This window comes from Hypomesus transpacificus, unplaced genomic scaffold, assembly GCF_021917145.1.
Source record: "Hypomesus transpacificus isolate Combined female unplaced genomic scaffold, fHypTra1 scaffold_144, whole genome shotgun sequence".
NCBI lineage: Eukaryota > Metazoa > Chordata > Actinopteri > Osmeriformes > Osmeridae > Hypomesus > Hypomesus transpacificus.
The window spans coordinates 332,490-456,168 of NW_025813716.1; the positions used below are offsets into that span (position 1 = coordinate 332,490).

The 123,679-nt window shown below is 41.4% G+C and overlaps 1 protein-coding gene across 1 annotated transcript; it reads left to right on the forward strand.

Moving 5' to 3' along the window:
* The first annotated feature begins 38,275 nt into the window (after positions 1–38,275).
* Positions 38,276–102,952, forward strand: LOC124488568 (cAMP-specific 3',5'-cyclic phosphodiesterase 4D-like). The gene is made up of 2 exons (XM_047051261.1): positions 38,276–38,451; positions 102,757–102,952. The coding sequence occupies exons 1-2, from the start codon at positions 38,339–38,341 to the stop codon at positions 102,950–102,952; spliced, it is 309 nt and encodes a 102-aa protein (XP_046907217.1). The 5' UTR covers positions 38,276–38,338.
* Positions 102,953–123,679: the final 20,727 nt, after the last annotated feature.

Here is a 123,679-nt window from a genome sequence, read left to right on the forward strand (position 1 = left end):
GGGTCAAGCTGCGAGGCACCTATTGTTATTGTTAGTATTATTATTATTATTATTAGGATTCCTCCGTCAGGAGGAAACCTATTGTTATTAGGGGCCAAGCAGCGAAGCTGCGAGGCACCTATTGTTATTGTTAGTATTATTAGGGGCCAAGCAGAGAAGCTGCGAGGCACCTATTGTTATTGTTAGTATTATTAGGGGCCAAGTAGCGAAGCTGCGAGGCACCTATTGTTATTGTTAGTATTATTAGGGGCCAAGCAGCAAAGCTGCGAGGCACCTATTGTAATTGTTAATATTATTATTAGGGGCCAAGCAGCGAAGCTGCGAGGCACCTGTTGTTATTGTTAGTATTATTAGGGGCCAAGCAGCGAAGCTGCGAGGCACCTATTGTTATTGTTAGTATTATTAGGGGCCAAGCAGCGAAGCTGCGAGGCACCTATTGTTATTGTTAGTATTATTAGGGGCCAAGCAGCGAAGCTGCGAGGCACCTATTGTTATTGTTAGTATTATTAGGGGCCAAGCAGCGAAGCTGCGAGGCACCTATTGTAATTGTTAGTATTATTATTAGGGGCCAAGCAGCGAAGCTGCGACGCACCTATTGTTGTTGTTAGTATTATTATTATTATTCTTCTTAGGACTGGGTGTCTATGGCAGCCCCCATAAGCGCTTGGTCGAAAGTTGTGAAATTTGGCACACTTATTGGGGACAGTCCCCTGGTCCAATTCACAAAGTTTCATGTCCCATACTATGGCACTCTAGCGCCACCAAAGGGTCAAAGTTGGAGTTGTGTTTACACACGCAACTTTTGAACCGTATGTCCTATTTTCAAAAATGAGGTACCATTGGATTCCCTGGATCAAGCCGAGTGCAATGCACACCATGGCGTCAATTTCCGGTTATATAGATTTTCCGCTATTTCCAGTTTTATCAAAAACCTTTGAAAGCCTACTCCTCCTACAATCTTTGTCAAATCTTCTTCAAAATTACCAGATATGCTCTTCAGACCAAGCCGCACAAAAGTTATGGTAGAGCATTTTGATCCCCACAACCGTTTGTCCGTGACAGCCAATCAAAAACAGCAGAATAGCCACCAAACAGGAAATGAAGTCTTATCTCAGCAGTTCTTTGAGGCAGTGACACCAAATTTGAAATGCCTACTCGGAACCTTATTCTGAGTATGTCCTCCAAAAATTGTGTCATGTGACTAAAAGGGGGCGTGGACGGAAGCATAAACGTGTTTTGGCTAATAACTGTTGAAGTGTTTACCTTAATAAAGTAATTTATTTGTCGGTTGATGTCTTGTGAGATATCAAACTTGACCATCGATAATATTTCATAACAACCAAATTGACGCGGCCGCCATTTTGGATTTAATGGAAAAGTGTAAAAACCTTTTACACGCCCCAAATGTTGTCCAATGTTTACTAAATTTGGCACAGATGATCTTCAGACCAAGCTTCACAAAGGTGTCAGACGGATTTTCCATTTTCAAAACCGTTTGTTCGGTAGAGACGATCAAAGGCGGCGGCGAAGCCGCAAAAGACACGTGAGAGCGTAACTCAGCAACCATTTGTGCAATTGTCACCAAACTTGGGTTCCATCGTTCCCACGAGGAGCAGAGGAGGCCTGTGGTGTTATACCAGAAAAAAAACACTTTGAACACTCAGTTCTTTGGAACACAAACAGATATTTCAACCAAACTTGGTGTGTTGCATGAGTGCAACAGGTTGTCGTAACTTAATTGTTGCGCAAGTGCTATGGAGGCCATGTCCTGCTCTGGACTGCTTGGCCCCTCCATTGCTGCTTGCAGCTATATTTATTATTATTATTATTGTACCATGGAAGTCAATGGCAGCCCCTAGACCCCTTCAATAACTTTTAGTGAAATTTGGCACACTCATTAAGGACAGTTCATTCTATACCTACACCAAGTTTCAGGTCTCCCATTAGACCACTCTAGCGCCACCAATGGGTCAAAGTTGGACTTGTGTTTACACACGCAACTTTTGAGCCGTATGACCGATTTTCAAAAATGAGGTACCATTGGATTCCCTGGATCAAGACGAGTTCAACGCACACCATGGCGTCAATTTCAGGTTATATAGATTTTCCGCTATTTCCGGTAAACCTTTGAAAGCCTACTCCTCCTACAATTTTTGTCAAATCCCCTTCAAAATGACCAGAGATGATTTTCAGACCAAGCCTCTTAAAAGTTATAGAAAGGAATTTTGATCCTCACAACCGATTGTCCAGTACAGCCAATCAAATTCGGCAACACAGCAACTAAACAGGAAATTTGATCAAATCTCAGCAAATCTTTGAGATATCAAAACCAAACTTGGTATATCGGTGGACGACACTACATCATGTTACCATGTGAAAAATTGACTTAACATCTTAAAAAATGACTGATATAAAGCAAATCGAATTTATCGCTAACGCTAAAATAATGCTTTACACATCCACCGGTCTAAAACGGATACTCTGATACTATCACTAGTTCATATGAAGACTCTTGAGAATGTTTAGTATTCAAATCTGAAAAAGAGTTGAATGTAAGATGAAAAGTAGATTTTTAGTGAATATTTTAAATATACATGCTTGGCTGATTTCAGAGCTATTTGGCTAAATCCTCTCTTCCCTCCTCTTCCCTGTGCATGCTCCAAAATCTTCACAAACTCATTCTTCCCTTGACACACACGCGGGCTCGGCAAGATGCACACTCAACATTTCAGGAGAGTGTGGGCTGACCAAGCCCCCACTCATTCCTTGAATGTCTGCATAGGCCCCTTGAGGACCTTGGTGTCATTGCAGTTGCGATTTGGTATGCAATGGTAAAAAGGTCTCCAAATCCTGAAACATTGATAGTAAAGGCCAAGAGTAACAACCACACTTTAACCAAAGCCCATGTGGATCTTGTTGGTATTGCATTTTCGATTTTGTATGCAATGGTAAAACGTTTTAAAAATTCTGAAACATTGATAGTATAGGCCAACAGTAATGACCACACCACATATGGCCCACCATTACCCATAGGTGGCGCTACAGGCCAGAAACCAAAGCACAAATATACAAGGCTTTCTGGAATGGATAGGCTCACCAAGCCCCCTCTTTTCACGTCTCGGCTTGAAATAAAGGCCCTTGTGGATCTTGATGGTATTGCATTTCAGATCTGGTATCCCATTGGTAATTCTTCAGCATAGATTTTTCTATACAGTTACAATTTGTCCATAATATACATTTTTCAATGGTTCGCAGTGTTTGGAGGAATCCGCCATTACTGCTTGCAGTTATATTTATTATTAGGTGTGCTTTGCCTTCGGCAAGCACAACCATTGTTATCTCACATATATATTATTATTAACAGCATTCTCACTATTGTTTTCCTGTTTCTCTTTATTATTATTATTATTATATCAACTTCTTAGTTCTTCCGCCATTTTTTTAGCCTTTAACTAGTCCTGCATACTTTCACCAATTCCCATTTTTGTATCAAAACGTTCAGCTCCTTCAGGAGATGTTGGCTATGACTTGTGGTATTTCTCACTTTTATACTTTTTAAAGAATTAAGGTTTTTGTGCAAATTATTGTCCCATTAAAAGTAATGGTAAATCCTTTCAAATCATTATAAAGCTTCCTCCTCTTTCAAACTTAACTGCTTCAGCATACTTTCAGCTAGAGACACCATTCAAACTTTAAAATGTTCACAAGACATTCAGCTATTCCCAAATGATTCAGCTTTTTCAAATACATTCAGCCAGAAGCTTTGAAGCGAGAGCAGCCTTTCAAATTCTCTCACTAACTTCAATGGAGAGGTGGGTAAAATTCGTCAGAGAATTTCTAAAGTAGATGTGTTTTTAAACTGCCGGTAGAGTGGTATTTCTGACCGCACAGACATATAAAGGACATGTCTGGTTTCGGGAGAGTCTTGGGTCTCATTCTTTGGATTGGACGTATAGTTTTGCGTCTAGGTCAAGTTTGAGGTGTGGATGCTAGGTAAATGTTGGTTATTCTCTGCCCTCAGCGTGTTAGCAATCATAGCTGCAACATCACCGTGGCAACCAAACAAACAAGAACCATGAAAGCAGAATTGGGTAACGTTTCGGAAACTGCAGGTAGAGTCATATTTCTGACCGCAGAGACATATAAAGGACATCTCTGGTTTCGGCAGAGTCTTGGGTCTCGGAAGATATCCTCATATTTTGGATTGGACGTATAGTTTTGCGTCTAGGTTAACTTGTTTGAGGTGTGGATGCTAGCTGAAAGTGTCACTCTCTCTGCCCAGCTCGTTAGCGAGTACAGCTGCTCCATTGCCGTGACAACCAAACAGACACGCACCATGAAAGCAGAATTGGGTAACGTTTTGGAAACTGCAAAAAGAGTTGTATTTCTGACCGCACAGACGCAGAAAGGATATCAATGGTTTCGGCAGAGTCTTGGGTCTCTGAAAATATCCTTATTTTTTGGATTGGACGTATAGTTACGCGTCTAGGTTAACTTGTTTGAGGTCTGGATGCTAGGCACATTTCTGTTATTCTCGACGAACCAATGAAGTTCATCATTCATCAAACCCGATTACTAGCAATTGTCGGTTTATGCCAATAATACAATTACTCTGTTTACATGTGTAATTAGTTATGCGATTACTCAATAAACACGTCTACATGATTCTTTTTTATTAATCGTTGTATGCTCCACGGACGAAACTTGCACCATCATCCTTCTGCAACAAAGTGTCGCCGTGTCTTCTTGTCCTGCCCTACTGCTGTATGTTTGAATCCTACTAAGAAAGCCGAGTAAATGCACTCAATGGTATGGCTATAATTTCAGCTGTTAAAACGATAATATTCTTGTTACGACTAGCTAGCCTACTTCTTCTCCTGTTTAACAGTTCAGCTTTCAGCTTCTCCCGCATTGTAGGCTATTTTAGCTCTTAGCTTTGTTAAATCATGCAGTTCAGCTTCCACACTGCCTCTTTTGTGTGACTCACACGTTTTTGAAATTCATTTCTGTTTTCAGCTTGCGGGTATTTTCTCATTTCTGTATTTTCAGCAATAAAAATAAAAAAATATTTCAAAAAAAACGTTCAGCTCCTTCAGGAGATGTGTGCTATGTGTTTTGGTATTTCTCCCTTTTATACTTAAAAAAATATTCAGGGTTCGTACGGTCATGGAAAACCTGGAAAAGTCATGGAATTTTAAAATGGGTATTTCCAGGCCTGGAAAAGTGCTTGAAAAAAATAAAATCCCAAAGGTTTTGGAAAAGTCATGGAATATTGTTTTAATCATATTTTCATTTCGTTAATTTACGCTGAGTTTGAAATAAATCACATGCTTTTAACACGTTCAAAATATAAGCAGGCATACGCTCTCCATGCGGCCATAGCCACAGTAACGAAGCGTGCGGGATCATAAAAAAAACAAAGCGTGCGGGATCATGCCAGGAAAGTGTAAATTTAACGATGCTTGGCTACGAATGGAAAAATACATGTAGGTTACAACAGACAAAGACCCGGGACGAGCAAAATGTCGGTTGTGTGGTGGGAAATCATTCGACATTTCTAATATGGGAGAGGCGGCATTAACTAGCCATGCCAAAGGTATCAAACATCAGAGCGCTGCTGCTAGCAAAGCTACAGCAGCACCCATCACTGGCTTTCTCACCACAGTGAGTTTAACTGCTACGCCTAGCACTAGCAGCGCGTCTCTGTCTTCGGCTACCAAGCAGGGGTTGATAACCGATGCTATGGCAAAAAATGAAGTCCTAACTGCGGAGGTAATGTGGGCACTGAAGGTGGCTAATTCTCACTATTCTTTTAAATCATCCGAAGATGCCAGCCTGCTTTTCCAAAGAATGTTCCCCGATAGCCAGATTGCAAAACAATTTGCTTGTGGCGAAAGCAAATGCTCGTATCTCTGCTCGTTCGGACTCGCTCCCCACTTTAAGAGTCTTACGTTGTCCAAAGTGAGGACGCAAAGGGCCTATGTAATGCTATTTGACGAAAGCCTGAACCACCATTTACAGTCCAAACAGATGGATTTGCATGTGAGGCTATGGGATGGCGCCAATGTGAAGACCAAATACATCGGCTCTGAATTCATGGACCATTCATCTGCCCTTGATGTCGTTGGGAAAATGACCAACCTGCTGTCTGAGATTGGAGTCAACAACCTTATCCAAATCTCTATGGACGGCCCGAATGTGAATTGGAAAGTGTTCGAAATACTCCAAAAGAGTGTGCAAAAAGATGTGGGAAAGTCGCTTGTCAACATTGGTTCATGTGGGTTGCATATACTCCACAACGCATTCAGAGATGGATGCAAATCTACAGGTTGGGAAGTTGAACACACGCTCTCCAGCATTTACTGGCTTTTCCACAACTGCCCTGCTCGTCACGAAGACTTTGTGACGGCAACTGGTTGCAGCACCAACATGCTTCGGTTTTGTAACCACCGATGGATCGAAAATGTTAACGTGTCAGAACGAGGAATTCTGCTCTGGCCGCACGTAAAGGCCTACGTGGAGATGGTGGGGAAAGGTGAACTACCCAATCCAAAAGTGAAGTCATTTGAGGCTCTGAAGGACCGCTGTGCAGATCCTCTCTTCACCGTGAAAGTGGGTATCTTCAGTAGCGTTGCAAGAGAGGTCACTCCATTCCTGACCGCCTACCAAACAGACAAACCCATGCTTCCCTTCCTCAGTGAGGACATGTTCAAACTCATGAAAGGTAAGCATGAACATATTTTGAAGGCATACATTTTTGCTTTAAGCATTGCAATAGAACAACACTCTATTTTGGCTTTTAAATGTATTGTATCATTTTGACAATTTCAATTAGTGTTGGAGTAATATGTTGGATAAAAACTTATTATAAATATATTTCTTTCAGAACATTTGAACAACTTTAAAACGTTCTCTGTACTGCACCTATTAAAATGTAAAAGGTGGGTTGGAAGGGACCGTCCCTCTTCTAGTGTAATGAGGGTTGATTTGAGTTGATCTGCATCTAGAAAAATAATTTACGAATTGGGTACTATTCACTTGTTTGGCGTGTCTGATCAGACAGTGTATCATACTCAAACTATTAACACTTATTATTTTGTGAATTTGCCAAGAAAGAGTGATCAAAATTCTAATGTTATATATTTGAAATTAATCATTATTTTCATGTCAATATTTGAAGGGCTCATGGGACGATTTCTGAAGGAAAACACCCTGAGGGAGGCCACCTCCACACTGAAGCTCCTCCATGTTGCTTTTCAGGACAGCAGTCTGCACAAAGACTCTTCCAAGATTGACATTGGATTTGCAGCAGAAACCACCCTAAACCAACTCAAGTCTTCCAAGAAGATTTCAGAGAGGCAGGTGCTGGAGATCAAGATGGACTGTAAGAAACTCTTGATCAATCTGACTGAGAAGCTGCTAAAAAAGGGTCCAGTGCATCACCAACTGGTGAGAAGCATGCAGTGCCTTGACCCAAGACGCATGGCCGTGTCCAAGGATCTGTGCGTGCCCCAAATGAGAAGAATGTTGCACACACTTGTTGAGGCCAAACACGTAGACGAGTCAGTGTGCAATGACATCCTCCGAGAGTTCAGTGAGTTTTGTGACTCAACTGCTCTTCAGGCCAACTTCAGAGAGTTTGACCCCAAGACAGACCGGGTGGACACCCTCCTGTTCGAGACAATGGGGTCGAAACCATCATTTTCTAGAGTGTGGGATGTGGTGAAGGTACTGCTTGTCCTGTCTCATGGACAGGCCAGTGTTGAGCGTGGATTCTCAATCAACAAAGAAATGATTGTAGAAAATCAGAAGGAGATGTCCCTGGTGGCTCAGAGGCTCATTGTCGACCATGTCAGGTCTGTTGGGGGCGTAAACAAGGTCGAGATCACCAAAGAACTGTTGCTTTCAGCTGCAAGAGCCAGGCAGAAGTACCATGGGTACCTGGATGAAGAGAAGAGAAAGAAGGAGAGGCAAGGAATTGACCTGAAGAGAAAGGCCCTCACAGATGAGCTGGATGACTTAAAAAAGAAGAGGGCAAGATTGGAGACGGATATTAGCGCACTTCAGAAATCAGCAGATGAGTATGCTGAGAAAGCAGAAGCTACAGGCCAACTGACCTTCATCACCAAATCCAACAGCTTCCGCCGAACACAAAAAGAGAAGAAGGTAGCCCTGCTGGAGATTGAAAAGCAGATAGATGCGAAGGTCACAGAAATGAAACGCTAAGCTGGCAAGTTACTGTTCAGTTAAGGTCCCGAGGACAGTAAGAAAGCACCTTTTTTTTTTTTCTCTCATTACAACTTGGTCAAGTTGCCACCAGCTATTCTCTCTTACTAGTCTCTCAAGGGGACAGAAGTGTGTGTGTGTGTCAGTCAAACACAAAAAGAAAGCACTTGTTATGCAAATGTTGTTTTATAAACCTGTTTAAATGTGAAATTCTTTTTGTTGATTAATGGTCAAGGAGTTTGTTTCCAACTCAACATTTTGTTAAATTTTGCACTAAAAAAGAGAAAGCAATGTGTGCACTAGCTGGATGCTACTACTAAAGTTCTTATTGATGTGTCAGTGTTATGAACGCCTGTCAAACAGAGTACATTTATAAATGTTTGTTCTTTTAATCAACTATTGTCTCTCATTCATTTGTGTCATCTAAGGTATACTGTATGCTTTGGAATTCTCATTGTTTGTTTAAATACTACATTTTATAACTTTTTAACGTATACACCAAGATTTCACAAAAGGTTTGGTCATGGAAATTTGGTTTAAAGTCATTGAAAAGTCATGGAAAAGTCATGGAAATCCATTGGTCAAAATGTGTATGAACCCTGAATATTAAAGTTTTTGTGCAAATTATTCTCCCTTTAAAAGTAATGGTAAATCCTTTCAAATCATTAAAAAAGCTTCCTCCTCTTTCAAACTTAACTACTTCAGCATACTTTCAGTCCTCCTCTTTCAAACTTAACCACTTCAGCATACTTTCAGATAGACACCATTCAACCTTTAAATGTTCACAAGACATTCAGCTTATAACATTCTACTAAATGTTCACTATGTTCAGCTTTTTTAGCATGGTCAGCTATCCCCATTCAGGTTTTCAGCATTCTCACTGCTGTTTCGCAGGAACAGCCTTTTCTAGTTATGAGAATGCTGTTAAGTTTCACTATTCACTATTTCACTATTGTTTTTCTGTTTCTCTTTATTATTATTCCAACTTCTTAGTTCTTCCGTAGGTTTTTTGTCCCATTAAAAGTAATGGTAAATCCTTTCAAATCATTAAAAAGCTTCCTCCTCTTTCAAACTTAACTGCTTCAGCATACTTTCAGCTAGAGACACATTCAAACTTTAAAATGTTCACAAGACATTCAGCTATTCCCAAATGATTCAGCTTTTTCAAATATATTCAGCCAATTTTGAATTGTGACAGTTTGAAATACATGAAAAATGTTGCTCCTTCTTGATTTTTATGATTGAGCAGCCAGCAGAGTGGCACACTCTGCTGGCTGCTCTTTTTCTGATATTCAACTAAATTGTCAAACAAATTCCTCTGACGTTCATATAGTTTAACTTACAAAAACAAGTTTTACCTTAAAATGTAGGAAAACTTGTCCTCTTTCAGCCAATGTAACTACTAAAGAGCTCACATTTACAGATTTTCAGCTTTGAGCCTTGAAGCGAGAGCAGCCTTTCAAATTCTCTCACTAACTTTAATGGAGAGGTGGGTAAAATTCGTCAGATAATTTCGAAAGTAGACGTGTTTTTAAACTGCCGGTAGAGTCGTATTTCTGACCGCACAGACATATAAAGGACATGTCTGGTTTCGGGAGAGTCTTGGGTCTCGGAAAATATCCTCATTTTTTGGATTGGACGTATAGTTTTGCGTCTAGGTTAACTTGTTTGAGGTGTGGATTACAGCTAAATTCGTGATTCTCTGCCCAGCTCGTTAGCGAGCACAGCTGCGCCATCACCGTGGCAACCAAACAGACACGCACCATGAAAGCAGAATTGGGTGACGTTTTGGAAACTGCCAAAATAGTTTTTTTTCTGACTGCACAGATATCAATGGTTTCGGCAGAGTCTTGGGTCTCGGAAAATATCCTTATTTTTTGGATTGGACGTACAGTTTTGCTTCTAGGTTAACTTGTTTGAGGTGTGGATGCTAGGTAAATGTTTGTTATTGTCATAATCGAGCTAGCCTGATGGCTCTCCATAACTAATAACGGTTCGACTTTTTTCCACAATCGACCAAATTGGCCAAACAACAAGGTATGTACATTGAGCTTAAAGTGTCAATAACCTAGCTAGAATATTTTTATTTTAGCAAGTTTTACAGAAATATGCAAAAATCGAAGCTCAAGACAGTCACAGCTGACCATCACGAACGAGCCGTGGCTGGGGTAAGTGTTTGCTGCAGCTGGCGTTAATCCTACCTTTAAAATGCTTCGTAACTGAAGAGTATTTACTTTTTATTGGCGATATTGACAACAGAGGTTAAGGAACTTGTCCTTAATCAAAAGATGGTCTCCATTTTCAATTTGAAGGAGTTGATGTAGCTTATGTAGGAAATCTTCCATTGCATCCTCTCTGTAGCTTCACGCCTTCGGTTATTATTCAAGCCTACAGTGCGGTGTTAATACATACCACTTTGACACACTTGCAAGAAATGATCCGCTGGTTAGATGTAGCATGATCTTATTATTTACGTATAAAAAACTCACCAGGGACAACGACAACATCGGCAACCCTGCACTATTTATTATTATGATGTCATCTTAAATTAAGTGTCTGAACAGGACTGGGTGTGCAGGCACGCATGATTAGTTTCTCCTCCGTTTGAAACTGAAACCTAGATTCTGGGTTAGAAATGTTGCCAATGACCAACGGTTGCTCCGTTACAAGAAACAAGGAACCAATCCGATTGGCCAACGCTCTTCACTGTTCCACTGTCCTTCCACAAGTACTTTCCAGCTCTGAAAAGAGTTCCAGAAACTACATTTCTGCTCATTTTTCCCTCTTCTCAACATATTTAGCATCTTTAAGTGACTTCATTTTATAAGGATGAAAAATAATTCTAAATATGAACATCATTCATCTCCCATCTCCTTCTTTAAACCTTCAACTTAGGGAACTAAGGGAGTCAAGTGGCTGAGCGGGTAGAGCATCGGGCTAGTAATCTGAAGGTTGCCAGTTCGATTCCCGGCCAGTACACATGACGTTGTGTCCTTGGGCAAGGCACTTCACCCTACTTGCCCCGGGGAGAATGTCCCTGTACTTACTGTAAGTCGCTCTGGATAAGAGCGTCTGCTAAATGACTAAATGTAAATGTAATGTAACTTTTTCTGCTCGGACTTATAACTTTTTTTCAGCCATTTAATCAATTCTGCCTTTTTTCCAGCAAGTTCAAGTCATTCCAGTGTTGTCCTTTTACCTTCATATTCGTTCAACCCAGACTTCAGCAACTGGTTTTCTGCTCAATTTTCAAATTTTCCAGCCGCTCATCTTTCTGAATTTTTTCCCTTTTTGTTTTGCATTTTTCTTCTTCTTTTCTTCTGTTTTCTGCCTTCATCTTACTCCAGGTCCTTTCAAAAATAAATTTCATAGCAGTATCTTCCAACTGCCAGTACTTTTGCATTTTTTCCTTCTTTTCTGCCTTCATCTTGCTGCAGGTCTTTTCGAACATATATTTCAGGCTTTTAGAAACTCCAGCAAATATTTTTTTGCTAAATGTTCACATTTGTATGCATTGTTTCTCTTCTATCTGATTTTTTTCACGTTGTTTTGCATTTTTCTTCTCTTTTCTGTAGTTTTATGCCTTGGTCCTGCTCCAGACCCTATTTAAAATACCTTTCGGTCACTTTGAAGCTTCAGCTTATAACTTTCTGAAAAATTTAACAATTTTCAGCTTTTTTAGCATGTTCAGCTATCCCCATTCAGGTTTCCAGCATTCTCACTGCTGTTTCACAGGAACAGCCTTTTCTAGTTATTATTATTCCAACTTCTTAGTTCTTCCGTAGGTTTTTTGGCCTTTAACTAGTTCTGCATACTTTCACCGATTCCTACAATTTTTGTATCAAAACGTTCAGCTCCTTCAGGAGATGATGGCTATGACTTGTGGTATTTCTCACTTTTATACTTTTTAAAGAATTAAGGTTTTTGTGCAAATTATTGTCCCATTAAAAGTAATGGTAAATCCTTTCAAATCATTAAAAAGATTCCTCCTTTCAAACGTAACTGCTTCAGCATACTTTCAGCTAGAGACACCATTCAAACTTTATAATGTTCACAAGACATTCAGCTATTCCCAAATGATTCAGCTTTTTCAAATATTCAGCCAATTTTGAATCGTGACAGTTTGAAATACATGATAAATTTAGCTCCTTTTTTTTATGATTGAGCAGCCAGCAGAGTGGCACACTCTTCTGGCTGCTCTTTTTCTGATATTCAACTAAATTGTCAAACTAATTCCTCTGACGTTCATATAGTTTAACTTACAGAAACAAGTTTTACCTTACAATGTAGGAAAACTTGTCCTCTTTCAGCCAATTTAACTACTAAAGAGCTCACATTTACAGATTTTCAGCTTTGAGCTTTGAAGCGAGAGCAGCCTTTCAAATTCTCTCACTAACTTCAATGGAGAGGTGGGTAAAATTCGTTAGAGGATTTCGAAAGTAGACCTGTTTTTAAACTGCCAGTAGAGTCGTATTTCCGACCGCACAGACATATAAAGGACATGTCTGGTTTCGGGAGAGTCTTGGGTCTCGGAAAATATCCTAATTTTTTAGATAGGACGTATAGTTTTGCTTCTAGGTTAACTTGTTTGATGTGTGGATGCTAGGTAAATGTTGGTTATTCTCTGCCCTCAGCGTGTTAGCAATCATAGCTGCACCATCACCGTGGCAACCAAACAAACAAGCACCATGAAAGCAGAATTGGGTAACGTTTTGGAAACTGCAGGTAGAGTTGTATTTCTGACCGCAGAGACATATAAAGGACATCTCTGGTTTCGGCAGAGTCTTGGGTCTCGGAAAATATATATTTTTTTGGGATCGGACGTATAGGTTTGCGTCTAGGTTAACTTGTTTGAGGTGTGGATGCTAGGCAAATTTCTGTTATTCTCGACGAACCAATAAAGTTCATCATTCATCAAACCCGATTACTAGCAACTGTCGGTTTATGCCAATAATACAATTACTCCGTTTACATGTGTAATTAGTTATGCGATTACTCTTTAAACACGTCTACATGATTCTTTTTTATTAATCGTTGTATGCTCCACGGACGAAACTTGCACCATCATCCTTCTGCAACAAAGTGTCGCCGTGTCTTCTTGTATCGGCCCTACTGCTGTATGTTTGAATCCTACTAAGAAAGCCGAGTAAATGCACTCAATGGTATGGCTATAATTTCGGCTGTTAAAACGATAATATTCTTGTTACGACTAGCTAGCCTACTTCTTCTCCTGTTTAACAGTTCAGCTTTCAGCTTCTCCCGCATTGTAGGTTATTTTAGCTCTTAGCTTTGTTAGATCATACAGTTCAGCTTCCACACTGCCTCTTTTGTGTGACTCACATTTTTGAAATTCATTTCAGCTTTCAGCTTGCGGGTATTTTCTCATTTCTGTATTTTCAGCAATAAAAATAAAACAATATTTCAATAAAAACGTTCAGCTCCTTCAGAAGATGTGTGCTAGGGGAGAGCGGGGGCGAAAGTACAATTTTTCAGAAAAACGTAATTTTAAAAGAAAATGTTTTAGACATAGATATATTTTAGCTTGGGTCTATAACTTATAAGTGTGGTCTATCAATACCAGATGGTATTTTGTTCAAATGTCGAACAACTTCACTATAATTTCATTTGAACACAAGTTGCACATTGTTACTTTCGACCCCATCAGTTGGGACGAAAGTAACACAGGGGTGGGTCAAAAGTAACACAACAATACAAGCTAGATGTTTTGTGTTACCTTAGTTTTTATTACATATAGCTGACTATGACCTTGTTAATATGTAACTGCAAACATATTTGTCCTTTAGTTTTGCAAAAAAACTATGAATTTTACATTTCAGTTGCACCAAATATTTATTATCATTTTTTACTGAATCAGACCTCTGTCTGTCTTTCTGACCCTCACTCTTGGCATATTCTGTTGATATAATATGATATAAACATGTTTTAATAAATGCTTTCCAAAAACAGAAATTCACCAAATACTATTGCATTAGCGGCGGGACAAAAGTAACAAGTGCTACTTTCATCCTGACAGGAACTCCTGACATTAAAACCAGATTTACTTTTATACTGAAAAACTCTGACAACCTTCAGAATGTGTTAGAGCACTAAATAACCTGTAGATTGATCTGTGACTGTGACACATGAAACGGGAAACACAACTTCTAATTAGAAAAAAAGGACCGCCTCAGTAATTTACTTTGCGCTCTCGAAAAGGGCTTTCCGCACCTAACAGTGGCAAACGATGACGAAATCACGTGAAATTTGGCAGTTCCATCAATGGTTGCATACTGAAGGTGCTGTCATAACTTGGAAAGCAAATGAAGTCAGGGCTCTGAGAAAGTCGCTTTGTTACTTTCGTCCCGTGTTACTTTCGCCCCCGCTCTCCCCTATGTGTTTTGGTATTTCTCCCTTTTATACTTAAAAAAAATATTAAGGTTTTTGTGCAAATTATTCTCCCTTTAAAAGTAATGGTAAATCCTTTCAAATCATTAAAAAAGCTTCCTCCTCTTTCAAACTTAACTACTTCAGCATACTTTCAGTCCTCCTCTTTCAAACTTAACTACTTCAGCATACTTTCAGATAGAGACACCATTAAACCTTTAAAATGTTCACAAGACATTCATCTCATAACTTTCTACTACATTTTCACAATTTTCAGCTTTTTTAGCATGGTCATCTATCCCCATTCAGGTTTTCAGCATTCTCACTGCTGTTTCGCAGGAACAGCCTTTTCTAGTTATTATTATTTTTGCCCCCCTAAAACTTTGTCAATATTTGGACTACATACACAATGCCTGTGTCAAAATGTTTGTCTTGGTCGCGATTGAGTTGCTTGTATTTGGATTTACGTTCTGTTGCACAGTTTTGGAGGTTACAACGTTTTTGTGGAGTCAAAGTGCCTTTAGTCGACGAAGGATAATCTGTGCTAGCTACGTCACCACGTCAACACACGTTAGCAACGACGCATGGATACAACGTGATAGAGACGTTCTAGCACGCAAAATGGAGCTTGGATTAACGTTCTAGCACGCAAAATGGAGCTTGGATTACGAGTGAAAAATACCACCCCAAAAATTCCCAACCATTTGGCTTTGTTGAGAAAGCGATTTAGAGTGGAACTGCAATCTCGGATGTTTGATTTAGGTTGTCAAAGTCTTTGTAATTTGAGCGAGTGCGGGTCGCCCGTGAGACCGCCTAGTCTTTTAGGCGGCAGCCATGTTAGGAAGCGTCATAATAGTATTTTCAGTAGCTAATTTTATAGTTCAATTTTACATTAAAAAACAGAAAGAGGGACATTTTATGACGATATGACTATTGTGAAGACAGCCAGGTGGTTAGATTGTAATGTAGGTTGCTGTAAAAACTTTGATTTGTTTGCTACGTGAGAGCCCCGTCAGCCTCCATTGACGATTGCGGCAGCAACAACAGTGTTGTCAATGAATGTTGACACTCGTGGACAACAGTGTTGTCGATCTGCGTCTAATGAGTATTTTCTAAATTACGTACCAGGGTCAATTCTACATCCAAATGGAGAGCAGTGATATATGGCGATTGTGAAGACAGACAGCGGGTCAGCATATTTTTGTGATTTGTGTAAAACTTGGAATTTGAGTGAGACTGCGTCTTGTTTTGACGTTAGCCTCTGAGTCACAGACTGGCTCGCCCACTGGCAGTGTGTAGTAGTAGGCTACAGTCATGGGCGTCGCCGCAATGTAACTTGTTGTCTGGATCCCCCACATTTGCAATCAAAATATTAGTGCATGACTGGTCTTCTAGTCGATCTTTCCATTGCTTCACCATCAAAGCCGTTCCACTTTATAAGTAGGGAGAATACCCATAGCAATAGAATTCCACTCCGCGTTTTTTAGAAAAAAAGCATCAAGCACGCAGATTCAACTCCCATACACTTTGATCGACGCATCGCGCTTGTAGCTAGTAGCACTTTGGACATGACTGTTCCACAGACGAGATGGACATAAGGAGGGTTTTTTGAGGAAGAGGAAAGTAAGTCAAAGTTGCCCAGTTTTCCCTTCAGTGGCCAAAGCACCCTTATAAGACATTCTCTGACTATAATAGCATTAGTTAAGTCACAAAGATCCTTTTGCAAACATTATGATTATAGCTAGCTAGACAAGCAAGCTTTTTACCTACATCTAGCACTAGGCAATACCATACTTTATTTACCCTTTACAAGTGGAACAGCATTTGTTGATTTCTTAATCTGGGTCTGAAATATGTTGTGCTTTTGGCCGTGTTCAGATTTAGACGTCTGTTTCAGGCAGAAAGAGATGACAAGGATGTTTTTTCCAAGTAGCTACAAAATAAATTGCTGGTGTTTTTTTTATTGCCATAACAACCGTGAGCAAATCTGGAGTTAACCTTAGCTAACATGCCAGTTTGTTTAGTTTGTCTAACATTTTCTTCCAATTCAAATAAGGTTGCTCAATTTGTAATTTTGGCAATTCGCAGAATTTTATTGCTACATGTTAGTCTGTAACATGAAGGCAAAACTGATTCAACCATTAAAACCAAATATCCTCTGAAAGCTTATACCCTGTAGGATGTTATCTAATGAGACAAGAGACACGTCCATCTCTCCATATTAGTATGCTGCCCATTCATAATAAATTCGATATTGGTAAATGGAGTAGGCTATATGGCTGATACTTTTTTGGGCTGTGCCATTTAGGGAAACTGATTCTACCACCTAAACCATGTATTTTCTGAAAGCTTAACTCCTAAGGATGTGATCTGTGGAAAAGACTACAGGTTTGAACACAAATTTGATCATTTCTGAACTGTCCAGTCATGCTTTAGGGAGATGCTTTTTTTCATGTAGCCTACATAATTATTAGGCTACTAAACCTATACCAATTGTGAATTGTATATGCTGATAACATGATTTACATCTCAGAAATCTTCCTATGAAAAATCTACATTAAGCTTATTATTATCAATATGAAATAATGCTCAATGCATCTCCATGTCTCCTGATATAGGTGGTAGACATTGAGAGTGAGTCAGAGGCAGGGGCAGCATGCAGGGGCAGTGGAGGCAGCTCTGTTGCTGAGGTGAGTGCTGAAAGGTGACAGGTAGTTGAAGATGTCCCATTGCTTATTGGGAAGTTTAGTTTTCAAAATATTTTTATGTCCAGCCCCTCAGTATATGTATTACAACTATGGTAAATTGTTGTGGTAAGTGCACCAGAATGCAGGAAATTGCATCTATTCTTTAAAAAATGTCTAGGTGACAAACCCCCAGACCCCCCGCATAATGTGTCCCCCCCACTCTCAAAATGCTGCTGACGCCCATGGCTACAGTACTGTCTTCAATGCCACACATTGCCACAGCTATGGCTTTATTATGTCTATGGCTGTTCTTTAATGCTGCAGAATGCTCCATTTACTTGAATGGGGCATCCCAATGTTCTGCGATGAACAATTTTCTCATATTTGACCGTTGCTATGCACATTTGACCGCTGTCAAGGGAAGTGGCCTTTTTGCCTCGGATGGCGAACAATTTCTCTGCTGATCAACAATACGAATGGTAACAAATACATTGTAAAAAGACAAACTGTGTGAATTTTTGTTGGCAAGTAGCCGTGTAATAAGCGGGATAATGCATAGAACGCCGGTCATTATTGGGAAAATAAGCCCCTTCAGGGCGAAACAAAACAGCACCCCTCCGCTTCTCGTCGGGGTGCTGTTCTTCCTGTCGGGGCTTATTTTCCCGATAATGACCGACTTCTATACATTATCCCTTACAAAAGAAACATTCTCATTTCCAGCGCTTTCAAACAATCAGTGAAGTGTGGATAGCAACGGCAGCTAGCTTGCCTCTAGCAATCTGCTTTTGAATTAGCCGTGTCCCCCTAAATTCATATCGAATTTATATACGTTTTGGGGGGCTTATTTTCAGTTAGCAGACGGTACTATTTGAATCGCAGTTCCATCTGAAATACTGCCAGTGACAATGTAGTTACAGTAGCTTGTTTCAAAGGGTGTTCTTAATGAATTATGCAATATGAGTAGGCTAAATGCTTGAAAATATCACTAGAAGGGAAAACGGACCAACCTGCAACCGACGCAAGTAAGACCCTACAATTTCCCCAGAAATTGTACCCTCTCTAGTTATTATTCTTAGGACTGGGTGTCTATGGCAGGCCTTAGAAGCGCTTGGTCGAAAGTTGTGAAATTTGGCACACTCATTAGGGACAGTCCCCTGGTCCAATTCACAAAGTTTCATGTCCCATACTTTGGCACTCTAGCGCCACCAACGGGTCAAAGTTAGAGTTGTGTTTACACACGCAACTTTTGAACCGTATGACCCATTTTCAAAAATGAGGCACCATTGGATTCCCTTGATCAAGCCGAGTTCAATGCACACCATGGCGTCAATTTCCGGTTATATAGATTTTCCGCTGTTTCCGGTTTTATCAAAAACCTTTGAAAGCCTACTCCTTCTACAATTTTTGTCAAATCTTCTTCAAAATTACCAGATATGCTCTTCAGATCAAGCCGCACAAAAGCTATGGTAGATTATTTTGATCCCCACCACAGTTTGTCCGTGACAGCCAATCAAAATCAGCAGAATAGCCACCAAACAGGAAATGAAGTCATATCTCAGCAGTTGTTTGAGGCAGTGACACCAAATTTGGTATGCCTACTCGGAACCTTGTTCTGAGTATGTCCTCCAAACATGGTGTCATGTGAGTAAAAGGGGGCGTGGCCGGAAGCATAAACGTGTTTTGGCTAATAACTGTTGAAGTAAATTAATAACCTTAATAAAGTAATTTCTTTGTCTGTTGATGTCTTGTGAGATATCAAGCCTGACTATTAATAACTTTTCATAAAATTCGAATGGACGTGGCCGCCATTTTGTATTTAATGGAAAAGGTTAAAAACCTTTTGCATGCCTCAATTTCTGTTCAAGGTTTACCAAATTTGGCACAGATGATCTTCAGACAAAGCTTCACAAAGGAAAAAATTGAACTATCAGTACTCTTGAACGCAAACAGACATTTCAACCAAACTTGGTTTGTTGCATGAGTGCAACAGGTTGCTGTGACTTAATTGTTGCGCAAGTGCTATGGAGGCCATGTCCTGCTCTGGACTGCTTGGCCCCTCCATTGCTGCTTGCAGCTATATTTTTAGATTTGATCTGCTTTAGAACTATGCTTTCAACAAAGGATAAAAGCAACTTTTCAAATTTGTTTCCACCCCAGTTGTGAGGAGTTTACTTTCCATCAACTATTAGACTCTTATTTCTTTACCATCAACGAAGGCTCTGGCTCCAACAAAGAAGGCTTTTTTTCCCTTGCTTGCGTGCCTCTTCAATTGGTGGCTAATTGGCTCTTCAAATCTTCTCCAAATTTCAGTTTCTTTACCTTGAGAAACTCAGACTCATTTGCACATTTCCACAGCATTTCTTTCGTTGATCGGGATGTAAATCTTGTATCACTGGCCTAGATTTTCCGCTCTCTCTCCTACCAATTCTGTGGCTTACGTCGATGTGGAGTCGTTGATCTTCTCCGGCGTTTGGTATTATTGCCCTACAGATGTCCACGACACGCTGCTTCACATCCTCCTCCTCTTGCTCTGGTAGGCCGTATGGTGGCGGTGGTAATGATCCATATCGTTTATCTTATCTTCCATTACTGTTATTCTCTTTTGATAGTCATCACTGACTTGTTTGACCGTTGTAATCTCTTCTTTAGTGTCACGTATTTCTTGGAAAAGAAACTCTGTTGTTTTCTTTAGATCCTCAATTGTATCAGTATTGTTCTTTATCAGTATTGCAAGGCAGTCGGCATTTACTTTAATTTGTTGGGCCACAAGCCTTACAATATTATCTTGCAGCTCAGAGAGTGTGGGCTTCGTTTTCCCTTTTTTTGTAGCAGGAGTACTAGGCGCTGAGTCTGGGAGCGGAGTTACTTCTGAGTCAGCGTTAGTATACGAGTTAAATAATTTATAATACATTACAGTATAATTCTAGTGCTATAATCATTAGCTGTATCATGGGCACGGCACTATCTATAATTCCAGTTATTAATATTTGTGGCAACTTAATCACCAAATGCATCACGGGCACTGTGCACTATATAGCAACGGGAACAATGCTCGTAAGACTTTATACAGGATACATGTATTAAAGTTATGTTTTGTGCTTATTAAATGTATATCTTAGGAACTTAGAAGTGTGCTCAGGCTTAAAACATTGTGTCTCACACAGGGTGTGGGAAACGGGCTGTATTTTGTGTTGTTATCTCTCCATTTCAGAAGCAACCTTGAATCCAGGCTGAGACAGCACCCGAGCAGAAGGGATGCGTGGGGAAGAACAAACTCCCTGATACACGAGAGAACAAGCTCAACCCTTCTTTGATATTTCTGTTTCAATTGCACTGTATAATATATGCTGGGGCAGGGACAGATAGCCAGTTGGACTTCGTGAACCAGCCCAAACTCTGTTGCGGGTAGGGAAACGTAGACAACCGCAGAGCTCTGTACTTTTTGATTTTCAACTGCTGTATTAAAGCTGATATTATCGGACCTCTGCGACTCCAGACCACTCTTTCTAGAACACATATTTGTGTAATTGATTACCATCATTACATATTGGATTAGACACAAAGATTTTCAGTCCTTCAGAGTGCATATCTCCCGCTTTCACTACTTCCATGCTGTCTTCTGTCAAGTTTTTGTTTGAGGAGAATGAGAACAACTTCTTGATATTTTTTACCTTGGTCTCTTGTTCTTTTATCCGCCATCGTTGAGGTATTTTTTTCCAAGTTAACTAGCTAGACTCTCGTTAGCTTGTTCGTCTTCGCTGTTGTCAGTTGACCGAGTAAGCTAGCACGACTCCCGTTAGCTTGTTCGCCTTCGTTGTCAGTTGTCGGAGCAAACTATATACAGCTTGTCATAATTGGTTTTGCAGCAAATGTAGATGGACAGAAAGGGGTCAATGAAAGTCACAAGCTGTTTGCTTAAAGTAAATTCCGCTTTTAAGGTGAGAAAAACATTTTAAAATTTAGCAAACGTAAATTCCCGACTGTTGCTGCCGCCATCCTTCGCGCCACTCTAGCTCCGGGACCTCGTGCACACCTGCAACTAGCTGTACACGTCATACTTTGCGACAACCAGTCGTGAGCATAGATTTATATGGTTACGAGCGTGTGCGCTAAGGCTATGCAGTGGCAGAATGGGGTACAAGTCCGAGAAGAATCAGAGACATGATGGAAACTTTACGGAAATGTACGCTGTCACTGTATAGTATTCCTTTCACTTGGTTTTTAGAAATAGGCTATGGGGCTGAAAATAGGGCTATTCTAGATGGAACTCATCACATATGTTGCTTTTTTCCTTGTGATATGAGTATGATTTTCAATGCATTGCATCGGATGAAATAAACTGTTATGAACATGAACAGCTCCGTCGTTGTTCTCGCCAGGCAAAGAAAGCTTAATAGTTATTTTAGTAACCGAAATCTTCCACAATGCAGACTTACCATAACTTACTGTCAACTTTATATTCAAACGAAATGCCACGAAATTCACACTGCCTGTTTTATATGTAATAATGTAATACATAAAAGCTTGAGACCTGTGTCTAAAATATACTTAATTGAACATTTGCCTTTGAAAGGGGCATATTCACAGAACCACAAGACGTTTCCATCAGATGTAGGCTAAGTGGGGGTGAAACATAGTCACTGAGGACTTTAATTGTCCTACAAAAGCAGTCTGGCTTGATGACACGATCAAAAAAAGAATAATTGGTGTGTTTAACAAAAGCTTCTGAAGGCAAAACTAATATTATTTAAATATATATAATTTCCTATTGTGGTAAACAGTTAAAGTATTATTCTTCGTCTTTGCTCCAGATAGACATGTCAACAATCAATGCTCGCGCATTGATATATATTTGCCATCATGTTATGAATGTTTTTACGAAAAAATCAAATCAGTTTTAATACTAGAGAGGGTACAATTTTTGGGGAAATTGTAGGTTGTGCTCGCTTGCAGGTGGGTCCGTCCCCTTAAAGGGGTGATTGACTGGGTTTTTGGGGTATTTCACACTGTTCCTTAAGGTCTCCCAATAGAGTATGTAACATTGGTTGGGTTGAAAATGGCCCGGGTGCTGTCCTATGCCCCCTGATAGATCCTCTGAAATGTTGCCGGGAAAAAACACTGGGTTTTCTCCTTTAATGGTATGCTCATTAATATTTAGATAAGCTGCACGCTGATTGGTTGGTTTTCAACGAGTGAAGCTGGGGAGCAAAAACTTAACACGGCCAACAGCAGCACTCACTGAAACACCGAAGGTGGAGACTTGAAATAAAAACGCGCAAATAAATCTATTGTGTCTAAACAACACTGTTTTCAACAGATTGACTACATTTCATCTGAAATGATAACATTAGTTGTTTCCACTTCTGTTGTTGAAGCAAACTGGATTGACTTAGGTGGGTAGAACGTTAGGCTACAGCTTAGCAACCAAACCATACCGTGATTCTACTCGGCTTCAGTTAGCTAGCTCTAGATATCTTGCTGAAAATTAACATGACAAAGATCTGGACAAACATGCATCGGGAATTGTAGATTAACATAACACAGGTTATTTATTTGAATGGAACACAGTCAGGAACATAAAACAACGTTAGCCCCATTGCCAATAAACAATGCTAAATTATCACACATTCTACTAGGGGTGGGCGATATAGCCAAAATCTTCTATCACGGTATGAGTAATTTTATATCACGGTTACGGTATATATCATGGTATAGTAATTGTTCTGTAAATTCAATTAGGAAATGGTACAAAATAACCATACCGTACATCATCACACTATTATTTATTTATTACAAACAAAAACAACTGCCTCACATGAGACAACACTTGAGTTCAAATTTTACAATGAGGAGGCTAACAAGTAATACTAGCAGGAAGTAGCATTGCTACGAGTGTTATGCTAGGTTGCTAGATAACGGAAGCTAGCTAGCTAGCTAGCTTTTTTAATGAATGCTCATTATGTATTTGTAGCCTACTTATCATTTTGATAATAGGCTAATATAGCTAATATAGACACTTATAGCATGTGTTGCCTTCATTATAAGGCTTATATTAGGCTTTTAACTTGTTTGCGGCTCCAGACAGAATTGTTTTTATTTTTTTTGGTCCAATATGGCTCTTTCAACATTTTGAGTTGCCGACCCCTGTCCTAGATCAAGAATGCGAGCAACGCCACCAGTGTAATTTTACAACAAGAATTTTGCAGCGCGAGACATAAAACTTGAACAACAAATCGAATTGGTTACTTGCAGAATGGGACATCAAATATATAAGTAATTAGCATCGGCATGAATGTGATCCGCTTAGACAAAATACACTCCACATCGAAAATTCCGTCAGACCAACGCAAATGTGCTTCAGGTCAAACGAAAATAGCAAATCAAATAGAAGTTAAACTACAATTCTAAATATCGCAAGAATGCGATTTATATGATGGCTTATATACAATACAACAATCAGAAATGTAATTGACACGTGTAGTGTAAAGGGCCCTATTATCGTCCACTCTAAATCTCCAACGTTCGGGGCCCCATTATCGTCCACAACCGTTTCTTCCGTTAATATCTTAAAGAAGATATGCAGCATCAATGAAAGAAAGTAACTCATCGATATGTACACATCTTATATTGCTGCACACCAAATTACAGCTTCTTACTTTGAGATTTGAGTATGTAAATACGCTCTCAAACCGTATGTGTAGCATCTGCCTTCCGCAGCGTCAAACTGACATTTCTCCATTGAAAGTGGTTGGGTGGACGATAATGGGACCCCCTGGCTAACTGCTAAAATCAGGAAAGTAACATTTCTGGCATATCCTGATTGGATTTCAAAACTGGAATGTTATAATATAGGTGTGTATCTATATATTAAAGTACAATGTTGTGATATAACGTTTTTAATTTGTATTATAACGACATTTTGGTAACATTGCTAACGAGCGTCGAGAGCTAGGAGGACGATAATGGGACCCCTTACGCTAATACAAAAATATAGTATAAAGTATACCGCGGTTGAAACGGTATAGCCAAATCTCTCCCGGTAGACACATTTCTACCGTTGCACGGTATATACCGTCATACCGCCCAGCCCTACATTCTACCTATGCTCTTGCGTTAGCAAGCTAAACTAGTTTACATGCCTACAGTCTATAGACTCTATAATAGGTGTTACTATTAACAGCTACTAGCAATGCTAACGTATCCTGTATCTAGCACCTGCCTTTCTCCAGTTCTTTCAAATAGATTATCTAGACAGGCGTTAGCAATAAGCCAGACTGCTGTTCGTTTTCTGGCAATTTTTTCGGAAGCTTCCCTTCTAATGCTGACTACAGCTAGTCCAGCTAGAGTCATTTGATGTGTGTAGAAACGTATTTAGCATTCTACCTGGTATGCTATGTACAGGACACGTTAGCATTGTTAATTACTGTTAGCACAACATCATACTGTCCTTATAGCTTGCGGTTGCAATGAGCATACGGTCGGAACAGCACCTCTGTCTAGGTTAAGCTTCCTAGCAAATCCTGCTTGAAATTGTCCAAGGTTGTCAAAACTGTCTTGGGTGAAATGTTCAGAGTAAATGAATGATTGAGTGTTGAACTTCACCGGGATCTTCTCATAGACAACAGCAGCCATGCCTGTCGAATGTTTGGCTCCTTGGGAAGACTGTGAGTGTTAGACTTCCCTGTACAGCCTGGAACACAGCATTTACGACCGTGGTCCATTTTCAATATCCTTGTTATAATTCAAAATGTTCTTCTTTGTAATTCCTTTAAAGTAGCCTACGCAGAGCAGCGCGCAGCTAAACTAATATCGGAGATAGACACTACCTCGGGCTGGTCTGGATGTACATTTTGGGGCGTGACAAAGATACAGACCAGAGCCAAAAAGGGCGCCCCGTCCTACGTCACACGGGTGGCTTTGTTGAAAAGCTAGCGTTTTACAGCCAAATATTTAAAAAATCGGTAAAATCGGTTTTCCAATCAATCGCCACTTTAAGTTTTTCCCTTCTTACGATATTTTCAAGCATTTAGTCTACTCATAATTCATTAAGAACTCCCTTTGAAAGAAGCGAACCCCCTTTGAAACAAGCTACTGTAACAACGTTGTCATCGGCAGTATTTCAGGATGCAATCGCGATTCAAACAGCAATGACCGGGTCGTTAACGAATCTGGGAAACCCGGCCAATGTCTGTTAACTGAAAATATGCCCCCCAAAACGTAAATAAGTTTGACATTAGTTTAGGGGGAAATGGCTGATTCAAAAGACGTTTTATACAAGCAAGCTGCTGTTGCTGGCCAAACGTCACTGAGGGGATTGTTCATAGACATAACCTATGTCTATGGGATTGTTTGAAAGCGCCAGAAATGAGAATGTTTCTTTTGACATAAAATTTAGGCTGTGGTATTGGGACGACGACCCTCCCGGAAATGAGTCTCTGTAGGTTGGGATGTCTGCGTATGGTTATGTATAAAACACTTCTGGTGTCTTGAATTGGACAACATTAGCTAGCTAGATAACTTCAACTTTCCTGTCAAAATCATTTCAAGTCACTGGAGTGGTTTTCAACGTCAAACAAACTACTTGATTAGCTAGAGCTAACATTCAGTAGTTATAGCACTAGCTAGCTAGCTCTACACACATAGCTTCCTTAAAAATGAACTGTAATTGTTACTCTGTTTATTTGTTTAATGAAACAGTAGTGCGACGTCCCTTACAAAAAAGTATACTATTATCATGTTACTTAAAGTATACTAGCAGTGTACTTATTTATATACTATTTTTGTAATAAGTAAACTGAATTGGCCCACTTATTAGGTAATTTAGTACACTTTAAAGTACACTTAGTGTATTTTAAGGTTTACTTTTGAATACTGTAAAGTTACCTGTGTAGTGCACTTTCAGTTCATCAAGTATACTTCCTAAAGTACTTCAAAGTATAATTTGGAATACTCTAAAGTAACCTGTGTAGTGCACTTTCAGTTCATAAAGTATACTTCCTAAAGTACTTAAAAGTATACCTTGGAATACTCTAAAGTAACCTGTGAAGTGCACTTTCAGTTCATGAAGTATACTTCCTAAAGAGCCTCAAAATATACTTTGCAATACTTTCAAGTGCACTTTCAATTAATGTAAGTACCTCAAGAAGTAAACTTAATAAATATAATTTTACTATGACTTACTAATAAATACAAATGTTTAGGGGCCCCTCAGACGCCTCAGATCTTGCATCACATGGCGAGAACAGGGGGCCCTCACAGTCACACTGCAGATTCTTACTGCATAGGCATCAACAATTTTACGAATCCAGCTCTTCTCATGAAACGTAACAGTCATTTAACTCATGGTTACAATGGTAAACCAGCATAAAAATGACAATTGCCACGCAACAAAACACTACATTCTAAGCAGACACATTTAAAAAACGATATTCATGAATTTACATTTGTATTTCGACAAACTGCAAACTTATCAGCAATTTTTTACACTATTTACCGCCTTGCATCATGGGAATTGACTAGCCAATGAGCCACACTATCTTCATTATTTCAAGTCGTTATTTCGTTGTTCAGTCAGTTTGACAGTATAACCTTCAAATTCTCAAGTAGCTTTTTCGTTTTTTTTCCATTAATACTCCAATTGATAATTATTAGTATAAGATTATAGGGCTTCAGAATGTTTTGGCAGTAATTAAGGTTACAGCTTCAGTAACAAAAAAAGATTCAATGTGCAATGCATAATAGATTTTTATAGACATAAATAATTAGAATGAGATGCATCTAAAAAATGTAACCTGTAATGTACTTAAAAATTATTTTGACTGCTTTTGCTGTATTATAATAGAAAACGTACATCTTACTCCAGAAAAAATGTATACCATTTTCTGTTTCTAAGCATACTTCTTAAAAGTATATCAAAAGTGAACTATTTTTTAAGCATACTTAAAAGTACATCAAAAGTGAACTTTTTTTCTGAGTATACTTCTTACAAAAGTGAACAATTTTCAAAGCATACTTAAAGTTATCAAAAGTGAACTATTTGTTTAAGTATACTCCTTAAAAGTATATCAAAAGTGAACTATTTTCAAAGCATACTTAAAAGTATGTTAAAAGTGAACTATTTTCTAAGCATACTTCTTAAAAGTATATCAAAAGTGAACTAAAAGTGTACAATCCATATTTTTGTATACTTATAGTATACTTTAATATACTTCATTTTTGTAAGGGGTAACTTATATAAATCAAGTAAGTTTCAACATATTTAAGTTAGAGAAATGTTCAAAACAATTCTGGTACAATTTTCTGTTCACTTATGATAATTTTATGAAATACATGCTTTTAGACTATTTTGTTTTATTGAAACCATAGTGCGATTTTGGCAAGCCCAACTACTGTAAATGTCTTATGATAAAGCCAGCACATTAATAAAACTTCAAAAAAATGCAAGTGGATTCGATCTGTCAGCTAAACGAAATCTGCAGCCTACTGTCTTAAAAATGAACCATTTAATTTTTGTAGGCCATCATATAGGCTACGGCCTGAGTATGCTGAGGAATCTGTCCCTGCAGGATGCAGAAAAGGTCTTCATCACTGGACCAGTTTATCATCGGAGGTAAGTAGAGAATGTAAATTTTCTGCACAATGCCATACAACTTTATAATCCACTATTAATACCTTTATTATCAATCACTTAAGTAATGCTAATTAATGTACACTACTGTTTTAGGGTTACTGATATTTAAGCTTACCTAGAAGTAATATTGTCTGTACTATTTCAGTGAAGTGAAGTTTGATAGGGGGATATCTAAACAATTGCGCACTGAAGGGAGACCATTCAACTAGTAAGTAGTGCTGTTACCGACTTCACAATATGGGGTTTGAATATTGCTTCTATCTCTCATTGAAGGATGAAGTTGTATGGAAGTCTAGATGGAGGTCTAGATGTAGTGATATGGAGGGGATGGAGTGATATGGAAGGGTGATTGTCATTGTTTGACAATTATTCAAAATAAACAATGTATATCTTGAATGTGCCCTGAGAGTCAACCTTGTGTCTTGCCTCTCTAACTTTACACATTTGTGGTTGAGATTGAGTGACTGCAAAAGCCATAGCGAATAGAATAGAACTTCACTTTTCCAGAACTTTGTGGTGTCAGACACATCCAAAATGTAGCATGCACACAGGCATGTGCAGTATTTACAGGAATATGAAAGATGATCTGATCCACTGATGTGATCAATGTTTTGAGTTATGTCCAATACAAAACATCATCTATCATGCCCATCCACACCAAAGGAAGCATCCTCATGCAGCCCATCCCCCATAGAGGTTCACCACCAGCAGCAGAGAAGGAAGCGGTGGATCCTCCGCAGCACCACCATTCCACATTACTCATGACATTAAATAAATTAAAGTATAACAGATTAGAGTTAAACTTGTATTTCTTAAGATAACTTTGATATTTATGTATAATAGAGCATAAAATAAAATAATGAAACGAATCACAGAATACGTACATTGCACAAGTATTTTGACAGAACCCTGTGTGTGTAATTTAATTATCTGCAGTATAAATCAAGGATTTACTCATGTTTAGTAGTTGTATTCCCAACAGATGTGGTTACATTCTGTTAAAGGCACTAGAGATATTCCACAAACACAAGCTTATCTGCAGTATGAATCAAGGATTTACTCATGTTTAATAGTTGTATTCCCAACAGATGTGGCTACATTCTGTTAAAGGCACTAGAGATATTCCACAAACACAAGTTTCTTGCCTCGCAAACCATTCAAATATCTTGTTAAAATCTAGTCATACCTGTCAACACTTCCGTTTTCCCTGGGAGGCTCTCGTATTTCACACCCATCTCCCGCCCCCCTCCCGTTGTCATTTCTCCCGTGAAACTCCCGTAATTTGTATGGACAAACATACAAATTAAATATTAAATTTAAAATTTAAACATAAATATTCACATCAATATATTATTTCAATGTTGTCCAGTTGCCAGATCTTGTATGAAATGCATCCTACTCACATACTACATCATACAATTTTCAACCCATTTGTGACCGCAACCAGAGCCCGTCTATATTAAACATTCTCTGCCGCAACCTACAACCAAGTCGCGCTGTTGATATCTCCGCAGGTAGGCGAGAGAATTTGAATAATATACGGATGAATTTTGATACAGAATCACTTGTAGAAATGGCAAAAGTCTCAGGTGGTGCTATGGCAAAAAAACGAAATATAGCTGCAAATTAACAGTAGGCTACACAATACTGTGTACTGTGCCATCGGGAGCACCGGGAGAATTCCCGATGGGCCGAAGCACTTCTGGGCTCGAGGGCCGCTTGCCTTGTATATTTTTTTACTACTATTAAAAATTTCGGCAGAAGATTGAGCGACACGGTTGGCCAGCAACACGGTTGGCCGGCCCCCCTTTCCCCCAGGACGGTTGGTTTACAATGACAGATCGAAAGCTAGCTAGTAGAGACAATATAAAAATGGAAAACCAGGCCAAGAAACGTAAACGTAATTACCTTCACTAGCCAATGTTTTACCAATTGAAAAGGCGGTTATGTTTGTTTGTTTTACACAGCGCATAGCGCTACATTTCCTCTTGTCTCGCTTGTCTCTCTGCCATCGAGCTGGTCTGTCGTCTCGGTTATCAAAGCGGATAATCCAGGACATTTTTCCTGAGACATTGTTGCACTGAAAAGTTATCTGCCAGTTTCTGCATCCCACAGGGATTCTGTGGATTCCCATTTGGACCTGAAAACTCCAGCAAGGATAAGAACCTCAAAGTAGACACATCAATGGGGTTGGTCCATCTCTTTCCACCTCTCTCCAAAAACATTCCCTCTTTCTAATTTAGTGCAATCCAGAATCATTTTCTAGATGGAATCTAGGATGAAAAGATCAAAAGAAGACTTGATGTCCTGCACATGAGTAACGGCCATGTGTTGGCCCTGGTTGCATCCTAATCACATTGGAGGTCATGCGGGGTGGCCCATTTCATGGGCAAGAAGGCCATTCAATTTCATCATATTTTGACATCCATATTTCTTCACTTGCTATCTAACGGGCTTGTTCTGGTCGTGGGGCTGGCTGCTGACGAGCTGGTCGTGGGGCTGGCTGCTGACGGGCTGGTCCTTGAGCTGAGTAATGATGGGTTGGTCCTGGGGCTCGTCTTCGTTTTGGAACTAGCTTATGCTCAATCTCATCCTCTTCTTCAAAGTCACTGTCAGACTCTGAATTTGCTAAAATACCTTTACATCATCATCAAAAGTTTCTCTCTCTTCCAGAATCAGAATCAGAAAGGGATTTATTCGCCATGAAAGTTTGCACAGACAAGGAATTTGCTTTGGCAGGAAGGTGCATACAATAATCATATAGGAATCTTAAATTTAGATATATGGTCTAACTATACAAAGGATACCTACACTAGCAATACTAAGTGTAATACAATGAAAATAAAATATGCAATAAAATAAAATATAAATTGCCATAAAATGTAAAAAAGGTTGCCAATTTACAGTATAAAATACAATATAAAATACAAATATTACACAAATTGGGAGTAGTGCAAATGCAATTGTTTTAAGACATGAAGTCATTAAAGTCAGTGTGAACTCTTGGACTTGTTGAGGAGGCCAACAGCGGAAGGGAAGAAACTGTTTGTGTGGCGTGAGGTTTTGGTCCTAATGGACCGCAGCCTTCTGCCGGAGGGGAGTGACTGAAACAGGGAGTGTCCAGGGTGGGAGGGGTCGGCCACAATCTTCTTCGCTCGCCTCAGGGTCCTCGAGGGAAGGCAGATTGCAGCCAATCACCTTCTCCGCAGAGCGGATGATACGCTGCAGCCTGCTCTTGTCCTTGGCAGTGGCAGCAGCGTACCAGATGGTGATGGAGGAGGTGAGGATTGACTCAATGATGGCTGTGTAGAAGTGCACCATCATCGACTTTGGCAGGTTGAATTTCTTCAGCTGCCGCAGGAAGTACATCCTCTGTTGTACTTTCTTGGTGAGGGAGCTGATGTTCAGTTCCCACTTGAGGTCCTGGGAGACGATAGTGCCCAGGAAGTGGAAGGACTCCACACTGTTGACTGGGGAGTCACACAGGTTGATGGAGGTGAGTGGGGCTGTGTTCTTCCTAAAGTCCACAACCATCTCCACTGTCTTGAGTGCATTGAGCTCTAGGTTGTTCTGGCTGCACCAGGTCACCAGGTTGTCCGCTTCCCACCTATAATCAGACTCGTCTCCACCAGAGATGAGCCCAATGAGGGTGGTGTCGTCCGCAAACTTCAGGAGTTTGACGGACGGATGACTGGAGGTGCAGCTGTTGGTGTACAGGGAGAAGAGCTGAGGAGAAAGGGAAATCCAGTGGGAAATCCAGTGCTGATGGACCGGGAATCAGAGACTTGTGTTCCCAGCTTAACACACTGCTTCCTGTCAGACAGGAAGTCGGTGATCCACCTGCAGGTGGAGTCAGGCACGTTCAGCTGGGAGAGCTTGTCCTGAAGCAGAGCGGGGATGATGGTATTAAAGGTAGAGCTGAAGCCCACAAACAGGATCCTGGCGTAGGATGCTGGGGAGTCCAGGTGCAGTAGGGTGAAGTGGAGGGCCATATTAACCCCATCGTCCACAGACCGGTTGGCTCTGTAGGCAAACTGCAGGGGGTCCAGGAAAGGGTCTGTGATGGATTTTAGGTGTGCCAGCACCAGGCGCTCAAACACACACACACACTCACACACACTAACAGCAGGCCCAGAATGGAGGACAGAGTGAAGGTACACAGGACCTACAATTTCCACACTCTTATTAGCCCTGGGTCCAGTGGACCCGAACATCCTGTATGTAATATAAATGTGTAGGGGGGGTGTACAGTGTGTGGTTATTGAAAATGTGTTCTGATATATGTTCTTCACAGAAAATGAGCCAAGACCAATGAGTCTCATTTTGAAAAAATTATTAATCATATAATTTTTATTTTGATACAAACTGAAAACGGGTCCCACAGACCCGCACACCACACAAGGGTTAATTCAACTATGAGGCTGCTGATCACCATTCCCTCTTGCAGGGGAAATGAGAAGGCAACTATTTCATTCTACTCTCCACTCTTAGTATTTTGAGTGGTAAATGAGCAGAACAAAATATGCTTTAAATCAGAGGCTGCTGGTCTTTCAAAGAGGGGAAGCTCATTTTCGGCCTACATCATAAAATGTTTCAATTTATTTGGCTAGTTCACTGGCTAGTTCACCCCTACGACACTAGCATAGCCTACTGTATGAATGAATGAACAAACAATCTAACGAAACAATATTAAACTCGAAGGAGGAAATGTGGGAATTAGGTTAAACTGAAACAAAGAATGTGGTGTATAATTGTTTGAAATCTATGATGAAAATTGGCTAGCAATTTCGCCAAGCAAATACCAAGAAATAGGTTGCAGCTATTTGTCTTTCGACCACACTTGCAAACACCGCAACGGGGCTGGGTTACCCTTTTTATAGTACAAAATCGTTGTCAATCAAAGGAGATGAAGTCTTTCGACAGACCCTCCAATCATCACGCGGAAGCCCAGCGTCCAGGCCAGCCTACTCCTCCATTCACCCCCAGAAGTACTGAGCGTCCAGGGTGGGACATAATTGCAGCATTTATCCAATGACCATATAGTTTCGAAGCACTGAAAAAAACTGTTCAAAGCAGCCCCATTGAAGTCCATGGAAGCTGAGCTTCAACAGGGATACGCACTGTGGCGCTACGGGAATGTATGAGAAGGAAATCAGTCAGTCAAGCTGCTAATATATGTAAATAATTCTGAACGGTCTTGTCTTGAAATTGTAACCTCTCTAGTTGACATTGTTGTGCTGGTTTACCATTGTAACCATGAGTTAAATGACTGTTACGTTTCATAAGAAGAGCTGGATTCACGCAACGTCAATGCTTACGCAGTAAATAGCTTCTTTTAGCTAAGATTCTGCAGTGTAACTTTGCCCCTGTTCTGCCAAGTGACGCAAAATCAGAGCCGTTTGAGGGGCCCCTTAACATTTTAATATAGTAGTAAGTCATAGTAAAATTATTTAGTTTACTTCTTGAAGTACTTACATTAATTCGAAGTGCACTTGAAAGTATTGCAAAGTATACTTTGAGGCACTTTAGGAAGTATACTTAATGAACTGAAAGTGCACTACACAGGTTACTGTAGAGTATTCCAAAGTATACTTTGAAGTACTTTAGGAAGTATACTTGATAAACTGAAAGTGCACTACACAGGCTACTTTACAGTATTCAAAAGTAAACCTTGAAATACACTATAAGTGTACTAGTGTACTAAATGACCTAAAAAGTTGGCCAATTCAGTTTACTTAGTACAAAAATAGTATATAAATAAGTACACTGCTAGTATACTTTAAGTAACATGAAAATAGTATACTTTTTATACTAAGTATACTTACAAAATAAACTTGAAGTATATTTCTTTTTTGTAAGGGATGTTAAGGCGTCATTATAGATTCGCATCATGTATCTTGATTCTTAATCGGACTTTTCCCCATTCTACAAGTTTTCTGAATACTGCAATGCCTTAGCTCACACACTCGCGACCAGATGTCGCAAAGTATGACGTATACAGCGAGTTGCAAGCGTGCACGAGTTTCGGAAGTAAGAACATGGCGAGCCACTGTTCCATGCAAGACCGGACGAGTCGGTCTGGAAAGATTACGAGGTCCGTTTTCTCGCTTGCCTCACTGCGCCACTTAGCACTTTTCATACAACCGAATGGGGACGCCATCTTGAAAGACCAGGTTTGCCGTATCTACTGTATAGAAGTCTATGCTTGGACCCCCCCAAAAGAGGTAAAAACAACTGTTCAGGGGGGGGGGGTCGATACATAATTGACCCCTCCGATTGTCATTGTATAGTTCGCACTCTGGATACAACAATGCCATCACACAACAGATGAGTGCAAGTAGCAAAAAAACAGTCACTTGGTGAGCAGGGCAACATATTGCAAAAGAGTAGTGATGTGTCGTTCGTGTACGATTCGTTCATTTTGAACGAATCCTTACAAGGACTCGGGAGTAAAGAGTCCTCTCAAAGAGTGATTCGTTCATTTCCCGACTCGGTCTTTCTATGAGTCTTTGGATCATTTTTGACGTGACCTGCATAGGCTCTGTACTGGTTGCTAGAGGAAACGACCGATTCGTTCATTTCCCGACTCGGTCTTTCTACGAGTCTTTGGATCATTTTTCACGTCACCTGCATGCTCTGTAGCTGGAGGAAACAAACGATTCGTTCATTTCCCGACTTGGTCTTTCTACGACTGCTGGTGCACATGCACTAACCTACATGAGAATATGATACGTGTTTGCAGTGGACGTATAGCCCCCCTCCCCCCCGTTAAAATGAACGAATGACTCGAAAAACGATTTGTTCATTTTACTGAACGAGATTCAAAAAAACGAATCAGCAAAATGAACCGAACTTCCCATCACTACAAAAGAGAACATACTGCACTTGACAAGCTAACTCTCACACAGGCCCAGGGACGTTGTTAGACATACAACTCTACTGGGGCACAGGCCCCTATTCATACAGGGCTCGACATTAAGGCTTGTCCAGGACAAGTGGATTTTTTGTAGGGCAAGTGGAAGAAAAATATACTTGCCGCACTGGACAAGTTAAAACTCAAACAAAATAAAATGCCATGTTACTTCACGTTATGTTACACTCATTAAGTCTATTTTACCGATTTTATTTAACCGAATTCTGCATTAGCAAAACACAAAAAGAGTGGCTTTGTCCCAAGATCTCTAAAGACCTTGCAGCTAATTTAATGTTCAACACTTGAACGGGGGCTTATTACTTGAAAGAGGAATTATTTTCTGTGTCGTCTCAGTTACACTATCAGGGCTTTGAAATAACAACATTTCATAATAATTTCAGCAAATCAAGCAGCGCTGCAAGACCCAGTTAAATGTTATACAGCTAGCAAACTAACATAAGCTAGCATCGCTAACAACATTGGCTAACTCTACTTCGGTACGCTATCCTCAGTATTTGCAAGCTAGCTAAACTTATACTGTATCTAAAATAAGACTAGCTTTCATGTGTGTTCGAGCGTCTATGTTGCATCAGTCAGTGTGCCTGCACCTCGTCCATTACTGTTTACAATGTTAGCAGGACTTTTTTCTGAAAAAAGTGTGTCAAGTCAAGTGTGAACGCTGCCCTAGGCGTGAGAGCATGTGAACTGGTTGAAATGTGTGTGTCTCAGGGCCAATGCGTGAGAGTGTGCAGCCTTGTAAAAGGTAGCCTATCATTTAGAACATTTATTTAGTTTTGTAATGTGTCCATAGCCTACCTCAATTCTGACTTGTGTAGCGACACCTGGACTTCTGTGTGCATGCTGCAGTGGCTATTTGGCAAGCTCAGGAGAGCACGCTGACATGCATCGGTTTGTGTTTTTGGTTAAACTGCTTTGATTATACAAGCGTTGATTGGGATACTGCCTTAATTTTTTTTCGGGATTATCAACCTAAATGAATGATTAAAACTCAAACTTTAGATTTTACTGGGGCACAGCATAATTATACTGGGCATGTGCCCCAGTAAAAAAGGTCTAACAATGCCCCAGCACAGGCCTACAGCAGCATCACACAATAATTATGCAATACACCTGTTATGCAAACAGCATATCAAATAAACTCAGCTAAATACATTATCTGGTCACACAATCTCAACAGTTTCGATGTATTAGCCTACTCAATTCACAGATAGCATAATAGCTCTTACTTTAGAAGTTCTTCTTTCTTGTCTTTTTTTGCAAAGTCGCAAATCAAGTTCAGCTCCCTCATCAGCTTGGACTTGATGGCCATCAAGGACAGTGCAGAAAACCTCTTCTGACCCACAGTTTCCCGAGTTTCAGTTGTGAAAATGTCCTCTCACTCACACACTAAAGTTAGCTGTTGCTGAGGATTCGTTTGTAGCTTTTTTTTTTAAGCTACTTTATAGCGTGATATTTATTATTGCAGACACATTTTTCTCTTAATTTTTCTCTTTCTCTTTGCAGCCCCACTGGGCTTCTGGTCTATTTTCTGCAAAGACTAATGTTACATGAACATTTTAACCACAGTTTCCACTCACCTATACAACATATCTGACCATGGATCAGTTCCAAATTAATTTTGGTGCTTTGATCTCAGAAAAACTGATTTTGATTCAGTATGATGTAAAGCATCAGCTCTATGCCCGCCCATCTTTATCATTAGCCAATCTACAGTGCATTGCGGCCTGTTCCCAATCATTACCTGTCTGACACATACAACAGACTTCGTGAGACTTTTATTTTATACTGATTGGATAATTATCAAGATTTTTTTTAAGAAAATACTTTTCCCGATCTCTGAGAGTGCCCAAGGGCCACTGGGCACGTGCCCAGAATGCCTATATGACTGGTTCTTCGGATACGGATCTTTGGATCGTTTTTCACGTGACCTGCATAGGCTCAGTACTGGTAGCTAGTAAAAACAGAAACGATTCGTTCATTTTAACTGGGTCTTCGGATACTGATCTTTGGATAATTTTTCACGTGACCTGCATAGGCTCAGAAGAGGAAACAGAAAGGATTTGATTACCTTGTTCACTTTCGTGAGAGGTTTAGAAAGATGTGAATGATATTCTTTCACAAGTAATAATTACAGGTTTTGTTATTTTCACTGTTTTTGTACTTTACTTATAGTTCAGTGCAGCGTAATTGTTTTCTGTGATAATTAAATGCTAGTGTGATAATAAATGACTATTTCAAATCATACAAACTGTCATGATACATTATTTTAATGCAGGAATTTATTTTAAAACAGTATCTTCTGGTTTACATGCAGTAACATGAGAATATGATACGTGTTTGCAGTGGACATATTTAGGACAGGGAATTGCCCCCCCCCCCCCCCCCCCCCCCCCCCCGTTGAAATGAATGAATGACTCGAAAAAAGATTTGTTCATTTTGCTGAACGAGATTCAAAGAACCGAATCAGTAAAATAATTCGAACTTCCCATCACCAACAGGTTTGTATTTCTAATAATTTCACATAAATCTACCTTTGCAGGAGTGTTTAATCTTCAAAATGAATACACTGAATATATTTCAAATGTTTTGGTTTGACAATGACCCTATCCAATCATCTGTTGTTATATAAATATTTATACTACCCTCCAAATCAGAGACCAATTCATACATTTTATGTTAGTTCTCTAGTTATATGTTGGCATAGTTATATATTGGCAGTAGAACACGAAAGGAACCCCTGTGCAGTTAGCTAAGACCATTCACAAGCCTTTGCCCCCCAGGGACCGCTTCAGCCTGTGTCTCCAACAAAGTTTTGGCTAGTGTGTCACAGGGGATTTCTAACCTAAGTTCAAAGCAGGTTACTCGTCTAAACACAGTTCAATTTTTCTCTTCCTCTGGCTGCTTCGTCCCGTCTCGTGGAACTCAAAACTCCAGTCAATAGCATTCCTTGAACTAAACCAGGACTGGAATCCTGCTCAAAGGTTTTTTAGTAAGGAGCCTAGTTGGCAATAAAATAACATATTACTCTACAATATATTTGCATGTGTATGTACAAAACTATTTTATTTATAGAAAGAAAATATTTTTACAATAAATTGTAGCCCTGAAGACTAGTGCTCAGACAAATCAGCTGCATGACCGAGAGGCTAATTAAGCTCACTAATGAGCTTAGAAAAGGAGTAACGAAACAGGAGTAAAGTTGATACTGCACCAGTGAAAACAGAGGGTAGGTGTGGAAAGGGGGGTGGTAGACAGGGAAGGAGGGGGCAGTAGGGAAAAACTAGGGGGGGGTTGTCAGACACTTTACATACTCAAAAGAAGAGAGAGAAAGAGCATGGAAGTGAAAGAGAGAGGTTGCTTAGCGTGTCTTGAGGAAGCAATCTGACCGTAGCAGAATTAGTTTCAGTAAGCATATGCTGCTGACACTTTTTATCAACAGCACAGTAGTAATCCTGTAGTAGTCCCCCTGGTCACAACATGGATTCTCTAGACGCACAACTGGCCTCCTGCTGGACTTTTGTACCACCTGGTATAGCCAGCCGGTCCCCAAGTCGAGGTACCAAGAGAAAACGCCTACTTAAATCGTACAGGTAGGACCTTGTTGCTAAGGTTACTGCTTTGTTTGAGTTTGGCTGTACACATATTTATTTGTAGTCAAAGATAATAGTTGTATAGATAATACTGAGTTATGGTATAGGTGTGCAAATAGGTGTGTAAATGTTTGAATGCATTCTTACAGAGTAGAATGTTGAGACTTGAATCTGTCTGTGATTTTTCGCAATCCAAAAAATGCTGACAGGTTACATTCTTTTAAATAATAGATCTTGACTGTTATTCACTCTATTGACTTCATACTTTACCATCAACACCAGATGTACTACAGTATGTTTCCTCAAAGTCTATTGAAGCCATTGCATCTAACAGTTAACCATAACTGTATCAAAGCTGGCCAGGTTCCTTGCTGTTGTCACCTTTAGCAAAGTTTAGCAATGACGTGGTGTCAGTGCTGTCATAAAATAATCTCAACTGTCCTGTCCTGCCCTTTAAATATACTGTAGAGCAAAGAACAGGTGCTGCCAACAGCTTTTCTCAGTCTCTGCACTACGTAAGCCTTAGTACAGCACAGCTTAACCAGGTAGAACTCTTAGGTAACACTACCTGTGCTTACCTCTAATTAATGCAGTACAACATTTACCAGCACGCTCTTGTCAAGGTTTAGCAGTTTCCAGGAGAGACTTACAATAAGAATGGCATGTATTCCTTTTAGGGGTGGGCAATACATAAAATAAATTTGACATCTCAATATTTTTTTCTCAATGTTTACGATATTCAATATATATATCGATATGGGAAGGAATTTGGACATCAGATGCATTCTTTGGGAAAGTATGCTTGAATTTTCAAAACAATTAATGTCTGTGCTCTTCATAATGTCGTTGTATGATTTGTGCTTTGCTGTACCCCCTTGCATTCTTGTGTGTGATTGTATACTCAATGATTGTATTTCAGTGCATTACCCATTTGGCAGTTGCATGTTTATTAGATGTCATTTTATGTATTTGTTTTTTGCTCTCTGAGAGGAGGTGCAGCAGATGGGCCTTCATTTAGGTTTCACCTCACCAAGGTCTAACTCATGCAGTGAGCCAGTCAAGGTTCAAATTAAGGTCAGATGTAGATTTAGTCAACATCCAATGTGGTTGAGTGTTCATGTATTTATCTCTTTGACCACAAGGGGACATGCCAAACTCTAAAGAGAAGAAGGAATATACGTTTATAGGGATTTTGACATTGACCATCTCAGTTGGATTTTTTTACTTAGAAAAAGGATCAAACATGCTATATACAATTGCTGTTGTTGTATGATTTTGTTCAAATCACCTGACCGTTCTACACAGCAGTTTGTCATTGACATCCACAGTATTGTTTACATCATGACAAAAAAACACATCCTGAAGCAATGGCATGTGTGCTACTCTATTTTATGTGCACTGAAACGGTAACGGACAGACTAAAAGCCACTGTATTTCACGGCCACAGAAGGACACGCAATCAGTCGCTTCAGCCCCTCCCCCGAATAATGCTGGCGATGGGTGGAAGGATGTTTCAAGCTTCATAACTACCCACAAGGCGGGTCTACCCACACAACTTGAAATCCACTGTACACACACAAACACACACTTTATGACATTGATTAACTTAAAATTGGCTTGACAGTTTAGATAATGTAAAGATGTTTAAAAAGATAGCCCTATGTTCTCATATCATGATATGTTATACCTCACATGATATGTTATACATAGTTCTATTTAGGACAGGGGACTATTGGGAAGCCAAAGGAAGGGAGTCTGTTTGGCCAACACTGTGTTAACCAGCTAATGGTAGTCGTCAGTGGCATGTGGAGTATTCAGCTTGGCGGAGTACAGTTGAGGCTCTTAATCCCAGTAAATGTAACACAGGAGCCCTGTAACCCCTGGCTATTCCTGCCCTCTGCCACTCTCTCTTTTTTCCTCTTCTCTTCCCTTCCCTCCCTTGTCCTCCCTCTTACCTGCTCTGTTTTTTTTTCTGTTACTCTTTCTTTCTCTCTCTTACTCTCCTCTCTACTACCCTTCACTATGTATCTCTCCTCACTCCCCCATGTATTCCTTGTACTGTACCTGACAGTCATCCCATGTTCTGCTCCCTCCCATTTCCCCTCTCTCTCACTTTATTTCTCTTGACATTGAACACTTCTAACACTCTTACCATTATTTTCTCACATTCTCCCCCTGCCTACAATGAATGGCTTTTCACCCTCCCTTCTCCTTCTTTCTTTTAGTCTTTCTTTTCATGTTCATTTGTTGTTATTTTTCGACGCTGTTATCCCAGAGGACATGCCTCCCGTGAGTGTCTGTGTGTGTGTGTTTCTGCGTGAGTGAGGGAGAGACAATTTGAGACACCAGACAGCCCCCTTTTCCCCACACACACGTACACATGCACACACACTTTGCTCAAACCCTAGGGCTACTGTCCCTCTCACTATGCAACATGGCACAAACACAGAGACAGACAGGGCCCTTGTGTTTATCTCCAGAAAGCCAGCCACACACCCATGAGATGCAGGAGAGGAGTGAAGAGAGGGAAAAAAAGAAGGGGTGGAGAGCAAAACAGGGAGGAGGATGGGGGGGAAACACGATAGTAGCTCTGTATGCTTGCTCAGCCTGAAGGAGAGATAGAGTTTGAGAGAGAGAAAAAGTGAGAGGGATTGAGAGAGAGAAAAAGATGAGAGCAGGAAAGCATGGGAGGAAAGCATGAGCATCAGCAAAGTGAAAAGGAGGCAGACCAGTAGTTTTAGATTGAGTTAGAGGTTCTGGGAACGGGAGGAGAGAAGAAAATTGTGAGAGAAAGCACTAGTAAGTAAGTAGTAGGAAAGGAAAAAAGAAAAGAAAAACATCTGCCCTTGGTTGACATTCGAGTGGACTCTTCTGATGTTAGTTCCCAGGCAATGCAAAGCCTCATCTGGAAGGACAGTCAGTCTGAACCTCTGAGGCAAGGGCTCAGCGTAAGAGTGGAGAAATCGAGGGGCCGTAAAAGTTTAGTTGAAGAGAGAAGGTTCTCCGCATCTTGCCACCATGAGTATCATCATGAAACCTCGCTCTCGTTCTACCAGCTCGTTAAGAAATTCCGATGGAATCTGGTAGCTTCTTCTTTCTTCATGTTTTTTACATCCCACTTTAACCCTGTCATTTCCTCTACTCTTCTCGTTATCTCCATTCTTATGTTTAATATTTAGTATTCAGTACATTTTACAGTCAAAAGTTTGCACCTACTTTTGTGCATGCATGCGTGTCAAGGGGGTGAATATGAGTCTGCGTGTGTGAACAAGAGTGTGATTAAATGTGCTCAAGATAACCAAAGTGTGAGTGCAATTTCCTGTGGGGGCCGTTTTATCAGCTGCGTCGCCTAGTCTCTTGACTCAGATTTTATACGTACAAGAAGAGCAAGGTTGTGTGTCAGAAGCATGTGTCAGTTAAGGATCCTTATAACTTCATGCCAGTTGTCCCCATAGGCACAGTACTAACATAGTCGGGGGTTACATTAGGATGCTCCACTCATATTATCTTGCCTACTATGCTTATCCTTATATGGGTCAGATTGTTTACAAGGGTAACGTGTGTGTTAAAATCCTTGTGTTGTCAGATTTGCTAATCACAACTAAGGATTATGGAATGTAAATTGTTTGTTTAAACAACAGTTTTGTGTTTGTTGAGGCCAGAGATGTTTGTGAAAGCCATTGAATACCTCCAAGACAACCATCATCAAACATTTATGTACAGTCAAAAAAAAAAAAAAGTATTTTCTAAGAGTATTTGTATGTATGTGATAGTGTCATTGGTTTCCTATTGGCTAAAGGTTTTGTGTGACATATGGTACGTAACCTAAACCGGATACTATTGTACACATAAGGACTGGGGCTGAAATGGAGTGGCTATTACTGTATACCACACATTTACATTTATTCATTTAGCAGACGCTTTTATCCAAAGCGACTTCCAAGAGAGAGCTTTACAAAGTGCATAGGTCACTGATAATAACAACAAGATAGCCCCAAAGCATTGCAGGTAGCCAAAAACAGAACTACACATTGTGAACAACCAAAAATAAGTGCTAAAGGGAAGAAACCATAAGAGCATGTAGTTAAGCAAATGACAATACACAACATGAATCTCTAAGTGCAAGTGTACCTGTACGAAAGCAATAAAAATAGGATTAAATATAATACAACAGTTTAAATCAGCTACCACTAACCAACAAGAGCAATAGTCTAAGCAGGAGTCATTGTGATTCTTGAGGAAACTAGCGTTGGGTTCAACAAACCATTCTTAAGTACCATTGTACTCCCGGAACAAGTGCGTCTTGAGCCTTCTCTTGAAGGTGGAGAGACAGTCTGTGTCTCTGATGAAGGTGGGGAGGTGATTCCACCACTGGGGGGCCAGGCAGGAGAAGAGCTTGTGTTGGGACCGGGCGGTCTTGAGCGGTGGGACCACCAGGCGGTTGTCTGAAGAGGACCGTAGGTGGCGGGTGGGCTGTAAGGCTGCAGGAGAGACTTTATGTAGTCGGGTGCAGTCCCGTTCACTGCTCGGAAGGTCAGTACCAGGGTCTTGAATCTGATGCGGGCCGTTATGGGTAGCCAGTGGCGGGAGATGAGGAGCGGGGTAACGTGGGAGCGTCTGGGTAGATTGTAGACCAGGCGGGCCGCTGCGTTCTGAATCCTCTGAAGAGGGCGGGTTGCGCATGCTGGGAGACCGGCGAGCAGCGAGTTGCAGTAGTCCAACTTGGAGAGGACCATTGCTTGGACAAGCAGCTGGGTGGAGTGCTCAGACAGGTATCTCCTGATCTTCCGGATGTTGTAGAGGGCGAATCTACACGACCAGGAGACCGCAGCAATGTGGGCCGTGAGGGAGAGCTCGTCATCCATGGTAACCCCAAGGTTCCTGGCAGAGGATGAGGGGGTCACCGTCGCAGATCCCAGGGTGATTGAGAGGTCGTGGGAGATGGAGGGTTTGGCCGGGATGATGAGAAGTTCCGTTTTGGCAAGGTTCAGCTGGAGGTGGTGCTCGGTCATCCAGGTGGAGATGTCGCCAGGCAGGCCTCAATCCTAGCTGAGATCCCCGGATCGGTCGGGGGGAACGTCAGGTACAGCTGCGTGTCGTCAGCGTAGCAGTGGTAGGAGAAGCCATGGGAGGTGATGATTGGTCCAAGTGAGGTGGTGTACAGAGAGAAGAGGAGGGGTCCAAGGACGGAGCCCTGTGGGACACCAGTGGAGAGCTGGCGAGGGTCTGACACTTTGCTTCCCCAGGAGACCTGGTATGATCTTCCCGACAGGTAGGATGAGATCCACTGGAGTGCAGTGCCAGTGATGCCCATCTCAGAAAGTCTGGAGAGCAGGATCTGGTGGTTAACCATATCAAACGCCGCAGAAAGGTCCAGCAGAATGATGACGGATGACCTCGAAGCCGATCTGGCAGACTGGAGGGCAGTGGTGACTGAAAGGAGGGCAGTCTCTGTGGAGTGGCCGGTCTTGAAGCCCGATTGGTTGGGGTCAAGCAGGTTGTTCTGAGTGTAGCAGAGAGTCAACAGACAAAGCTTGGTACCATCCACACCTTTCTCCTACCCCCGAAAAGGGGGAAGGGTCCTTCCCCCTTTGTCCTTATCTCCCAGAAGTAGATGCTTCAAAGCCCTGACCCAGCATGGGGTCAGGAACAGAGACCACATGGTCACACAGTATCAGACAATGGAGTATAAGGGAGAACTTTCTTTCGTGGATTTACAAACATATTTCTCAAGGACTACATGGCTCATGGAAACTAATTCAATGACAGTAGTCGATGTGTTATAATGTGTGTTTTCTCATTTACCTAGAACGTGTTTAATTGATGTTTGATTATAACTCCCCTTCAGATATAGTTAAATCAGTCAATCTTGATATCAGAATAATTGTATCATACTAACAAAACCAGTTATGAACGTTGTATTGCTCTATTCTGAAGTTTAATCATTTCATGGACATTTGAGATAATGGAATTTAAACTATCAGCCACTTCACACCTCTGGGCAGATCTCAAGGCGACGCCCAGGTGGAAGTAACTGACCAATGAGAGGTCACCTTCACACGGATGACCCCGTTCTTTGGAGTATAAAACCCCCAAACGTACGTTCACCCCCGCTTGTTCGTAGGATTAACTTGGGGTGAACGCGCCACTCTCTAACCTTTACCTCATAACCTGCATATTCACTCTGCGCCCGGAACTTTGACGAGAGATTCCGTTTCCTATTCGTTGGACATAACGAACCATTGACTCCGTTCTTCAAACCGACAAAAGTAACTGCGATTTGCAATATTTCTTACTTGTGACATATTGGCATGTTGTGATTGAATTGTCGATGTTTGATTGTATTTTACAAATGATTTAACTTGACCATCGTTAGGTCAGTTGCTATTGATTGGCCATTGTTACTATAGAAGCCTCTTCCTCTGTACCTCTTCCTCACTCTCTCTCTCCCCTCCCCCTCCACATGCGCTCTACGCAGCCATTGTGTAGTGCGCTCTCATTAGAATTTAGGCCTACTGTACTGCTGTAGCCCAACTAACCCATAACTTGTCTGGTATGTGTTCACTATAATTACATTCTCTTAAATAAATCATTGTGTATAATACTCGCTTATCTCTCACGTTATATGATCTGCTCTACTTTCATAGAATTCCCTACTTAAGATTAGACTGATTATTACGAGTGCTATTATTCAATATTATTAAATAAGGTTTCCTCTGTCCCTTTCACAAATCAGAGGTGGTGCCCCCAAGAACTACTATACTTTATTATAAACTAAGTGTTGCTAATCTTAACCGTGCAAACCACGCTACATGAGAAAGAAAGTTAGACAGTTGGTTAAATACAGCACGTTCAATTGTTTTAGAGAAGAAGGGTAACAGTGATACCAGTCTGTAGTTTCTGGAGGACGGCAGGGTTAAGGGAGGGTTTTTTGAGTAGAGGGGTAGCTCTGGCCTGTTTGAAGGCAGAGGGGAAGGTGCCAGAGGTAAGAGAGGAGTTTAGAGTTTGTGGGGGTTTGGAGCAGAGTTAATTTTGTTAAGAAAGTAGAGGGTTTTTGCACCAGTTATGTGAGAAGAGAAGGATTTAAGGAGGGAATGATACTTATCAAGGTCCAGACCGTCTTTGGACTTGCGCCATCTCCTCTCAGTTGCTCGAAGGGTGGACCGTTCTTCCGTAAGCACATCCGTAAGCCACGGGCAGGAGGGAGAATATCGCGCAGGCTTTGTTGACAGGGGACAGAGAGAGTCAAGTGATGCAGTTAAAGTAGTTAACAAGGTGTCGGTGGCAGTGTTGGTGGGGTGGGACGAGAATTTGTCAATGGGAGGGAGGGAGGATGTTAAAAGAGAGGAGAAATGGGAGGGGGATAGGGAGCGGAGGTTGCGTCGGAAAGTTACGAGGGGAGGGGAGGTAGGAGGGGTTGGAGGGAGAGAGACAGAGAATTTGATAAAATAGTGATCAGAAATGTGCAGTGGGGTTACAGATGTTAAGTCAGTGATACAGTTACGTGTCAGGACGAGGTCTAGCTGTTTGCCTGCCTTGTGGGTCGCAGGTGTGCTCAGCAGCGTCAGGTCGAAGGAGGTCAGGAGAGACAAGAAGTCGACAGCCTGCATTCCTTGGAGGTGGATGTTGAAGTCCCCGAGGACTATCAGGGGGGTTCCATCAACCGGGATGACGCTGAGGAACATGTCCAGCTCCTCCACAAAGTCAGCTAGCGGTCCTGGTGGGCGATAAAGAACAATTAAGCATGCTTTGATAGGATCAGTTAGCATCACATAATGGTGTTCAAACGATTTGGCAGTAACAGAGAGTGGTGTGGATGTGTATTTAATATGTGGGGAAAGAAGTAAACCTGTCCCACCACCCGCACCACCGCACGGTTGAGCGGGGTGAGTGAGTGAAGGAGTGGTTGACGGAGAGAGCAGCTGGAGTTGCAGTGTTCCCTGGGTGGATCCATGTCTCTGTCAGCGCAAGGGCATGAAGAGAAGCATGGGATGCAAATGCCGGGATGAAGTCTGCCTTGTTCACAGCAGACTGGCAGTTCCAGAGCCCTAAAGAAAGAGAGAGGGCAGGTGGAGAAGATCTGGATAGGTAGTGAAGGTTAGAAGTTGACCGAATATACTTTGTGTTATATCTACGTCTACGGGTAGTGTAATGGACAGGAATGCTAAGGAAACACATGCTAGCTATGAATACGTTCTAGGTAGAATATAATCTAATTATGAATATGAATAGGTTGATACTTGTCAGAAGAGGTGATCCGCCTCGTCGGCCTTCCTCGGTAGACTCCTTTGTCTTTGATCAACTGAGTCTTCGTGCGACGAGGCTGGCAGACGAGGCTGCCTCTGTAATGCTAACCGCCTTAAATATGCTAATGCACAGATACAACGCCCCAATTACTGCCAAACAAAAGAATACCCTGAGTACCCTGAAACCGAAAATGACTCACTGGCTAGCTACTCCTTGACCAGTTTGAACTGGTTATCTAACTGCTGACCCTTCCGCTCTGCCCAAAAGACGAACTTTTAGCTAAACTCAATAAAATACTACAGCCTTGATCACTCGCAGTCAATGTAGCGCTCTCGAAGTTCTCTACAGTATGACGCTATACGCTCTCAGCTGATTCCAGGCGGCTTCAGCTTTTAAACCAAATTCTACAACGCCCCCAATTACCGTCAAACAAAAGAATACCCTGAATACCCTGAAGACGAAAATGACTCACTGGCTAGCTCCTCCTTGACCAGTTTGAACTGGTTATCTAACTGCTGACCCTTCCGCTCTGCCCAAAAGACGAACTTTTAGCTAAACTCAATAAAATACTACAGCCTTGATCACTCGCAGTCAATGTAGCGCTCTCGAAGTTCTCTGCAGTGTGACGCTATACGCTCTTCCACAATGGGTAGTTATGGGCTTGGACCAGAGAATTGCAATATCACAAGTACATGAGATGAGTGTGTTGAATGCCTGTGTGTGTTTGTTGTTTTGTTTGGTGTGTGCGTGTATAACTCTCAAGCCCAGGCTAGCGAGCAGCTGCTACCCCTTCTTTTGTCACCTCACAGCAGGGGCGGCACCAGAGAATTTGTTATGCAAGTGCTGAGGGGGTGCCAGATCATTGATAGGGGGAGCTGAGCAATTATATATATATATTACAATTTATACCACCATTTTCAGCCCGGGAGTGTAATGGCCAAAACCAGCCCATCCCCACCAAGGATGCTTGACATACGAGCCATATGTTGAACATTCGGGGCTTAACCCGAACTTAGGACCTGACCTAGGCAAGGTTTATATGTGAGTTTTTCAGTTCCTCCTGGCATATTTTTTCCATCCATTTTATTATTTTTGCTAACTCCTTCCACAACATTAAATGATGGTTTAGGGTTGTCTACATGAAAACAACATACACGCACTTGTGTTTGAGAAAGAGAGCATGCGCAAACTGAACACTGCACTTTTTAATGCACGGTCTGATCATGCGCTTGTTTAGATTAGAACCTAGTGTAGCCTATTAGCTTACTTATCAGACAGTCACTTAAGAAACTTTCATACAATAAGTTAAAAAACTTAACACATCGTTTTATTCGATGTGTGAAAAAACATAGAGAAAGCAGGCGTCCCACCGGGAATTCTCCCGATTCTCTCGATGGCCACTCCTGGCCTGAGTACTATTACTAAATGAGCAATATTTTAAGGGGTGCCATTGTGATGCTTTGGTATTTCTTGGGGGTGTTGAAGCACCCGCTAGCCCCTCCCTAGCGCCGCCACTGCCTCACAGCTCCATAGTACCGTGTCTGCATTGGCCTGGAGATAAGGAGAAATGCCCATTGCAAGTTGATATCTAGGTTCTAAATACAGTACAGGACAGTTTAATCCTGTAAGCCTGCCAAAGAGACACTGCAGACATAAGCACACTGTGGATAGATATTTGGCAAAGAAGAGTTTGTACAGAAGTCCTTTGAATTAGGGATTTTATTGTGGTATAGCATATGACATGTGTAAACAATCCATAATGTGACTACATTCAATCACAAAAATTGTGTACTAACAAAGCACATTTTCTTCAAGAACCTCTCCAGGCATTGTTTGTGTGCAAGCTTGCAAGTGGATGTTGGTGATCTATCTAGGGATGACCTCTGCGAAATAGGCCAAGGGTGGCCCTCCAGCCTCTCTCTGTCCTTTTACCGCTTCCCTCGTTTTTTTCAGTACCTGATTCTCTCCTGCTCCCATTTTCAGTACTCGTCTCTCTATTATTCTCAGTTTTTCCCCCTTTGCCCTCATTCTTCCCTTGCCTCTCCTCTATCCATATATATACCTATGTTGTTGTTTGACTCACTTTTTTGCCCCACCTCCCTCCCTCCGACAAACAACCCTTTCAGATGATGTGCTGAGCTTGGGAGATGTGGGGTGAAAGGTCAAGTACTGCTGAGCTAGAACAACAGGTCCACCTTCTTACAGACCCAAGCGTGCATATTACATTCACAATGCATAATACCATGGCCAAACCCTATTAATCACAATTAATCGCAAAATTATAATTTTAATCCGTTAAATGTTACCCCAATATTTTTTGTTGTTGTTGAAATAACGTTAAAAGGGTGTATTTAAAAACTTCAAATAGGCCTAACTGGATGATGAACAAATTCAGATGGAACAGGGTTAATCCTGTTAACCGGTGCCTTTTGGACCTGGTAACTTCTGAAAACAAAAGTATTAATTGTTCATGTTTTTAACATTTAATCAGGAAAGAGATATGTTTAACTCTTTGGAAAACATATTGGCCAAGCTCATGCACTTAAATCCTAATAATTATGGGCATTTGGTTTAGACATGGACCATTAAATTAGTCCACCCTGTTAAGACATATGAATAACAATCACAAAGGTTTAAAAATTTAAAGGCATAACAATATTTACATGTTCTTGTCCATTACATGTCCCTTATAAAAATAATTACCAAATCATTTTGTATGAGTTCATTGTGTTTTTTTAAGGGCGAATCAGCAGTATATTGTCTCTAATTCAAAACAAAAAGGCAAACAACAACAAAATTCAGCAAGAAATTACATACGTTCAATTAAGCCCTTCCAACTCTGCAAATAAACACAAACAGATACAAAACATTTTAAACTACTGTCCATTTATTATCTTAAATTGTTCAGCTAACAGGGTGGAATGGAGCATAACAGGGTGGAATGTAACATAACGGGTGACATTTCCACCAAAAATAAACATAAAATCAACAATTTATTGGCCCAAATCACTAAACATGGATGCCCTCCTTTAACCTCATGAACCTCATAACCTCAATAAAACATTGTAAAACAGTGCTTCTGTCTTAATCCCACACCCACCCAACCGCCACTGCTTTTCCCCCAGTTTTTCATATCTGTTTTTCAATGTACCTCCACATTGACATTTTAAGTTGCACAGACCTTTTATTAAGTGCCTGTGGCTCTTCAATCAAGCACAGTTGTTCAGTACTGACTGCAGAGGTTAGCTCAAAAAGCTCTAGGTGACCGTGAAACCTGCCAATGCAAAACAAACGAAAACGTTCAATTCATTAGTAACAGCCTTTTTAACTGTGGGATTATTTGTGTGTGCCACTTCGCATTCACCGTAGGCACAGGCTTTAGCACCCGGGTTGCACAAAGCGGCATCTGCGATCTCCTCGAGATTCTTGGGAGAAATAATCCCACGGCTTCAAAGGCTTTTTACTAATGAATTGAATGTTCTCGTGTGTTTTGTATTGGCAGGTTTCACGGTCACTCTCTTTGGGTGCCACAACCCAAAATGGCCTTTGGCTACAAAAAGAAGAGTATGACACCTGCTGTGTGCTCTCAGACTGGAACCTTCTATGCGTGTTCTTCACAGCATCACATAGCAACCTCTTTAGCATATTTACCTTCTTGCGTGTGACTCCCCGTAGTCATGCGGCTCACATTATCCCTCAAGTAGAATACTGCTATGCTTTGCTTGCACTCTTGTGCTACTCTATTTCTTTTCTTCCACTGGAACGAGCACAGGTCCCAGTTCATTAATGCTCTTCTCTTCAAAAAGCTTAGAGCTTTTTGAGCTAACCTCTGCAGTCTGTATTTTTTAACAATGTTACCACAGGTGGCTTTTGCCAGCATTTGCTTTTCTCTGTCTCTTCTGGTATCTTAGCCTTAATTCTTCCACTACAGATGCATGTAGCAGTAGTTTTCTGTCCTTTTTGTCCTTTTTTTGTTTCTTTTGTGTTATGCCGTTGCAATCTCTTGTACTTCTTTTTCTTTTTTTCTTTTTCCAAGGCAGCTTGCAGATTTTTTACTTCTTTCAAGAGCATTCTTTTGTTTCAATTTCTCTTACGTTGACCTTCTCGTCTTTGCCTGAAATATATTAAAACAGTACACACACACACATTTAATCGGTGAATATATTTGCTCAATCCACCAAATAGATAAGTATGTTACCAAGAAACCAACCACTTATTTCACATACTCAATATAACTCAAATGAGAATTGTTCCTACTCTTATCAGTTCTAACCTTGAAAGCCCTGCCACTGGTTCTAATTCAGGCGATGCAGTTGGAGTTGCAGGGGGAGAAGGTATAGCTGCTTTGGGTTCCTTTCTGTCTTTCTCTTCGTCTTTTGCATCCTTCTTCCTTTCTATCCATTTTTGTCTTTGTTGACGCTTCTCTTTTTCATTGGGTCTGCTATTCCCTTCTTTTTCCCTACTTGTCTGTCTGTCTGCCATTTATATTTCTTTTTTTGGAGGTATACTGCTCGCCTGTTTGGGTCAGCATCTCTCCTCTCTCTGTAACGCCGCTGCATTTTTGCAGCGCTTAGAGCTAGAGCCATTTCCTAAATAAGGTTTACCATTTTACTACTTTAAATTTATACAATTTGTTAATTGACAAGAACAACAATTGATAGTTAACAGTTGCAAATACATGAAAAGTATTGTATGCAACTTATTATATTACTACATTTTCTAACAATATGTCCACCCTGTTAGTTGTACACACCTAACAGGGTGGAACCTAACGGGGGAATTTTGCTAACTATGTTAGCCCTAGCTCTGTGAGTGATCATGATCTAGTTACCATGTAGGGTTGCCAACCGTCCCGAATTGTCTGGGACATCCCGAATTATGGGTGATTTTGATTTGTCCCGTCAGGGACAGCTCCAGTTCCGTATTCCAATCACAGCCGCACCGGACAATAATAGGCTGTCAATGCGCCAAAACTCACACAAACGTTGCTATGAGACACGGTTGTTGTTTGTTGGTGACAGTGTGTGTGAACTGGCCGCTGGTGAGTAGAGTGTTATTGTGTGTCAAAAGGAGAAACTTGTAATAATTGTCTTGACTATTACTATGAACAATACATTCAAGCAAATTAGTGGTTTGCCAAAATTACACTGAAATGAGAAGGCTTATGGTATGGCTAATGACAGCTTACAATTTCAGTTAGGCTTATTGGTGGTCAGCTGTTGGTGCGCGCGCATGTGCATACGGGGGGGGTATTCCAGGTAGCGGGTTTAACAAACTCTGAGATTAACCCTGAACTCTGAGTTTAGTTACTCTAACATGGGAAACTCTGGAAATTCGGTTCCAGAAAAGCTGATATGAATTTGTTAACTCAACTCCGAGTATGTCAACTCAGAGTTAAGCGCGGGCATGAGAACTATTAAAAGCCAACATCAATGGAGCTCCGATTCTAGGATCCACCATGTTCAAACGTTGCATACTCCACCTAACTTCAGATACAAGTTTTATTTTGTGTTTATGGTCGAGCACATATTCCAGGAAAAAAGCAACACGGCTGTAGCAGTGTATACAAGTGGCGTGGGAGACAATTGCTGCCGAGTCAATGCATACATTTGAATTACATACGTTTGTTAATATTACAGGAGAAAAAGTGTTCAATGTTTTATTAAATGTAAAAACATACAACGAACCGGTAACGCATATTTTGCTTAGGCTATAGCCTACGCTTGTGATTGTAGCCTCGACATCACTTTAGTTTTAATCATATTCGACATGATACCAAGTAAATATCAATTGGTGCCTATTTCAATTTGTAGTAGCAGTTTCCCCCAATTGAATGTTTTTCATCAAAAGATGATGATGATGATGATTAAGATGACTGTTATATACTGAGTTAGTGTTGCACCCCGGAACTTTTGGAACGACACCTGCGTACACCGCCGGGGGGGGGGTATTGTTTTTGTCGCGACCTGCAGGTCTCATGTACGTTTCGGTCACCATGCTGTGAGCATTGATTTTCAGTAAAGACCCAAAACTAAGTACAAGTGTGCGTGCATTATTGCCCTCGGGTTACCACACTTTTGGCGACGAGGATTAAAACATAGATGATGGAGTAACGTTAGTGTCGAAGACGAAGTTCCGTGTGACTTTTAGCTTGCAGCATGGCTACTGCCACGGTCAGCACGCTCGGTGAATTCGTCGAGCTGGATGGTGACTGGATTTAATATGTCGAGAGACTGGAGCAATTTTTCCTGGCGAATAACATTAAGGAGGTCGAAAGGAAAAGATCGATTCTCCTCAGTGCGTGCGGTGCCAAGACGTACAAGTTGATACGCAATTTGGCAACGCCACGGAAGCCAGGCGAATTGTCATTCGAAGACTTGGTGAAGCTGGTGCAAGAGCATCACAACCCCAGGCCGTCAGTGATTGTTCAGCGCTTGAAGTTCCACACACATTCACGCAAAGCTGGAGTTTCAGTTGCTGCATTCGTGGCGGACCTGAGACAACTGTCGGAATATTGTGAGTTTGGACCGGTGCTTGACGACATGCTACGAGACAGGTTAGTCTGTGGTATCAACAGTGACAGCATTCAGCGCCGATTGCTAGGGTGAAGTCACGCTAACTTTCAAGAAAGCTTTGGAGATTGCTCATGCAATGGAAACGGCACCTATCAACTCTAACGACATTCAAGCAGCTAACGCCAGTGTGCCACAGGGCGCCTTTAACCGTCTGTTTAATGCAGGGAGAGGCAAGCCGATGAAGTCAGTTGAGTGTTACCGCGGTGGGGGAGCGCATCTTGCTAATGACTGTGGGTTTAAAGATGCCGCCTGCCATAACTGCCAGAATAAAGTGCACATAGCCAAGAAGTGCAGAGTTTCTAAAAAGACATGGAAAAAGGAGTAGGAAGAGTCAAAACCCCAAATGAAAACGCATCATGTGCAAAGTGAAGAGCCGGAGGAGCAGTGTTCATTTAACATGTTTAATATGGACCTGAGTGAACCCCGGGCAGACCTGATCTGTGCAACGCTACAATTAAACGGAAAACAGCTGACGATGGAGGTGGACACGGGTGCCTCAGTTTCGGTGATAAGTCAAGCCACCTACTCCAGGTTGTGGTGCTCTGGAAAAGTGCCTGCTTTAAGGAAGACTAACATCAGACTGAGACAATACACCGGTGAGTGCATTCCTCTACTGGGAGCTATAGAAGTAGACGTGATGTAGGAAGGCCAGTCAGCTAAAGTGAAGCTGGTAGTGGTAGACGGGGAGGGACCTAGTCTGATGGTAAGGGACCTCCTAAAGAAAATCTGCCTCAATTGGGGGGAAATCATGCACATGAGAGTGGTTGGAGACATCCTATCAAAGTTTGCAGACGTTTTTAAGGATGAGCTTGGCCCCCTCCGCGGCACAACAGTGAAGTTAACCGTGGACCCCAACGCAAAACCACGTTTTTGCAAACCACACACGGTGCCATTCGCCATGAAGGCTAAGGTGGAAGCAGAGTTGGACAGGCTGCATCGGTCAGGTGTTATTGAACCTGTGGAGTTCTCTGACTGGGCAGCCCCGATTGTGCCTGTGCTGAAAGAGGATGGTGCGGTGCGGATATGTGGTGATTACAAAATGACAATTAACCAAGCCTCACAACTTGACACGTATCCCCTGCCACGAGTTGAGGATTTGTTCGCCACACTGGCAGGAGGACAAACGTTTACAAAACTGGACATGAGTCACGCGTACCAACAGCTGTTGCTGGATGAGGACTCTAAACAATATGTGACCATCAACACCCACAAGGGACTGTTTAAGTACAACCGCCTGGTTTTTCGGCGTCGCGTCCAGCCCAGCCATTTTTCAACGCACCATGGACAACCTCCTGCAGAACATTCCCCATGTCGCTGTCTACCTAGACGACATTTTGGTGACAGGTAAAACGGAAGAGGAGCATCTGCAGAACCTCGACCAGGTGCTAAAGAGAATGAAGGAGGCCGGGCTGCGTTTAAAACGCAGTAAATGTGTTTTTCAGGTTTCAAGTGTCACATACCTGGGTCACAGAATTTCCGCTCAGGGTCTTTCCCCCATGACAGAGAAGGTGAGGGCGATAAAGGAAGCTCCTTCTCCAAAGAATGTGGCTGAGCTCAGGTCGTTTTTGGGCTTAGTGAATTATTACGGTAAGTTCTTGCCTGAGCTCTCCACTGTGCTCGCCCCCCTCTATCAGCTGCTGCACAAAGACTGTTCCTGGAATTGGCAACAAGCTCAAGAGACAGCTTTCCAGCAGGTAAAAGAACTGTTGCACTCAGCAACACTACTCGTGCACTTTGACCCGGACAAAGACGTCTTATCCTGTGATGCATCGCCCTACGGCGTGGGGGCGGTCCTATCGCACTGTATGGAGGACGGAGATGAAAAACCTATTGGGTACGTGTCTCGCACTCTCACATCAGCAGAAAAGGGTTACTCTCAGCTAGAGAAAGAGGGGCTAGCGGTAGTTTTTGCTGTGAAACGGTTCCACCAGTACCTGTATGGTCGCCCATTTACCATTTGTACTGACCATAAGCCCTTGCTGGGCCTGTTCAGTGAGACTAAGGGTATTTCACCCATGGCGTCAGCAAGAGTGCAGCGCTGGGCATTAACTTTGTCAGCGTATCGGTATCACGTTGTGTATAAAGCAGGAAGTGAAAATGCAAATGCAAACGCATTCAGCCGTCTTCCCCTCCCGGAGTCACCAAGCCAAACTAACCTACTTCCGGAGACTGGGTTTTCGTTAGACAGACTGTCTGACTCTCTGGTGACAGCAAAGCAAATCAAACAGTGGACTGAAAGAGACCCGGTGCTGTCACAAGTAAAGAGATGGCTATTGCAGGGCTGGCCAGTATCAGTGGAGCAGGAGGAGCTCAAGCCCTATGTCAAGCGTCAGCTGGAGCTAAGTGCCCTGGATGGCTGTATCCTCTGGGGCTCCAGGGTGATTATTCCACCTGCGGGACGGGCTCAGATAATGGAAGTGCTGCATGAAGCTCACCCCGGGGTGTCGAGGATGAAGAGCCTCGCCAGGTCGTTTGTGTGGTGGTCTGGGATGGACGGTGCTTTGGAAGAAAAGGTCAAAGCATGTTCACAGTGTCAAAGTAACCAGAAGATGCCCGCACCTGCGCCTCTCCACCCATGGGAGTGGCCGGCACGCCCGTGGTCCAGGCTCCACCTGGATTTCGCTGGTCCGTTTATGGGCCACATGTTCCTGGTGCTGATGGACGCTCATTCAAAGTGGATGGAAGCACACATCATGTCAAATATCACAGCCCCAGTTACCACTGACACGCTCAGAAGCATCTTTGCCACCCACGGGCTACCAGATACGGTTGTCAGTGACAACGGGCCCACTTTCACAAGTGAAGTTTTCAAAGAGTTTGTGGAGAAAAATGGAATCCGACATATCCTGACTGCACCATACCATCCTGCTTCCAACGGTTTAGCAGAGCGTGCTGTTGAGACACTGACAGAAGGATTGCGGAAAATGACAGGGCACACGCTGGAGACTAAGCTGGCATGTTTCTTATTTCAGTATCGGATTACTCCACACACAACCACTGGTTTGCCTCCAGCAGAGATGTTGCTAGGGAGAAAGCCCAAATCTCATCTGGACCTCCTTCGCCCGGATGTAGGAGCAAAAGTTGCCCGATCACAGGAGAACCAAAAAGTGAGGCGGGACCAACATGCAAAGGAGCGGCTTTTACGGCAGGGGGACTGTGTGTATGTCAAGAACTTTGCCAGCGGCTCAAAGTGGCTGCCAGGGGTTATTCACCGCCAGTCTGGTCCAGTTTATTTTGTGGTTGACTTGTTGGACGGCAGGCAGGTTCGCAGGCACCAAGATCACGTGCGTGTCCGCACTGATGCAGAGGAGAAGGGGTCTCAGAGTGTTTCACACAAGGACGGTATGAGTAGCTCTATGGACTGTGTTGCACCTGTGTGCATTGATGGACTGTCTGAGCAAACTACCTCACCTGCCCCTGCCGCTACCCCAATTCCTCCCAGTACAGCACAGTCTGTTACCCAGTCTGTGGACTCTCCTGTTGCACCAAGAAGGTCAGAGAGGCAACACAAGCCTCCAGAGAGACTGAACTGGTGAACTAACAAAACTGTTGTGCATTACCGGATGTTGTTGATTGCCTGTTGTTAGAATTCTAAAGTGGGAATGTGAATTTAAGTTAATTTAGTGCAATATAGTTTCTGTACTTTATAAGGGGACATACATGCAATTTCAGTTTGTTTGGGTAACCGTATTATAAGTGTTTACTTAAAGGGGGAGAAGTGTTATATACTGAGTTAGTTTTGCACCCCGGAACTTTAGGAATGACACCTGCGTACACCGCCGGGGGGGGGGTATTGTTTTTGGCGCGACCTGCAGGTCTCATGTACGTTTTGGTCACCATGCTGTGAGCATTGGTTTTCAGTAAAGACCCAAAACTAAGTACAAGTGTGCGTGCATTATTGCCTTCGGGTTACCACAATGACGAAGAGACATTGACTGCTGCCGCAGAAATGGATGCAGAGAATTATGTAAGTAGCTACCGGTAGTTCTCTCAACATCTACTTTTATTTACAGGCTTGTACGGAATTGTCAGTTACACTGAAATTGTGAGAATAATTAATATTAAAAAAACTATTTGCACATTCTGATCCTGTTGAACAGACCATGGATGCTGTATACAGTGAGATGTTCATTTAATGGCAAGTGAATTTTGCATGTGGAACTGTGAAATGTAGCTAATGTAATCTCATGTATACCCAGTTACAAGTAAATGAGTTGTACAAATTGCACCTCATGAAGAAAGTGCCAAAAACTGACCAAAAGATGGTGTAGACCTACTTAAGGTAGAAGAATAAAGGCTAATCTCCAAAAAGATTTACTGGAACACCAGTTACGGGAGGATGCATGGTCACAGGTGATGTTAATTGTAGGAACAATAACCTACATTAATATTAATTGTTGAATTTACTGAATTTCTATTTTGACCACGAGATGTTGTACATAGGGCAGAAGAATTAAAGCTGATCTTGTAAGGCTATCCACCGGCCCCCACCTCTCATATGGTAAAATATGGAGTTACTGGATGGAGTCTCAACTTGATGGCTCTCACATCTTTGTAACTTACTGTAGCATTGCTAGACATGTTGATAAGTAAGGGTCAAGATTCTGGTGTGATTGTAGTTGTTCTTGGGTATAAAAGGAATTGTGAAGCATTGTTCTGTGGATTCTTGATCTCCTGAGACCTTCTCCTCAGCTCTGGTTTGGCCTAGGCCTACTCCTTCTTCCTCACCTCATGCTTTCTATCTCTGGTTTACAAAAATCATGGTAGAGTAGGCATAAGAGTTAACTTAATTTATTGTTATCATTTGCAATATGATAAAATGATAATATTATTTAACCTTCATTTGACTATTCTTGCTCTGATTTAACCCAAAGAGTCAAATAACTGTAATTCCATTGGTATTGGTATTATTTGGTTAATGTTAATACACTGTTCAGTTTCCCATCTTCCTTCAAACCATAGGGGAATTAGTTTCGGTCGTTTGGCCAATATATTGACCCCCAACAATGTTGAAATAGATTTGCTGAAATAACAGTTACAGGACGGTAGCCTACATCATGTAAATTGTAGGAATCATATGAATCATGTAAATTGTAGGAACAATAGCCGATAGAAATAGGCTACTCATTGTTGGATTTCTATTTGTAGGCAATAAAGAAGACCAAATATAATTTCTATTATTTTTCTTTATTTTAGTGGCAAAAGGTATTTGGTCAATTCTGAGTGCAAATCCATGGCCAGTAACACTATCGATGAAGACCCAAGGGCTGAGAATGTTGCTAAAATAAATTACAGATTGTGACAGGAAACGGTGACGTTAACTTAGGTATTTATCAGGGAATTAAAGTACATCAAACCGCAATCTTAAAATCGTCTCCCGGCGTATAACTAAGCAAATTAAATTTTGTTCGAGATTGCTCGGCTGAACCAGGAAATGATATGCCGTGTCTGCCAACGCTATCAGGCTAAGAAAGTGGGGGCGGATCGGTTGAAAGCAGATTTAGGCATGGAAAACCTGCTAGCGAGCAGGTTAGTTTCAAGGAGTAAGTTACCATGGAAACTTACCACAAGGTTTCGTTACCTCTCTTTCTGGAACATGGAACTCGGAGTATGCCTCTTTTCGGGGTTAAACAACTCAAAGTTTTCATTAAACCCGCTACTTGGAATATCCCCCTGGAAGAAAGTGTTCCTCATTTGGGGTTGAGAAAGTTGGCAATCCTACTAGCATGATACCCTACATGTATACAGCCTAGGGGTGGGCGATATGGCCAAAATCTTCTATCACGGTATGAGTAATTTTATATCAAGGTAACGGTATATATCATGGTATACTAATTGTTCTGTAAATTCAATTAAGAAATGGTACAAAATAACCATACCGTACATCATCACACTCTATTATTTATTTATTACAAACAAAAACAACTGCCTCACATGAGACAACACTTTAGTTAAAAACAAAAGACAAAAAAAAAAGTTATGAGTACGAGCGATTGGTGACCTACTCACAGCTCAATACAGATCCGTAATGCCCTCCGCCGAAAATTTTAAATGAGCGAAAGCGATCAGTCTGACTTTTACTATCCATATAACTTCGGTTTCGGCGTACCTCGTTAGAGCTCGGTCGATATGTTTCAGTTTGATATTTCCCGGCATGACCTCACTCTCAGTAAGTAGTTAGCCTTCACTAGTCATCCTAGATCAAGAATGCTAGCAACGCCACCAGTGTCATTTTACAACAAGAATTTTACAGCGCGAGACATAAAACTTGAACAACAAATCGAATTGGTTACCTGCAGAATGGAACATCAAATATATAAGTAATTAGCATCGGCATGAATGTGGTCCGCTTAGACAAAATACACTCCACATCGAAAATTCCGTCAGACTAACGCAAATGTGCTTCAGGTCAAACTAAAATAGCAAATCAAATAGAAGTTAAACTACAATTCTAAATATCGCAAGAATGCGATTTATATGATGGCTTATATACAATACAACAAACAGACATTTAATTGACACGTGTAATACAAAAATATTGTATAAAGTATACCGCGGTTGAAACGGTATAGCCAAATCTCTCCTGGTAGACACATTTCTACCGTCCCACGGTATATACCGTCATACCGCCCAGCCCTAATACAGCCTTTTACTTCTTATATAAAACCATATTTGAAATTATTAAATTTTATTTATTTTCTTAGTAGCCTAACAGGGTGGAAATATAAGGTTGTGACAAACAGGTTGACATTATGAAACTTAGAGAACATAGAACATAGAGAAATCTGAAAGTTCATACTTACTTCAGTTGGCCAAGTTGAATTCCCGCCACAGGAAATGATGTTATTTCATGAACTTTGTGTCGCGGGAAGTGTAGGCTATTTCCTTGAGAGGGAAAAACTACAACCTAACTGGGTGGAACTTTTTGTGGGTCCGCGGACCACACTTTGAGAACGACTGTACTAAATGAATAAATGTACTCCAGAGTAGGACAAAGGAACGTTGATTCGATAGTTGTATAGCGGCAACGCTCCTGTTACCCATTAGCGGAAAGCTGAAAAGCTACAGAGTTAAAGGTTTAAAGGAGACATGAAATGCTGTTTTTGGATGCTTTTATATAAGCCTTAGTGGTCCCATAATACTGTATCTAAGTTTCTTTCCCGAAATTCAGCCATGGTGCAGAATTATAGCCACTACGAGTAGTCCCACAATGAGCTTTCCTCAGTTTTGGTGTCTGTAGCTTTAAATGCTAATGAGGAGGAGAGGGGCGGCAACATGCGCTAATGTTTACAACAGATGTATTGCAATGGCTCGTAGTCCCCGTTGCTGTAACATGCCTCGAATTTAGCCATTCTTATCTGATCACCCTGGTTTGCAGAGGTGCACACTCATAGTAATTTCAATGAAGAGAAAGGCGCATATCGTGCGCCATAACACCAACAGCAGAACGGTTATCCAAATAACAAAGAAGTGTACAACACTCGCGTTACAGCGTTTGTATTCACACACATACTTGATGCCATCTATCTTTACATTAGCAACAGTAACTCAGCTGTTAGCTGCAGAGCTAATGTTACAGCCACATTCTAAGGGTAGCAAGTTAGGTAACCATATACAGTAAAGCAATAAAATTATATAGCATTAGTTAACTTACTTGTCCAAGGTTTGTAGCTTGACGAAGGAGAGTTTGTAATGATCCAGAATTTTATTTCAACAAGGCCAGTTTTGTATTGGCTCAAGTTGAGGAAACAGTAGAGGCTGAAATGTTTGGCGCAGACATACACAACTTTGGGAAGTTGTGTCGGCGCAATTCCAGCGAAAATCAAATTAAATACTGGTTGTGCAGAAGCTTGGATGAAGGAACTAAAAAAATACTTTTGTTTTGATTTGTACATCCAAGCACTGAGCAACTGTTATGCTTTGTTTGTTTGCTCGCCATGATGTCTCTCCAGGAAAAACCGATATCGCACTCGCCCTTGCACGGTGGTAGCTCAGTTTCTCATGGGCGGGCCAGATGATCTGGATGGGCAAAGCAGAGAGTGCGGAGGTAACCTTCCCCCTATCTACGTCACTAGGGGGAGATTTTCAAACAGAGCAATTGAGCCTTCATTGCACTGATCATATAACAACCGGGGTGAGTGTGTGCGTATCTACGCGTCTTTTAAAGACGCCTTATCGGACGTGGCTCAATGAGTATGCACTGCTGCGTGGGTGTAGTAGTGGGCGGAGGAAAGTAAGGTGGAGTAAGACACCTTACGTCCCCGACAAAAGGATGACGCGCACTGCCCGATTGCCCTGTCTGAACTAGCTGCGCTTATGAATTACCTTCTCTGCATCATTTTGGTTTATGAATGTCATACCTTCGCTATATTCCTGAAGTGAAAGAAAGCTGTTTTGGTCACTTTATTAAAGTGACAGTTGAAATTCAAATATGAGTCCAGGATTACACAGAGACTTGTCACCTAGATTCTTACTTAGATTCTTACTCTCTCTTTTGGATTTGGGGCCACAAAGTAGGACTTCAGTTTTTGTCTTTATTTAATTTAAGAAAGTTATCAATCATCTGGGCATTACGGTGGCTCAGTGGTTAGCACTGTTGCCTCACGGCAAGAAGGTCCCTGGTTCATACCCCGGTCGCTTCCAGGTCCTTTTTGTTCCTCCATAGCCTCACTGGTCCACTGTTTTGATGTCCTCACAGCAGGCTTACAGCGTTTAATCTTCTGTCTGGAGAGGCCTCAGGCAGATCACCAACTTCAAGCCCAGAGCCCCCCACTCCACTAACGACTCCGGCTAACGACCTGAATGAGTTCTACTGTAGATTTGAAAGACAATTGGACAGTCCTGAACAACCCCTTTCCACCCGTGAGGCCTCCCCCCTCCCCCCCCCCCCTACTGTGACGACCCTCTCCATTCAGGGTGAAGTTAACAGACTTTTCAAGAGACAGAACCCCCGCAAAGCAGCCGGGCCGGACTCTGTCTCTCCTGCCACCCTCAAGCACTGCGCTGACCAGGGGCCTGTACTACGATTCAAGATTTGGCGTTAGCGAGGTAACTTCAGGTTCAACCCAGGGTTTTCTGTACTACGACGGTGGATCACTTGTTACCGGGGTATATCGCCATGGTAACACATGCTGAACGGATAACCTGGTCGGGAGCTGGTTAAGTTGGAGATCAGAGATCTACCGGTATAAAAACCCCGCCCACTAACTAATTCTTGACGATAATGTCGTCACCGTTCATAGAAGATAATGTGGAGCTTGGTGCGCGGATAGTGAGAGCGGTGCGCTCAGAAGAACCAGAACATTTAGAGACTGACAAAACCCTTTCGCATTCCCTCATGAGTATATTTCTGAAAGATACAGGTTCTTAGCAGAGGGAATTAGCCTACGTATAATGCCAGCTTCTTGAGCCGTGTGTTGCCAATGCGACACATTGAAGCTGTGCACTCACAGTCCCACAGACTGTATGCATATAGCGTTTCGTTATTTCGCTATGGGTACTTTTATAGTGTGGGTGATGCAGAAAACCTGAGCAAGAACACGGTCTGCCGCGCAATTTGCAACGGATTTTCTTTAATGGTTGTTACCACCATATTCTGATTAATAGAGTGATGATAAAGAGATATCCAAAGTGCCCTTTGTTAAAACCTTGGACTCTAATATGTTGACAAAATGAAACAAGGTTTTTCACTCAATGTTCTGATTTCCGTTCTGGAAATGTATGCAAATGATGTAAAATCATGTTTTACAACTTAATCATTTGCTTATTTAAACATACATTCTGCTACGGGAAACTAGTATTGAAAACAATATTTGACGTACTATTAGTTATCAACTGGGGAGGTTTCATGTTGATATATTATCCCTATTCACTGGGGTGTCTCCCCTTAACCCATTCTGTTGTCCTTGGGTTGCTTTGAGCCATTTTCTAATCATGTCCATTTCAGAAATTGAGTTTTTTTTTCAACCAAAACCTTTCAAACCAAAAAGAACAATGGGTATCTGTAAAAAGCTCTTCACAAGTGATACATAAATGATCATTTCACTTTTTTCATTGAATTTTGATGTTTCATTCACTTTTATAGCATTTTTCAAAAATACTAAATAGGACATTGAAAGAGATAAGTGATGAAACCCCCCAGAAAAGATTCAAAAGGCACAACAAGAAAGCCACAAAAAGGTATAAAAAGACCAAATCGTAGAAAAAGGTTTAACACATACATCCTCATGTGTTCTCCCTCAGCTAGGAACACTGAAAAATATGTCAGTGTAACTAAGTTTAGTGTCATTCATTCAGTCATGTACTATCTCTTCTCATATTCCAGTTTTTCTGTCTCCAGCCTTGTTTTGTTTTTTTATCATTAAAATCCTCTTTTAATCGAGCTCCAGTTTGTTTTTTTATACAGGGCCCTCACATTGTCTGCTCCAACCTGAAACAAATAAAGAACATTGTCCCTTTCCAAGGCAAACTTGGACAAAGTTGAAGGTGTCCATTTCACTACTGTGTTTCAAGGTTCATTGCTATACCTTGTGTCTTTATCTTGGCCTTGAAATGGAGGACCTAGGCTCAGGGGGAGGAAGAAGTTCCTCTTCCTGCTGAGTTTAACACCATAGCAATTTAATCAATTGAGTCATATTTGAAATGAGCGCTTTAAGGACTTGTGTCTTATGTTGAGACCACCACCATAAGTAAGTCATTACAGACACTTCAATCACAACCACACGTTCACACACTCTCACCATCTGTGTTGAAAGTGGTAAATACAACTCAAAAGTGTACCCCCAAAATGAGCAGGCAGACACAGTTTCCTGATTATCTAGGACCTCCACTTGAGAAAGTAAATAGTATATTTGATCAATATTCAGCAACCACATATGGCATACATACTGGCGTATGACTAGTAGTTTCACTGTTACCTCTGTATGGCACAATGGGACGACAGTGGGTGGTGGCAGCAACACCACTGTATTTCCTGTCACTGCAGAGAACAGTAATACATTTCACTCCTACAATATTCATTAATAAATATAGCTGCAAGCAGCAATGTGGTGGCCTAGCAGGTCAGATGACCCAGAAGAAACTTTCGACATCTAGTGACTGCGGTTTACCTGGCTTTCTTTGCAGTGGCTTATAGTCTCGCTAAACAGAGAATCAGAGACATAACAAGCTTGTCAGCTTTGGCTGGATTTGAACCTCTGACGTTGCCAGGACACCAATTTATCCTAGTGAGCTATTCTCAGTGCTGGAAATCAGATTTCAGTGACTGCGTAAAAATATAAAGAATTTTTCCTGTGGCAAGCGGTTGTCAGATTTGTCCCAAGTTTAAACAGCTGTAATTCAGTCCTATTTTGATATGTCAATGTGATTGTGGTCTGAAGATAATCTGTGTAAAAGTTGGTGAATATTTGATACATTTTGAGTAGGACAAAAACGTTTTATTCATTAATGAAAATGGCGGCATCAATTTGGCTGGTATCACAAGTTAACATGTGTCAGACATGGGATCGCCCCCCTAGAGGTTAGAGGACACATATCTGTAAAGCACAATAAATCTGACTCTTCTTGAGTATAGATCCCCTGAGATTGAAACATTATCATTACCATTATGATTATACTGTTAGACAGCTACTGTGGCATACCTGGCTTCACTAAACAGATAAACAAGTATCATGACATGCGTGATGACTTTGGCTGGATTCGAACCTATGACCTTACACTTCAGAGGAACCCGTCTTATCCCAGTGAACTATTCTCAGTGCAAGGAATTACTGTGTTCAGTCCTGGGACTCTGTAAAAAAAAGTAAGCCGTTTTTCCTGTGGGAAGCGTTGTCAGATTTGAACCAAGTATAAAAAGTTGTAATTCAGTCATATTTTGACAAATCGAGGTGATTGTAGTCTGAAAATGATTTGATTACATGTCCATGAAAATAGGAGCAACGGCAAACGAGGAGTTCAAAAAAGTATGTTTTTATGAAAATTCCAAATGGCCGACGCCCAAAATGGTGGACACGGGACAATGTGATATATTTCGACTTGGTATGCCACGTAGAATCAGAAGAGACCAATCTTGTGATTTATGACAAATCTGTTCAGAAGTTATGATGCAAGAAATCCGATGCACTGGCTAGATGTAGATTCACTATATCTACAAAGCACAATAAATCGGATTCTTCATGAGTATAAATCCCCTGAGAACAAAACATTATCGTGGCCATTATGATTATACTGCTCGACAGCTACTGTCACATACCTGGCTTCACTAAACAGATAAACCAGTATCATGACATGCCTGAGACTTTGCCTGGATTCGAACCTACGACCTTGCACTTCAACGGAGCCAGTCTATCCCAGTGAGCCATTATCAGCACTGGGAATTGCTGTGTACAGTTACTGAATACAAAAAGGAAGCCGTTTCTCCTGTGGCACGCATGGTCAGATTTGGCCCGAGTTTAAACAGCTGTAATTCAGTCATATTTTTACATGGCAAGGTGATTGTGGTCTGAAGATAATCTGTGCCAAATCTGGTGAATATTGGATACATTGTGTAGAAGTAAGGAAAAAAGTTTTATTCATTCATTCAAAATGGCGGCCTCATCAATTCGTCTGGTATCACACGTTAACATGCATCAGACGCGGGATCTCCTAAGATATCACGAGACATAGGAATTGCTTAAATGCGCCAAACAAATCAACAGTTATTGGTCAAAACACAATCCTACCTATTGTAATGCCCCCTAGAGGTCAAATGACACTACCTGTCTCAAACCTCTTAATAAGAGGGCCTTGAGTCCATACACCAAGTTTGGAGTCAATGCATCAAAGCTTGGCTAAGATATTACCTCACTTCCTTTTTCTGGATCAGTTGCTCAATTTGATTGGCTGTAACTAACAAACGGTTGCAGAAATCAAAACGCCATGTGATGTCTTTTGTGAGGCTTGGTCTGAAAATGTTTGCCTATTGCAGCGCCACCTAGAGGTGAAATGGCATGACCTATTTTGGACTTCTTTAGAACAGGGTCCCTCGTCCCTATACCAAATGTGTTGTCAATGCAGTAAAGAGGTGCTGAGATATGACCTCACTTCTTTTATGGTGGCTTGGTTGACGATTTTGATTGGCTGATGACTTTGATTGGCTGTTCCAGTCGAGTGTAGAAAGTCTAAAAAACATGTGATTTCTTTTGTGTGGCTTGGTCTGAAGATGATCTGTGCCAAATTTGGTGAAGATTGGACAAACCTTATAGGAGAGGTAGCGAAAAAACGTTATATTCAAAATGCTGGCCACATCAATTCAGCCACATCAATTTGATGTGTCTGTATATAACAAACGGTTGCGAAAATCAAAGCTCCAGGGGATAATTTTTGTGAGGCTTGGTCTGAAGATCATCTGTGGCAATTTTGAAGAAGATTCGACAAGAATTGTAGGAGGAGTAGCGAAAAAACGCTTTTCCTTTACATTCAAAATGGCGGGAATCTATAGAACTGGGTATGATGTCATAGAGTGTGTTGAACTCGTCTTGATCCAGGGAATCCAACGATACCTCATTTTGGACAATGGGGCATATGGTTCAAAAGTAACATGTGTAAACACACCTTCAACTTTGACCCATTGGTGGCGCTAGATGGTTGGAATGGGAGACATGAAACTGGGTGAAATTGATGAGGGGACTGGTCCCAAATAGTGTGCCAAAATTCACAACTTCTGACCAATTGGTTCTAGGGGCTGCCATAGACTCCCATGGCAGAATAAGATGTATAATAATAATAATAAGAATACGTAGAAACACTTAAGGTGGCTTCGCCGCTTCGCCGCTTGGCCACCAATAATAATAATAATAAGAATACGTAGAAACACTTAAGGTGGCTTTGCCGCTTCGCGGCTTGGCCACCAATTATTATTAACATGGTCACATAGATTACTGAAACATACATATGCCTTGGCTTCCAACCTGCTGCCACCAGAGTCTGAAGAAATGCCCCCTTCCTCTCCTTCCATCATGGGGTGACCCTGATTGCTGGAGAGGGACAGCTCCTTGGCAGGTCACCCCCCCCAGTTGCCTAATTTTTCTTCCTGTTGGCTGCAAGCAATTTCATTGTTCTATAGGCTTTTGTAGCTGTACAATATCCTACAAAAGGGACTAATTCTGGCAATTCAGCCTGGTACTTGTTGGCCTTAAAATATGTGCAAGTATTGGCTACTGCTACTTACAGTTTTGAATTATGGTTTTATTAGGGGCCAAGCAGCGAAGCTGCGAGGCTCCTATTGTTTTTGTTGGTTTTATTATTGGTGGCCAAGCCGCGAAGCGGCGAAGCCACTTAAGTGTTTCTACCTTTTCTTATTAGGGGCTAAGCAGCGAAACTGCGAGGCACCTATTGTTTTTGTTAGTTTTATTATTAGGGCCAAGCAGCGAAGCTGCGAGACACCTATTGTTAGTATTATTAGGATTCCTCCGTTATTGTTAGTTTTATTGGGTGTGATTTGCACAACCCTTGTTATCTCACATATATATTATTATTATTATTATTCTTTTTGCCCCCCTAAAACTTTGTCAATATTTGGACTACATACACAATGCCTGTGTCAAAATGTTTGTCTTGGTCGCGATTGAGTTGCTTGTATTTGGATTTACGTTCCGTTGCACAGTTTAGGAGGTTACAACGTTTTTGTAGAGTCAAAGTGCCTTTAGTCGACGAAGGGTAATCTGTGCTAGCTACGTCACCACGTCAACACACGTTAGCAACGACGCATGGATACAACGTGATAAAGACGTTCTAGCACGCAAAATGGAGCTTGGATTACGAGTGAAAAATACCACCCCAAAAAATCCCAACCATTTGGCTTTGTTGAGAAAGCGATTTAGAGTGGAACTGCAATCTCGAATGTTTGATTTAGGTCGTCAAAGTGTAATTTGAGCGAGTGCGGGTCGCCCGTGAGACCGCCTAGTCTTTTAGGCGGCAGCCATGCTAGGAAGCGTCATAATAGTATTTTTAGTAGCTATTTTTATAGTTCAATTTTACATGAAAAAACAGAAAGAGGGACATTTTATGACGATATGACTATTGTGAAGACAGCCAAGTGGTTAGATTTTATTCTAAAACTGGCTATATTGCATTCCATGCCATTGTAAAATCCAGCATAACCTCACAGGTTGTCCTCATAACATTCTTTAACATTCCATATTACTGCGCATCGAATATTTCAAATTGAAAAAGACGTCAAAGAAGTCGGTCTGGCTGTTGCGTGGCAACGATTTATGTAGGAACTATACTTTGTAGTAGTGGAAGAATGACGGTTTATTATTAAACTATTTTGTTTCTAATTGTTTTTATTGATGAATCCATATCAAATATTTGTAATAACAGTTTTAGAAAAGCAATAAGCCCCAAGAGGCCGTGGTTTACGCTGATTTTAGAACAGGTAAGGGGAGTTGTTAGGCACGACGCGAAGCGTAAACCACGGCCTCTTGGGGCTTATTGCTTAAATGTAGGTTGCTGTAAAAACCTTGATTTGTTTGCTAAGTGAGAGCCCCATCAGCCTCCATTGACGATTGCGGCAGCAACAACAGTGTTGTCAATGAATGTTGACACTCGTGGACAACAGTGTTGTCGATCTGCGTCTAATGAGTATTTTCTAAATTACGTACCAGGGTCAATTCTACATCCAAATGGAGAGCAGTGATATATGGCGATTGTGAAGACAGACAGCGGGTCAGCATATTTTTGTGATTTGTGTAAAACTTGGAATTTGAGTGAGACTGCGTCTTGTTTTGACGTTAGCCTCTGAGTCACAGACTGGCTCGCCCACTGGCAGTGTGTAGTAGTAGGCTACAGTCATGGGCGTCGCCGCAATGTAACTTGTTGTCTGGATCCCCCACATTTGCAATCAAAATATTAGTGCATGACTGGTCTTCTAGTCGATCTTTCCATTGCTTCACCATCAAATCCGTTCCACTTTATAAGTAGGGAGAATACCCATAGCAATAGAATTCCACTCCGCGTTTTTTAGAAAAAAAGCATCAAGCACGCAGATTCAACTCCCATACACTTTGATCGACGCATCGCGCTTGTAGCTAGTAGCACTTTGGACATGACTGTTCCACAGACGAGATGGACATAAGGAGGGTTTTTTGAGGAAGAGGAAAGTAAGTCAAAGTTGCCCAGTTTTCCCTTCAGTGGCCAAAGCACCCTTATAAGACATTCTCTGACTATAATAGCATTAGTTAAGTCACAAAGATCCTTTTGCAAACATTATGATTATAGCTAGCTAGACAAGCAAGCTTTTTACCTACATCTAGCACTAGGCAATACCATACTTTCTTTACCCTTTACAAGTGGAACAGCATTTGTTGATTTCTTAATCTGGGTCTGAAATATGTTGTGCTTTTGGCCGTGTTCAGATTTAGACGTCTGTTTCAGGCAGAAAGAGATGACAAGGATGTTTTTTCCAAGTAGCTACAAAATAAATTGCTGGTGTTTTTTTTATTGCCATAACAACCGTGAGCAAATCTGGAGTTAACCTTAGCTAACATGCCAGTTTGTTTAGTTTGTCTAACATTTTCTTCCAATTCAAATAAGGTTGCTCAATTTGTAATTTTGGCAATTCGCAGAATTTTATTGCTACATGTTAGTCTGTAACATGAAGGCAAAACTGATTCAACCATTAAAACCAAATATCCTCTGAAAGCTTATACCCTGTAGGACAGGGGTCGGCAAGTAACTTGGTCCACGGGGCAGTATTTTTCCTCGTCACTAGATGGCGGGCCAGAGTCTGGGTTACAGCCTATTTAGACGCTGTGATAGGTGCCCTTGCGATACGTGCACTCGCAACAACTAGGCCTACATGGAGAATGGGTAGGTATACTACAAATAACTAATGATAATGAACCATGTGAATGAGCCCATTGGTGGTCTGTTTGAATAATTTCCTTATTTTAACGAACAATCTCTATCAACATGGTCGTCACTGTCATCCCAATGTGGTGGGTCGTCATCGTTGGTGCACATAGCCTAAATACTGTCTCATCCAGTGAGAATAGGATTACTAGGACCTAGTCAAGGTTTTGATGTGAGGTGAAATCAGAAGTTTACGTTAATGCGAGCGCGCACAGCGCGCGAGTGAAATTTTTTTCATTATCGGAAATATTTTGACGGGCCAAACAAAATTGCTGGCGGGCCACAATTGGCCCGCGGGCCGCCTGTTGCCGACCCCTGCTGTAGGATGTTATCTAATGAGACAAGAGACACGTCCATCTCTCCATATTAGTATGCTGCCCATTCATAATAAATTCGATATTGGTAAATGGAGTAGGCTATATGGCTGATACTTTTTTGGGCTGTGCCATTTAGGGAAACTGATTCTACCACCTAAACCATGTATTTTCTGAAAGCTTAACTCCTAAGGATGTGATCTGTGGAAAAGACTACAGGTTTGAACACAAATTTGATCATTTCTGAACTGTCCAGTCATGCTTTAGGGAGATGCTTTTTTTCATGTAGCCTACATAATTATTAGGCTACTAAACCTATACCAATTGTGAATTGTATATGCTGATAACATGATTTACATCTCAGAAATCTTCCTATGAAAAATCTACATTAAGCTTATTATTATCAATATGAAATAATGCTCAATGCATCTCCATGTCTCCTGATATAGGTGGTAGACATTGAGAGTGAGTCAGAGGCAGGGGCAGCATGCAGGGGCAGTGGAGGCAGCTCTGTTGCTGAGGTGAGTGCTGAAAGGTGACAGGTAGTTGAAGATGTCCCATTGCTTATTGGGAAGTTTAGTTTTCAAAATATTTTTATGTCCAGCCCCTCAGTATATGTATTACAACTATGGTAAATTGTTGTGGTAAGTGCACCAGAATGCAGGAAATTGCATCTATTCTTTAAAAAATGTCTAGGTGACAAACCCCCAGACCCCCCGCATAATGTGTCCCCCCCACTCTCAAAATGCTGCTGACGCCCATGGCTACAGTACTGTCTTCAATGCCACACATTGCCACAGCTATGGCTTTATTATGTCTATGGCTGTTCTTTAATGCTGCAGAATGCTCCATTTACTTGAATGGGGCATCCCAATGTTCTGCGATGAACAATTTTCTCATATTTGACCGTTGCTATGCACATTTGACCGCTGTCAAGGGAAGTGGCCTTTTTGCCTCGGATGGCGAACAATTTCTCTGCTGATCAACAATACGAATGGTAACAAATACATTGTAAAAAGACAAACTGTGTGAATTTTTGTTGGCAAGTAGCCGTGTAATAAGCGGGATAATGCATAGAACGCCGGTCATTATTGGGAAAATAAGCCCCTTCAGGGCGAAACAAAACAGCACCCCTCCGCTTCTCGTCGGGGTGCTGTTCTTCCTGTCGGGGCTTATTTTCCCGATAATGACCGACTTCTATACATTATCCCTTACAAAAGAAACGTTCTAATTTCCGGCGCTTTCAAACAATCAGTGAAGTGTGGATAGCAAAAGCAGCTAGCTTGCCTCTAGCAAACTGCTTTTGAATTAGCCATGTCCCCCTAAATTAATATCGAACTTATTTGCGTTTTGGGGGGCTTATTTTCAGTTAGCAGATGGTACTATTTGAATCGCAATTCCATCTGAAATACTGCCAGTGACAACGTTGTTACAGTAGCTTGTTTCAAAGGGGGTTCCTTGTTTCAAAGGGTGTTCTTAATGAATTATGCAATATGAGTTGGCTAAATGCTTGAAAATATCACTAGATGGGAAAACGGACCCACCTGCAACCGACGCAAGTAAGCACACCCTACAATTTCCCCAGAAATTGTACCCTCTCTAGTTCTTTTTTTTATTCTTGTACCATGGAAGTCAATGGCAGCCCCTAGAACCCTTCGATAACTTTTTGAGAAATTTGGCACACTCATTAAGGACAGTCCCCAGGTCCAACTTACCAAGTTTCATGTCTCCAATTAGACCACTCTAGCGCCACCAATGGGTCAAAGTTGGACTTGTGTTTACACACGCAACATTTGAACCGTATGACCCATTTTCAAAAATGAGGTACCATTGGATTCCCTGGACCAAGACGAGTTCATAGCACACCATGGCGTCAATTTCCGGTTATACAGATTTTCCGCTATTTCCGGTTTTATCAAAAACCTTTGAAAGCCTACTCCTCCTACAATCTTTGTCAAATCTTCTTCAAAATTACCAGATATGCTCATCAGACCAAGCCGCACAAAAGTTATGGTAGAGCATTTTGATTCCCACAACCATTTGTCCTTGACAGCAAATCAAAATCAGCAGAAAAGCCACCAAACAGGAAGTGAAGTCATATCTCAGCAGTTGTTTGAGGCAGTGACACCAAATTTGGTATGCCTACTCGGAACCTTGTTCTGAGTATGTCCTCCAAAGATTGTGTCATGTGACTAAAAGGGGGCGTGGCCGGAAGCATAAACGTGTTTTGGCTAATAACTGTTGAAGTGTTTACCTTAATAAAGTAATTTCTTTGTCTGTTGGTGTCTTGTGAGATATAAAGCTTGACCATCGATAATATTTCATAACAACCGAATTGACGCGGCCGCCATTTTGGATTTAATGGAAAAGTGTCAAAACCTTTTGCATGCCCCAAATACTGTCCAATGTTTACTAAATTTGGGACGTATGATTTTCAGACAAAGCTTCACACAGGTGTCGGATGGATTTTCCATTTTCAAAACCGTTTGTTCGGTAGAGACGATCAAAGGCGGCGGCGAAGCCGCAAAAGACACGTGAGAGCGTAACTCAGCAACCATTTGTGCGATTGTCACCAAACTTGGGTTCCATTGTTCCCACGAGGAGCAGAGGAGGCCTGCGGTGTTATACCAGAAAAAAACACTGTAAACAATCACTACTTTGGAACGCAAACAGATATTTCAACCAAACTTGGCGTGTTGCATTAGTGCAACAGGTTGTTGTGACTTAATTGTTGCGCAAGTGCTATGGAGGCCTTGTCCTGCTCTGGACTGCTTGGCCCCTCCATTGCTGCTTGCAGCTATATTTATTGGTGGCCAAGCCGCAAAGCGGCGAAGCCACATAAGTGATTCTACCTTTTCTTATTATTATTATTATTACGCTTCTTCTGTCATTGGAGTCTATGGCAGCCCCTAGAACCGTATGGTAAAAAGTTGTGAAATTTGGCACACTCATTAAGCACAGTCCCTTCTTTATATTCACCAAGTTTCATGTCTCCCATTGGAGTAATCTAGCGCCACCAACTGGTCAAAGTTGGACTTGTGTTTACACACGTAACTTTTGAACCGTATGACCGATTTTCAAAAATGAGGTACTGTTGGATTCCCTGGATTGAGACGAGTTCAACGCACACCATGGCGTCAATTTCCGGTTATATAGATTTTCTGCCATTTTGAATTTTCTGAAAAAACGTTTTTTTGCTTCTCCTCCCTCAATTTTTGTCAAATCTTCCCCAGAATTGGCATACATCATCATCAGACCAACCCTCACAGAAGTTATCAAAGGATATTTGATTTTCAAAACCGTTTGTCCGGTACAGCCAATCAAAACCTTTATTAAGTGATTCCTTTGTCTCATGGTATCTTGGGACGTCCCGTGTGTGACCCATCATCATTTGTGATAATAACCGAATTAATGCGGCCGCCATTTTGAATTAATTGAAAAACGTTTTTTCTTTACTCCTCCTACACATGTTGTCCAATCTTCACCAAATTTGGCAGATATTATCTTCAGACCAAGCCTCACAAAGGCCTTCACATGATTGTTTGATTTTCACAACCGTTTACCCGGTACAGGCAATCAAAATGTGCAATTAAGCCATCAAACAGGAAGTTGGGTCGTATCTCAGCCAATCTTTGATGGATTCACACCAAACTTGCTGCATGCACTCGGAACCCTGTTCTGAGGATTTCTAAAGTGTTTTATGGGTCATTTGACTGCTTGGCCACCACATCGCTGCTTGCAGCTATATTTAGGATTCCTCCGTCAGGAGGAAACCTATTGTTATTGTTAGTTTTATTATTATTATTATTATTCTTGTTCCATGGAAGTCAATGGCAGCCCCTAGAACCCTTCGACAACTTTTTGTGAAATTTGGCACACTCATTAAGGACAGTTGATTCTATACCTACACCAAGTTTCATGTCTCCCATTAGACCACTCCAGCGCCACCAACGGGTCAAAGTTGGACTTGTGTTTACACACGCAACTTTTGAACCGTATGACCCATTTTCAAAAATGAGGTACCTTTGGATTCCCTGGATCAAGCCGAGTTCAATGCACACCATGGTGTCAATTTCCGGTTATATAGATTTTCCGCTATTTCCGGTTTTATCAAAAACCTTTGAAAGCCTACTCCTCCTACAATTTTTGTCATATCTTTTTCAAAGTTACCAGAGACGATCTTCAGACCAAGCCTCACAAAAGTTATCGAAAATAATTTTGATCCTCACAACCGTTTGTCCGGTACAGCCAATCAAATTCATCAGAAAAGCCGCCAAACAGGATGTGAAGTCATGTTTCAGCAAATCTTTGAGATATCAACACGAAACTTGGTATATCGATGGAAGACACTACAACATGTTACCGTGTGCAAAGGCAACTTCATATCTCCAAAAATGATTGATATAAAGCAAATTGAACTTATCGCTAACGCTAAAATAATGCTTTACACATCAGCCAGTCAAAAACTGATACTCTGATTCAATCACAAGTTCATATGAAGACTCTTGAGAATGTTTATAACACAAATCTGTGAAAAAGTTGACTGTAAGATCAAAGGTCGATTTTTGGTGAATATTTGAAACATGCGTGCTTGGCTAATTTCTAGCCAAAGTTCCAATGAATGTCTCCCCTCCTCCTGCCCGCGCGTGCTCCACATCCTCACACACTCAGCCTTAACTTACACACGCGCGGGCTTGGCAAGACGCACACGCAACATTTCAGAAGAGTGTGGGCTGACCAAACCCCCACTCATTCCTTAGTCTCTAGCAAAGGCCTTGTGGATCTTGTAATCTTGGATCTCTTAACAAAAGCTGATCTTTTTGGTATTGCATTTCCGATTTTGTATGCAATGGTAAAAAGTTATACAAATCCTGAAACATTGATATATATATATATGTATTTATATATATATATATAAATCTTTATTTCAGACGCCAAGTTCCACATAAAATAACAGACATAGAGCTATAAAAAAGAGAGTAAAACAAAAACATAAAACATAGATAATACAGTGCATAAAAAGTATGAAGACTTTTGTGCCAATGTAGTCTTAAGTTCCAAGTAATCGATAGCAGCTCTTTAGAGGGTTGACCAGAGCCTCTACTATTCAGTTCTCAGACTTGTCCAGTCAACACATGAAACCGTACATCAGTTTTGTCAGGAGTGCCTTACAGGTTGGTACGTGCTTTGACAGAAACAACTGACCAGCACTATGCCACCTAGGCACATTAAGTAGCAATCTAAAAGCATCATTGAAACCCTACATCAGTTGTCTCAGGATTGCCTTACAGGTTGGTACGTGCTTAGACACTAACAACTGACTAGCACTATGCCACCTTGGCACATTAAGTAGCAATCTAAAAGCATCATTGTAGGCTACTTTCAGTATCTGTATACTCCTTTTCCTGTACATAGACCACAAATGAGCAGTGTACAATGGTGTTATGTAGGTTCTAAACAGGGAACATTTAACTGAATCTGAGCACATAGAAAACGTCCTTAATAACATACTGGCCTGAGAATACATTTGACAGCGCTGTTGATACATATCGTTGTCATCTGTCCAATCATCAGAAATGACATGGCCCAGATATTTTATTTCCTCACAAACACCAAGGGGACTGCCAGATAAATAAAAGGTAGGGAAGGTTAATTTCCTGTCCTGATTACTTCTGACTATCATAATGTGGCTTTTCTTTGCATTATATTTTATATCATGATCTAAGCCATACTGAGAGCACACCCATAGCATCTGTTGCAACAGGCTGAGTGGAACCAGATCATTTGCGTACATCAGATGATTGACAATAGATTCACCAACAAGACAGCCTGTATTTGTCTTATTCAGCTGGCTTGACAAGTCGTCCATATCCATATTCAACAAAAAGGGAAATCCAATTCCTCCTTGTCGAACTCCGTTACCAACATGGAAAGGAGCTGATACAACATTGTCCCATTTAACATGAAAAGTTTGATTGGCATACCAGAACACCAAAATCCTCACAAGAGGTTTAGGGACACCTCTCGCTATTAGCTTCATAAACAGTTTTTCATGACAAATTCGATCGAAAGCTTTGTAAGCATCAATAAAGCATAAAAATACAGATGAATTAAGACTTGTGTACCTGAGACAATCTCCTTCAGAGCATAGATACAGAGATCAGTACCATGTTTTCTTTTAAAACCAAACTGATTGTCTGCAGTCAGAATATACATTTCCAATTTCAATCAAATAATTCTCTCAAACACTTTAGACAAGATACTGGCCAATGCAATGGGTCGATAGCTGTCTATGCTTTTCAGTTTACCAGCCTTATCTTTAACAACAGGCACTAACAGTACTGACATAATAGAGTTCGGTAGAACACCATGAACCATAATTCCAGTGAGACACATGGCTAGAAATGGACTGAGTCTATAACTGGCATTTTTTAGATGCTCTGCAGAAATGCAATCCATACCACAAGCTTTGTTGTTGTCTAGCATGTGGATGGCATCATAAATATCTACTGATCTAACTATCAAGTCTGCAGAGATACCTTTATATTCATTATCAATTCTCACTGTGTTACTTTTAACACAATTAAATAGTTTACTGTAGTGCTCATGCCATAGATCAGCAATCTTCTTTGGACAACTAACCCCTTTGATATCAGAAGGGAGGGGAGTTCTGTTATTATTTATGATCTTCTGGCCAGCGAGTCTGCTATCATTGTGTTTTCATTTCTCTTAATGAAACAAGTGCATATTTAAATCTAGCATTTGTGAGGTTTTTGTTATCAAGCAGCACTCCCTGTCTGGGTCTGCCTGCCTCTGACCAGACTCTAAAGGCTTCTCTAGCAGCAGCATGTTGCTCAGACACAAACTCATTCCAGACAGGCCGTGCGTTAGGGACCTTACTCTTGTGATTAATAAAAGGTTCACTGGAAGCATAAAGACATTTGACAATATCATCATACATGGCACAGAGCTTTTCAGCATTATGTTTATCCTTGCAGTTCATATCCGTGCACATTAGGGCATCCCTAGAAAATGCAACATCACTATGTAAGCTGTCAGTTAATAGAGAATATCTGTGCATAACCTCTTTGGTCAATTTTGACCAGTCCAGTTTTCTTGGGGGGCCAGCAACAAGGGTACACTCTCAACATTTAGCAGCATAGCAACTGGTATGTGATCAGTGGTGGCCAGCCCATAACACATCTCTATACTTTCCAGTGAGTCATGAGCATCGGCTGTGGTTACAATATGGTCTAGCCAGGAAGTTGTGTGCCACGTTTCACTTATATAGGTAAAACTTGTATCAGGCAATAACGCTTGATATAATTAATTTAGTTTCATTACAGAACTGCTGCAGATGTTGTGCGAATAAACGCTTATCTGACATGTCAGCATTAAAATCACCCATGACATAGACACAACATGAACTATTGTCCTCTATGAAGGACTGAATAAAAGCTAACCTGTTCTGAAATTCATCCTCATGGTCATAGGATTCATATGGTGTGTACACATTTACAATAGTACATTTATTTTCATTGTGATTAAACTCCAACCCAATAGCACAGTCAACGTTAAGCCACACCACCTTTACCGTTGGGTCATATTTTATGTTCCACAGTATAGCTACACCACCAGCTATCCTCCCACAAACCATTCTCATGCTGAGATCGGTAGTGGACTCTCCAGCACCATGAAACATCTTGTGTAGGGAGTTCAATTTGTCCAGATCTTGCTTGGCCATCCAGGTTTCTTGAAGGCAGACAATGTCACTCTCGTCCAGCAATGTGTCCACCACCAAACGTCTTGATCTATCAGCAGCAGTATGTCCTACTCGGAGGCCACGAGCGTTGTAGGATACAACCCGCATTAATGATCTACCACGGACCCATCAGGGCAGCTGGCCGGTGTGTCTGTCTCCCTGGTCTCTACATATAGGCCTACATTCATCCCAGCATCATGACTGAGCTGAAGCTCGGTACCCTGAGAGCGGGGGGTATGCTCTGGTCGAGCTTTTTTGAAAGTATAGACCAAGGGTAATTACCAAACCACAACTGTCCCACCATTACCCATATGTGGCGCTACATTCCACGCCCTAAAGCACAAAGGCTTTCTGGAATGGATAGGCTAACCAAGCCCCCTCCGTTCACTCCTTGGGTTGAAATAAAGGCCCTTGTGGATCTTGATGGTACAGTGCCCTCCAAAAGTATTGGAACAGTGAGGCGAATTCCTTTATTTTTGCTGTAGACTGAAAACATTTGGGCTTGACATCAAATAATGAACGTGAGACCAGAGATCAACGTTTCAGCTTTTATTTCCAGGTATTTACATCAGGATCTGATGCACAACTAAGAAAATATCACATTTTGTTTGAATCCATCCATTTGTCATGTGATCAAAAGTATTGGAACAGATATACTTAAAACATATTTAAGTGAATAAGACTTAATTTTTAGTTGCAAATCCTTTGCTTTCAATAACTGCAGCAAGTCTGTGACCCATTGACGTCACCAAACTTTTGCATTCTTCCTTTTTGATGCTTTCCCAGGCTTTCACTGCAGCCTCTTTCAGTTGTTGTTTGTTTTGTGGGGTTCCTCCCTTCAGTCTCCTCTTAAGCAGGTAAAATGCATGCTCTATAGGGTTTAAGTCTGGAGATTGACTTGGCCAGTCTAATACCTTCCATTTCTTGCCCCTGATGAATTCCTTTGTTGTTTTGGCAGTGTGTTTTGGGTCGTTATCTTGCTGCATAATGAAGGCTCTGCCAATCAGTTTGGTTGCATCTTTCCTTAAATTGGCAGACAAAATGTTTCTGTAGACTTCCGAGTTCATTTTGCTGCTGCCATCATGTGTTACATCCTCAATGAAGATTAATGAGCCCGTCCCAGAAGAAGCCATGCAAGCCCAAGCCATGACATTACCTCCACCGTGTTTCACAGATGAGCTTGTGTGTTTGGGATCATGAGCAGTTCCTTTCTTTCTCCAAACTTTAGCCTTTCCATCACTTTGGTAAAAGTTAATCTTTGTCTCATCAGTCCATAAAACTTTGTCCCAGAATTTTTGAGGTTCATCTCTGTACTTTTTTCTGGCCTTCCTATTCTTCTTGCTAATGAGTGGTTTGCATCTTCTGGTGTAGCCCTTGTACTTTTGTTCATGAAGTCTTCTGCGAACAGTAGATAGTGATACCTTCACTCCTGCCATCTGGAGGTTGTTGCTGATCTCACTAACAGTTGTTTTAGGGTCTTTCTTTACAGCTCTTACAATGTTTCTGTCATCAACTGCTGATGTTTTCCTTGGTCTACCTGTTCGACGTCTGTTACTTAGTACACCAGTAGTTTTCTTCTTCTTCAGGACATTCCAAATGGTTGTACTGGCTATGGCCAATGTTTCTGCAATGGCTCTGATTGATTTTCCATCTTCTCTAAGACTCACAATTGCTTGTTTTTCACCCAAAGACAGCGCTCTGGTTTTCATGTTGTTTTCACCTCTGAATACAGTCTGCATAGACAAAACCTATCTTACCCAATCTGAACCTGAGTGTAGACATTCAGTGGTATTTATTGATTGAATAATGTATGTAATAGGACACACCTGGGCAACAAAACACACCTGTCAGTCACATGTTCCAATACTTTTGCTCACGTGACAAATGGGTGGGTTCGAACAAAAAGGTGATATTTTCTAATTTGTGCATCAGATCCTGATGTAAATACCTGGAAATAAAAGCTGAAACGTTGATCTCTGGTTTCACATTCATCGTTTGATGTCAAGCCCAAATGTTTTCAGTCTACAGCAAAAATAAAGGAATTGGCCTCACTGTTCCAATACTTTTGGAGGGCACTGTATTATATTTCAGATTTGGTATCCCATTGGTAATTCTGCAGCATAGATTTTTCTATACAGTTCCAATTTGTCAAGAATATACATTTTTCAATGGTTCGCAATGTTTGGAGGAATCCGCCATTACTGCTTGCAGTTATATTTATTATTATTATTATTATTACGTTTCTTCTGTCATTGGAGTCTATGGCAGCCCCTAGAACCGTATGGTAAAAAGTTGTGAAATTTGGCACACTCATTAAGCACAGTCCCTTCTTTATATTCACCAAGTTTCATGTCTCCCATTGGAGTACTCTAGCGCCACCAACTGGTCAAAGTTGGACTTGTGTTTACACACGTAACTTTTTAACCGTATGACCGATATTCAAAAATGAGGTACCGTTGGATTCCCTGGATCGAGACGAGTTCAACGCACACCATGGCGTCAATTTCCGGTTATATAGATTTTCTGCCATTTTGAATTTTGTAAAAAAAGGTTTTTTGGCTTCTCCTCCCTCAATTTTTGTCAAATCTTCCCCAGAATTGGCACACATCATCATCAGACCAACCCTCACAGAAGTTATCAAAGGATATTTGATTTTCAAAACCGTTTGTCTGGTACAGCCAATCAAAATTGGCAACAAAGCAACCAAACAGGAAGTTGGATCATATCTCAGCTAATCTTTAAGAAATCAACCCCAAACCTGGTGTGATGACTCGGAACCCTCTTCTGAGGCTGTCCAATGAATTTGGTGTCATGTCATTACTGGGCGTGGCCGCAGGAAGCAAAAATGTGTTTTGGCCAATAACTGTTGATTTGTTTGCCTTTATTAAGTGATTCCTTTGTTTCATGATATCTTGGGACGTCCCGTGTGTGACCCATCATCATTTGTGATAATAGCCGAATTGATGCGGCCGCCATTTTGAATTCATTGAAAAATGTTTTTTTTCTACTCCTCCTACACATGTTGTCCAATCTTCACCAAATTTCGCAGAGATTATCTTCAGACCAAGCCTCACAAAGTCCATCACATGATTGTTTGATTTTCACAACCGTTTGCCCGGTACAGGCAATCAAAATGTGCAATTAAGCCATCAAACAGGAAGTTGGGTCGTATCTCAGCAAATCTTTGATGGATTCACACCAAACTTGCTGCATGCACTCAAAACCCTGTTCTGAGGATTTCTTGTGTTTTATGGGTCATTTGACTGCTTGGCCACCTCATTGCTGCTTGCAGCTATATTTATTATTATTATTCTTCCGCCATGGGTGTCTATGGCAGCCCCCATAAGCACTTGGTCGAAAGTTGTGAAATTTGGCACACTCATTGGGGACAGTCCCCTGGTCCAATTCACAAAGTTTCATGTCCCATACTTTGGCACTTTAGCGCCACCAACGGGTCAAATTGGAGTTGTGTTTACACACGCAACTTTTGAACCGTATGACCCATTTTCAAAAATGAGGTACCATTTGATTCCCTGGATCAAGCCAAGTTCAATGCACACCATGGCGTTAAATTCCAGTTTATAGATTTTCCACCATTTCCGGTTTTATCAAAAACCTTTGAAAGCCTACTCCTCCTACAATTCTTGTCGAATCTTCTTCAAAATTGCCACAGATGATCTTCAGACCAAGACTCACAAAGTTATTGAAGGATATTAGATTTTCAAAACCGTTTGTCCGGTACAGCCAATCAAATTCTGCAGAAAAGCCGCTAAACAAGAAGTGAAGTCATATCTCAGCAGTTCTTTGAGACAGTGACACCAAAGTTGGTACCCCTACTCTGAACTTTATTCTTAGGATGTTCTCCAAAAATTGTGTCATGTGAGTAAATGGGGGCGTGGCCGGAATTATAAACGTGTTTTTTCTAATAACTGTTGAAGTGTTTACCTTAATAAAGTAATTTCTTTGTCTCTTGATGTCTTGTGAGATACCAAGGCTGGCCATTGGTAACTTTTTATAATAACCGAATTGACGCGGCCGCCATTTTGGATTTAATGGAAAAGGGTAAAAACCTTTTACACTGCCCAAATTTTGTCCAATATTTACTAAATTTGGCACAGATGATCTTAAGACTAAGCTTCTCAAAGTGTCAGATGGATTTTCCATTTTCAAAACCGTTTGTTCGGTAGAGCCGATCAAAGGCGGCGGCGAAGCCGCAAAAGACACGTGAGAGCGTAACTCAGCAACCATTTGTGCGATTGTCACCAAACTTGGGTTCCATCGTTCCCACGAGGAGCAGAGGAGGCCTGTGGTTTTATACCAGAAAAAAACTGTGAACACTCAGAACTCTTGAACGCAAACAGATAATTCAACCAAACTTGGTGTGTTGCATCAGTGCAACAGGTTACATCAGTTACTTAATTGTTGCGCAAGTGCTATGGAGGCCATGTCTTGCTCTGGACTGCTTGGCCCCTCCATTGCTGCTTGCAGCTATAGTATTTATTTTGTATTTGCTCCCACGATCGTTTGCCACTGCAGGGTTGCAACTAAAATAATACAGCAACAAAAGTTTAACGTTGTGGATTGAATGCACACGTGTAATTATGGTCACATCTTCAATAAGTCATGTAGCTTACGCATTTACAGCGTCTGCTATTTAATGCCAGCTTGGCAGCAGCACTTAGTTTAATTTTGCCTGTATTATATATGTCTGTATTCCTGATATTCTTGTATTACAATATTTCACGCAGGAGGAGTAGACAAAGTTTTGAAGATTATTGTCTGCTCCTCCTGCATGAAATATGCGGCTCTTGTTTTGTCCTTGTTTGCAATTGGACATACGATGAAAACACCGCCCCTTTATGTGAACGCGCACGTCTCTAGATTGGAAAGATCTGGGTTGAGTTAGAGAGTTGATAACTGCCGTCATAGTACCGCTTATCGTGACTGCGATTGTTAGGCTTCGCGTAGCCGGGTAACTGAAAGTAATCCAGAGCATGTTGATCTTGATTCGTAGTACAGGCCCCAGCTGTCTCCTGTGTTTACAAACATCTTCAACACCTCCCTGGAGACATGCCATGTGCCAGCCTGTCTCAAGTCCTCCACCATCATCCCTGTGCCCAAAAAGCCAAGGCCAACAGGACTTAATGACTACAGGCCCGTCGCCCTGACCTCTGTGGTAATGAAGTCTTTTGAGCGCCTTGTGCTAGCACACCTCAAATCCATCACAGACCCTTTCCTGGACCCACTGCAGTTTGCCTACAGAGCCAACAGGTCGGTGGAAGATGCCGTTAACATGGCTCTCCACTTCACCCTACAGCATCTGGACTCCCCAGCATCCTACGCCAGGATTCTGTTTGTGGACTTCAGCTCTGCCTTCAACATCATCATTCCCGCCCTGTTCCAGGACAAGCTCTCCCAGCTGAACATGCCCGACTCCACCTGCAGATGGATCACAGACTTCCTGTCTGACAGGAAGCAGTGCATTAAGCTAGGAACACAAGTCTCTGACTCCCGGTCCATCAGCACCGAATCTCCTCAGGGCTGCGTCCTTTCTCCTTTGCTCCTCTCCCTGTACACCAACAGCTGCACCTCGAGTCATCCGTCTGTCAAACTCTTGAAGTTTGCAGGCGACACCACCCTTATTAGGCTCATCTCTGACGGGGACGAGTCTGACTACAGGTGGGAAGCGGACAACCTGGTGACCTGGTGTAGCCAGAACAACTTAGAGCTCAATGCTCTTAAGACAGTGGAGATGGTTGTGGACTTCAGGAAGAACACAGCCCCACTCACCCCCATCACCCTGAGTGACTCCCCAGTCAGCACTGTGGAGTCCTTCCACTTCCTGGGCGTCATCCTCTCCCAGGACCTCAAGTGGGAACTGAACATCAGCTCCCTCACCAAAAAAGCACAACAGAGGATGTACTTCCTAGGGCAACTGAAGAAATTTAACCTGCCTAAGACTTTGATGGTCCACTTCTACACAGCCATCATTGAGTCCAGATCACCATCTGGTACGCTGCTGCCACTGCCAAGGATAAGAGCAGACTGTAGCGTATCATCCGCACTGCTGAGAAGGTGATCGGCTGCAATCTGCCTTCCCTCGAGGATCTGCACACCTAGAGGTCCCTGAGGCGAGCGAGAAAGATTGTGGCCGACCCCTCCCACCCTGGACACTCCCTGTTCCAGCTACTCCTCTCCGGCAGAAGGCTGCGGTCCATCAAGACCAAAACCTCACGCCACAAGAACAGTTTCTTCCCATCCGCTGTTGGCCTCTTTAACAAGGCAAAGGACTCTCACTGACTTTAAATCACAATCTGCACAATGACACTCTGCACATTTCAATTTGCACTATTATATCGTTTGCACTATCTGTATTTTTAGGTTAGATTTTAAATTAGGGCTACTTATATTTTATTTTTTATTCCCCTTAGTATTAACTAGACCCCCCCTAGTATTAGCTAGACTTTGCTCCTTTTGTATAGTTAGTCCACATATTTAAGTTTAAGTAACATATATTTAATGTATGCACCTCCCTGCCAAAGTAAATTCCTTGTTTGTGCAAACATTCATGGCGAACAAAATCCTTCTGATTCTGCACACTGAGTACTACATTTTTGTATGCGTTTTTACGCAATTGTCAGCCTAAGCTTCGGTGGCTCTGAATTTCCCAAAAAACGATCAAAATGCTGGCTATGGATGCGAAAACACAGAAATTGGGAGTCAGGTGGCTGAGCGGTGAGGGAGTAGGGCTAGTAATCAGAAGGTTCCCGGATCGATTCCCCACCGTGCCAAATGACGTTGTGTCCTTGGGCAAGGCACTTCACCCTACTTGCCTCGGGGGGAATGTCCCTGTACTTACTGTTAGTTGCTCTGGATAAGAGCGTCTGCTAAATGACTAAATGTAAATGTAAATCGGAGGCAGTGTGTAAGCGCGATTGACATAACGTGAGGTTGTCTTTATTTTTTAACGTGCAAAATTCGTATCCGAAATGGATACGAATTTCAGACTCAGTGTGCAATGGCCTTAATGCATTAAACAATGATGAACAATGCTTTGATAGGCTACACACCATAGCCAATAAATTTATGGATGTTGGTTTGTGATTTTAAAATTTTGGGCATCAGGCATAGGCCTATATCTCAATCTAAATTATCCAAGTATAATTATCAATTATCATAGCAATATAATTGTTAGCAGTAGCCTACAATTGCAAAACAAACCTAAATCCGCCCTCCATTTCCTCGACACAAAAACCATGTTAAAAAGTTAGGCTACTGGATAATGTATTGATTAGTAGTAGGCTATTTATTTTAAACGATAAATGAAGTCAATTTAGATTAGTTTAGAGGGTGTTTATTAATCAACAAAGTAAAGGTCTAAAAAGGTCCTCGACCTACGTAGCCTATCGTTCACAACGTCAATCATTGGGTGTCATTTTATTTTGATTGAAGCGGTGGATGAGGGAGCTATCATTGTACACGATTTAAAGGGAACGTTCTTTCTGGAAGAAGTCACGTGGCCGTGTGCATTGCTTTTGCCGTGGTGGATTTTATGATCCATGTTTTACCTCTCGGGTTGCTTAAGAATAGGGTGCATGCGCAATCAGCTTGACTTCTTAAATCTGACTTGAATTAGTAGGACTGCGTGAGCTAAAATTGGTCCGCTTTAGCCCCGCTTGAGTAATTAAACTCATTCAAGTCTGGTTTAGGACTTTAAGTATAGATTTTTTGAGCGGCCTTTATGGAACAGGCCCCAGGCGGACACGTTTCTATCAATGTTGCTGTTGCCGTGTCATTATTTAGCCAGGGGCCTGATCCATAAAGCGAGTTTACCAAATAAGACAGACTTATGTCAGTTAGTCAGAATCATTTCTTGTTCATTCGGTTCCATAAAGCTAGCTCAACGTAGTTTGAACTCGGTTACTGTGGCAACTTAGGCTGCGAAACTAGTCTTGTCCAGGGCAGACTAACTGTCAGGCTTAGCGTGACTTGGTGCTTAACCAGACCTTCCTGTAACGCTGACCCAATAGGAAAACAATTATTCACTACGATTTTCTTACTTAACGCTAAAAGTAACTTTATATCAGTCCAAAAACTTACTTTTGTATAAAATATACTTTAATTTTATTAAGTATACCACAATGATAGGCCATAAAAACACGGATAGCAGCCTATTATCCACCAAACAGGTTTGACTAATTAGCCAAAATAAAAGGTATATAAATAGTCTTAGGAACTTAACATGCTGTTCATTGGCAATCATGGCGTGTCCTTTCATTGACGAGGTGGTAAACGAGGGAGCTGTGATCATGCGAAGGGCTCTTTAAAGAGAGCGTACATTCAGGGACCGGTCTGACCCGTTGGCATATCCTGACAATCACCTTCATGAGCGGTACAGGTTCTCCAGGGAAGGGATCCAATATATTTGTAGGTGGCTTCACCCATCTCTTTCCAATTCAACCCGCCGCAATAAAGCTCTCACAGTCCCACAGACTGTGTGCATAGCACTTCGTTTTTTTGCCAGGGGCACCTTTATCTACACCGTTGGAGACGCAGAGAATATTGGCAAAGCCACTGTTTGCCGCTCTGTAAGAGCAGTTTACATAGCTTTTAAAAAACTGCTGAATATGTTCATCACCTTCCCTGGTCAAAGAGGTTTTCGTACCATTAAGGAGGCCTTTTATGGAATCGAAGGAAGGCTAAGGTCCAGCATTAACTGCATGACATGTTGGTGTTTATAGAGGTGACAATTGTTGGTTGACCTATTTACTGACCCTTTGTAGCTATCCCAAATGTTATTGGGGCTGTGGACTGCACCCATGTCCGTATAAAGACTCCGTCTGGTCTGCATGAGGCAGACTTTGTGATAAGGAAGTCATTGCACAGTATCAATGTGCAGGTAAGCCTATTATTGAGAATGCTTGCATTGTAGGATAGATTGGGATAAATGGCCTATAGAGCTAGTTATATGGTTAGGTTATGTTCCATCTTCTTAAGGCTCTAATATTTTGTCAGAGAGTTGCGCCTAATGCAACACTTTTGACACAATTTGAAATATAGCTACTCACATTTATTTTTATGGCTATATTATTCCAGTCGAATGACAATTTTTTTTCAGTTGATCTGTGATGCTAATTGTGTCATCACAAACGTGGAGGCAAAGTGGCCTGGCTCGATGCATGATTCAAGAATCTTTCGAGCCTCACCAATTTCCAGACAATTGTCACAAGGTAGGCTCAATGTATAGGCCTATTGTAAATATAATTTCAATGTACAGCTTTAAAAAAATACTGTCTTCAATTTTGGTCTGCATAAATTAGTCAGATTATTTATTTGTACTCTACCCAGGCGAAGTTTCAGGGGTTTTGCTGGGAGACAAGGGATATGCCTGCCAGCCTTATCTCTTGACCCCCTATCAGGAGCCTCAGCCTTCCTTGAATACACGGACAGTGTCTCCTCATTGTAATGTTTCTGTGTGTCGATTGTTGTTTGTTCAATAACGAGACAGTTAGATTGATTTGGATGCTTTACTGACGGACATCACTTGCATGCTTCATACATCAGGCGGAACTGTACTAGCCTTGTCCACTAGTGGGTGCTTACGTCACTACGCAGACAGCGTATCTCAACATCACATCAGTCTTCTTTCTTTTTTTTCTTTTTGTTTTCTTTTTTTTTGTTTAGACAACCTGTCTATCAATGGACATAAACACAATTCAATATATGATCAAACTATTCTGGCAAACTGAGAATTATTGCCTTGAAAACATAAGTGGGGACACTCAAAACATCAGCACCACATTTCACATTGCATACACTTGGAGATACAGAACATATCATATGCATTCATAAACATAAACTGGCTAAACAGGATATTGAAAGGATATGTTTTCTTTGCATATCTCCATGAACTCTAGACAGTCTATTCATAGTCACGCAAGTAGGTTGGAGGGTGCCTATGTTGCCTGACTGGATATCTAGGCTGTGTTGGTGCTGGTTCTGGTTGATCATTGCCATCATCAGGATCAGGATCCAGGTCGTAGTCGGGTGGTGGCAGTTGGTCTTGCTGCGTCATGGGATGGATTTTCTTGAAGAACGAGCTGTTCCTGGTGATGGTATAGCCATTCCGTTCTGCTGTCACCATGGAGCCTTTCACATTGGTGACGGTGAGTGGTTCCTTGCTGTACGGTGTTGTCAGCTTGTTCTGTCTCACTTGACGACAAAGCACATTGTCACCTGGCTTGATGTGAGATGGTACTGCGTGTCGTCGCTCATCAGAACGGATCTTCATTTTAGCTTTTGCCTCAGTGTCCCTTTTACGCACTTCTTTGTCAGCACTAATGACTGTTGAGTAGGCTGATGGTATCTTAGTGTTCCGACGTCGTTGGAACATCAACTCTGCAGGAGATCCTCCTGTCGTGCAGTGTGGTGTAGCTCTGTACTCACGTAAGAAGATGTTCATTTGTAGATTCCATGGGATACCTTGCCTTGGGAGGCAAGGTATCCCATGGAAGATCCGAATCACTTTCCCAATCATACGCATGAATCTTTCTGCTCTTGCATTGGCCTGTGGCCAGAGCGGTGTTATTTTTCTGTGATGGAATCCAATGTGTTGAGCAAACTGGGAAAACTGGGAACCATTGAATGGTGGTCCATTGTCTGTCTTCACAACGTGTGGTATCCCGAACATTGAGAAGATGTTGTCCATGCGTGGTATCACGACACTGGATGAAATGGAGTGCAGAATATTCACTACTGGATGACGTGTGTAGTCATCTACAATCACCATCAGATATTCTCCAGATGGGAGAGGTCCATAGAAATCTGCTCTTACTGAATGCCATGGTGATTCAGGTAGATTGGACATTTTTTGTGGCTCAGTCCTGGTGACTGGAGTGTTGGCCTGACAGGCTAGACAGTTTCTAATAATTGCCTCTGCTCGCTGATCAATGCCTGGAAACCACACTTTCTTTCTGAGCAGGACCTTTGTCTTGGCAATGCCTTGATGGCCTTCATGGGCAAGTTCCAGGACATGGTGTTGCAGAGATGAGGGTATCACAATCCTACAGCCTCTGAGTATTAAGTCCTCACTTGCTGTGTGAGTTCATTTCTGACATGTTTGTACTGCTGAAGTGTAGCAGCTCACGGTGCATTGTCAGCAATGGTGTGCCACGAATTGTTCTTAATGTGTGCACTGACCTGTTGCAGAGTGCCGTCTTTCAGTGTCTCTGCTTTGATGTGGTCAAGAATCATTGCCTTCGGTGTAGCCAGCAGTGATATGAAGTTTACATATTCTTCTGCAATCTTGGAGGCTGTTGTGCTCCCGGATGTCTGAATTGGTATTGGATGTCGAGACATGTAATCAGCAGGGTTGTCTGCTCCCTTTCTGTACACAATCTTGAAGTCGTATGGTTGGAGTCGGAGTCCCCATCGCTCTATCCGAGCAAGTGGCTTTGACTTTGGGTTATTCCATATCAGCTCCAATGGCTTGTGGTCAGTCACAAGAGTAAACTTATTACCGTAGAGGTATAGGTGGAAGTGCTCACAGCTCCAGATGATCGCTAGGGCCTCGCGCTCTGTCTGTGAGTAGCGCCTTTCAACATCTGTCAGTGCCCGACTGGCATGACATGCTTCTCTCCCTTGTCTGTTTGACAAAGAATCGCACACAAACCACAAGGGCTGGCATCCACAATGAGTTCAGTGTCCTTTTTCAGGTCAAAATAGGACATGGTAGTTTCGCTGGTGAGACGCTCCTTGAGTGTCTGTAGTGCAGCTGAATGCTCAGCACCCCAATTCCAAGGTGCTCCTTTCTTGGTGAGCTCCCTGAGTGGTGCAGTGATGGTGGAGAAGTCTTTAATAAATCTGGAGCAATAGTTTGCCATACTGAGAAGGCTTCTGATTTCGGCAGGGTCTTTGGGATCTGATGCTTTATGTATGGCTGCCACTTTGCGAGGATCAGCCGAGATGCCATCAACTGAAAAGATAAAGCCAAAGAATTCCAGTCGTTGCTTGTTAAGCTCGCACTTGTTGCGATTCAATGTGAGGCCACATTCTTTGAGTCTGGAAAAGACTGCTCGCAAGGCATCGTCATGGGTTTTTTGTGATGAGCCGTACACAATGATGTCATCGCTTGAATTCTTGACCCCTGGGATGCCGTGCAATACCTGGCAAATGGTGTTCTGGAAGACCTCAGCAGCTGATGATATGCCGAAACTCAGTCTTTTATACCGTCTCAGGCCCAGGTGAGTTGTAAAGGTTGGGATGTATTGGCTATCCGGATGCTGCTGTAGCTGATGGTAGCCTTTGTTGAGATCTAATTTTGAAAATACCCGTGCCCCGTTTAGCTCATGGATCACGTCGTCCATTGTGGGCGTGAGGTGACGTTCACGTTGTATTGCCACATTTGCTTGACGCATGTCAACACAGATCCGTACTTGATCGGGGTCCTTAGGCTTCGGCGGGGTAACAATTGGAGAAACCCAGGGTGTTGGCCCGGTCACTCGTTCAATTATGTCGTCTTCTTCCAGCTTTCGTAGTTCTTCTTCGACCTTCTGTCGGACGTGGAAAGGAACCCGTCTGTGTGGTTGACACATTGGCTGTACCTCAGGATTGATGTGTAGCTTCACACGGAAATCTTTGAGCTTGCCTATACCAGTGAACAGTTCAGGATGACTGTCAATCAACTTGTCTGAGACACTCCTAATAGTGGGGTCCACTGCATTGATAATCTGTATTAGGCCAAGCTTGCTAGCTGTGTCATAGCTCAAAAGAGTGTCCACTGCCCTTCAGCACATAGAAAGTTGCCTGTGTGTTTCTGTCCTTTGCATTCACAGAGCACTCAAAAACACTCATAATAGGCAAAGCATGTTTGGATCCATATGAAAATATTTTGATATTGGCAACCTTCATTTCTGGCTGTGGCCAGAGCATATTGTCTATGTTTTCACTGATTATGTTAACTGCTGCTCCAGAGTCGATCAACACTTTAACTTGCATGTCATTGAGCAGTATAGATGTTCTGGGGTGTTTGGGGCAGGCTTCACCATAAACTGAAAACACATACTGATCATCACTGCTCGATGAGTCCCTGTGTGTACCACACTCTGATGCAGTCACTCGATTTACACGTCTTGTGCTTTTCTGTTGTCCATATGTGGTGTCTTTGTTATAATCATGACGTACCTTTCTGTCTTGTGCTGATTTTCTTTGGTTTGAGCGGCACACCTTTGCGAAATGGTTTGGTTTTCCACATACATTGCAGTCCTTGCCTTTTGCTGGACAATCTCCTCTGTGAGGATATCTCCCTCCACAGTTTCTGCATTGTGTGTAAGTAAGTAAGTAAGTAAGACTTTATTTATATAGCACATTTCATACAGGAATTGCAGCTCAAGGTGCTTTACATAAAATCAACAAAAACAATAATACAAGTGATAAAAGTAATAGATCTCAAACATATAACAAACCAGACTAGCCGCACTCTATCTGCGGTATCTCGAATCAGTCTTGGATCCGAGCTGCCTCGTGCAGTTTCCAAACATATAACAACCCAGACAAGCCGCACTCTATCTGCGGTCTCTCGAATCTGTCTTAGACCCGAGCTGCCACTTGCAGTTTCCACACACATAACAACCCAGACAAGCCGCACTCTATCTGCGGTCTCTCGAATCCGTCTTGGATCCGAGCTGCCTCGTGCAGTTTCCAAACATATAACAACCCAGACAAGCCGCACTCTATCTGCGGTCTCTCGAATCTGTCTTAGATCCGAGCTGCCTCGTGCAGTTTCCAAACATATAACAAACCAGACAAGCCGCACTCTATCTGCGGTCTCTCGAATCTGTCTTAGATCCGAGCTGCCACTTGCAGTTTCCACACATATACCAACGCAGACAAGCCGCACTATATCTGCAGTGTCTCGAATCCGTCTTAGATCCGAGCTGTACTTGCAGTTTCCAACCATATAACAAAACACATGCACTCTTGCACAGTCTTTGTGGTTTCTCAATTAAAATAAAACAAAAAACTAAAATAAAGTAAAATTATAATAATAATAATAAAAGCTACAGAATAACAAAATACAATAACTCAACAAAATGTATCAAATGTAACACATAACAGTGCAAGTCAAACACAAGCCGCAATCTTTGCGGGAATACAAAGCAAATCTATAAAAACAATAATATAACTACTACCAGTTGTAAGGCCCTTCTGAGATAAAAATTAGTTAAATGCTTTGGTAAAAAGGTAGGTTTTAAGCTGTCTTTAAAACATGTCTAGCGTATTTGCTTCTCTGATATTTATGGGTAATTTGTTCCAGAGTTTTGGGGCACAATTGGCAAAGGCAGCATCACCAATCTTCTCATGGCTGTTTCCGGCGACCTCTAATAGGCCTGCATTTGATGATTGCAGTGTTCTAGCTGGTGTGTAGTTTATAAGAGTTAGCAATGTAGCTAGGTCCTTGTCCGTGTAGAGCTTTGTATGTGAGGAATAGGACCTTAAAGTCAATTCTGAAGGTAACAAGGAGCCAGTGTAAAGTAGCTAGGACAGGACTAATGTGTTCTCTCCTTTTAGTTTTGGTTAATAATCTAGCTGCAGAATTTTGAATGAGCTGTAGTCTTTCAGTGTTTTTTTTGGGAAGACCAGCGAAAAGTGCGTTACAGTAGTCCAGCCGGCTGGATATAAAAGCATGAATTAACTTCTCTGCATCATTTTGGTTTATGAATGGTCGTACCTTTGGTATATTCCTCAGGTGAAAGAAAGCACTTTTGGTCTCTTTATTAATGTGGGAGTTGAAATTCAAATCTGAGTCCAGGATTACAACGAGACTTGTCACCTCTGGTTTAAGCCAGGGGGTTAAACTTCCTAGATTCTTAGTAAGCATCTCTCTTTTGGATTTGGGGCCACATAGTAGGACTTCAGTTTTGTCTTCATTTAATTTAAGAAAGTTATCATTCATCCATTTGTTTATTGCCAACAGGCAGCTGGTAATGGAACTGATGGCCGTTGCATCGTTAGGTTCAGTGGATATACTGTATATATAGTTGTGTGTCGTCCGCATAGCTATGGAAATTCATGTTATGTTCTCTGATTATGTCACCGAGTGGTAACATATAAAGAGAAAAAAGTAATGGACCTTGGCAGCTTCCTTGAGCAACCCCGTAGCAGTTCTCATGTTTCTTAGACCTATGGTCTCCTAAACTAACATAAAACTTCCTTCCTGTGATATATGATTTCATCCAGTTCAATACACTATCCGTGAACCCAATAAGCTTTTCCAGTCTATTGATTAGGATGTTGTGATCAATGGTATCAAATGCTGCACTGAGATCTAAAAGGATAAGGAGTTTAGTCTGAGGTCGCTAATTATTTTGGTGAGAGCAGTTTCAGTACAGTGATATTTCCTGAAACCTGACTGCGAGACTTCCGGAATGTTATTTTCTTCAAGAAAATAATTTAGTTGCACTGAAACTATCTTTTCCAGTACTTTACTAATAAATGGAAGGTTTGATATTGGTCTGTAATTTGCAAGTAGACCGTTATCCAATTTGGGTTTCTTTAATAGGGGCTTTACAACAGCTGTTTTGAAGGCATCTGGGAAGACGCCAGTTCTAAGGGATGTGTTTATAATCTCTAGCACCGGACCTGAGACACTATCAAACACTCGCTTAAAGAATGTTGTGGGTATAGGATCAATATCTGAGGTTGTGGAGTTAGATTCACTGACAATTTTTGAAAGTTCACCAAGTCTGATACAGGTAAATGTGCTCATGGTTATGTTGCAGAATCTACTGATGTCAGTTTCGACCCCACTATTACTAGTACTAGCTCTGATCAAAGTTATTTTGTTCTTGAAGAACAAAGCAAGCTCTTCACATTTAACTGCAGAGGGTGGCGGGGGGGCAGGGACAGTGTTTAGCAGCTGGTCAATGGTGGAGAAAAGAACTCTGGAGTTTCTGGCTTTTTTTGTAATAATGTTGGAGAAATATTCTCTCCTCGCTAGACGGTGTCTTTGTTTGCATTTTTGTTTCCCCTCTGATCATTCATTTGTGGTTTATATTTGTGTTGAATTGCGTTGACAGCAGTGGATGTACCTTTTTCAAAGCCCTCTTCCTGCTGCTCTGATATTTCTAGCGTTCTCCCAAAATTTAGCAGAGTTTCCAGCGTAATTTCAGGTTCTCTTAGCGCCCTCCGGCGGAGTCTTGAGGAAGTGCAGCTTTGGATGAGCTGGGCTTTTATCTCACTGTTCACATCGGTAAACTCACAGTCTCTGGAAAGCATGCGTAACCTCGTGTGATATCACACACTTGATGCCATCTACCCTTACATTAGCAACAGTAACTCAGCTGTTAGCTGCAGAGCTAATGTTACAGCCACATTCTAAGGGTAGCAAACTAGGTAACCATATACAGTAAAGCAACAAAATGATATAGCATTAGTTAACTTACTTGTCCAAGGTTTGTAGCTTGACCAAGGACAGTTAATAATGATCCAGAATGTAATTTCAGCAAGGCCAGCTTTGTATTGGCTCAAGTTGAGGAAACAGTAGTGGCTGAAATGTTTGGCGCAGACATACAAAACTTTGGAAAGTGTGTCGGCGCATTTCCAGCGAAAATAAAATTAAGATACTGGTTGTGCAGAGGCTTGGATGAAGGAACTAAAAAACGACTTTTGTTTTGATTTGTACATCCAAACACTGAGCAACTGTTATGCTTCGTTCGTTTGCTAGCCATGATGTCTCTCCAGGAGAAAACAATATCGCACTTGCCTTTGGACGATCGTAGCTCAGTTTTTCATGGGCAGGTCAGATCATCTGGGCGGGCAAAGCAAGTAGCCTGTCTCGTTGTGACATTACAACAAGGAGATTTTCAAACTGAGCGTTTGAGCCTTCATTTTCTCAAAGGCAGAGAAAAATACCCAGGGCATGGTTTACACCTATCAAAAATTCTAGCCACTAGTGGACCAAAGGCAGGCTAGGGGAACTCATATTAATGTTAAATAACGTCCTAAAGTGAAGTTTTCATGTCATGTGACCTTTAAGCAGTGTTTAACTCAGGTTTAGTTGTTTGCGGCATCAACCAAGTCCACCCATCGGCAAACATCTTGCATATGACATCTTGCCATGACAGATGCCGAGGCAGTTCAGATCACTTAGAAAAGGATCCAAGAACAGAGATTTTCATTTGTGTTTATGCTCAGGTATTTATGACTTGGTTAATAAAAAACAGGAGTCAGGTGGCTGAGCGGTTAGGGAATCGGGCTAGTAATCAGAAGATCGCTGATTCGATTCCTGGCCATGCCAAATGACGTTGTGTCCTTGGGCAAGGCACTTCACCCTACTTGCCTCGAGGGGAATGTCCTTGTACTTACTGTAAGTCGCTCTGGATAAGAGCGCTGCTAAATGACTAAATGTAAATGTAATTCTGTGAGGAATTCATGATAAGCATAGCTATGAGCAAAGGTAGTTAGCTTGTTGGGAAATTTAAGTTGTTACACCAGCAGCTGGTTTTGACTTCATCCTCAGTAAGAGGGTCCAAGTTTTTTTCCCAATGGTTTGTTCATGTTAGAGGGATTGCCCTCTATTTTTACAATATTTCTGTCAGGACATATTGGCAATGGGCATCAGAAAATAATAAAACATAGAACCAAATGTTCATTTGTTTCAATTTGAACCGCTTGACTTGGATACCGAACCATAGTGTAGGTCTACATTTCTTTCTGAAGCATAAAGCAAATCCCAGTATTTCCAACAATTTAGCAAGTTATAAGGTAAAACGCATACTCTCCACACTGAGTCGTATAGAAGGTCCATATGTTTTCATAGGTTTTGATTGCTCTGCTTTGTCAAGGGGTTCCTTATTTTGTCTATCTGTGGCCTGTTCTTTTCCTTTTTAGGATAGACATCTAAATAATATCTAAAATATCTATTTGTCATTGTAGGCGTCCTGAAAGGACAGACATAAGCTATGGTTCTTTCTGTGGATTTTCTTTCTGGCCACTTCAGAATCAGAATTTGGTTTATTCGCCATGTATGTAATGCAAACACGGAATTTACTGTGGCAGGGAGGTGCAAACACTAAACATATACGAATCTTAAATTAAGTAAAGGTACAACAGTTTAACTATTCCTAAGAACTAAACAATCTAAGAATAAAACAATTTAAATATCAAATAAAATGTATATAAAAATACGAATAAGAATAAGAATGAGCAGCATGAGGGGTCAACAAAGTGCAATCAGATACTGGGTTGAATAATGAATGAATGTCAGTGGGAGTCCTTGGCCTTTTTGAAGAGGCCAGTAGCAGATGGAAAGAAACTGTTCTTATGGCTTGAGGTTTTGGTCCTGATGGACCGCAGCCTTCTGCCGGAGGGGAGTAGCTGGAACAGGGAGTGGCCTGGGTGGGAAGGGTCGGGCACAATCTTCCTCGCTCGCCTCAGGGTCCTCGAGGTGTGCAGGTCCTCGAGGGTAGGCAGATTGCAGCCGATCACCTTCTCAGCAGTGTGGATGATACGCTGCAGTCTGGTCTTGTTCTTGGCAGTGGTAGCAGCGTACCAGATGGTGATGGAAGAGGTGAGGATGGACTCAATGATGGCTGTGTAGAAGTGCACTATCATTGTCTTTGGCAGGTGGAATTTCTTCAGCTGCCGTAGGAAGTACATCCTCTGTTGTGCTTTCTTGGTGAGGGAGCTGATGTTCAGTTCCCACTTGAGGTCCTGGGAGAGGATGGTGCCCAGGAAGCGGAAGGACTCCCCAGTTATGACTGGGGAGTCGCAAAGGGTGATGGGGTGAGTGGGGCTGTATTCTTCCTGAAGTCCACAACCATCTCCACTGTCTAAAGAGCATTGAGCTTTAAGTTGTTCTGGCTGCACCAGGTCACCAGGTTGTCAGCTTCCCACCTATAATCAAACTCGTCCCTGTCAGAGATGAGCCCAATGAGGGTGGTGTCGTCCGCAAACTTCAGACGTTTGACAGACAGATGACTGGAGGTGCAGCTGTTGGTGTACAGGGAGAAGAGCAGAGGGGAAAGGACGCAGCCCTGAGCAGATCCGGTGCTGATGGACCGGGAGTCAGAGACTTGTGTTCCCAGCTTAATGCACTGCTTCCTGTCAGACAGGAAGTCTGTGATCCACCTGCAGGTGGATTCGGGCATGTTCAGCTGGGAGAGCTTGTCCTGAAGCAGGGCGGGGATGATGGTGTTGAAGGCAGAGCTTAAATCCACAAACAGGATCCTGACGTAGGATGCTGGGGAGTCCAGGTACTGTAGGGTGGGCCTACGGAGCCATCATGTCAGTGTCATCCACTGACATGATGGCTCTGTAGGCAAACTGCAGTGGGTCCAGGAAATGGTCTGTGATGGATTTGAGGTGTGCCAGCAGAAGGCGCTCAAAAGACTTCATTACCACAGAGGTCAGGGCGACGGGTCTGGGGCACAGGGATGATGGTGGAGGACTTGAGACAGGCTGGCACATGGCATGTCCCTAGGGAGGTGTTAAAGATGTTGGTAAACACCGGAGACAGCTGGTCAGCGCAGTGCTTGAGGGTGGCAAGAGAGACAGAGTCCGGCCCGGCTGCTTTGCGGGGGTTCTGCCTCTTGAAAAGTCTGTTAACTTCACCCTCCTGAATGGAGAGAGTCGTCACTGTAGAGGGGGGGGAGGGAGGAGGCCATATGGGTGGGAGGGGGTAGATCAGGACAGTCCAATTGTCTTTCAAATCTACAGTAGAACTCATTCAGGTCGTTGGCCAGACGGGAGTCGTTAGTGGAGAGGGGGGCTCTGGGCTTGTAGTTGGTGATCTGCCTGAGCCCTCTCCAGACAGAAGCGGAGGCGTTAGCAGAGAACTGGCGCTTCAGTCTCTCTGAGTACAGTCGTTTAGCCTCTCTCTCTGCCTTGCTAAACCTGTTCTTCGACTCCTTGAATCGGTCTCTATCCCCACTCCAAAATGCTTCCTCCTTCTCTGACCTCAACCTTCTGAGCTCTGCTGAGAACCAGGGCTTGTCATTGTTGAAGTTCACCCTGGTGCGTGTTGGAATACAGCAGTCCTTACAGAAGCTGATGTATGATATAAGTTTGTGAGTTTATCCAGACTATTGGTAGCAGTCGTGAACACATCCCAGTCAGTACAGTCCAAGCACGCCCGCAGATCCTCCATAGCCTTACTGGTCCACTGTTTTGATTGACAACAGGTTTACAGAGCTTCAATTTCTGCCTGTATGCAGGAATCAGGTGGACCAGTGCTGCACGAGTGACAGCGTGGTAGGCTTTACTGACTGTAGCAGTGATCCAGAGTGTTCTCTTCTCTGGTTGGGCATTTGATAAATTGTCTGTATTTAGGGAGTTGGTGGCTGAGATTACCTTTGTTAAAGTCGCCGAGTACGATAACAAGGGAATTCGGGTTTGCTCGCTCCACATTCAGAATATGGTCGGCGAGCATGTGTTGGGCCTCTTTAACCTGTGGACCCGGTCCCATGTAAACTCCGACCAAAATGAGTGAAGCAAATTCTCGTGGCGAGTAAAAAGGTTTACAGTTTATAAGAAATGATTCCAGATCCGGACAACAATGTTGCAGAATCACTGTCACATCTACACACCAGCCACTGTTGATGTAGAAACAAATACCACCGCCTTTGGTTTTGCCGGAGAGTGCAGTGTCCCGGTCAGCTCTCACGAGTTGAAAGCCTGTCAGATGTAATGCGGTGTCCGGGATCAAATCGCACAGCCATGTCTCCGTGAAGCACACAACCGAAGAGGAAAGAATGTCTGTGTTTTTCACCATCAGTAGCTGAAGTTTGTCCATTTTATTGCACTTGTGATGAACATAGTGGTTCTATTGTGAAATAACATGGTACTGCTAACATTGTCTATGTTTTTTGGGCTGTAAATGCCCCTGTGTTTCTACTATAGATTAAAACCAAGGATTAAGAGGGATCTGGACCTGGGTCATGGTAGACTGGAGATATTGATAGTCACTGAACGCCAGAGTTATGCTTTCTCACCATTATCTGAATAATTGGGGGACCCAGTCTCTCTAAAGATGTGCAGTGATTCAACCCCACAGCTGACATTGATACTAAGTGAGCTACAGAAATCCAGTCCCTGTTACACTTTTTATGTAATGGAAGAACTAGATCAGTACATTCATATTAATAGATGCTGGCCTATTTTGCGTCACACTGGGTGACGTACTGTATTGGAGTGCACGGTGCCACTGCTCTGGTGAGAACAGTGATTAGCATGGATACACACAGGCGTTATTGGGTTCCTTTTGAAATTAGTCTGCCCCACTTTGGAACTGTGGGCATATCATCAGGGATTGGATTTTAAAAAGAAGAGGCTATAGACAATGTTGGGGAAGTGCAGTTGTGGCTTGTTCACATCATAGTGGGAACCCTTACTGTGCTTGTATGTGTTTTCATGTGTATTTGATTGGATGTCAGTACGTCTGTATGCATGAACCATGTTGCTTTTCTAACTTTTTTGTGATGTATGTGAGGCTTTTATATCATCCTCCTGGAATTGGCCAGATGTGCGTAAACACAAACATGCACACGCACACATACACCCAAAATACACCCACTGGAGTGTTTCCTCACATGAATCCCACCGTTTTGTCCCTGTGTTGCCATTGTGGGCTTCTTGCTAAGGTAACAGTGTAGCTCTGTCGTCTGTTCCCTTCCTTTGGTCTGTGTCTCGATGTCTCCAGGCTTCTGTGGACTGGATTGTGGCATTCGCCTTGTTCAGCTTATGAATGGTAGAAAGTAGTTCCGTTTTTGTTTCAAGTAAATCGTCCTTCATCGTCTCCCGGGCAGCTGTGACGTGTGAGAGATCTTGGTTCAGGAGTTGGATTTTTGTGTGGAAAATCGAAATTTATCGAAATTTAGATCGGTCAGCGTTTCCACATATCTTGGGTTTTCTTTCTCGGATAGATGGACAATCAGTTTCTCAGCTTCCGTGAGATGAGACATGTTTAGTTAGCTAAGCATTGGTTTGGCTACTGGAAGTTATTAACACAATGCTATTGTGATAATGTTGATAGGCACTTAAGTTTTTTTGCAAAACAAAATAAAGTTTAAAATAAATAAATAATCTTGGCCTATATCAAATCTCAATTTTGTTAGTAATCTCGTTAGATTCACTATAATGGATTAGGCAATTTAAATTGAGTAGCTGTTGATTTGTTTTAGCCTGAACTGGACTGAGGAAAGTACCATGTATTTAAATACTATAGCACATTAGCCGGTTTAGCTTGTTGAATCAAACAGGTAACGAACCAAATTTATGAGCTGCATCTATAATGTAGCTTCAAATTACGCAAGGGCTTTACATTAAAGTTTAATTAAATGCAAAAAGTTAAGCTTCTTTTCGAAACTTAAGTTAATCAATGACCAATTACTTAACAATATGGAAGCATATAGCTTAGTAGAGAACTGCGAAGTCTTTTTCAAAATAAAAGTCCTTTAGGACTAAACCGCATGTTTGTATCCTGGAAAAACTTATCAGTTTCAAGGTTAATTCGCTTAACCCAAAATAATAAACACTACTAAAATACACCTTTTAGAAGCGTGTATGGTACCAATACAAATTGTGTCGTGACTCTTAAAAAGGTTCTTACGCCTTCCTTTGGAAGTGCTGCCTATGTAGATTTACAAAATGAATTGAACGGGCCGCAGTGTCACTGCGCACGCGCATACCTCCGCTCAAGTCTAGCTTTTCCGAAGCAAGTTAGTTATAACACAAACAACCAATTGTACACGACAAAGCCAATTCACTCCAGTACACAAGCCAGTACACAGCACAGTATTTAAACAGTGTTTAAGTGTGGGTTCTGTTTCAGACGGAAGATGTATCTCAAGTTATAAATCGCTCATTTCAATCTGTTTCAAAGCCTCGCATGGGGCTGTGTGTAGCGTGGTTTGCACGGTTAAGATTAGCAATACTTAATTTATAATAAAGTATCTAGTTCTTGGGGGCACCACCTCTGATATATTTAAGGACAGAGGAAACCTTATTGAATAATATTGAATAATAGCACTCGTAATAATCAGTCTAATCTTAAGTAGCGAATTCCATGAAAGTAGAGCAGATCAGATAACGTGAGGGATAACGTGAGTATTATAAACAATGATTTATTTAAGAAAATGTAATTATGATGAACAAATACCAAAGAAGTTATAGGCTAGTTGAGAGTGAGTTGAGTTAAACAGTATACAGTAGGTCCTAAACTATGATGAGAGCGGAATACTAGATGGTGGGTTGAGAGCGCGTGGGGAGGGGAAGAGAGAGAGAGATAGGCTTCAGGAGAACAATGGAGGGAGTCTATGTTAACCAATCCTAACGAAAGTTAGGTTAAATCATTTGCAAACTAAAAATCAAACGTAACAAATTAAATCACAATATGCCAATGTTCACAAGTAAGAAATATAGCAATATCGCAGTTACTGTTGTCAGTTTGAAGAAGAAGAATCAAAGTTCCGTTCGTCGTTGTCAAACGGTTAGAGCAAAGGAATCTTTCGTTAAAGTTCCTGGTGGTCCAGTGAGTTGCTGATTGAGAAGGATAGGTCAGATGTGTCGCGAACATATCCGGTGAATCCTTGCGAAAAAGCAAGGTTTGCTTGTGCGTCAGGGTTTTATAATCCTCGCGAAAAGGGGGGGTATCCTTTTGGAGGTGAACTCTTTGATTGGTCAGTTACTCCCACCTGGGCGTCCATCCTAAGATTGACGTATGGGTGTGAAGAAGTTGATAACTTTTCAGAGTTCAGCTATTTCAAATGTCCATGTATTTCTAATACTTCAAAATATAACAACACAACATTAATAAATGGTTTAGTTTGTAGATTAAAATAATTTTGATATCAAGATTAACTGATTTATCATAACAGGAAAGGAAGTTACATTAAAACATCAAATTATATTAATACAGCATAAAAGGGAAAGCATACATTATAACACATCAACTACTGTCATTGAAATAGTGTCCATAAGCCATGTAGCCATCCTTGAGAATATGTTTGTAAATCCAGAAAAGTTAGTCTTTCCTTAAACTCCTTTGTCTCCATACTGTATGGCCATTTTGGTCTACCTTCTGACCCCATGCTGGGCCAGAAGCTTTGAAGGTCCTGCTCTGGAGATAAGGACAAGGGGCAAACCCCCTTTCTCCTTGTCGGGGGTAGGGGAAAGGTGTGAGGGTACGTGGTTTGTCTGTTGGCTCTGCTACAACAGCATGAGGGAAATCTGCGCTTTACTCCAGCAGAAGGACAAAGATGTACGTCAAGGTTGCTCAAGAAACTGATGTCCCCTGTTGTGCAAAGTAATTTTCATTCATCTCCAAAGGACTGACTCCCTGTCACAACTGTAGCCAATAAATGTACTTTTGACATGGAAAAGTGCCATCTGTAAAGCCCTTTAACATAATTATTATCATAACTTGTAGCATACAGCATTTAAGTTATGATATTACCCCTCATTTGACTTTTTACGTTAGAACCTTGCCTAACCACTCCCTTTTTTGTCTCTTTCTCCATAGCTTTGATGTGGACAATGGTGCGTCGGCGGGTCGAAGCCCATTGGACCCCATGGCCAGCCCGAGCTCAGGCCTCATCCTGCAGGCCAACTTCATCCACAGCCAGCGGAGGGAGTCCTTCCTTTACCGCTCAGACAGCGACTATGACCTGTCGCCCAAGTCCATGTCCCGCAACTCGTCGATAGCCAGCGACATGTAAGAGAAAACCAAGGATAGGCGTATTTTTCTCTCTCAGAGGAAACTATTCTTATTCATTTTGGTGGGTGTCCTATCTTTTGACAGTGTCACCATCATATGTTTTGTCTGGTGTGTGTTTTTTTTGTTTTTTTTTCTGTACAGAATGCCCCTGGTGTACTCGTTGGCTTAGTTATTGTCTGAGAAAGACAACCAGGGTTACTAATGTCACCAAGTAAGATACTTCAGACGTGTGTGTCTTACTGGCTTTCTAATGGATTTACCGGCCTGATATGAAGTTTATCCGAGGAGATATTTTGATAAACTTTTTTTGGGTGTGTGTAGAGGACGCAACGTGTTAAGGCAATTACAAAAGTGTCAAATTGTTTGGTAAAAAGAATGATGTACAAATACTTTTCATAACTAGATAAAAAATGCACAGACAGTTGTCCACTTTGGGCGTTTTGTCATGTTAATCACTATTTGGCCTGCCTATAGAAACCTTAGCTATGGTACTGTGTCTTGTGGCTTTAATTTCTATAAGGATATAAATACATTATATTTATACAAATATAATTTACCTAGACTATGCCACTAATGATGGGATCATAAAATAATCTGCCTCTTTGAGCTCAAATAGTATATAGACTTATTTTTTCCTTGGCCCTCAAGCTTTTCCTTCTCCCAGGAAAAACATTATAAGCCAGTTCCCACTGCTTGGGCATTTACATAAACTTAACAGAGGATGCATTTTTTACATTCAGTGTTGTGAAGTTTGATGTTTTTGCAATATGAAAAGCCCTATTTCACTAACTCGATATGGGGTTAAGTTTTTCTCTAAAACGGTTGTGCTTTTTTCTCTATAATTAACTTACGGTTATACTAGTCCACACAAGATCATTCCTCTTTAATTTTTTCACAAGAAGGATGAACAAAGTGACTAAACTCATTTCTACTGTGTTTTAAAATATGTTTTGTGTATGTGTCTTAAATGTTCAGTTCTGCTTTTAATGTTGTCTTGATCTTCATACCCAGTACATTCAATTTAAGGATGCATATGTTTATAGTGCATCTGGTTGCCAATGCAGTGACAGAGAAAAAGATGCCTTGAGGATTAAAATAGGTCCCATCATATGAAGAAAAACCCTACCTTTTGAATGAAAAATGACTCCTGCATGATATCCACATGTACAGTTATTAATGGCACTACAAGAACATGAAGAAAAATATTTTTGTTGCCAGTTTACATCACAAAATAGGTAACAGTCACTCTGAAGTACTGGAAACCCAGGAATTTACACTTTGTGTCCAGCATTTTGTGGCTCATGGTGACAGTCATCAGGACAATGCTACATGGCCCCCTGCTCAGTGTCATACATTTTGTGTTCTTATTATTAGGAATAACCATCTGCAGAGGCCAGGCCTGGTCTCGCGACGGTCTGAGCCCGTCATTAACGGAAAGTAAGTGATGGCATTGCTGATGTAGTAAAATTAATCAGTAACACTTTAAGACCTCCTTCATAAGGGCCTAAATAAGATGTCATTTGTATAACATGATACTTGCCATGACTTTAACCCTGGTAGTCATTGTCTAAATCATAATTTTAGGGAAGCTATACCTTACCAGCTAGTTGTGCAAGTCAAGAAAAGTTAATTTTAGTCAGTTCTTGAATGTTCTAAATTGAACCATGTTCAATTAGTGAACTATGTAGTTAGCTGGATGGCTAACATGGCTATGTTGATGTGAAACTCCAGTTTGTTCTCAGGACCAATCTTTAGAGAAGTAATTTAAATAGATTCAAAGATCCCACACTTGTTCATGACATGCTTATGACAGTGTTATAGAGGCCTTTTGATGGAGGTATCTTTTGAAGTGTTGGCCCCTCGCAGCACGTGCAGGTCATGCTGTTAAAGAGGAATGCTCTGCCTGTGTCTGCCTTGCTTTATACCTCACTTCACTGACGCACAAACCAAAATGCACATGCAAGATTATAGCCACAAAAGATTATATTTAATGCACAGAACAACTATCCTAAAATACTAACAGTATATTTTTTCTGTTTGAATATTGTCGATCTGTGTATTTTTGTAAGTTATATACTTGATCCAATCAAACTTTATTTATTTTATCAAACTTTATTTATATGGCACATTTCATACCAGGAGGCAACACAATGCGCTTCACAGAGGGGAAAAAAAGGGGCGGGGGGGATACAAACACTAAAGGCCGTTATATGCTACTCCGTACTTCACGATTACGGACACATGGGAAGGGCCTACGCATAGTTGGAATGCCCGGAAACGCCCTCTCCGTCGTCTGCGGGGCCGACGGAGACCTCTCCTGTGCACCGTTGAAATTCCTGTCGATCCGTCATGCCGTGCTGTACGCGACGGATACCCCTTGGCCGTGATTGGTCCGCTACGACATCATTTCCAAACGACATCATTTCCGACTTCGACAGAAAGGCGTTTTCTCTAAGGTCGTCTTTTTGAAAGACGTCTGTGATAAGAACTTCTTGGAGAGAAATTTTATTGTGAGCTAGTTTATGCTCTACTCTAGCGAATTCAGAAACGTGAGTTTGTTGTCTGTGCACTGACTGCCACAGTTTAGTGACTTAGAGTAGTACATTGTAGTTTGTTTATCATTTTTCACATTGGATTATACATTTGAAGGAGAAATGAATTCACAAAACCAGAGCCTTGTCTATATCGCAGGGGTGTCAAACTCATTCTCACCGAGGGCCACATCAGCATTATGGTTGCCGTCAAAGGGCCAGTTGTAACTACGATGTAACGTCAGTAACGATGTAAAAACATGGTGTTTTTGTTGTAGCTTTTGTGAACATAGGGCCTATTATGCTGCAATTTAAGTCCGCCTTTTAATTCTTGGACAATCTGCTGTTTTTCTTGGAGGATAAATTTGCAAATTTTTCTCAGTGTTTGGTGACAAAATGCAAGGGCGCATAGTGCAAGAGCAAAACTTTTTTTGCCCTTCATCTGAACGCAGAATAGCTTTTTGAGCTTTATGTAAAATAAACATTGCCGTTTTCCAATTGGTAAAACCTTGTCTAATGAAGGTGATGTCTTCATCATTTCTGGCTCCAAATTGTCAATAAGGGAAGCAGAAACATGATAGCTTGGCTGAGTAGGCTACTCTAACCAAGTTCGAGAGCGATACCAACTTGGGTTGAATGCCCGAGGACCTTGGCTGAAAATGCACATGGGGTACGTTCGCAGAACCGGCTGCATTGGAGTGCTGTCATTCAAACCATGCTCGCCTTCACCCAGTTAAACTTTGCGTTTAACACTGATGTGCATACACTGCTTTCTAGAGGCGGGATGTCGTCACTTTGCCGTAACACAATCGAAATGCATGGTGAGAGATGTCGTTTATGGTCAATGCACGCTGTAAAGCAGCGTAGACTTATTTCAATAGCCCATTAAGCTTCCGCGGGCCACATAAAATGACGTGGCTGGCCACATTTGGCCCGCGGGCCTTGAGTTTGTCTTTAATATAATATTATGTGACTGCACCTGCTGCACTCATCGTCTGACTAGTGACAGCTGGTAAGAGTGTCACACGTGTGATGAGAGGTGGGAGATAAACAACGACGATTTCTAACTTACAAAGACTTAACAAAGCAACGTGTTTTCGACAAAAAAACGCTTATCCACTTATTGTTCTGGCGGTGAATTGTTTTCAGCAACCTTCGGAGAACCATAAAGGCAACAGAAATGCTAATTAATCCGTCCTATCCGGCGGCCCGCCCATCCGTAACGGAGTCTGAGTACCATACTGGCACCTTTATGTTTGACTCATACTTTCCAGAGGGAAGCAAAAAAAAACAGATCACCCATGTGGGCCAAAATTGGCAAACTGTAAAAATTATTCCTTGCCCTGAAATGAGACGATCGAGCACTCTCCTGGAGAATGTGAAGTGCTAACATATTACAAAGCACACATAAATAGCACGTATAGCATGAATGAGTTTGACATCATAAGAAACATGCAACATACAAAAATAAGGAATAAAATAAATGAATGCAACATTTTACAATGAATGGTAGGCAAATATGTGCATTAATAGTATGTACATTACAAAACACAGCAAGCATGTAAAAGCAAGCCAATGGAAAATATTAACTAACAAGAGGCCTATACTTACTTGTCTTAATGGGCCTAAATTACCTGGAACACCATAGGACACAAACAGCATATGTTTACTCCTTGACAGGTCTGCAAACGCCTTTGTAAACCGAGATTTGTTAAAACGTTTGTTACAAACAAATCGTTTTAACAAATCGAGGCAACAAAGGCATTTGCAGACCTGTCGAGGAGTAAACATTTGGTTTCTTATATACTACAACAATACGTGGCAAGATCCCAATCAAACACGTCGAATCTGGAGCAGACACCATGTTGTCAGACCAATCAGCACTGGTGACGTCACTACATCTCCAAGGGAACATATCAACAACTGAACAGAACAACTCTCTGGTTGGTTAGAAACGTTTATTTACCTTTGCGAACATTCGGGAGGTCAATAAACGGATTGATTGACTTTTGAGAATGTCTCTGGACCAATAGGAACAGCGTATTGGTCCAATTATTACACTAGTATATAAGAAACAGCATTAAAGAACACAAGAAACATTTAACAGCAAGCTTGTAAAGCTAGTTAAGCAGCAGAGGTAAAGAGCTAGTGGAGATGTTACTGGCTTCATTCAACAGGAACATCCCAAAGACATGACATTGTGGATGTAGCATGGTTTACTGGTTTAGATCAGGACTAGGCTCTGAGTTTCAGATCATTGTTCTTTCATCGTCTGTAGTTTTCCATCGTTGCACTGAAGGTTGCATGGCATGTTGAAAACTGTGGTATTCAAATAATCCCCTGCTCCAATCCTATTCTGATCGCCTGTTTGAAATTGGTAGACCCTCCATTTCCAAGTCTTCCTTGAAATCAAAGAGAGTTTGGTGATTTTACACAAACTTGTGATCAGACAAACCCAAATAATTTTTGCGGTCCTAAAACCTTAAAAGAAGATTGGGCGTTTTGTCTTCCCCCCAAATAGTATTACATCCACATTTTGTATTAACAAAGTGGCACCTGTTGCCCATTTAGCTTCTTGCGAAATCCATTCTGTCTTGTTGCTGTGTTTTCAACGGACATTAAAGCAGTGTCCGTGGGCCAAATGCTACGCAGCAAACACTAGTGCAGTACCATTGGCAGTGAACACATTTAAATGTAGGTCCTGAGCAATACACTTGCCACATTTCAACTTCATACTGTGTGCTGGGTTCTGGAGATAATCAAGCCTCAGACTTACACACACACAGATTTCTGCTTTTATAGTTAGATGTTGTTCATGTCATTACACTGCTTGATACGCAGGACTTTTGGTTTAATTACACTGTAACAAGGACACGGTAACGTACAGTAAAGTGTAACCGTAATATGAAAAGCATGCACAAGTTGGGAATGTTGACAGCAATGGTTACAGACTAAATGTACAATGGTGTCTCAAGGTTTTTATGTGGCTCTGGTTTGCTCATTTGCTCACTCATGGTAACCCAACAACAATGTATGCATAATGCAAAAGCCTTTGGGAGCTCGGTCATGAGCTTAGCATATAATGCAGCCAGCTCTGTGAAAACAGAGTGAGTTGAAATATCAAGTTGCATGTAACTGATATGTGTCCTACAACTAGAGAGATGCGGATGGATGGTTGCAGCGTTTTTGCACAGAAAAGCAAACAAGCAAACTTAACTGTTGTATGAAACACTATAGACCTTGTTTTGAAAAAGAAATATCAATCATAACTAGAAAGCATACAATTTCTGGGGAAATTGTGAGGGTGTGCTTGCGGCTGTCCCAGCTGCCCATAGTCTCCTGGTGTTTACATATTTAAAAAAAACATTTGAGTATGACTACAGTTCTGACCATTGTGTTCCCTTGATAATAATTTTGTAATAATAATTTTGTAAAAATTACATGTATCACTCAGATGGCGGAGAGGTGATACTAGTTGTTTGGAAGAGAAGGAGGCCAAATGTAGCTCATGGAGATGCAGCGCTCAGTAGGTAACTTAGTAAATTGTAATGAGATATGAAAAACTTGTTGGTTGCCCAACAAGAGGAACACACAGCATCTGCTGATTCAACTCCTTAATCCTCTCGAGGCACCTGTTGCACCTGATCATAAGGTTGTAGGCTATGGGACATCTAATATTGCATTTGTCTAATTATGTGTAGGACAGTGTTTTTCAAGTGTTAGGACATATTGATTCATAAAAGCATCTTAATGTATCAACGTCAATATATTATTTATCAGTACCATGTTTTCTTTTAAAACCAAACTGATTGTCTGCAGTCAGAATATACATTTCCAATTTCAATCAAATAATTCTCTCAAACACTTTAGACAAGATACTGGCCAATGCAATGGGTCGATAGTTGTCTATGCTGTTCAGTTTACCAGCCTTATCTTTAACAACAGGCACTAACAGTACTGACATAATAGAGTTCGGTAGAACACCATGAACCATAATTCCAGTGAGACACATGGCTAGTAATGGACTGAGTCTATAACTGGCATTTTTTAGATGCTCTGCAGAAATGCAATCCATACCACAAGCTTTGTTGTTGTCTAGCATGTGGATGGCATCATAAATATCTACTGATCTAACTATCAAGTCTGCAGAGATACCTTTTTATTCATTATCAATTCTCACTGTGTTACTTTTAACACAATTAAATAGTTTACTGTAGTGCTCACGCCATAGATCAGCAATCTTCTCTGGACAACTAACCCCCTCGATATCAGAAGGGAGGGGAGTTCTGTTATTATTTATGATCTTGATCTTGAGTTTTTTGTTATCAATCAGCACTCCCTGTCTGGCTCTGCCTGCCTCTGACCAGACTCTAAAGGCTTCTCTAGCAGCAGCATGTTGCTCAGACACAAACTCATTCCAGCCAGGCTGTGTGTTAGGGACCTTACTCTTGTGATTCATAAAAGGTTCACTGGAAGCATAAAGACATTTGACAATATCATCATACATGCCACAGAGCTTTTCAGCATGATGTTTATCCTTGCAGTTCATATCCGTGCACATTAGGGGCATCCCTAGGCAATGCAACATCACTAAGTAAGCTGTCAGTTAATAGTGAATATCTGTGCATAACCTCTTTGGTCAATTTTGACCAGTCCAGTTTTCTTGAGGGAGCAGCATTACCCTTGTTGGCCAACAAGGGTACACTCTCAACATTTAGCAGCATAGCAACTGGTATGTGATCAGTGGTGACCAGCCCATAACATATCTCTATACTTTCCAGTGAGTCATGAGCATCAACTGTGGTCACAATATGGTCTAGCCAGAAAGTTGTGTGCCACGCTTCACTTACATAGGTAAAACTTGTATCAGGCAATAACGCTTGATATAATTAATTTAGTTTCATTACAGAACTGCTGCAGATGTTGTGCGAATAAACACTTATCTGACATGTCAGCATTAAATCACCCATGACATAGACACAACATGAACTATTGTCCTCTATGAAGGACTGAATAAAAGCTAACCTGTTCTGAAATTCATCCTCATGGTCATAGGATTCATATGGTGTGTACACATTTAAAATAGTAAATTTATTTTCATTATGATTAAACTCCAACCCAATAGCCCAGTCAACGTTAAGCCGCACCACCTTTACCGTTGGGTCATATTTTATGTTCCACAGTATAGCTACACCACCAGCTATCCTCCCACCAACCATTCTCATGCTGAGATCGGTAGTGGACTCTCCAGCACCATGAATATTCTTGTGTAGGGAGTTCAATTTGTCCAGATCTTGCTTGGCCATCCAGGTTTCTTGAAGGCAGACAATGTCACTCTCGTCCAGCAATGTGTCCACCACCAAACGTCTTGATCTATCAGCAGCAGTATGTCCTACTCGGAGGCCACGAGCGTTGTAGGATACAACCCGCATTAATGATCTACCACGGACCCATCAAGGTAGCTGGCCGGTGTGTCTGTCTCCCTGGTCTCTACAGATAGGCCTACATTCACCCCAGCATCATGACTGAGCTGAAGCTCAGTACCCTGAGAGCGGGGGGTTTGCTCTGGTCTAGCTTTTTTGTTAGTATAGACCAAGAGTAACTACCATACCACAAATGGCCCACCTTTACCCATAGGTGGCGCTACAGGCCACGCCCTAAAGCACAAAGATACAAGGCTTTATGGAATGGATAGGCTCACCAAGCCCCCTCACTTCACTTCTTGGCTTGAAATAAAGGCCCTTGTGGATCTTGATGGTATTGCATTTCAGATTTTCAAAGTTATTGCATTTCCACCCCATTGCTCCAATTCTTCTGAAACGTGGTGTGCATGCCTCATTTTTCATGAGGAACAAAAAAGCCTCAAAGACCCATAAGGTATGCCATGATGGATTTTCCTGTACAGTGATAATTTTGAAAAAACCTTCAAAATTCCTCTTCTCTTGAACCAAAGGTCTAATTGACTTGATCAATTTGGTACAGATATGTATCATTGACGTATTGAGATATGTTACTTAAGGCAATTGAATCAAGTACAAAATGACTGAAAGGGGTGTATTTATGTAAATGTACACATTAACTCAATATGTTTGTGTCACTAAATCAAATGTCATTTTGAATGATGGTTTTTTAAACCTAATAGGCTTTAAGGTGACATCACTCTGACGTACCGTACACAATTTCACCATGGTATGTCAAAATATGATTGAATTAGAGCTGTTTCAACTTTCGCTTACCACAGGAGAAACAGTGTACTTTTTTTATACAGTAACTGAACATAAAAATATTCAACACTGAGATTAGCTCACTGGGCTGGGACGGCGACCTGCAAAGTATAAGGTTGTAGGATTGAAGCCAGCCACATTCATTTAGCCCGTCTTAAATTTGAATATCTGTTTAGTTAAACAGGATGACATTGTTCTGAAGTACCATGCACAATTTCACCTTGATATGTCAAAAGATCATTGAATTACAGAAGTTTAAACTTTGGCCGAATCGAGCAATCCATGCTGCAGGAGAAACGGCTTTCTTTTTTTATACAGAAACTGACCGGAATTTCTCAGCATTGCAGGTAGCTCAATGGGTTGAAACGTTGTCCTGCAAAGTGCAAGGTCACAGGTTCAAAACTAGGCAAAGTCTTTTGGCCTGTCATAATTTTGATTACTTGTTTAGTTAAACAGGCAGACATCATTCTGAAATACCACGCGCAATTTCATGCAATTTCACTTTGAAATGTAAACCGTTTCTTAACTTTTGCCCCAAGCTGACCAAAAACTAATACTCATATCACGCAGTCGGTGCACAGCTAGATAATCAGCGTCAGCCACTTGGGTACCCAGCATGCAGTGCGGCATGTCCAAAAAGGCAAAGACTTGTGGAGAATAGTTTGGTTACAACAGCCTTGCGAGGGATTTCAGTTGTTGTGTTCGTTCAGTTAGATGTTTGTAATGTTATTGTTTGTTAGTTAATATAATCTTGTTGGTCACCCTGATTGTGCATGTTGTGTATTTTAATCGGACCAGAGAGTCGGCTGCTGTGCTCTCACAACTTATTCTCGCAAGCAGCTGAACATGAGCTCTGCCAGCCCAGCCGAGCTGACCACATGACTACTGTTAATTGTGCATTGCCTGAGATTCTGGAAAGAGATCAACTCAAGAAGACTTTCAATATCCTATAAAAGGCTAATACTCTGCCTTTTCTGTTTGTATCATTTCAGCAGTTGCTGTATAGCAGAGAGAATAGAGAGACTGACTTGTGACCTTATGCTCATGAGTTCTAATCCCCGTTCAGCCTATTGTTGTTGGCCAAACATGAAGTAGTTTTGCTCTATTGTTGTCCAACTCTCGATCTTCTACAGTGTACAGCTCTCTCTTGGAACTAGCTTTGGATAAAAGCGTCTGCTAAATGAATAAAATGTGTACATGTTTATAACATTTTGCCATTTTGCAGAGGAATCCGCATCGCTGCTTGCAGCTATATTTATTATTATTATTCTTCCTCTTCTCCTTGCGCCACAATAACTCAACAATGTATTGGTAACTCATTTTCTAATTTGGCACAGTGATACTACATCCAAGTGGGTACCCCCACACCAACTATGGGCCACATCGGACCATAGGGGGCGCCACAGGAAACGGCCAAATGTCCGATTTTCAAAATGATGGCATTTCCACCCTATTCCTCAAATCAATCTGAAACTTGGTGTGCCTGCCTTATTTCTCATGGGAAACAAAAAAGCCTCAAGGACCCATAAGGTCCGCCTGATGCATTTTCCGGTACAGTGATAATTTTGGAAAACCTTCAAAATTCCTCTTCTCTTGAACCAAAGGTTCAATTGACTTGAAATTTGGTACAGATATGTTTCATTGACGTATTTAGAAATGTTACTTAAGGCAATTGAATAAAGTACAACATGGTTGAAAGGGGTGTATTTATGTAAATGTCCACATTGCCTTAATATGTTTGTGTCACTAAATCAAATGTATTTTTGAAGGATGGTTCAAATGTAATAGGCTTTAAGGTAACATGCCTCTGAAGTACCATGCAAAGTTATACCTTGATATGTCAAAATATGACTGAATTTCAGCAGTTTGAACTTGGACCAAATCTGACAATGCTCGCCATTGGAGAAACAGCTTTTTTTATTATCCAGTTATTGAACTTTGTGTATTCCATGCCTGGGAATTGCTCAATTGGCTGAGATGTTGTGCTGGTAAGCAAAGGGTTGTAAGTTCACAACCGGCATAGTTTTGTATTTTTTATTCTGACAAAACGGTTTCTAGTCTTCCTATAAATCCTCCGGTTGTAAAACATAGCAATATGTGTTCATTTGAGCCCATCACTACACTCCAATCGTCTGTTTAGCAAGACTGTGTAAACCACTGCAAAACAAGCCAGGTTCACCACAGTAGCTAGCTACTGGAGGTCAGATTGCTGAGCCGTTAGGGAGTCGGGCTATTAATCAGAAGGTTGTTGGTTCAATTCCCGCCCGTGCCAAGTGCCGTTGTGTCCTTGGGCAAGGCACTTCATCCTACTTGCCTCGGGGAGAATATCCCTGTACTGTAAGCTCTGGATAAGAGCGTCTGCTAAAATGACTAAATGTAATTGTAGTCTACGCATGGTAGAGATAACGCTAATGGTTATCTCTAATGAAGTAAATTGATTGTTCAGGTGGATCCCTTGTCTGTTGCACAAATTGATTTCAGTAACCTAAGCCAGGACACATCCCCACTGATGCTAGGCATGATTTGAAATTCCCTTCCATGACAAGTTATGGCACTCCAAACAACCTTTAAAAAAAACTATAAGTAAGTTATTCTTTACAGCAGCAACCCAGTCATCCCGTTGTCCCATTTTTATAGGAAATGTACAAGCAGTTTCAACTTTGGCTGAATCTAACAACGCTTACCACAGGACAAACGGTTTACTTTTTTATACAGTTACTGAACATGACACTATTCAATACTGACAATAGCTCAATGGGCTGGGATGGTGACCTGTAAAGTATAAAGTATTAGGTTGGAATACAGCCATTATATTTTGGCCTGTCATAATTTTGATTATCTGTTTAGTTAAACAGGAAGACATCATTCTGAAATACCCTGCACAAATTCATGCAATTTCACCTTGAAATTCCTAACCTTTGTCCCAAAGCTAATACTCTGCCCTTTCTATTCATACAATCTCAACAGTTGGTGTGTAGCAGAGAGGATAGAGACTGACTTCTAACCTTATGCCCATGAGTTAAAATCCCCATTCAGCCTATTGTTGTTGGCCAAACATGAAGTAGTTTTGCTCTCTTGTTGTCCAACTCTGGATCTTCTACAGTGTACATGTTTATAATATTTTGCGGAGGAACCCGCATCGCTGCTTGCAGCTATATTTAGGGTTCCTCCGTCAGGAGGAAACCTATTGTTTTCGTTAGTTTTATTAGGGTTCCTCTGGTAGGAGGAAATAATAATAATAATATTATTATTATTATTCCTCTTCTCCTTGCGCCACAATAACTTAACATGGTATTGGTAACTAATTTTTTTAATTTGGCATAGTGATACTACATCTGAATGGGTACCCCCACACCAACTATGGGCCACATCAGACCATAGGGGGCGCCACAGGAAACGCCCAAAAGTCCGATTTTCAAAGGGATATCATTTCCACCCCATTGCTCAAATTCTGCTGAAACTTGGTGTGCATGCCTTATTTCTCATGGCAAACAAAAAAGCAAAAACCTTTGAAAGCCTACTCCTCCTACAATTCTTTTCCAATCTTCCCCAGAATTGGCACACATCATCATCAGAGCAACCCTCACTCAGGCATTACTTTTATATTGGATTTTCAAAAACGTTTGTCCGGTACAGCTAATCAAAATCGGCTATAAAGCAACCAAACAGGAAATTGGATCAAATCTCAGCAAATCTTTGAGATATCAACATCAAACTGGGTAAGATGACTCGGAGCCCTCTTCTGAGGATGTCCACACAATTTGGTGTCATGTGATCACTGGGCGTGGCCGCAGGAAGCAAAAATGTGTTTTGGCCAATTACTATTGATTTTTTTGCCTTTATTTAGTGATTCCTTTGTCTCATGATATCTTGGGACATTCCGTGTGTGACTCATAATAATTTGTGATAATAGCCGAATTGATGCGGCCGCCATTTTGAATTAATTGAAAAACGTTTTTTCTCTACTCATCCTACACATGTTGTCCAATCTTCACCAAATTTGGCAGAGATTATCTTCAGACCAAGCCTCACGACAGCTATCACATGGTTTTTTGATTTTCAAAACCGTTTGCCTGGTACAGGCAATCAAAATGCCGGTAAGCCAGCAAACAGGAAGTGGGGTTGTATTTCAGCAAATCTTTGATGTATTCACACCAAACTTGCTTCGTGTACTTGTTACCCTCTTCTGAGAATGTCTCAAATGTTTTCTGGATCATTTGACTGCTTGGCCACTTCATTGCTGCTTGCAGCTATATTTGGATTTGGTCAGATTTGGTATCCCATTGGTAAGTCTGCAGCATGGATTTTTCTATACAGTTACAATTTGTCAAGAATATACATTTTTCAATGGTTCGCAATGTTTGGAGGAATCAGCCATTACTGCTTGCAGTTATATTCTTATTATTATTTTTCTTCTCCTTGCGCCCCAATATCTCAAAAAGTCCCTTGTCATAAATTTTCTAATTTGGCACATTGACACTACATCCAAGTGGGTACCCCCACACCAAATATGGGCCCCATCGGACCATAGGGGGCTTCAGAGGCCACGCCCAAAAGTCACATTTTCAAAGTGATGGCATTTCTACCCCATTGCTCCAATTCTTCTGAAACTCGGTGTGCATGCCTCATTTTTCATGAGGAACAAAAACGCCTCAAGGACCCATAAAGTCCGCCATGATGGATTTTCCTGTACTGTGATAATTTTGGAAAACATTCAAAATTCCTCTTCTCATGAACCAAAGGTCTAATTGACTTGACATCATGTACAAATATGTATCATTGACGTATTTAAAAATATTACTTAAGGCAATTGAATCAAGTACAAAATGGCTGAAAGGGGTGTATTTAAGTAAATGTCCACATTGCCTCAATATGTTTGTGTCACTAAATCAAATGTATTTTTGAAGGATGGTTCAAACCTAATAGGCTTTAAGGTGACATGCCTCTGAAGTACCACGCAAAGTTTCACCTTGATATGTCAAAATATGACTGAATTACAGCTGTTTGAACTTGGACCAAATCTGACAATGCTCGTGTAGCCCTGTGTGATTTTGGGGTATTTTCATAATCATTGTGTTTTCATTTGTTTACTTTATTTGAAATTGTATTATTTATAATGTTAAATATGTTTAAAATGTTATATTTCAAAAAATACGTGTAACAGTTAAAAGGTTATTGTGTAAGAAACCATATGGCACATTTAATAATTTAGGACGGTACATACTTTATTGTGAAGAGTTTGGAGTGATGAGGTCGTGTCTGCTGTTTGTGGATTGGGGGAGAGGAAGGAGAAAGGGAAGCGAGAAGGAGGATGGTGAAAGAGTTGTGGTAGTCCGCGTGTGAGTGAAAGGGAAGCGAGAAGGAGAATAGCGCAAAAGAGTTGTGGTAGTCCGCGTGTGAGTGAAAGGGAAGCGAGAAGGAGAATGGCGAAAGAGTTGTGGTATTCTGCGTGTGAGTGAAAGGGAAGCGAGAAGGAGAATGGCGAAAGAGTTGTGGTAGTCCGCGTGTAAGTGAAAGAGAAGAAAACGTGACACATATTATTGTTTGATGTTTTATTATCGGCGAGATAGTGAAGACAGACATTAATTCTACGGACACTAAGCAAAAAAGAGTGCTCCAGCTAGCCTAACTTACTGTGTGTAAGCTAGCTAGCTAGCACTGGCTGTTTGTTCACTAACCCAGTGAATTAGCTAGCTGTTCGGCCCAACACGGCTGAACGCGGCAAGTTGGGTGTGGGTTGTTGCCAGCGTGGGGACAATTTGCATTGGAGTTTGTGTAAATGTAAGAAAACCAGATAGCGCCGTGAGCTACGTGGATGCTCACGGTTCCTCTGGCCACGTTGGAGAAAGAACGCGGACACCAACGCTCGCTACTCGTCGAGCAACTGCCGTTCCTCGTTGTCCTGCGGTCTGAGTGAGGTATCACTGATAAACCGAAACACACAACACTACAAATGGTACCATTATTTTTGTTTGGCTCAATAGAGTGAAGTGACCATTGATTTTAGGTCTCACCGCACTCGAGCATCGTATCAGGCCTGTGTAACCCTGTTGAATTGTATTCATTATTATACAACTATAAGTTAGAATAAATAAGTTCATTATATATTAAAATGTTTATTTGTTTGTAAGGTATGTGTTATAATGCTTAAAATGTACCTGTACAAATATGGAGAGTAAGATAAATATTTTGTGTTTATTTTATTACTTTAATGTTGATGAGCCAATCCCATTTGAGGTCAAAGGAGGGGGAAGGAAATGGAGTGATTAGACGTGAGGGTAACGCGGGAGAGTGGAGGGATAACGGTGAGCGGAGGAGGTCGATAAAGAAGAGTATTGTAACGTAAGCGTATACAAACAGTTTATTTCAGGTATCCATCCTTATTACAGAAAGTGTTCAACCAGGACTTTGTTCATCTTAGTGATGGTGGTATATTTAGATAGTTGAGTGAATAACTCGACTATAGTAAAAAAAAAAAGTAGTTCAGCTGCTAACCAAGTGGCTAGTGATTGAGCACAGACTTTGCTACCAAGCTAGCGACCAGCGAACGTAGTGGTAAAGTCGGTGGAAAGTCAAGATTGTCCTCAGCATCGGTCCTCTCTTCAAGTCTACTCTTCTCGTCATCCACAAGGATTTTTGAGCAGTCTCTCTTTCATCTACTGCCGCTCTTCGGCCGCTGTGTGTGCGCCTACATCTTAATCAGAGGTACCATCTCACTTTTGTTTGCGCCCTCGTGGTGAAGCAGCCATTTGGTTTTCGGCTACAACATAACCGAGCTACAGTCAGACCTGCACCGTTTGAACTGTATTGAGAGGGTATAGGTTATTTAGTATTGCCGGCTAGTTAGTATTGTTTTTCAGTGTGAATAATTTGTCATGTCAATGTGAACGTATGTGACAATGATATTGGAAACGAGAGTTGAAGGACTGATCTGTTTTTCCTAAAGTAAAACTTTAATGCTTTTCTGTATATGGGGTACTGATTTTTCATATAGTAAACTGGTGTAGATTAGTAATAACTACTAAATTTAAGAGTAAATGAATGATTGTTGACATACTGGATTAATATTGTCAAGTTCATTAGTGGATCCCCAAGTGTATTTTTGTTAGTTACAATAACTCAGGTTAGCCACCTCTTACTACAGCTCAACCAAGCTAGAAAGGCGCTACATAATAAACAATTACTTTTTCAACAAAATGGTGTTAAAACTGTAAAGAGATTACATAACTCAAGACAATAAGGTACATTAGTTAATTTCATAATTGATAAATACAAGATATACAAAAAGGAATTCAAAATAATATTTAGTTAGTTAAGTTAATAATAGGAACTCAGGGCCCTTCTCTAATTCATAGGGTATAAGTGGGCTACACCTGCAACGGGTTTTAGTTGGGGATCATTCTGAATGTGCCGGTGTGTGTTTGTGAGAATGTGAGTTGTGTACCTTGCATGTAATGTATGGTCAAAATGTGTTTGTTATTACTAAAAGTACACTAAACGTGTATGTTCTGGAAAACTTGCAAGTGTGTATTTCATTTCAGTTAATGTGTATCTTCTTGTTGGGAAAATATAATAAGTAAAAGTGAAATAGGAATCTATAAAGCTGAATAATAGGGCATTATTTCATTAATTTAAGAGATAGAGATCTTTCACTAAAAGAAGAATTCGGGGAGCGCACTCCAAAATAGTATAAGACAAGCTAGGGGGCGCTACACTCGCCATTGGAGAAACAGCTTTTTTTTATTATCCAATTACTGAACTTTGCTAATCCATGTCTCTGAATAGCTCAATTGCCTGAGACATTGTGCTGGTGAGCAAAGGGTTGTAGGTTCAGAGTTTATTTTTAATTTTTTTGGGACATAACGGTTTCTAGTGTTCCGGTCAATCCTCCGGTTGTAAATAATAGCAATGAGTGTTTATTTGAGCCCATAACAACACTGCGATCATCTGTTAAGCGAGACTGTGTAAACCACTGAAAAACAAGCCAGGTTTACAACAGTAGCTAGCTACGTGGAGTCTACGTATGGTAGTATCAGTACCATAAACAATTTCACCTTGGTATGTCAAAATATGATTGAATTAGAGCTGTTTCAACCTTGGTTGAAACTAACAACACTTACCACAGGAGAAACAGCTTACTTTTTTGTACAGAACTGAACACAAGGGCATAACCACACATTCTTAACCCCCCCAATATTGAGAAAATACCTATCTGTCCCCCCCCTATATACAGCAGAAAATGTGTAAAATATACGTTTTCCTTTTATCAACCCTGTCAATGGACTGGTCTCTTGTCTTATTTATTTTCTATGTATTTCCATTTGTTAAGAAAAACATAAGTGTGTAAATCCCCTGTCCTAATTGTACACTTGTGTGATTTCGTTTAAATCCACCTTGCGTCGTCCTGCGTTGTCATGGTTACCTAATACTTTTTCGTCAGTCAGTTGAGCGCAAAGAAAGTAACGTAAGTTAACTTGTTGGAGAGGAGGTGTAGTAATGGAGGATTTGAGGTCACCTAAAACGTGGAGAACCAGAAGCCAGAAGCCAAGCAGACACAGTTTTTTTCAGACAGTAAGTAACTTGATACCGAGCTAAATGTGTAAGCAAATAAAACGAGTAGCCTCATAAAAGTATGAGTCCCTGTTTTTCTGATAAAATTACATGTGGTCACGCAGTCACTGTCTCGGAGAAATTACACTATTCCTTTAGATGCGAATTCAAATGGTCAATGTAGTTCTCGAAACTATGTTCTAAATGTGCGAATTTTCATATATGAATATAGAATTGTAGGCAATGCACTTAACAACAACAAAAATTATGGGGAAGGCTATTCCTTTGGACCCCCCCCAATGTCTAAACCATAGTTACACCCTTGCCTGAACATGACAATATTCAACACTGGTATAGCTCAACGAGCTGGAACGGTGACCTGCAAAGTATAAGGTTGTAGGTTCGAATGCAACCACACTGTTTGAGTCTGTCTTAAATTTGAAGATATGTTTAGTTAAACAGGATGACATTGTTCTGAAGTAACATGCGCAATTTCACCTTGATATGTAAAAAGATAATTGAATTACAGCTGTTTAAACTTTGGCCGAATCGAAAAATCCACGCTACAGGAGAAACGGCTTTCTTTTTTAATACAGAAACTGACCGGAATTTCTCAGGCTTGCGGGTATCTCAATGGGTTGAAACGTTGTCCTGCAAAGCGCAAGGTCACAAGTCGAATCCAGGCACAGTCTTTTGGACTGTCATAATTTTGATTATCTGTTTAGTTCAATAGGATGACATCATTCTGAAGTACCACAAACAATTTAACCTTGGTATGTAAAAATTTGATTGAATTAGAGCAGTTTCAACATTGGCTGAATCTAACAACGCTTACCACAGGAGAAACAGCTTACTTTTGTATACAGTTACTGAACATGACACCACTCAACACTGATAATAGCTCAATGGGCTGGGATGGTGACCTGTAAAGTATAAAGTATTAGATTGGAATCCAGCCATTATATTTTGGCCTTTCATAATTTTGATTATCTGTTAAGTTAAACAGGATGACATGATTCTGAAATACCCTGCACAAATTCAGTTGGTGTGTAGCAGAGAGGATAGAGAGACTGACTTGTAACCTAATGCTCATGAGTTCAAATCCCCATTCAGCATATTGTTGTTGGCCAAACATGAAGTAGTTTTGCTCTCCAGTTGTCCAACTCTCGATCTTCTACAGTGTACATGTTTATAGTATTTTGCCATTTTGCGGAGGAACCTGCATCGCTGCTTGCAGCTATATTTATTATTATATTAGCAGACTAGGCTGACAGACAATGACTGTCCCACTTTACCAGACAAGCTGTCCCACATTACCTGAAAATGCGTGAGTGAGAGAGGGGGTCATGTTATGTTTGAAGCTGAGCTTGTATCAAATTACGAAACCACGTGATAGATGACGTTCAATGCTTCAAACGTCACAAACTGGTTCGAAGTTTTGCCGCTCTTCTGAACCAGAGCCATAGAAGGAATGAAGCCACCGCTTCTTGTTAAAAACAAATCTCACATTGTCAGAGAAGCAGCACCAGGCATCGCTCGAGTTTATTCCATCAGTCATTATTATTTAGCCAAATCCGTATAGTAATAATGGGATCCCGAGTTTGCTCTCCAGTGCAGGGACCCTCGTACGATATTCTTTAACTTTTACTGTGAGAAAATAACATAATTCTAACGGCCTACAGATGTATCACAACATTTTCATGTGTGAGCACTAATATCAGATCAAAATGAACACATGTAGCCTTAATTAAATTATTAAATAACGTAGGGTAGTATACCGTCGGAGACAACCACTACGCCTCATTCAGCCAGTTTAAACGGCTGCTAGATGACGCTGTTCATTTTCAATGCGCCGATAGTTTGGCTCTTTGGGGCGGCACAATCTGGAAGAAACCACCAAAGCTTCACAAGGCATCGTTAGCCCATCCCTAGTGTCCACTACAGCAGAGCGGACGGCGCGTCGGCTTCCAATTAATTGTCAATGAAACCAGGCGTTGATGCACGTCAACGCTCGTGTAGGGCGTTGTGGGAAGGCGAACGGAGCATTGCAAGCTGGATTATCTGAACTTTATGTAATGAGGTGCGTTAAACGCTGGTTTTGGCCAATCGGATTGTTTTCTTGTAACGTAGCAACCGTTGGTCTTTGGTAAATATTGTCTAGGTTTCTCAGTTTCAATATGGAGGAGAAACTTATTGTATGTGTGTCTGCACATCCAGTCTTGTTTGATATGTCTCTGTACGATTACAGAGACTAAATGTGTCTGTTAAAAAAAATTATGCCTGGCACAGGGTTGCTGAGGTTGTCCACCGTTGGTCATGGTAAACATTTCTAGGTTTTACAATTTCAAGATGGAGAAATGTATCGTATGTGTCTGCACACCCAGTTCTGTTCAGAACAAAATTACGTAATATGACAAGCCTGAATTTAAAGATTACATTAAAATAATAATTCATGGTGCAGGGTTGCCGAGGTTGTCGGCAATTGGTGTTTTTTGTACTTTTAAATTCAGTCTCGTCACATTACGTAACTTCCTTCTGTGCTAGCTAATGTTAGTATAACTAGCTCACCATAAACAACTCAGCTCGTGTAAACATTTTCCTGTAAAAAGAAAAAAAATATTTGCTAAAAAGGGCAAATGTAGGTAGTTCCAATTGACCAGATACAAAGTGTTTTTTTTTTTTTTTACTTACCTGATAAAAAGTGTTCACTGCACAATATTGAGTTAGATGTTGGCTTCCAGTTGTCTCTTCTAATTGCAGCCAACCATTTATTACGCCGATCAAAATCTTTTTAGATACACTGAAATTGTATCTCTGGGTTATTTTGGCGACTGTTGTTGCATCCTACAGCACAACATATGGCAGGCATTTTTTACTTTATGTGGGTTATTTTCTGTACTTTCTGTTCTATGTTTATGGTGTGACCGGGGCTTAGCTACACTTTCAGACAGAAAGATGGCGGCGCTTAAACACAGTGACGTCACATGGTATCCATGAATAGTCTAGCTAGCTGTAGGGGGTTAAATATTGGCCAAGCAACCAAAACGAATTCCCCTATGGTTTAAAGGAAGATGGGAAACTGAACAGTGTATTAGCATGAACCATTAATGCCAAAACCAATAGAATTCCAGGTATTTGACAATATGGGTTAAAGCAGAGCAAGAATGGTCAAAGTACGGTTAAATGAAATACAAATTTAATAACATTGCAAATGAATGAAATCAATTACAAGGCAAACATGTTACAAAATGAAGGCTTTAAATCTTACCCACTCTACCTTGAGCATTGTAAATCAGAGAGAAAGCAAGAGGTGAGCAAGGAGTAGGACAGTAGGACAAGGGAGAACTGAGGAGAAGGTCTCAGGAGATGAAGAATCCAAAGAACAATGCATTACAATTCCCTTTATACACAAGAACAACCAAT

Coding starts and splice junctions, on each gene's coding strand:
- LOC124488568 (XM_047051261.1), top strand. CDS start 38,339: ATGGATTCTCTAGACGCACAACTGGCCTCCTGCTGGACTTTTGTACCA. Junction 38,452..102,756: donor CGCCTACTTAAATCGTACAG/GTAGGACCTTGT, acceptor CTTTCTCCATAG/CTTTGATGTGGACAATGGTG.